At 37.9% G+C, this 144,179-nt stretch overlaps 1 protein-coding gene and 1 long non-coding RNA gene across 2 annotated transcripts; both read right to left on the bottom strand.

The window, feature by feature from the left end:
• Window positions 1-24,795: 24,795 nt before the first annotated feature.
• On the bottom strand, window positions 24,796-28,829 carry LOC136855339 (uncharacterized). The gene is made up of 2 exons (XR_010857983.1): window positions 28,639-28,829; window positions 24,796-25,490 (listed from the first exon to the last, which is right to left on the bottom strand). It is a non-coding gene; the product is annotated as an uncharacterized lncRNA (long non-coding RNA).
• A 195-nt stretch (window positions 28,830-29,024) lies between these two features.
• On the bottom strand, window positions 29,025-110,433 carry LOC136855266 (putative neural-cadherin 2). Its single transcript, XM_067132165.1, has 25 exons — window positions 109,682-110,433; window positions 85,364-85,492; window positions 82,023-82,138; window positions 76,284-76,448; window positions 74,971-75,108; window positions 73,750-74,721; window positions 72,316-73,714; window positions 71,010-71,243; window positions 68,090-68,265; window positions 66,001-66,147; window positions 62,932-63,108; window positions 54,054-54,456; window positions 50,338-50,540; window positions 49,217-49,380; window positions 43,429-43,597; window positions 42,466-42,787; window positions 39,932-40,185; window positions 38,952-39,109; window positions 37,370-37,727; window positions 36,286-36,531; window positions 35,442-35,789; window positions 34,839-35,172; window positions 33,637-33,826; window positions 32,608-32,840; window positions 29,025-29,539 (listed from the first exon to the last, which is right to left on the bottom strand). Exons 1-25 carry the CDS (start codon window positions 109,848-109,850, stop codon window positions 29,157-29,159), a joined length of 7,587 nt encoding a protein of 2,528 aa, XP_066988266.1. The 5' UTR covers window positions 109,851-110,433; the 3' UTR covers window positions 29,025-29,156.
• Between the last annotated feature and the right edge of the window lie 33,746 nt (window positions 110,434-144,179).

The raw sequence follows: 144,179 nt of genomic DNA, 5'->3' as shown, positions 1-144,179 counted from the left end.
GTAAGATTGTACTTCTATGGTGTACATTTTGGAAAACAATGAACGTCTGATTGTGAAGGAATGCAGTAAACCAGCTTCTTTGTGACGAATTGAATTTCATAAAGGGAAAAATAGAAAGTTTAAACTTCAACATCATCATTATTATTCAGATGAACCACATTCATATGGAACAAGCGCACAGGGGCCATTGACCTGATTCTAGCTTCCAAAGAATATGAAGCTGATTAGAAAGAAATAAGAGGAGGTGAAAAGAAAAAATAAATTAACAAATTAAGAAACAGATAAAAATGTAAGTTATTAAAATGCAAGGGGGAACTGTATTAGGGTGGTAATGCATTGCATCTTCGCTTGAACTTCTGAAGTTCCCATTGCACGACTTCCTCTGGGAGACTGTTCCACAGTCCAACGGTGTGAGGAATGAAGGACCTCTGGATAAAAAAAAGTGTACCTTAGTTTTACCAGACCACTGAGCTGATTAACAGCTCTCCTGAATCTGGTTGCTCTCGGCAGGAAAAGGGGATCAGGGATCAAATGCGAATGTTACAGAACTCTGTTAAAATACAACTTATAAAAAAATTGACAAACACAAGACCTTCCGTCGATGGTCCAAGTCGTTACTGCTGGTGTTAGGAAACAGAAACCTCCCACCACGAACCACTCTAACACAAACATAGCTTGCTTTAATACACTGGGCAATGTTGCATAAGTTCATTTGGAGATATGCAAGTAAGAAAAATATTGCAAGTTGGAGATATGCAAGTAAGAAAAATATTGCAAGTTTTACGAGAATAGCCCCGACGGTCGTAACTGTAACTCAAAGGCCTTTCAGTCTTTCATTATTTGATACTATGTTTATCATGAAATGACGTAAAATACTGAAATAATTATGAATGCATAATGCTGCCCAAAACTGCAGCCACTGGAATCGTTACACTCCGGCGAAATGGAGAGCATCACCGTCCACCACAAAGGAATCTTAATAACTAAGCAGAAATCCGGTACATTCGCTCATGTCTACAGAAAGGCTTAGCAACTCCATTCAGTGGGTGATGTGAAGAGACGCTTCTGATCAAAGGAGATGACATGTGGGTGGATATTGCTGGCCACAGAAGGAGGCGGGGAGAATGAATCACCTCTCTCTCTCTCTCTCTCTCTCTCTCTCTCTCTCTCTCTCTCTCTCTCTCTCTCTCTCAGTCTCTATCTCACACCCTGTTTAAAAGGAAGAAGAACTATTCTCTCTCTCTCTCTCTCTCTCTCTCTCTCTGGTTATAAGGAAGAACTATTCTCTCTCTCTCTCTCTCGTTCTGGTTTATTATAAGGAAGAACTATTCTCTCTCTCTCTCTCTCTCTCTCTCTCTCTCTCTCTCTCTCTCTCTCTCTCTGGTTATAAGGAAGAACCGTTCTCTCTCTCTCTCTCTCTCTCTCTCTCTCTCTCTCTCTCTCTCTCTCTCTCTCTCTCTCTCTCTCTTTGGTTAGAAAGAAGAATTTCCCATGAAAATTATTGGAAAAAATAAGAAAGAATGATTGATAAAATAAATGTTGTCTTAAAATATTACACAATATGTTTTTATTATACAGGTATTATAAGAATAACCAAAATATATAAATGATGAATATAAACCAGAGAAGCTAATTTGGTGAAGAATAACAGTTATAGGAAAAAATGAATGGTAATACAATGAGCTAAGTCAGCATCACCAACGTGACCTAACGTAGATATAACGATATAAGCAAGAATCTTAAAGCCAGCAGTCAGTGAGATTTCGGCTCCACTGGAAACACTCTCGCCTCAATATTAAACCAGAAAGATTTATCACTGAGCCGCAAAGTTTATTTTATCTCTTTCAACATAAGGAATTTCAAAATTCAATTCAACTGTGAGAATCTTTACTCAATGCTGTTCTCGGAAATGACACTTCTATGGATTTTTCTCCTACTGGTGTTGCAGATCTTCAAAGGTTCAAGCAATGGAACGTGTTCCTTGTCTAATGTATATCCCCTGTTGAGGTCAAAGCCTTTTTGTAATAGACAGATCATCGTTTATCGAAATAACTTTCGAATAGAACTGAAACTTTGAAGCTGGATATTGTTGCGAAAGTGAAACGAAAGTTAAATTTGAAACTACTGATTGCAAGGTTACAGAGATTCTCATCATTTTGTTTGTGGGTCATGACGGAACATAAGAAAGCATTCGCAACCAAATCAAATGTATTAACATCCAATAATCTTACGCGTTACGTCTCATAATTACGATCTGCGCATCAGTCGTCCTTGGCACTCACTTAACCGGATAACTTCATTGCATTTTGTTTGTCATTGAATTTCAATGAATTTTGTTACAGTTCCCCTCCATTGTAATTCTTCCAAATTCTCATAAGAAGTCTTTCCTAATTTTCGAATTACTTCCATTTCTCACCTTTCTTCAGAAATTCTGTGCCTGTGAATCTGTCCAGTCATGAGAGACCTTGAATTCAGACCACAACACTGAGATTTCCGGGCGAAAAGAACCGAACTGTAAATGATTGTATTGTATTTTATTGATCAATTCATATGACTGCATCACTCCACGATAAAAACCGTATACTCATTTGCAAAGTGTGGTTAAGTATTTTGGTCGAAATTAACCCCACCATATCTAACTGTGAGCGAAACACCTGTTGTAACTGCTTAGGAAGTTAAACGTGAAGTAAAGTTAGTTCTAAAGATTGTCATTTGGTTCATGAATCGACTTTTTATTTCCTCCCCACGATAATTACCTAGATGTCTTTTTAAATTTCCCTCCCTCAAGAAGGACTTAAAGACAGCAATTAACCCGCTTGGAAATAACATGAAGAGTTTTCATTCAACATATTTATTTCTATAAAAATTAATTGCATATTCTCTTCTGAAAGGCAGTAATAACTGCGGAATTACGTTACTCGTAAATGAGTTCCTTTTAATTAACAGAGAATTTTAACCCTGATAAGCTAACCAAAAAGCGACGTTTTCTATAAGAAAATTTTCATAAAGCAAAATACACAATTGTGTTCACTCCTTCCTGCAATATTGGAACACGGAAAAACGACCAGAGCTGCCTTCAAACATCACAAAAGAGCAAAGAAAAACTAATGGCATTTTTAGGAGCCATGATCATTTTCATTTGCAAACGTCAGTGAAATGAGGAAACTTCGAATAAATAGACACTTATTTGAAAAACAGAAATAAAGAGAGACCTAACCCTCGGTAATTCAACATTGGAAGCTGCAGAAAAATGAACTGAGAAACCTTTTAGAATTGAGAATTAAAAGAACCTTTATTGGAATTCCAAGAGATCCCAAGAGTGACCTCTCCAGGGGAACCTGATTTGCTACAATGGCAGACTCCCGATGAATAGATGGAGTGAGTTGATTCATTATGTCATTGATTGATCCATAACATACAATAGCACCGCCTGCTAGTGATCTCTTAAAAGATACATATAAGGAAGATTTGTGATTCTGCAACATAACTTACAACGGGAGCCGCTAATATCAAAGAAATTGAACATGACACAATAAGGAGCAGTTGTTTAGACACACATACATACCGAATTATAATACCAAAGGGAAATTACAGTTGATAAATGGTTCGTTACCTGGTGGACTCTGTCCACCGAACAGTCAATTTATACCTCTGTTGACAGTCACTGAAGCCATTGCTTCTCGCTGTTCATATATATATATATATATATATATATATATATATATATATATATATATATATATATATATATATATATATATATATATATATATATATAATAATCAACAGTATATATATATATATATATATATATATATATAGTCACGAAATAATGTCCGTGTGGAACAGAAATAAACTTCTGGCTCACATCAGGATCGAACCCAGGTCTTTCAAGTGAAAGGCAAGGGGCGCTGCCCACCAGTTAGCTTGCCCACGTAATTCCTTGGGTGCAGTTGCTCCTCAGGTTCCAACTTCTTTTAGACTTGTATGGCCTAGTGGGCAGCGCCCTTGCCTTTCAATTGAAAGACCTGTTCGATCCTGATGTGAGTCAGAAATATATATATATATATATATATATATATATATATATATATATATATATATATATATATATATATATATATATTGATACGATCATTCACTGATTTTGAACGCATGTACAAACTCTATGATATAAAATAAAGTAAAATATCGTTCTTAATGTCCCTCCATTATATACTTCCTTGTGTCCAACTTAGTGCTGTCGTAGATTTCCATTTTCCCGCCACACCTGCGACCTGGACATCAACGGACGCTGGCGAAGCCACCAAAATCTAACAGGAATCGCACAGGTTGACCCGACGAGTGAGACTGGGAAAAGGCGGGAGATTGGCAGCACATAAGGACAGAGGTCAAGGGTCACGAGGCAGTTCGTAGTAAGCCAGCAGCCATGGCAGATTTCTTGATGGTTTGAATATCTTCTTCCCCATTTATTTTTATCCGCTATGTCTCTTTGATTTTTGTTGATTTTTCTGAATTTTGATTTTACCATGTTTGATTATTGTGTTTTTTTGGGGTTTGGGAACTTGGGAGATATTCCACATTTATTTTTCTCTGTGACGTTGATAGCACTATCTCGTTTGGTTATTTTGGGTTGTCAATTCTGGGATGCAGGTATTCCCATTTCATTCCTATTTTGATTCCAAGATACTTGACATGTTAGAGTGCTGAATAAATTATATTTTTGTAGACATGTTTTTGCTGTTCTTCCTTAGTTCAGTTAGTGACCTGGATAGCGAGAGAGAGAGAGAGAGAGAGAGAGAGAGAGAGAGAGAGAGAAAAAATGCATTTAGCCCGGTGTCCAGGCCAGCCAACGCTACCGTGATTTCTTTGGAGATATAAGTTAATTCCATCATTGACCTTATAGCAGAGGTGGGAGGAGGTTATGACCTTATCTGACCTTGTATAAACTATATATATATATATATATATATATATATATATATATATATATATATATATATATATATATATATATACATATAAGTTTACGCTACCCAACAGTGAGCTCTGAGTAGAAGTTTTATCCAATTGCAACAGACAGTTAAATCTCAATTTCTTTATTAGCTGAAAAATTTAGGTACGAATCAGGAAGCTCCAAAGCCTTCAGCTTAAACCTTGAAATCTTTATGCATAACAAACTATATCCAGAATGCAAAATTTCCCTCTAAAAACAAAACATTATAAATGATTCTGTAAATTAACAAAATTCGTTCAAAACTTACTCCAATTTTGTCTTGTTGATCATTTTTTTACTTTTAAAAGGCGAATATTGCCTTGCGGTTTCTTACTCCAACATCTTCTAAAAGCATAACAGACACCTCACATGTCTCGAACTGTCGACCTAACCGCTCAACTCCCCTCGCTGCTGGGAGAAAGGGAGCTGGCGATTTGGTACGATACATGTACATGCGCTACCGGGGTCTAAGCGATGTCAGGCAGGGCAGCCGATCGAGACTACGGTCTACCCCAAAAGCCAAATCAAAGTCCTTCAAAAGAAGGCATCGTGCTTACCCCATGCAAAAAATGGGAAAAAGCACGTTTAAAAGAAGAAGAAGAAGATTGCTTGGAGATTTCTTGTTCATGCCAGTCATTCAGGCAAAATGAATTGAAACGAATATACTGTATAGGTTATCGTCTCGGAGATGGATGAGTTTCCTGCACCCCTGAGAGTAATACAATAGCAGGCTGCTTCGGCTGCAGAGAGAGAGGGAATTGCAATTCTCAGTCTTTGATTGGCAATCTCACCGTTAGAGAACCTGGGTTTCAACAGAACGCGTTCACTCATTTACACTGTCGTTTGAATCTATATACAATTTCGTATGTCTTTTTCACATGAAGTTTAAAAACCTTCAGCATTTTTTAAAATTAAAATATCAGTTTTAAGGATAAGTTAAGTCTGAGAATTGAAATGGGAAAAAACAAAGCTATATACTGTTGTTAAATGTGCCCGGATTAGGGAGCTGTGCCGTATGTGTGTATGAGCTGAAATCATTTCTGTGTGTAACGGTGACCTCACTCTTACTAGTTAAGGTACGTGGGGTTCGAATCCCGTCGTGGAAAATGTGTTGTCCTCTTGTTTGATCTAATATTGTTACAATTTTTAAAGAGTAATAAATTGAGAATGAGCCTGTTTAATGCTTAGTGTTAACAAAAAACTACATCATTTCTTTTGGGAATAAAAGAAAGAAAAATATTTGCTTTTAGTTTTCTGTAAAAGAAAACTATTGAGATGGCTATCTGTCTGTCAGTCCGCACTTTTCCTGTCCGCCCTCAGATCTTAAAAACTACTGGGGCTAGAGGGCTGCAAATTTGCATGTTGATCACCCACCCTCCAATCATCAAACATACCAAATTGCAGCCCTGTAGCCTCAGTATTTTTTATTTTATTTAAGGTTAAAGTTAGCCATAATCGTGATTCTGGCACCGCTATAGGCGCCAACAACACAGTCCATGACCTGGTCGTGGATGAAAGTTTCGTGAACCGCGGATGAAGTTTCATGGGCCGTGGATCAGAGTTTCGTACAGCATTATATACACTGCGCCGAAGAAACTTCGACCCATTTTTACTTGTTTACTCTTTTGATCAATTTTGCATTTGATTTGCAAAGTTGATATCTCAACTAAAATCGCATGAAGAGGGTCTTGCGTTCGCATTTTGACGAGAGTTCGTGTATATTTGTAATTGTTCGAACAACCTCCTCATTACTCGATTTCGTCACACGTTCTGAGGGCGCTTGTCACTGCAAAGCCCGAGTGAAGAATACCCGCCTCCTGTCGTAGAATCCCAACTCGCACACGTTATGTCAAAGCGAGGTTACTCTTAACCACTCGACCACGAAGAGCGATATATTTATCTTTTACATCCTCTCTCTCTCTCTCTCTCTCTCTCTCTCTCTCTCTCTCTCTCTCTCTCTCTCTCTCTCTCTCCAGTTACAACTCACGACTCTCCCTTGACAGATAATGTCTCCCGACCGATGATTTTTGCCATCCTACCTTGTTGCAGCGTCGTTGAAAAAAGAAGCAGTGAGTTGCATCGTAGCCCCAAGCCGTCTGTGAACTGAACGAAATTCCAAAACTCTGAAGAAGGACATGGAACATTACATAAAGACTTTCCTTCCTCAGAGTCTCGGAGGACCTGCCTGGATTGTATCCAGCTAACTAGAATTTTTCCCAAACTGAAAAAAAGAAATTGTAACTGGCTGCAATGGATGGCTTGTGGTTTTAGAAACACGGTGGCTTATTACTGAGTGCTTTACAGAAATCTTTAGTTCTTAATCATACAAAATATTCACACTTTATCTGTAAAGAGGGCGTTACTGCTATAGCATTATGATAGAATTTTTTTACAATTTTAGTTTACATTGAAAGCCAGTGGCTGATTTTAACTTGAACGTGGACAGTTAAAATGCTAAATGGAACGATGGACAGTTGAAATAATAAATGGTTAATTGAAGTGCTGTTAAACAGCACGCTAACGGTGATTAGCATTAACATGAGTATTAATAGTAAATTTTGCCACTGTTACTCTGACTAATGGAAAAATTTGACACTCCTTTTTTCGGCAATTACAGGAAAGACGAAGTTGAGAATTGTCAACTTTTGATATGACTTGCATCTGAGATTAAGCCTCAGGCGCGGAGTACTTACAGTCTGTGCAGCGTACTCTGTCCAAAAAGGTCGGTAGCTACTTTCCTCATTATTCGTGTGATTCTTTAAAAGATAACTTTATTTACAGAAACTTATCGGATTATAATTCACGGCAATATTGCAATGAACTGTTGATAAAGACAGCATATGAAAATACGAATTAAGACGATGGAACGACATCTTTAATCAAGTGGTGCCCTATCTGAATTTGTCCTCAGAGGATGGTCAGGAGACAACGATTACAGTTTTGGGTCAGTAGCTCTCTCTCTCTGGGTCAGTTCTTTTCATTGTAGGACCTCCTGGCAATACGTAAAAGATAAGAAAAGGCAAAACAACAAACTGTCTAAATTTTCACAAGAATACCTGCAAGCCTTACAATGAATGAAAGTTATGTAAACAGTGAAAAAACTACACAATTAATTTCCACGACTTATTATTTTCATTCTTTGAGAGAGAGAGAGAGAGAGAGAGAGAGAGAGAGAGAGAGAGAGAGAGAGAGAGAGAGAGATTCATCTCCATGAAGATGCGAATAGTTCTTCGTTTCCAGTTCAACGAAGATAATTAATGAAGAGTTATGACTCGAGGTTTGCCTGGGGGATTCTCTCAGTTCAATCCTAGTGGCTTTCGTTTAGAGACGAGAATTATGATGAGATATTTGTTAAGCCTTTTGCAATTGTGAGACAACCTTTCGTCATCAGGTGTCCTGTCAGTTAGTTACTATTTAAGTCTGATTTCATTTTTACGCACATGTCCATCATGTGTGACTAAAGCTTATCGTTTCCAATTTAAGTCTGATTTGTTTTTTTTTTAAGTCTGATTTCATTTTTACTCACATGTCCATCATGTGTGACAAAAGCTTATCTGCTTCCAAAAGAAGCGTCGTCTCTGAATTCTGCTGTTTGTAAGAAAAGGAAAATCGGGAAACACCACAGCGGATTATAGCGGGTCAAGGTCGAAGGCAGGAAACGGTATCGGCAATCCGCGAGTCACCTTCCAGAAACGGAAGCGTGTCAACAGTGTGAGGGGGCTGGGAGCCCCCCCCCTCTCTGACCGACCTCGGTGGATCACCTACGACTTGTACAGATAAATTGGTTTCCTATTTGAAGGACCAGGTTCGGTCCCGATATGAGTCAGAACTTCATTTCTGTGAAACACGTGTTCATGTTATTTCTATCACACACACACACACACACACACACACACACACACACACACAACGGATACAAGATGTAATAAGAAGGACAACTGAACAATTTTACAACGGTGGAGCCAGAACAACAGTTGCCAGTTTAATCAGTATAGTGATAACGCCCAAAGCCCCTTTCGGAAGGGTTCAAGTTTCACGTCTATTGAAAGCCTAATTCGACTGCTTCCCTCGTAATGAGCATTTGTAAATGCTATCGTCGTTCTTCAGAGCTATCAGTTTTAGTGGAGCATATGGAAGAACCCTCCTGTCCAGTAAGTTTCCCGTGATTTGTGGCTTTAGTGGTTTATAGTTTATTGTCATGCTTTCAGACATTGTGTGGTCCTTATTTGGGTTCTTATAATTTACGTGTCTTTTTTTATTTATTCACTTTTTTGCCATTCATTAAAACATCAGAGAAAGTGAGGAACTTGGCTATACCCGGAAAACATTGCTTAATATTTTAAAGCCTTTGATCATGGTGTTTAGGAGTCTATGGTTAATTTTATTTGGCTTTTGGTCATTAAGATTTTTCTCATTGTATTCAAGACTTTGGTTAATTTTCTAAAGCTTCTGGTCACTGTGGCGAAAGTCTTGGTCGAATCTATCCTCCGGTGACAGAGCCGAATTGCTCTGCGTTTTATTAATCACAATGACAGAGGTGAGTGAAGTTTATTGACCAGAGGTTGTCTGTTAAATAAATACAAATTTGCAGGCATGTTGGCTTTAAATAGGTCTTTTCACAATCCTTTTAATTCTTTTACTTATTTCCATGGTTTTATTATTTACTAACTTATATTTCCAGAGGGCCATTTAATTCTATAGGTTTTCATCAGTTTATATTTTGTTCTAGTTTCATAGCGAATGTTTCAGTTGAATCCATAGATGTGTAAATTCAGTCAGTTCAAAACGAATATTTCAGTTGAATCCATAGACATAAATGCGGTTTATTTCCACTTGTGCAAAATTCTCGATGTATTTTTCAACTATAGTTTTCCTGGGTGATGTGCTAATGGAATTTCCCCATTTTCGAAGTTAGATCAGAAATATCTCCTGTTTCACTCAGTTAGGAGGAAGGGTCCTAGTCATTTCGGCCGTAAGTCATTTAGGCCGTGACATCCAAACTGGCAAACGGCCGAAATGTGCCTATATAACATTTTGATCCCCGAGGGATTAGTACTAAACACGGCGTCCCAAGAAGCTTCCGCCATGTCTTACGGCCTAAACTTCATGTGGCCTGAAGTTGTAACGGCCTAACAGGTTCGTCCACGGCCGAAAATAATGGACGCTCACTAGCTGTGGAGTTCTTGGCGAACTTCGCCATGAGTGACCCTCTCAGGTATGGCTGGGATTCCTAGAGAGTTTTCGTGCAGGAATTTAGGGAGTGTGTTTATCAATTCACTCCCTCTCCTCCTGATTTTTCCTTCCCTTGCCAATAATTAATATTTGTTCAGTTTAAAGTATTACTGACTGAAGTTTATTTCCAATTATTTTTACTGATATGAATTATTTCATGAACAGTAATCTGCTTGAGTAGAAACATTTTTATTTATTTGCATAGAAAATGTCAATAACTTTACAGTCTCTTTTGGGCTAATATATATAATTATTGTTAAGGTTTTGGATATATGTTATTTGTATGCCCGCATGATAAAAACCTGTATTTCGGAAAAATCATTGTAAAATTATTGTCTGTGAATTTCCATAACCGGCCTAATACTGGTGCAAGAATGATTTTCAGTTAGCATAACCATATTGAGCTGGAAAGACTGATAAATTGGTATCCTTCAACAAATACTCCTCTTTTTCTGGCTATCTGTGCCCACGGGGAATAGTGCTGTCAGTGCACCTCATGCGATGCACAGTAGGCATTACTTAAGGTTCTTTGCAGCTTCCCTTCGACCCCTAGCTGCAACCCTTTTCATTCCTTTTACTGTACCTCCGTTCATATTCTCTTTCTTCCATCTTACTTTCCACCCTCTCCAAACAATTGTTTCAACATTATCGTCAGCCCTGAATGACCTTATAGGTCCCGGCGCTTGGCCGTTGCCCTAAACTTATATTCCAATTCCTTAGGAGACGTTGGTTTAGGATATGCTGCTAATTCTGCCCTGTAAAGTAATTCCACTCTTGCTAAACTATGGATTTGCATAGGTGCAAATTATAAGATACTTAGCCCTTCGTTGGCTGAGTCGGTTGAGCTTCAGACTGTCACTCGATGGGCCGGAGTTCAATTCCCCCGACCGGCTGATGAAGAGTTAGAGGAATTTATTTCTGGTGATAGAAATTCATTTCTCGCTATAATGTGGTTCGGATTCCACAATAAGCTGTAGGTCCCGTTGCTAAGTAACCAATTGGTTCTTAGCCACGTAAAATAAGTCTAATCCTTCGGGCCAGCCCTAGGAGAGCTGTTAATCAGCTCAGTGGTCTGGTAAAACTAAGGTATATTTTTTTTTTTCACTGAACTTGTCAGAATATCAGTCTTCATAAGATGATGGACAAGTAACTCAACCAAGTATCTATGATCTTGAGTCGAAGAAAGCCGGGTTTTTCTAATTGCTTTCAAACACACATCTAGCATGGTTTGTGCACAAGGACAAAGAGCTTGTTGCCACAAGTGAAGTGGAGAAAGTCCCCAGCGTGCCAGTACCTCCAGACCTGGCTTCAGTTGTTCCATGTACTTACGAGGAAGCCTAGAGCCACACGTTAGGTAATACCTGGCTGGGAGGCAGGTTTGTTCATACTAACATGATTCATATCATTAATTCTTTTATATACGCCTGACTGGGGAACAGATGTGGATTTCTTCATGGCATTTTTCTTGGTAAACGTTCTGTAATTAATTCCTTTACTTGAACCTAAAATCCCGTAAGGTTAAAAATAAAAGCAATGATTCACCAAAAAAGAACAGTGCAGTAAAAATGAAAAATAAAATAATGCTTTCAATGGTCATAAACAAAACACTTGTTCCTCTTTTGTAATTTTAAAGGCTAATACTATACCACATATTTACGATTAGAAAATATAAACAAATTCAATAAACTATTTAAATTAGAAAAAAAAACTATGAACATTGAAATTAGGGATCTTTTTATATTAATCATTAAATCATGCACTGATTTATTCGCCTTTATATAGTTGTCTGTAAAAAACTGAGTAAGAAAAATTAAGAAATAAAAGTACGATCCGTTCTTCTTTTTGGTGTGGAAGTTGGCATTGAGGTTCTGGGTTCATGGCATTGAGGTTCTGGGTTCATTCCCAGCTTCGAGTTCCCAGCACTTTGATCTCAAACACCGAAACCAAACATGTTTTGGACTTGTTGAGCATCATACGAGAATGAACCAGTTTCGGAGTTGACTTTGAAATGAAGGGAAAAAAGGGATTGTTTGATGTATTGTAATCAGAATCATAAGCGCAAGAGATTGATATAAGCAGATTTTCTTCTTGACATTAAAATCTCCTTTCTCTCTCTCTCTCTCTCTCTCTCTCTCTCTCTCTCTCTCTCTCTCTCTCTCTCTCTCTCTTTGACAAAAGCATCTAATCCCCTTAATCAAAATCTTATCAAATAAAACACGAATGCATATAGTTTTGCAAAGACATCTTACAAAGAAGATTGACCGCAAAGCATTTTCCGCACAAGATCCTTTCCCCTTAACAGGAGGGATTAGTTTACTCTTGTTTGTTGTTTGTTCACTATCCCAGCTCAGTTAGGCTTCGTGCCCTGGGAAGGTGGTCTCCGAAAGAATATCTATGCGCAGTTTTATCCTCGAGAATTCTATTCTGGTACTACTGCGCCCACGCTGGTTTTTACAAATATGATAATCCTTTCTCCATACATATATATATATATCATGTATATATATATATATATATATATATATATATATATATATATTTATATATATGACTGATTTATCATCAGTTTTGATTCATATACAATCAGAAAGCTGGAAACGTCCTTTAATATCCAATTCACTCTATTGGAAATAATATATTTTCAATATGTTACATGAAGGGAATTTTTTAGTTGATAATAAGTCCACCGTCCCTGGGGTCGAACCAGCGACGGACGAGGAATCAGGACTACAGTGACACACTAACGCAGATATTATTTCCGAGGTAGAGTGAATTGATATTAAAGGACGTTTGTAGCTTTCTGATTGTATATGAATCAAGGTGATGTGATAAATAGTCATATATATATATATATATATATATATATATATATATATATATATATATATATATATATATACATATATGAGCTTCTATAGCACAAGGATAATAGCAGGTAAAATTTTGCTTGAAATGCGACAAGGGTCAAATATTTACAGAAATAGAGTGCACTTAACAAAAAATAAACAAATAAACATGTTCATCCAAAATGAGCAGTTAGCATAGTTGTAAAACGTTGACAGTCGTTAATACCATGAATAAGAGGGCAAGGGAAACCAGACAACACCTAAAATACCTGTTAAATCTGAAGTGAATTTAAATAGTATGATGCTATTCAGTGAACAAAAGTTATATACCTTAGTTTGGCCAGACCACTGAGCTGATTAACAGCTCTCCTAGGGCTGGCCTGAAGGATTAGACTTATTTTATGTGGCTAAGAACCAATTGGTTACTTAGCAGTATGTTACCATCAAGTTCTGGTTTCATTCTCCTAATACAAAGAGATTCTTTCATGAGAGGGTCCAGTTTGCCCGTTGCTTTATACAAGATCTTGAAGCCTTGGTGAGTGAAACTATTCTTTTTCTGGTGAGAGTGCTCTCTAATAGCTAAGTGAGATGGTTTTGTTAGTGGAAACCCGTTATGATTCTCCTCTCAAGTGCTCAGAAATTCTGCGTTGCAGCCAGCGGTTGCAACTATCAATATACCTGGTATTACAGCCAGGACAAGTAAACTAATAAACAACACATAAGATAAGCCAACAGGCACTGGTTCCTTCTTGCTTGGGTAAGAGCAAATTTTAAATTTATTAGTAAAAGCAAACCTAAACTGTATCTGTGGTCAGGCATTTCTTAATACATTGGGAAGGTTCTTTCGTATTTCAAAGCTAAGGTTTCCCAAGTATGCAAATTTCATATATCTAATTTCAATAGCGGATGCAGGGGGTGGGCCTCCTGGGCACGTGCCCCCCCCTATGAAAAGTAATGACAAAATAATAAATTTGAAGAATTATATAATAATAACATAAATTAGAAATATAAAAATGGGATAAAAATTAAAAATTCATTATAGAAATAATAATAAAATTGAGAGAGACAGAGAGAGAGAGTATATATATGTATATATATATACATGTGTGTGTGTGCATAATATGAAAATTGGTGGCCCCCCCCCCACCGAAATTATTCTGGATCCGTTAGAGTCCAATGTCCTTAGGTACACTAAAATTTGGGACTCTAATGGATGAACTTATTTTATTGGATGAACTTATTGAAAAAGGATCTAAGAACTTTCTGAAGCAAAGTGATTGAAACGAATTAGAACACAAGTAGTTTTGCAAGTTCTGAATCTCTGATCAAAGCTGATGAAACTATAACTGATATTTTTCGCTCGACTGACAAGGGTCTTCATGCTATTCATTTTGTGAAGAAGTGGTGAAAAGCTCAAGAAATTGAGACCTAGTCCAGTATGTGTGGATTTTCTGTAAACTGAAGTAGAAAATATGTTAACTTTAGTAATGGTGGTGGCAAGTTATTCTCAATTTGTCATTGGAGAAACTCTTTGTAATAAAGTGAATGAAAACAGAACTTAATAATAATAAAATGCTGCCTATTTAGCTGTTCATTAAATAGCATCGTACCTACTCCAAATTTAACAGGTATTTTAGGTGATATTTAGTTTCCATTTTTCTTCATAGTATTAACGACCGTCAATCTGTTACAGCTATGCTAACTTCTCGTTTTGGATGAATATCTTTATTTGCTTTTTGTTAAGTGCACTCTATTTCTGTAAATATTTGAGCCTTGTCACATTTCAAGCCTCTTACGTGCTGTTATCCTTGTATATTTAATTATGGGTTCAAAAGTGAGAAATCTAGAGAAAAGATTTTACTTATTTTTGTATTTCGTTCCTGCATGTCCCTGAAGTTTTTTCAGCTATATATGTATATGTATATGTAAATTTATATGTATATGTATATGTATATATATTTATGAAATATACTATATATATATATGTATATATACACCTGTATATATATATATATATATGTATATATACACCTGTATATATATATATATATATATATATATATATATATATATATATATATAGAGAGAGAGAGAGAGAGAGAGAGAGAGAGAGAGAGAGAGATGTAAACATCTGATGTTCATTTTAAATTAAGCAGAAGTTATATGTTTCTCTTTCCTTAATGCAATAAATGTACGCAAAAGAGTCTGTACTTAACGTGTAAACAAACGTTCCACAGGAACCTGTCAATATCTCTTAAAAATTACCTCTTTATTTTTCTCTCGATTTGCCGTATTTATAAGAGTTTTCCAATCTGTCTTGGACAATTATGTTGGCTCAAGATCTTTCCTAAATAACTGCATTTGCGTCTGATATTTTTATGCCAACGCGTTCCCTTATTTATTCATTTATTTACTTATTTAGTTATTTATTTATCTATTTATCTATTACTTAATCATTTAATTTATTTACTGACAACAAGCTTTAATTTATCATCTTGTCACTTCGCTCAGCTCTTTTGGAGTCGTAACTGTTTCGCTTTCCAATTGTGTCCCTGACATTCTTTGATGAAAACTGATTTTAACAGTCGCGGTAAATTATTTAAATGTCTTTATCTTTCATTCCTTGTTTTTTGTCAGTATTCGGTAAAACGATGACCGAAGCCTTTAATATACCACAAGTCCGCTTTTTGAGCCGTTTGTCTGCAAAATAATAATTAGGAAAGGAGCCTGCATAGACTACAAGCCTAACATGAATGGCTCTTCTTACAATTTCTTTAAACGTTTATATATACTCTATCAAGATTTTTTTCACGTAAGACCCTAAAATCCAGAACTCACCATCTTTTAAAAGTATTCAGTGCACAAGATTTGAGGACGACGCTTTCCACGGAGAGCAAAATTTTCACCAAAGCACACTTCAGACTCACGATGTTCTTTCCAAGATTCTAATATCCTTAAGAGGTTCTTCAGACTCAAGCTATTGTTTGCTGAGGTTCTCTTCAGATAGGAATAGAATGTTTTGTGCGCTTCCTGGAAGTAACTGTTTTGTCAGTGTTACGGCTTCTATTATATTGAATTTTATTGATGTTATTTTCTTGATGCTTTTCAGAATTCTAGTTTTTAATATGCTGTAGTATGCTGCTTCTAGAAGCATATTAGTTCGTTCTCTCATACAGTACAGAACATACTGGAAATTTTAATTTTGCTTTTAATAAACTTTTTCACTTTTTAAAATAATGTTCCGTATGCCGCGCACTAGGCGTTTTCATTTCGTTACAAACTCTTCCGCATCAGTAGGAATCTAATATATTATATGTATGTATATATATATATATATATATATATATATATATATATATATATATATATATATATATATATATATATATATATATACAGTATATATATGTATGGATATATATATATATATATATATATATATATATATATATATATATATATATATATATATATATACAGTATATATATGTATGGGTCAAATATATATATATATATATATATATATATATATATATATATATATATATATATACAGTATATATATATATATATATATATATATATATATACAGTATATATATATATATATATATATATATATATATATATATATATATATATATTATACATATATACATATAATTACAACTCAGTGGCTATTCCTTACTTCCCTAAAAAACACTGGGGAGAATAAAGGCATTTTTCCCACCTTAGGGGCCGACATAATTTATTCCCCTTGAAAGACTGTGGTGGTGTGTATAAGGCTCCATTCATATTGGAAAACGATAGAGTGAGAAGCAGACGTGAGCATAAGCTGAGTTTTATGGCAGAGAAATCAGAAGAGTAAGAAACGAAAGTCTATTTGTGTTAGAGTGAATGACTTCCCTTTCCTATATTTTCGTATACATAGATTAGATGCATAGAGACTTCTTTTTTCTGTAAAGAATAAGAATAACTCTCAGTGAATCGTACTAGCGAGAGGTTCCTTTACTCTGCTGGTGGTAGAAAATTACATTCCTAAAAGGTTGTGCATTTAATTTTTCTACATTGCTCTAAATATTTTCGACTCAAACTTATCAGTCAAATAAATGAGCCGACGGATGGTATGCTGATGAACATTGAAAAATATCTGTCCAAAAATCAGCTTCAGAATGTACAGAGAAATTACATATTCAGCTGGTATTCATGGTATCAATGGAAGCCTTCTAGTAACAGCTCACAATAGAAAACTCTTTATCATGAATTTCTACCGGCTACCAGTCACTTATCTACCTCTTAATGCATTTCTCTCTCTCTCTCTCTCTCTCTCTCTCTCTCTCTCTCTCTCTCTCTCTCTCTCTCTCTCTCTCTCTCAAATTCCAACACCAGTGTCTTTCCTGTTCTTTCGATTCCGTAAATTTCAGTCCATCTCATTCCTGCCGCATCGTAGTTTTTGTCCAAAGTATTCTTGGTTTTTCACCTCATTTAGTGCTCACAGGACACACACTCCCCCACCCCCACCCAACCCTCCACCTGACACACGTACCATTCTCCCACAGGCTTTATGAGGAACATGTCCAAGCCATCTCCACATCACCTTCATCATGATCTCACCTATTCTTGATTATGGAAGTACCTTCATTTCCCCATTGTGTTATCTTTGTTGTTGTTTTTGATTAAGCTGGCCTTATGCCAGCACGGGCTCTTGCTCATAGAGCAGCCCGTAAGTCATTTTTTGATGTGCAGGTGAAATTTGGGATATGAAGGTGATTACTTTATTTATGGTTGATGGGCGCGCCAGTGAAATGTTGTGAAATGAAAGATTAACAGGCGAGGTTGCAAAGCTCTTTGAGCCCTAAGGCAGCCGTCAGTTGGAGAGAGGTTGTAAACCTTTTGAGCCCTAAGGCAGCCGTCAGTTGGAGAGAGAGGTTGCTTAAACCTCTTGGAGCCCTAAGGCAGCCGTCAGTTGGAGAGAGGTTGCAAACCTCTTTGAGCCCTAAGGCAGCCGTCAGTTGGAGAGAGGTTGCAAACCTCTTTGAGCCCTAAGGCAGCCGTCAGTTGGAGAGAGGTTGCAAACCTCTTTGAGCCCTAAGGCAGTCGTCAGTTGGAGAGGTTGCAAACCTCTCTGAGCCCTGATAAAGCCGTCAGTTGGAGAGAGGTTGCAAACCTCTTTGAGCCCTAAGGCAGCCGTCAGTTGGAGAGAGGTTGCAAACCTCTTTAAGCCCTGAGGCAGCCGTCAGTTGGAGAGAGGTTGCAAACCTTTTAAGCCCTGAGGCAGCCGTCAGTTGGAGAGAGGTTGCAAACCTCTTTAAGCCCTGAGGCAGCCGTCAGTTGGAGAGAGGTTGCAAACCTCTTTAAGCCCTGAGGCAGCCGTCAGTTGGAGAGAGGTTGCAAACCTCTTTAAGCCCTGAGGCAGCCGTCAGTTGGAGAGAAAGAGCGATAGTAGCGAGTCCTAGCAAGTGGTCGATAGCAAGTAAGGAAATGAAATATTTATCGTCGGAGAAAAGTGGAAATAAAAGAAAATCTATTGAGATTTAATACCATATTTAACTTTCTTTGAAAGACAGAAAGGAGCATTGATCTTTTAGTGGTAGGGATCGATGGAGGAAAATGAAGAATTATAAGTTTTAGAGAAAGCAACACAAATAGAGGTAATGGCTTAAGTGACAATTAGAGCGATAGTTGAAAATTTTCGGTCGTTAGGGGAAAGGAAGGCTTTAAGTGGCATAAACAGGATAGTTGCTAATCAAACGATTAACGACTATCACAGCACTTGTCTCGGAGCTGTTGTTTGAGCTCATCCCCGGCGGGAGAAATGCAATGATGGTAGCAGATTTCCCCGAACAGGTGTGTACCAATGAGAAAATCCTTTTTCTCTCTATTTCAGGGTCTTTTTCCCAGTGTTTGAGGGTCTATTCGGGTTTTTACACCCTATCTTAACGGCTTTGGTTAGAGCACCAAGGAGTTCTCATTGGACAGGTCGATATCGCACTCGGCTAGCACTCTGCTAGGCCCGCGTTCGATTCTCCGGCCAGCCAAAGAAGAATTAGAGGAATTTATTTCTGGTGATAGAAATTCATTTCTCGGTATAATGTTGTTCGGATTCCACAATAAGCTGTAGGTTCTGTTGCTATGTAACCAATTGGTTCATAGCCACGTAGAATAAGTCTAATCCTTCGGGTCAGCCCTAGGAGAGCTGTTAATCAGCTCAGAGGTCTGGTTAAACTAAGGTATACTTAACTTTGTTAGGGCACCAAGGAGGTCTAAAGTTGAGAAAAGCACCTGTGGCTGTTGTATTTCCAGGCTTGAGGTTCCATGACGGGTTTTGGAGTAGGTTAAGGAGGAAGGGAAGAGGCTTGAAGTTCTGGTTTAGGAGTAGATTTGAGGGGTTGGGGGTGTTGGCTGCTCAGTTTGAGTCCCTGAATCGTGACACAAAACAGGCGCTGCTTCAACCACTTGTTTGGTCGTTTCTACCCGTGGCTCTGGTGGTGTCGTTGGTCTGGGTGCAGCAGGTGTTGCTGTAGGAGGTAGTTTTAAAAGGTTGGCTCTTGCTTTCAACTGTGCAATGTGGGACAATAGAGCACTGCGCCGTTTGAACCACGCATAATGACGTTCGGGCACTTGGGTGTTGTACGTTCCCCTTTTTTCAGTTTTATCGAAACAATTTCGTTTCGTACTTCTTGCTACAGGTGGCGCAGATTGCAGGGCCTCTGCAACGTTCTTGGTGGTGACCGAAACGCTGACATCTGTAGCACCTGAGAGGCCCTAGCGTGTATCCCTCTGTGGGGCAGCATCCCCACGTCCTAAGCCATACTTGGCTCAGGATTAGTCCTCTGAAAGTGATAAGGACTTTCCATGAAGGGGTTTTATGTGGTAGTTAATGATGATGGCTTTGATATTTGTATCTTATTAATTCACAATTCATACGATATTTCCACTTACTGACTGAAGCGCTAAATCATTTGAACGAATCTCATTTTTACGCAGATAGATATGACTGTTCTCAAAGGAAAAGTACTTCTCGCCTTTTTTTTATTAGTTAACGGGGGAGGAGTATGCATAATAATTCATTTTTCGAAGATGACACGCAACATTAGTTTAGCCTCGTTTGTTTTATATTGACTTATTCTTCGTTTTATCATATTAACCAAAAGACAAAAATGAGTAGAACGAAGGAACGAAGGGTGAGCAAAAACTTTAAGAGGTGAAATTAATGTAATGAAAGACGCAGACGATTTAAGTCATTATGTTCTGATAGGGCAACAAATGACATTCATTTACCAATGCCTCAAAATAAAAGTAAGGTTCTGTAAAAGAACCTTTTTAGGGTTTAGCCTCTGTCGTAATGGGGCTTTACCTCCGTGAAGACCTGGGTACAACTAAAAACCCTTTGGCATAGATTCACAGTAATAGCTGTTGGACATTAACTCGTTTAACTGTTAAACTTTTATCTATTTATGTTACCCGTTTTGGAACAGTAGGCTATTCAGATCTTCAGGGAGATGAATAAATCTCATCTCTCTCTCTCTATCTCTATCTCTCTCTCTCTCTCTCTCTCTCTCTCTCTCTCTCTCTCTCTCTCTCATATACGGAGTATTGATTTACGTTCTTGCCTCCTGTATGTTAAACGGTGAATATTTCATAAGTATATTTTCTGCCAATCTGCTCTCCTCAGAATTTCATCACATCGGTAGTTCCATGCCTCCTTATGTGTAGAAAATGTTATGTTTATCATTAAATAAATGACATAAACTCAGTTCTAACAACTGAATAATGAAGCTGCAGTGAATGTGTCTGATTAATCTTCAGCGATAAGTCAAGGTATAAAGTGGAGGTTTTGTGACCTCCTAATTGACTTTGATAAGGTATAGTGTTTTAATTATGCAGTGATAGAAGTGGAAAGAAATGTGGTTAATAACCTGCTAAAGTTATTCCCATAAAATAACGGAATTCTTTATTCTTTCATAGCTTCATACTTCAGTTTTCCTTTGTATAACCAAGAAGTTTTAGTCGTTTGAAAAACGGGTATGAACATTCGAATACCCATTCCCTGACAGCTTGTTTATTTTGTCTGTTTACGTTTCTCGTGTATAATGTTTATTCCCATTTCTTTATGTTTACTTTGTAGACAGTTTATTTTGTCATGTTCAGTTCAGTTTTTGGCTCCACCTTTCATGTCCATGTTGAATCCCCCTTATTCTCATTTGCTTTTCGTTAGCCTCGAATGCCGACGCATTCTGGTGAGTCACAGACATTTTATGTTCCTTTTCTTATTTAGCGTGAGTGGTCATGGCTCCTTTTAGAACCCACTTTTAGCCTTTCACTTTGCTTTCATTCCTGATTGCTTCCTCCGATGGTGCTCTGACCCTTAATTCTTAGTGCAACTCGGCTTTGGTTCTAGTTCCATCTTAAGGTCCTTGCACTTCGTCTCAGTTATTTTCTGAATCTCTTTATCTTGAAGTCAAATCACTCCAGCTTCTTGATTTCACTATCTTGGACCCTGAATGCCCGGAAGTACCCGGGTGCTTGGCTTGACAGTCTCACCTTCATCAAATCAGACAAATCAAATAAATTTTCGTTATACATACATACACACACAGGCATATATTTATATATATATTCTTCAGAAGCATTTACAGTCTGTGCTTTGAGAGATTAGGTCACTTAATGCATCTGCAATTATTATTTCCACGAAATTTACTGTGGTTCAACATCTGCAATAAATAGGACGATTTATCTAAAATTTTTCAACAAAATATTTTAACACATCATTGTTTGGTGTTATTGTTATTTTGGTGAACATTTGAACTTGTGTATTTGCAGAGTACTGAGGAGCTAATTCTCAGCCAATTTATGTTTTTTCTTGGTCAAAATGAAAATTCAATATATTTTTCATTATTTCAGTTCTTTTGTATAATACCCATGGCTAATTCTTGCCATTGGAAATTTGGATATTTCCTAGATAGTGACCCCCAAGAGTTTTAACCCTGTATGTATCCACCTTTGCGGCGTGTTTAGTACCAGCCCGTTGGGGATGACCGTAAACACATAAACAAAAGACTATAAATATCATATAGATAATGACCCCCAAGAAATATGAGTTCTAGATAACGACGACCGAACCCCCTTGGGGGTCACTATCTGAGAAAGGTCCCAAAATTCATTGTGACCTAAAATGTGGTGATTTATAAATATCCTTTTTGTTCTCGTTAATGATTTTATAAATAAAATATATTCATGGTTTTGTTGGAATTTAAAGTAAGTTTTAGGATGTTTCGGCGCACCATTCTATAATGCTATTTCAGGCTCCAACATATCTGGATTCGGAGAAACAAATCCGCAGTTATGAATGGGTCCATATTTCTAAAAAATAAATCTGTACAGAGAGCTTTCGGAAATCTGCTCGATTGAAAAGGGGAATCGAGCAGATTCCCGGAAGCTCTCTGTAGAGATTTATTTTTAAATATATGGACCCATACATAACTGTGGATTTGTGTCCCCATTTCAAGACTCATGTTACTACGGGAATTTTTAATATTTGAGTTCACTGTCATTTTAAAACTGAAGCAACGCATTTACTTGTATCCTTCATCAGTGAAACGGTCATCTATGGAAAACTGCCTTTATAATAATAATAATAATAATAATAATAATAAAAGAAATCACTGTTCTATTGAGTTAACAAGTAATTTACCAATACTAGAGTGATGATCGTATATTATTATACTAAAATAAACGAGAGAGAGACCTTACCTTACCTTACAGACCTTACACTTCGTTCGGGTTGCCCCAGGTCCCTCAGTGTGAGGGAGAGAGAGAGAGAGAGAGAGAGAGAGAGAGAGAGAGAGAGAGAGAAAAGAGAGTTGACTCATCAGAACCACTATCAAAATGCTTCTGGAGTTGTCTACTAGTAATATATCATGTCAGCAAAGGAAGTGAAAGTATCATCCATCTCATGTTAATTTAACTTTCTGATTTCCTTAGCAAAAAGGCTCACAATATTTTTGTTTCCTGTTTATTATTATATGTGGGTATATTATATATATATATATTATATATATATATATATATATATATATATATATATATATATATATATATATATATATATATATATATATATATATATATATATATATATATATATATATATATATATATATATATATATATATATAGCTTTAAATGAAACCAACTTTTAAAATGAAACCAAACACTATATTGTTATTTATATCAAAGTTTTTTTTTCCCAAACTGGCGTAAAAGTAAAATGACATCTTGATTTTTACTTTTTTTTTCATTCACTCTCTGATTTACTCAATTTATCTTTTATTTATACATATTTCTTATATTTTTTTTATTTTTAGTTAGTTTTTACTCACTGAAATTTTTATTGCTATCTATTTTTTTCAGTTTTATATCTTTTTGTTTTTTTTTTTCAAACTGGTACATATATATTTCGGTTATTTTATGTAACTTTACATCATAATAATGATTTTTTTAATCTGAATTTATATTTACCAATTTTTTTAGCATTTATATTCATATGCCTTTCACCTTGTATTTTTTATTTACAAGTTTTTAGTTTTCTGTAAAAAAAAATGTTCTGCCGCTTTTGTCTGTCCGTCCGCACTTGATTCTGACGGCACTTTTTTCTGTCCGCCCTCAGATCTTAAAAACTACTGAGACTAGAGGGCTGCAAATTGGCATGTTCATCATCCACCCTCCAATCATCAAACATACCAAATTGCAGCCCTGTAGCCTAAGCAGTTTTTATTTCATTTAAGGTTGAAGTTAGCCTTTTATTCGTGGTATCGTCGTCTGATGCTCTCGGCCTCGAAAGCTTCTCTTTCGCCAAAGAACACGAAGCAGCAAATACGACCAGGCAGGTGCCCGAGGACAACTTGGCATCTGTTTCAGACAGTATTATTTTCAGACCGCGGTATATCGAAGTCCATAACTTTATCATTGAATTAACGGATGTGCAAAATTCTGAATTCATAAAATCAGCTGGTGTTCTTTCTTATTTGTAGTTCCAGAATAATTCAATGGTAAAGTTGCTTTAACTCAAAAGTTTTGAAATGGAATCCTAACTCAATCATTGAGTCAATTTCACGACAGGCCTTGAATATATAAAAAAAAGGGACGGGTTTGCCAGTCGCTATCCTCTTTCAAAATATTCTGTGACGCATTCGTTTAATATTATTCGGTCCTTTTAAAGAATATCCGTAGTATCCGACATTGGGTTTCAGTCAGATTCATTGATATGTACTGAGTTCCAGGCACGAAATCAGTTTATAATTAATACAGTTTTTATTTCCGATATTAGATTAAAAAAAGAAATTTGGTATGCTAAACAGGCCACTCGCTTTTTGGAAGATAGATTCGCTTTCAGTGAGTTGAAAGTCGTCAGTTTAGAATAAAAAAGAAATTTGGTATGCTAAACAGGCCACTCGCTTTTTGGAAGATAGATTCGCTTTCAGTGAGTTGAAAGTCGTCAGTTTAGAATAAAAAAGAAATTTGGTATGCTAAACAGGCCACTCGCTTTTTGGAAGATAGATTCGCTTTCAGTGAGTTGAAAGTCGTCAGTTTAGAATAAAAAAGAAATTTGGTATGCTAAACAGGCCACTCGCTTTTTGGAAGATAGATTCGCTTTCAGTGAGTTGAAAGTCGTCAGTTTAGAATAAAGGTTTTCTTCTGGAGGGTAATGAAACCAAATTCTATTTAAACATCTATATTACAGTTGTTATATAAATGTATAAAACACCTAAATGTTATTCATTTTTGTGAAAAAAAATCTATTCCTCAGATGATAATTATAGGCTGATTAAAATATTTTAATCCACATATTTTTGGTGCAAAACTGGTTATTTGTACAAGATTTTTACTGAATGTAAAAAAACTGATTAAAACTAACATCTCCAGTTCTTTGTGAAATTTCAGCATGTACCAGTCACCTCACAGTCAACGGCTCATGCTTGGAAACAAAGAAAATTAACGATGTTGTCGTCAGCAGGCGGTAGTGAGTTTGTCTTGACTACAAACCAACTGGGAACCTTTGGAGGCAGAAGGCATCTCGATGTCCCTGACCTCCTTTGGAGGACGAGGTAAAGACCCAGAAGAGGCGGTTGGAGGCGAGGAAGAATGTTTACAGTATTCTGTACTCTGCTCTGTACTCTGCTCTGTACTCTGCTCTGTACTCCCGCCCTCTCTCCTCCTTAATGACCCCAGTGACACCGTGGATACGACTTCCGGGTCTCTAACCTCCTTCGCTAATGTTCGTTTTTCTCTGAGTCTCGCAAGAAGGATGGAGGATTTAGGAGCCTCAGGAAGGTTCTTCAAGAGGTCCATTACTTCAACAAATTCAGCAGCTATGACTCTGCCATGTTCCTCGCATTCCAATTCTGCTCTTAAACCTGGAAAAAGTGGATAAAGACAATTTAACTGAGGCCAGCAATGTTGAGAGCTCCTGACACAAAACTATATCAAGTAATTGCAGTAGCATGTTTACAAAAGCGTTTGTAGAGAAAGGATGAAAACATAAAGCATTTTATGATTGCTCTCTGAGTACTTTCAAGAAAAGCATAGTTTTAGCAGCTGACAATCTAATTAAAATTGATTTATAAATAGCTTCTATGTTAAGTAGTGATGAATACTATGTGCAAAAGTTAATGGAATTAAACTTATTCAGAGTTTGGTATAATTATATTGTACAAACTTCACTGAGACGCTAATTTAGTGGTATGTGTGAATGGGGCGTATATCTTTAAATCTGATTAAAATCAGAGTAAAAGTTTGATTGAGTAGCAATTCAAATCATTTTTATTTTCTGTTGGTACACAAAACATAGCCTTTTATGCATGAGTACTCCTTGGATAGTTATGATAAATTAGTTATTATTTTATTGCTAAAAATGCAAACTATCACCTCTTATGTAACATTTAAATTCCTTAGGTGGGACCCTGTCTGAACTACCTGGCAAGCTGAATCAGAATGCTGCTAAATTTGGTCAAAATGGTTGAGGAGTTCACATAACTCCACTGCCGCTGCTCAACCACTTTTCTTTACTCAATAGCAGAAGCTTACAAGACTAGGTGTTCGATTATGTATCCTCCCTGCGACTGTGCTCAATACTACATGTATTCAGCATGAGTTGCTGCCCTTCAGAAGGAGGAAGAAGGAAAGACAGCCAATCTACTAATCACACCAATCTTATCCAGGAGAAATCATTTTTCTTTTTCTAAAAGGAGCTTGGGAGACTATGCAACCTATTAAGCAACAACCCATAGGTTCCCAGGGGGAAGTGTTCAGGGATTTGTGGGCAACATCCCTCAGGTAGGACTAGGTAAAGGTTGCCCAATATTTCCAGACATCTGCCTTCATTACTTACCAAATGTTTCTCCGAAATGCTAAGCAATCTCTCAAGCTCTTGAACTTATGAACTCTCACTCACCTGAACTGTACAACTATCAACGTAACTATAGAATTTATAAGGTCACTTGATTGCTTCAGAAAGCCAGAAAGAAAGGGCAACTATGTATTTACCTGTGCGTGTGGTGTTAACAAAAAAATGCTGAGACATTGGCCTGTGACTCTGGGTATTTCTTAGATAGTACTTTTTAGCTCGGACCAGGCATAACAATATCTCATCTGTGTCATCACCAGCTAAGCCCCAGAGGCAGAGAACAGAGAAACTCACTTGCCGAAAAATGATAGGTTCTGAAACTTTATTGCTGCAACAAACTCAGAAACAAACAAGAACAAGAAAGATTCAACCCTCTGAATGCCAGACTGGACAATGCAAGGATTGTAACTCACCAATATACTTCAACAAGGCATGACTAGCAAAAGATCCTGGTCTACAGCTTCCACCTGAAGGCTAATCAACCAACCCCCGCCCCTTCCCAGTAAGCCAAAGATCCTGAGAGGGAAAGACTGCTCAAAGCTCTTCATAAACATGACAATGATTGTTAGGGCAGAGCAAACCATGCCTTCTGACCTGGCTTAAAGATAAGAAATAGTATTTTGTCACAGAGACTACTTGGAGCTTGTCTAGAGGAAAAGAGACGGGAAGTTTGCAATCTGCTGAATAGAGGCTTAGACCAGAGGAAGATCACTTCTGTGACACCTATAACTAAATATAACCCAATGAAAAATAGCAGAGAACTGTCAGAGGTATTTAGTTGTTGAAATCTTGTGAGAAAAGCCTCTTCCTTAATAGATAAACTCAAAATGTGTAGCTGGAGGAATTGTACTGCCTGGTGATATCTCTGTATTTGTGGCTGATGAAGGAAAGTGGGCCATAAGAAAATCACTCTAGATGCCCCACCAAGAGACTCAGATGATCAAGAAACTAATCGTAGTAGGAGCCTCAGTGTGATCAGTATTCAACTGATCACATAGTGAATCAAACAGAAAGGAGCAGGGGTGTAAACGTCCAGATTGTCCTAGGGGCATTGGCATGCTTCTTCCAGCTCTGCCCAGGAATTTGGCATGGGAAATGCAAACACAAAGAGGTTCCTTTATAGCTGCGTGGTGAAGTTCAACCAGCCTCTCCTTCACTTAAGTGTGCAGAGACCACACTGACTGGCCCTGTTGGCTATACATGTCTTGCTAGGAATGTACCTGGCTGGCAGCTCAAGAGCATGGTAAACTGCCCACTTCTGTGCTGCCTTGCCAACAAAGAGAAGTGAAGGGATATCAGCAACCATATCCCCACCAGTCTGTTGACATATGGCATTTAGCTGTGCTTTTGCTCATAATGAGCAACACTACAAGTGCAGCAACACAATTGTAGTGGTGTTCGCCAAGATGTGGGGTGGGGATTAGGGGGTATTCTTTCATTTCTTCCAGTTGGCAAGGGAGATGCAAGAGTGGGCAGTTTGCCATGCCACTGAGCTGTTAGCCAGGCATATTATGAGCAGGAAGACTGTAGTGGAAGATCAGCTCAGCTAACGTTGCCAGGTTGTAGGGACAGAGTAGTCTATACATATGAGTGACAGAAAAGCTGTTTGAGCTTTAGGGGACAATGATGATTAAAATTTTTTACTACATACTGTAGTGAGACGGGAAACTACAAAATTCTCGGTCTCCCATGCCAGACCCCTGGGCTGTTATGTAAGATGCCTCCCAACACTGTTTGGATCATCTGGACATTTATATTTTTTCTTGTTTCAGTCTAATCCATCAAGTATTGGCGACACTGGGGTTCAAAATGACCCCTGGTGTTTCTTCATTGGCCCTTTGCTGAGTGGTTTCCTGATCTGCTGCCTCTCTTGGTTGAAGCATTGAGAGAGATTCCCCTGAGGCCAACTCTCCTTTGTCAGCCATATGTACAGTGGTATCATCAGGTGGTACAATCCCTCCTGCTACATTCTTGGAGATTATCCAGTAGCCCCTGTGAAGGAAAGGTGTAAAATATTTGTGGCAAAACAAAATATGCCAAACAACTTCTAGAGCAACTGTATGTGTGTCTGCTTTGCATGTGTGCATGCATTTTTATGTGTATATGCATGTATATTTTCATGTACCAGTGTCATAATGACAAGTTAATTTCATCATTACCAGAAATAGTAGACGTAAGAGATCCCGAAGACGACCCATCACCCTCGTATGCATAATTTCTTAGGTCTTCTCCTGGTAAGTGGTGATGCTGATGCCCAGCGGGCATCACCAGTGCAATGTCTTTGTTGCAGCTGACTCCGGCAGAAGTGATGACAGCAGCACTGACTCCACTGCTGAGCAAGCATTGCCTCCTTTCAAAAGAAAGTAAAAACAAAATTTAGATTATATTTTTGTCATAGTCAAATAAACCTGAATTATCCAGAGACCAGTATAAATTGAAAAATGGATCTATCGCATATGAAGCTTCAGATATCAGCATTCAACAACAATCTGCTCACAGTATTCTATCAATAGGAAATGTTTTCATCTGTAACTCCCCAGCTGTGTACCACGTAGTGTCTTTCCTTTTATTCTGTTACATAATATCAAACACCGACTTTTTCTATTTATGTAGCCTGAGTTTAACAAGAACACTCCCACCCCCCTCAGAAAATCACATTAGAAAAAAAAACAGATATTCATTCATTCATGAAAACCATGGAGTAGGAGAAGAAAAAAAGAATGAAGGGGATTTCAAATAGTGACTGACCTCTGGTCTCCTTGGCAGGTTTGGCCCGAGAGAGTTTGAGCAGCTCGAGGAAGGTGGTGTGGGACTCGTCCCCGGGTCCTTTTCTCTTTGCGATCGCTGCTTTGGTTCTTCCCCCCGCCTCCTCCCACCCGCTCCTCAGCCCGAGGAGGGTTTCCTTCTTCTCTGGGTCGAGAGTCATCACCGATCCTTTGCATCCTACTCTGACGGCTATGATGGAGTCCTTGTCCCCGCTCTCTTGCGCCTCCTGGCGACCCAAAGCCCTGGCTGCTCGTAGCCGGTGGTGTCGTATGGAGACACACACTCCGATGAGGACTAGAAGACGAGAGGGGAAACATGCCACGTGGCTATTCAAGGCGTCATATGAAACAGCAAAAGCTGGTCTTGTTTGTTTCCTGTATCAAAGTACCACGATGTTCTTGAAAGAGGCGTGTGTGTGTGTGTGTGTGTGTGTGTGTGTGTGTTTATAGAGGTGTGACGTGTGTGTGTGTGTGATGAGAGAGAGAGAGAGAGAGAGAGAGAGAGAGAGCATCTATATTCAAATTCTCTTTCTAGCACTTGTCGATTCTTGGGATAAGATTCGCAAAGGCTCATAGGGGATTCTCGAACTATTTACATTGATGTAACAACATGGGGCCTATACCACACTCAGAGCACCAAAGGGTGAAAAATATCTCGTTTTTCTTTCCTGAGTCAAGATGAATGTTCCTCCTTATTTGCATTGTTATGCAGCTACCCCTAGCGTCATATGCAAATGTAATAATGTCCTCTCTCTCTCTCTCTCTCTCTCTCTCTCTCTCTCTCTCTCTCTCTCTCTCTCTCTCTCTCTCTCTCTCTCTCTCACTTTATGGTTGTATAAAGGAAGGTATTCATTACATCACAACAAACTTTGTTCAGTTAAAATACTGCATTTGTAAATGAAAAAAAGTTAAGTATACCTTAGTTTAACCAGACCACTGAGCTGATTAACAGCTCCCCTAGAGAGGTTTGGCCCGAAGGATTAGATTTATTGTACGTGGCTAAGAACCAATTGGTTACCCAGCAACGGGACCTACAGCTTATTGTGGAATCCGAACCACATTATACCGAGAAATTAATTTCTATCACCAGAAATAAATTCCTCCAGTTCTTCATTAGGCGGCCGGAGACTCGAACTCTGGTCTAGCGAGTGCTAGCCGACAACTCTACCGACTCGCCCAACGAGGAACTAATTGCAAATGAAACATTATACACACACTTATTCGAGATTATACTGGCATAGTGCATATGGTGGGGGAGTAATATTTGTACCTGACCAGAGAGGGAGTATGGTGGGTGGGTGGGTAACATTTGTACCTGACCAGAGAGGGAGTATGGTGGGTGGGTGGGTAACATTTGTACCTGACCAGAGAGGGAGTATGGTGGGTGGGTGGGTGGGTAACATTTGTACCTGACCAGAGAGGGAGTATGGTGGGTGGGGTGGGTGGGTAACATTTGTACCTGACCAGAGAGGGAGTATGGTGGTGGGTGGGTGGGTGGGTAACATTTGTACCTGACCAGAGAGGGAGTATGGTGGGTGGGTGGGTGGGGGTAACATTTGTACCTGACCAGAGAGGGAGTATGGTGGGTGGGTGGGTAACATTTGTACCTGACCAGAGAGGGAGTATGGTGGGTGGGTGGGTAACATTTGTACCTGACCAGAGGGAGTATGGTGGGTGGGTGGGTGGGTAACATTTGTACCTGACCAGAGAGGGAGTATGGTGGGTGGGTGGGTGGTAACATTTGTACCTGACCAGAGAGGGAGTATGGTGGGTGGGTGGGTAACATTTGTACCTGACCAGAGGGAGTATGGTGGGTGGGTGGGCTAACATTTGTACCTGACCAGAGAGGGAGTATGGTGGGTGGGTGGGTAACATTTGTACCTGACCAGAGAGGGAGTATGGTGGGTGGGTGGGTAACATTTGTACCTGACCAGAGAGGGAGTATGGTGGGTGGGTGGGTGGGTAACATTTGTACCTGACCAGAGAGGGAGTATGGTGGGTGGGTGGGTGGGTAACATTTGTACCTGACCAGAGAGGGAGTACCATTTGTACCTGACCAGAGAGGAGTATGGTGGGTGGGTGGGTAACATTTGTACCTGACCAGAGAGGGAGTATGGTGGGTGGGTGGGTGGGTAACATTTGTACCTGACCAGAGGGAGTATGGTGGGTGGGTGGGTAACATTTGTACCTGACCAGAGAGGGAGTATGGTGGGTGGGTGGGTAACATTTGTACCTGACCAGAGAGGGAGTATGGTGGGTGGGTGGGTGGGTAACATTTGTACCTGACCAGAGAGGAGTATGGTGGGTGGGTGGGTAACATTTGTACCTGACCAGAGAGGGAGTATGGTGGGTGGGTGGGTAACATTTGTACCTGACCAGAGAGGGAGTATGGTGGGTGGGTGGGCTAACATTTGTACCTGACCAGAGAGGGAGTATGGTGGGTGGGTGGGGTGACCAGAGAGGGGAGTATGGTGGGTGGGTGGGTAACATTTGTACCTGACCAGAGAGGGAGTATGGTGGGTGGGTGGGTGGGTAACATTTGTACCTGACCAGAGAGGGAGTATGGTGGGTGGGTGGGTGGGTAACATTTGTACCTGACCAGAGAGGGAGTATGGTGGGTGGGTGGGTAACATTTGTACCTGACCAGAGAGGGAGTATGGTGGGTGGGTGGGTAACATTTGTACCTGACCAGAGAGGGAGTATGGTGGGTGGGTGGGTGGGTAACATTTGTACCTGACCAGAGAGGGAGTATGGTGGGTGGGTGGGTAACATTTGTACCTGACCAGAGAGGGAGTCGCGATGCCGAGAAATTTCCAAAAGAACGACGAAAAGGGGAGAAGAAAATCTGTATCTCCTCCGAGAGAAAGTCACGTTCCCCTCCCCACTCAAACCACAACAATAGCTCCTGTTACCAGGCAATGATTGGGATCACTTCTGGAGACGAGTTTCACACAAATTTCCAAAATAAAAAAAAAAGCCAAGAACAAAGCCTGCGAGAAAAGGGGGCGAACATAAATAACCCCCAAATGAGCCCAAGATCTGACTTCAAAACACTTGATATCCCGGCCAGAGAAACAGCGAACGAGGGTAGACGTCAGTCCGAAAGAAAAAACGGTTCCCTGATGTGATCGTTGGCGAATTTTGGGAAAGGGGGGGAGGGATGAGAATGGGAAAAAAGATAAATAACTAAGAAAAGAAACGGCCGTGAGGCAGAATTGAAGCGACAGTTATTTCCTAACGGTTGTTGGGGTCTCTCCGTAACAGCGCTCGGGGGAATCATCGATAGGATGTTAAGGACGGGGTTGGGGGCGGACGGGAGGGGAGGTTGAAAGGGGGAGGGAAGTAACGGTCGAAATAACTCACCTAAAAGAAGGAGCGACAGCGTTACAGCCGCTATGGCTGCCGGCGCGGTTAGCGGGTGGCCTGTGCTAGAGGTCTTGATCCACTCGCAGTTGCTGCCGATGTGGGTGGGCTTGCAAAGGCATAGGTAGTCCGGTTTGAGGTCATGGCAGGTTCCTCCGTGCAGGCACGGCTCCAGCAGACACTCGTTGATGTCTTCGCACGTAGATCCCACCAGATGCCGCCCGGAACCGCAGCTGGAAGTAATGGGGAAAATATTTGGATGTGAGAGCAGACGCGGCTGTTTTCGATCCATGGGTGTCCATTTTGGATTTCCCGTTCCGACGACGTTTTGTTTATTGTTCGAGAACTTTTTGTGTTTAAATTTGAGGGAAGATGATCATTGAAAGATCATTTAACTGAAGGTTTTTCGTTTAGTTTACCTGTTTCATAAAAGGCGTTGACCACACGTCTTAATTTTGTACACATTTCATGTGACAAATTGTATATCTTATCTATCTGCCTATCTGTATCTACATATATAAAGTGTATATATCTATTTATATATTTCTATCTAACTATGTATAACTTTCTTCATTTCTATCTATCACACAAACACACACACACATATAAATAAATATATATATATATATATATATATATATATATATATATATATATATATACATACATATATATATGTGTATATATATATATATATATATGTATGTATATATATATATATATATATATATATATATATATATATATATATATATATATATATATATATATATATATATATATATATATATGACGTAATATGGCTTTCCCTAACACGAATGGCTTCAAAAAAAAAGACCTAACTGATCACCTGCCATTTACACTATCACTACCCATATACTGAAGGCTCTTCAGCATCTCGACGAACCCACTGACACACACTGCACCATACAAAGCAATCTAAACTGACAGGGGGACGAGGCTAGTGTTCTCCAGACCTTGCCCTAAACTATGTCAATCTCTCACAGGATGCGAGGACCACGCACTAACCTGCAAGAAGGCTGCGTCCAGGAGGCGTGGCAGGACAGCGGGGGATCACAGGTCGTGTTCAGACAAGAGGCGGGAGGGCTGCAGCCTTTGATAAACCCATTCAATGTGGTCACTTGGGCCCAGGTGCTGCCGTTGACTGCGGGAGGAAGCGGCAGTTGGCGATCTGACACTCTCAGGTCGTCTATGCATGCTGGGGTGGGACAACGTCATATATATATATATATATATATATATATATATATATATATATATATATATATATATATATATATATATATATATATATATATATATATATATTACTAACAGGACCTCATTCAAACTGGATGGTATCCAATGGAGTACTTATTCAGAAAAATTACAAGCTTTCTTGGACAAGTATCCGCACATAATGAGGACTGTTTGTCCAAGAGAGCTTGTAACTTTTTCTGAATAAATACTCCATTAGATACTATTCAGTTTGATTGAGGTCCTGTTAGTAATTCTACTAATGCACAGAACAAACAATTATATATATATGATAATATATTATATATATATATATATATATATATATATATATATATATATATATATATATATATATATATATATATATTTGCATTTTGCAATAATGTACATAAAGGAAAGAACAAATTTGGAAAAATACGACTATATGAAATCAAGAAGATGCATTCAAAATGCCGATTTTAAAGATATGTATGCTTAAATGAATCCAATGACTTTGATAAATCAGGTAAAACAAATTGAAAAATGCAAGGATAGTCAATAAGGAAAATAGATACCTGGGCATAGGCATAAAAGTTATAATGTATTAATCGGTTTACTTTTGTTAAAAACTGTGATATCAGACTAGAAGGCAAGTTTTGTGAATTTATATTCATGTAAATGTATTTATGCACGTATGTATGCGCTTAAATTTTGGAATTGTGCTTAATTTTTCACTGGCACTTTACTACGAAATTAGAGGGGCAATGAACCAGCTTCTTTGTCAGAAACATTAAACTCTAAGTGATTACGAATTACAGAAAATACAAAATAAGATGAAGTAAAGTACGAAATGAAAAGCTGGAACAAAAAAATTCCAGTTTTTTAGTTCTCTGGCGTGTAACTGCCAAATGACTTAAAAAATAAAACCGCCACTGAGTAAGACTCTATAAAAATCCCAAGTCGTCTTCAACCCGAAAGTTTCATCTACTCACCGTCCTGCAGGTCATCCCCAACAGTCACGAGTTTGACGCCCAGGAACTCCGGAATTCCACCGACGGTCACGCCGTCATGCTTGTCGATCTCCGAAGGCATCGGCGGTCCCGCGATATCCTCCTGCAGACTGGATTTCCCGGGCAGTAAGGAAGGAATCGATCTGTTCACCCGCCATTCGTCTCCGCCGTCGACGCTGATGAGGAGATTATGGCCGTGTCTCTCTGCTCTGATGGTATGCCAGTGACCATCCCCTACAGGTCTACCCTCGACGCAGGCAGCCCTGGCTGCCCACCCTGCCCCGGACACCGACGCGCAGGCCACTCCAGCTCGGAGCTAAGCATGGAATGACAGGGATAAGAGGATTCATAAGGGCATCGAGCTTTACAAATTCACCAGGCATTATATTGACAACGGGGAAGACACGGATGAGGGTGCATTATGAAACGATAACAAAAATGCCATTTTCATGGCTTTTGTGATCTTATACTATACTAGAGATGTCGCTCGCATGGCTGAATGAATTTTTGAGAGCTAGCTTTTGCTTGGATTTTATATTCCTTTCTTCGCTACAGATAACAAAGACCTGGCCGATCTGAACATACCTGAACAGTAAAAGAATGGTGCGTGTGCTGGGCAGCAAGACGAACGAGCATCCCCGTCGGCTCTCCAAGTGCCCTGACCCTCAATTGGACGCTCACGACCCTCGGCGAAGGGGTGAAGGACAACGCCAGTTTCATGTACGACCTCGAACGCAAAGTGGCCGGGATTGTCGGGGTGTCACAGCTGGCCCCTGTCCACCCAGGGTCACAGTGGCACTCAGGGTGATTCAGTCCCCCTGAACAGGCGCCTCTGATGCCACACGATCCTGGGTCCCCAAGGCATGCTGTTTCTTGCGGTTGACAGCCAGTCGTGCTGTCTTTGCTGAATGCTGGCTCGCCCAAGTCCATGAACTGTAATAAAGCTGCAAGACTGTCATTTCACTTTCATCACTACTGGTGCATGTTACTGTAGCTATGTACCGGTCACTACATCTGTATCTAATCTACATCTACATATAGCTCTATATATCTTTGTCTAGATGAAAACCCTTATCGCAGCACATCGCTTGGCACACATGCATGTGCATAAGTCAGCGCACGTGCACGCATGCAGTATTTTCTTATATGTTAATTTCTTTTCAGATTTTAGCGAAAAACAGTAATAACTGTTTTCACTCATAAATTTCTCAGTTCCATTAACGGTGTTAACAGTATCAATGAAGTTAATAGGCTGGGCTTACCTTTTGTTTATAATTTTACAAAAAAAAAGGTGAAATCAATGTCTTTTATCGCCTCTTTGCACGACCGAAATGACTAACTTACACCAAAGTCCCACCACAATGGCATTTGGGATACTTTTATTTGTACTCTGTAATATCATTCTGGATACTGACTTCAGTGACCTCACCTGATCATTTACACTGAGACTGGAAAGACACCCATTGAGCGAATAAGGCGTAGGAGCTTGGCTCCATCCATAATCCTTTGGCAGTTGTGGTCCTTGAGCTAGACCCCCTACTTGCAGAGGACCCATCACCTCCCACGTTTTCAGACCTTCTGGGAGGCCCCAAGACTTCCTAGCAACGCAATGAGAGTCGTCGCTGGTCTCCTCGTCCCATCCCAGGCCACAGAAGTCCACCATTAAAACCACTCCCTGGAAACAAGGAATTGCCGAAATATTCTTAACTGGAAGGTAACCACACCTCCGTTAACGTGGCTGTATCTAATGCATTTTGGGACTGTTTTTAAGTAAGCTTATCCTCTCAAAAAGTGGAATAAAGCTCAGAATGACTTCATATTGTAAGTTTCATTCCCTTTTTTATTGCAACTGCAGAGTCATGTGGAGTCCCACAACGATTAAAAGCCACAAAATTCAGGAAAGTATTATTATTAGAGTCAAGCATATGAATTACTTTTATGAAAATATCTCGTTCACAGTACGTTTCCTTTTATAAACACCCTGAAGAATGCTAATGCTGCTTTTTTGCCGAGTGCTCAGTGGCCACACAAATTTGCAATAATACCCGTTTTCAATTTTCGTTACCAAAAGAAAAACTGTAGACATGGATATTTTATTCTCCCAGTGAAATACGCAGCACTCACATCTAGTTCCCCCCCTCTCTCTCTCTCTCTCTCTCTCTCTCTCTCTCTCTCTCTCTCTCTCTCTCTCTCTCTCTCTCTACCAGCCTAGCTACGACCCACAATATTTTTCTAACAATTAGACATGTATTTCCCTGCTGAGATTAACAATATCAGAATATAAAATATATGAATATTTTAAGATTAAAACTAAATTGATTTCTATAGAAGTTTTAGCTAAAGCATACCATTAACGTCCACCCATTAGTTTTCAGCGAGAGTACCTCGTCCTGAACGAGGAAGGAAGAAGTGTTCACTTAGGTATTTGTTCCCAGACGCTCATAAGGCAACTGTCGTTTAAGTCTTATACGCTGACAAAGACGCTCGCTCCAAGCGACACATTTCCAACTGACCTGCGAATGCAAGTGGAGGTGGATGGCGTGCCACTCGCCGTCGGTGACAGACGCATTGACCGTGAGGACGAAAGAACTGCCGATCCCTTCAACGATGAGCTGAGGTTTTCTCTCGACCACTTGCAGAGCCAACATGGGCGAGGGAGGGCTCCAGCGAGAGGACCCAAAAGGCTCCGCGTTTGGGTCAAGGGGACCAGAATACAGAAGCAATCCGTGAGGTCTGCGCGTCAGGACTCGAAGGGACAACGTTGTGGGCAGACAGGAAGGGAGGGGCTTCAGCCACACCCAGCCAGATCCGCGGAAGGTCCTGGAAAGGATCTTGCACTGGGGGCCCCAGGAACCTCCTGGACACACGCACCTGCCACAAGTTCAAGGAGAAAGGAAGATGAAACATTGTTTTTCGGTATCACGGTAAATATCTAAATACGATTTGATGTGTGTACAGATATAATTGACTGCATAATCCTTGCTTAACCCAATGGCTTGGGGATAAAATACCACAAAAGTCATTTATAATTTTTTTCTCAATGATTACTAAACCTCCTCAAGGAGAAAGGAAGATGAAACACATTGTTTTTCGTTATCACTCTAGGTATCTAAATATGATTTGATGAGTGTGCAGATATAATTGACTGCGTAATCCTTGCTTAACCCAATGGCTTGGGGATAAAATACCACAAAAGTCATTTATAATTTTTTTCTCAATAATTACTAAATCGCCTCGACGCTAGGCAACTAAAATAATGAATGTGTGGAACGTAGCTCATAAGCGTATGACCACCCATTTATTGCAACTCAATCGTCATCAAATTAAAGAAAATATGATCTGTTTCCTCTGAAATACCCGAAATACGCGAGAACTTGTTTACGAAGTTCATTGACATTAATTCCAAATTTCGTTCTCTTGCATTTCAGCTCTCCATATGATTTCCGTCCAACCAAATATTTTTATCATTTCGCTCATATTGTAAATTCGCTTTCTCAATTTACTACCCGTTCCTGAAGACGGTTAGCGATTGCGTAGACATGCAACACTGCTGCTGATCACTGTCTTATCAAAAGCTTTCGCAACCAATGTCACGTATTTTTATACCCTCAACGTGTCTTTTATATACAGGTTTATGTATTTGTCAAAGTACTTTCATTACAAGGCCCTGTGATTTGCAATGGCTTCATCTTCTAACGTGAAATGGCCTTCCTTTGGGCAGCAGTTGCACTAATGATCACACTTAGGGTGCTCACACTAAGGGGGAATTTTGTACCTTTTTTCTAATGAAAATCTGTGCCAAGGTGTACAATGTGCTATTTACTATTCTTATTATACATTTAAGGATTATGAAGTAAAAAAAAGGGGGTATACTAAATAGTGAACATTAATATAATACATATAGAAAGAACTGCCTGTTCATTGTCCATTTATAATGATAAACGATGATCCATTGGGTTATATAGCACATCAACCGAATAAACACATACACATGCTCTCTCTCTCTCTCTCTCTCTCTCTCTCTCTCTCTCTCTCTCTCTCTCTCTCTCTCCTGGTGCAACGTAAAGTTTTAAAAGTTAACCAGGAGCTACTCACCTGCTTCCCGAAGGGAATCTGATGCACCTGCCTCCGTTGAGGCAGCTGGAAGGGGCGCAGGTGTCAGAGTCTTGGCCCCGCGAGCTCTCCCGGGACCTACATTCGCGGGTTCGAATGAGGAGAGGCGTCACTAACGAGGTCTTGTTCGTGTCGACAACCTAGAGAGAAAGAGGCTTCTTCAGGGACACCCTCGACGCTTTGAAAACACCACGCGTGTGTAGAACACTTGACAAAATAGAATGTCTAAAAAAAAATCTTGATTTTACACTCTATAGATGAACTTCCAGTTTATACGTATTGTCTTAAAAGAGATATCTTTGTAAGAGATGTCTCAGAAATATAAAATCAACTTTCATGTATATGTTTTTTTTTTTTTTTTTTTTGCAGTTCTATAGTCCTTTTACTAAGGGCATATATCCAGTTATTTTAGTTGTAAATCATTTCGTTAAAAATTCAACTTTGAAATATAAAAAAAATTCTTTTGCTTTTATTACACTCCAAACGCAGTTCTTTAGTGTTTTGCACCACACCTTTCGTATTGTATTTCTGATAATCTCATTTCTTCGTGAAATATTTGAACAAATACATTTGACTTTTTTTTTTTTTATCTTTTTTTCCAGACCTCAGTTAACTTGTAATAAATTATTTTAAGACCATAATTTTTTTTCCATTAAGAGGTCATCTGTAACCACCTTAAAGTTATCAAGAATCTTGGCTTTTTATCCTCAAACAACAAGACTATGAAAATTAGGAAAGTTCTTTCAGGACAAATTCAACACTCAGGAGTCATAGACGTCTCCAACACACGTTCAGATACAAATGCTATCAAGTTAACCTTGAGAAGAGGACAAACGAACATACTCGAGTGAAAGGAAAATAAAAGAATAAGGGAGACCAATTTGATCTACATTTAATTCTCGCCCAAATTAAAACGAAAAGCCAGAACAACTTGTTAAATCCACAAAGAAAAGCAAAACTACCTGAAGGGGAAGAGCTGTCGAAGCCGAGGAAGTGACGGAGGCAGCGTCTTCGTAGGACGACTTGAGAGTGGAAAGAGAAGAGTCCTCCGGTCCTTCGACGTGTGGGGGGTATCCCCCACTCAGCGCGTCCTTCTTGGGGACCTGCTGGACCGAGGGTCCTTTCCTATCGAAGACAGGCGGTGGATGCTTCAGGGAGACCGAGAGGCCCGTGACTTTCTCCAGCTTTCGTCGGAAACAGAAAGTCACGTAAGCTTCTTATAGTGAATTGTACCTATTCCTTTTATTTAACCACAGAGCAGCATTTTGCTATCATGTAAATCATTAGTTTCAAACAGTTATGCTTCAGATATTGAGTTATTTGTTACAAAAACAAAGTCACTTCTTCATTAATAAATAATCCCCTACCCAAATGAACTAGCAAATGACATTAATAAAAGTTTTTTTTTTTTTGCGTATGATGCACAGGGTAAACGCATTTATTCATGCGTTCAGGTATATATTGTCAAATTATCGTTATCGTCCCCATTTCTGCAGTCAAAAATAACTACTTCATGTCAGCTGCCTGGTATTTTGACTAAGGTACGGTCAACGAATTTGTTAAAAGCTGAAATTAAAAAGCAATAAAAACAAGTCACACTTGAAAGTGATTCAGAAGATCTCTTCAGAAAAGATCAGTTTTAGCAGCGTTTCTGCTTGAGATGAAATCCTTGGAATCTTAGTGAGAGAGAGGGCCATAGTCCGTGTTATAGAGGTTACTCTCGAGTTAGGGCGTCTTATTTCGAACGTCGTGGGATAAAACCTACGTAGTTCATAAACGAATAATCCCATTTAGGCGAATCGAGAGCGAGCTTGTTTTTGGGTATGTGTGTAACGGCAAGCATGCTCATACCTGCTTTCATGTCTGTGATGCCCAATATTTTATCGAGATTCTCTCTCTCTCTCTCTCTCTCTCTCTCTGCAAAAGTCTATGAGCCAGACAGCTCTCTCTCTCAAGAAAACTCTCTCTTCTACCTTCAGTCATCATACTATATATATATATATATATATATATATATATATATATATATATAGCGAGACAGCTCTTTATTTGACTTTGTATATAAATCTAAAAAAATCAAAATAAAAAAAAAACATGGTTTTGATCAAGAAAACTATTTGAATTTGCAAGCTAACTGCTTGCATACCAGCAGTTTTTTCGAATGAAATGTTGTCTATTGGGTCATTGCTGAGTATAAACCAGTCATCAGTTAGCTTATAATTCCTGGGGGTGCATCTCAGGTTCCAACTTCTTTTAGATATATGGATAACGCCCTTGCTTTCCATGAGAGACCTGGGTTCGATATAGTCAGAAATTTATTTCTGTTATGATTGTGTGTTGATGATATCTATTATTCACTCAGAAGGGATAATCGAATGAAATGTTGTCTATTGGGTCATTGCTGAGTAAGTTGGGGAAAACTCGCTGGTATGCAAGCAGTTAGCTTGCCCAGGTAATTCCTTGGGTGCATAGGTTCCAACTTCTTTTAGATATATCCACCTATAACTCAGACGTGAGTTTTATTTGATCTTCTTTACTATATATATATATATATATATATATATATATATATATATATATATATATATATATATATATATATATATATATATATGTTATCACATTTCTATTCACATTTATTGCTGCAACAGTCTACGGAAACGAACACCATGTTTCGTTATCAGTGTTGGGAAAGGATGGTGCTGAGTAACATAATATACTTGGTATATTAAGAATCCGATTTAATTCGGGAATAATAAGAAATGAGTGGCCATCTTTGACGGACAACGTACAGTAGTAGTTTATAATGCTGTATGCAAATATGTAACCTATAAAAAACTGATTTATCAATTTTTGTAATATGGATTACATAACTCTAATGTGCCAGTGCATGTTTTGTCGATTCAAGTTTGATTTGGTTCACTGAATGCAAAAAATCGGAATTAATTCCATGGTATTATTCTGAATACTAAATGCGGCTCTAGAAGACTGTCCTGAATATTTACCGATTAAAGGGAATTTATGACAGCGACAAAAAAAAATTAGCAACTGCATTTATTATACACTTTCAAAACAAGTCAAAATAACAAATTACGATAAGAAGATTGATATTTCGGCCATTTCCCAATATCCTCTGTTTTCCCTCAGATGTAACTGCACTTGATGAAGGAACTGGATGCCTGCCTCGTCCGTTTGAAAATTCACAAGACAATATATTTAATTTTTGGTGATGTGGTTTGTCGTGGAAACGGCCACGAAAAGTTTATTTATTTATTTATTTTTTTTTTTTTTTTTGAGGGGAGTGATTTTGCATTATAATAGCCTACGTGACGAGATAAAACTAAGAGGTTCTGTTTACAGACACTCGATGTCAGTTACCATAGAATGCAGTGTAATTATTATTATTTTTTTTTTTTTGTGGGTGTGAGCGAGGAGGGACCTATTAATCAAACATTATGCTAAACTGCCCCAACCTCTTGAAGCATTCAGAATCAACTTGCCTTGTCCTTGTAGAGGGACAACAATCCCTGAAGCCTGACAGGATCTACGAAAGCATCCTCATCATCCTTCACGCTCACCCAGACGCAGGTGGTTGGCGCTGGAGGCTCACTGGATGATTTAGCACCGCCTGGATGTTCCTCTTCTTGTGGATGACTGGACGAGGATTCTGTTCTTGGAGAACTGAAGGAGACGGTCGAAGCGGTCCCAGGAGGCGCGTTCTTCCCGTAGACGCTGACGACTTCTACTTTGTAGGGAAGACCTCCTGAAATTATGTCGTGGACTGCCTCTAGGAGTTTTCCAAGGCCGCCGCCTCCATTCTTGCGTGGGATAAAAAAAGAAATAAAAATAATAATGATCATCATCAGTATGATATGAGGCAGAAGAAGGAAAATGTAATGACAAAGTGATATTCACAGAATCAAATCCAATTGGTGTGATGACTCAATTTTTTTTTTTTTTTTTTTTGTAAATTCCTGTTAAAAGGTTAGTATACAAATAAACTAACCCTAAACATAACCCAAATTCATATTTGACCTTTGACCTCTAGGCTTATTACGTTGACCGTATTTAATTTCAATCTGTGTCACGGCAAATATATTGTATCTACCTCGTACGGTTTAAACGTAATGGACAATATGTGTACTCCTCTGACATTTGACTTTCATGAAAAGGTATGAAAATTCCAAAAGTTAGATATTTTTATATATATAAATTCACACATACGCATAAAACGATATCTATTCCATGCACCCTTCTTGGAAGCTGTGATTAAGATTAGGTTAAAACACTGCCTCTTGCTTAGTAAAATGAATCTTGGATGTTTTCCAACTAAGTAGATGTTCGATGACGGTCGTTCTGTCAACAACTCGTCAGTTTTCGGACGAAAACAATAGAGTTAAGAAGCGCGAAAACGGATTCGTCAGTAACCTAGAACTAAAGGCTCTCCAGCAATACTTACGGTGGGCGCCCAACCCCTGGTCAAGTCGGCTGGAGTAATGGGAGTCAGGATGACTGGTACAGCGTGGGTCAGGGCGTCATGGGTCAAGGTTCTGACCACCACAGTCACGTTGGCAGCAACATTCACTTGATTCCACACTTGGTCACTCACTGCAAAGTGCAGCTGGTACCTGTTCCACAAGACAGAAGCAAGGATTATTCCTAATTACTGCTATGGCATCGTTCACGAGTAATATTATGTCAACCACTCCAAAATCCAACTGTTTCTTCTTAACTGATTCAGGTCGAAGAAGATGTTGTATTGCATAAAGAAACCCACTCTACATAAATCTTCTATTTTGTTTATTTCACGCCAAAAATACACTCTCACGTTAATGTGAAGGGTGAATCTAGAAAGTGGCTGCTCAAACGAAGGGAACGGCGTATTTACTGACAGAGGAAAATGTTGTCCTGTAAATCAAAATATTGAAATATTTATCCAAGACTTTGTATGAGGTCGCAGTGAATGTCAGTGGATTAAACCCTGACGAAAAGTAAACTTTACAAATTGAGCCTTCAGCCTAGCCACGTGATCAGGTAGCTTTAGAGCATTGCGTTTTGCGGTGCTTTACCCAAGACGTGAAAGTAACTGGAGTTAAGGCACTGTAAAATCCCTATGTTGCCAATCCTCACTGGTGATATGCTATAAATGAACGTAGAGCAGGCAGCTTTTGAACCTTGGCATCGCGTAGCTTCATTGGTAGTTTCGCCCAAGCATAAACAAGCGTACGGTGAGATCGCTTCTCAACCGAGCTTATATTTGCTGGTTTCATTAAAAAGTCGACTTGTAAACCGTAACATCTCCTATCCTTATTGGTGGTTCACTAAAGCATTAATGCCAGTAAGATCAGACTCCTTTTAACTGAACCGTGAAGTAGTGGATTCAAGTACAACCCGGCTGTAATGAAATAATCAGTACCACAACTTGTTTAACTTCGAATGATTTGCATAGGTTAGGAAATTTCACGTTGAACTGGTCACAGGAAAGTTGTTTAAAGGAGACTGAAAAATAGCCACAAACATGTCTCAGTAAAAAAATAAATAAATTCTTACTGTTTTGAGTTCATTTCCCCTTAGAAACAATTCCTATCGTTTAATGGCTGTAACTTCATTTGGTTAGCTTACCGCGTGAAAACCAAGGTATTTTCTCTCGACATGACCGTCAATTTCTCTAACTTCCTTTCACTGGATAGGGCAAACATCGCCCTATCGTTCTCTTTCTTCGCTTTTCGTAACACGAGGAAAGTGACTTCGCATACACACAATAGCACATTTATTTCATGTGCTAACATCATGTACAAAGCTTAGTGATTCTCAGGATTTGCAATGATTGTCGGCGTTCTGTTCCATTGCAAAATTTCAATACCGTACCACATAGTATATTAATTATGTTAACCCCCTTGAGACAATCTATTCTCTGCAGAAAAAAGTTAAGTATACCTTAATTTAACCAGACCACTGAGCTGATTAACAGCCCGAAGGATTAGATTCATTTTACGTGGCTAAGAACCAATTGGTTACCTAGCAACGGGACCTACAGCTTATTGTGGAATCCGAACCACATTATAGCGAGAAATGAGTTTCTATCGCCAGAAATAAATTCCTCTTATAAGAATCTTCATTGGCCGGTCGGAGATTCGATCTCGCGGCCAGCAGAGTGCTAGCTGAGAACGGAAACCACTCTGCCAACGAGGAACATTATTATTCTTTCAGTGTGGGAATTTTAGTCTCCTCTCCGGAGACATCAATAGCATCTACTGTAGGTCTCGTGGGTTTCTGATCTACTCATCTACAAGAAACTGAGTTCCTCTTTGGACTGGTCGGTACCGTTCTCGGCTAGCACTCTGCTGGGCCCGCGTTCGAATCTCCGGCCGGCCAATGAAGAATTAGAGGAATTTATTTCTGGTGATAGAAATTCATTTCTCGGTATAATGTGGTTCGTATTCCACAATAAGCTGTAGGCCCCGTTGCTAGGTAACCAACTGGTTCTTAGCCACGTAAAATAAGTCTTAATCCTTCGGTCCAGGCCTCTCTAGGAGAGCTGTTAATCAGCTCAGTGGTCTGATTAAACTAAGATATACTTAACTGTCCGCTCTCACACCTTAAAAACTACTGAGGCTAGAGGGCTGCAAATTGGTATGTTGATCATCCACCCTCCAGTCATCAAACATACCAAATTGCAGCCAACTAGCCTCAGTGGTTTTAATTTTATTTAAGGTTAAAGTTAGCCATAATCGTGTGTTTGGCAACGATATAGGTTAGGCCAACCACAGCGCCGTGGTTAGTTTCATGGGCCGCGGCTCATACAGCATTATAACGAAACCACCGGAAGATAGATCTATTTTCGGTGGCCTTGATTATACGATGTACGGAAAACTCGATTGCGCCGAAGAAACTTAGGCGCATTTTTTACTGGTTTCATATTGAGACGAATCTCTGCACTTCATGGAAAACAGCAATAATAATAATAATAATAATAATAATAATGATAATAATAATAATAATAATAATTTTGCTCCTTCACTAAACTCAGCATGATAAACGTCAAATACAACAAATGTCTGCTTCCTGAATTTACGTCAAAATTTCTGTCAACTGCAACAGAAGCTGTTTTCCGTCAAAACCCACAAATTGTCGAGGATTAGAATTACATCACCAACTGGACCCCGGTCCGTTTTTGGTTGACATTCGAGCAACATGTTCAGTTTTCTAATATTTGATGCAGCTCGACCAGATATCTGTACTGATACGTATAACAGGGATTTTAAAGAAAACGAAATTATGCCCAGTAATTTCCGCAGGATAAAAATAGGCCGTCTTTCATCAAAATCAGAAACATTACCAAAATTTTTTCCCACCTGTTTCATAGGGTTGATACCTGCTTTGACCTCACATCTATTTGAGTTCCTCTAATGTTTGAATGCTCTTCTAAATACGAAATAAAAAAAATGAAAAGAAAGAGTCCTCGAAAATGTGAGTACTTGTTTATCCGTTTTATTGATACTGCATGTGCTCCACATATATATATATATATATATATATATATATATATATATATATATATATATATATATATATATATATATATCATGCAGCCAAAAAAAGGCCTTCTTTCGCTATTCCACTCACTCACAAATTAACTAAATGTGTCAAGAGCCGGAACTGCAATAATCGTCAAGAAACTTTTGGCGCGATATTTCAAAATTCCTTTGTCTAAACATAATAATGTGATTGTCAGTTATATATATATACACACACATTATCTATTTGTCTATCGCTGGACAGATAGATGGGTAGATAAATAGATGTGACATCGCAAAATGGCAAGGTTTCAAGAAGAATGAGTCAAACCCCAACGGCGTTGTTCAGATGACTTCAATTTCTTTAAGAGTGACGTCGTGAGAGACCCCGTTGCTCTGTACAGAGCATATCCTTAATAACTGAACGCAGGTGGAAACTTCACTCTCTGTCTTGATAACAAAAATACTTTGGAATTCAAAGCGATGCCCCTGGAATTTGATAAAACACCCTTGATCTCGGGGACTGGCGTGGGATTAATTCTACAATGATTTAGCACCGCGGGCATTCAGGGAATTTTGACGTTGGTGACCTTTCACTAAACTAAGTATTGTTTTTATATAATTTTCCCATGCATCTGCTAAGCTGTATACTGGGAAAATATTAAATGTTAATTTCTAGTTAAATGTAGTTAATGAAAGTACTAAAAATGCCATGTTTATGTGTGAGGTAAAACATGATTTTTGAGCAACAAACATATCCTCATCATTTACGTATATACATGTGCACAAACATGTATGCATGCATATATACATACAGGTGATGGCTGCAGGCAGATCGTCATTAGTGGAGAGAAACTCCAAACATAATAATGAAATAGTTTGAAAGAGTTTTTTTTTCTGGGAGAGATTTGTGAATTAATGTGACCATTACAATGTTATGGATGGTGGAAGAACTGAAGTGTTCATTTCTTATATGCATTTTGGGAGGTAGATATGATTGCTAAAGGTAGAATGACAATAATGTTGAAGAGCAGATTAAGGCAGTGAAAAGGGAAGCAGGGTGAGTTCAAAGGATAGGGCATAGAGTGGGAGTGTCTACTGAAGCCTAATAAGAATGGATAAAATGATTACTAAACCCACTCTCCTTTATGGGAGTGAAGTGTGGATGTTCAATGCGAATGGCAGAGAAAGTTGGAAACTGTTCAGATGAATCTTTTGTGTAGAAAATTTGGTATAGGAGAAATGTGGTGATACATAGAAGTGATTAAAAGGTTAGTTAAGGTGAAAAGATGAATCAGCGTTTTGAGATTTCTACCATCGTGCAAGGAGTGAACACTGCTGTTTTTATGCAGGGTCCCACGCACTACTGGTGAGCATTCCCTGTAGTTATATGAAGTGGCTAATGTCGAGGAACTTTATTGCACAGCGAGTTTGTTCACCGAAGTGGCTGTTTTCTTGTGTACCACCTTAGACCTAATTCTTCACCTAGGGAAACGGCTTACATATAGTACGTTTATGTATGTATGTATGTATGTTTATGTATGTATGTATGTATGTATGTATGTATGTACTACATACAAAACATCTATACATAAGCCCAATTATGATATTATTTTTCTGAGTCACGTTCCACGGTCCATCGAGAGTCTTTTTTTAAAGAGAAGGGGACACTGGGCTGTTTCACTGCGGTCAAGAAACCTAAATGAACCTTTGAGGTTACTAAGTAGGCTTATTTCCTTCGTGAAGCAACTTTCCCTTATCTTACGAACGAGAGATTAATGGTTAATATGTTATACTGGACTTCCAGTTGTATCTTTGTGATATTTATTTATCTTTGTTACAATCCCATCCTTTTTTGTGAGGGGGAGGCTTACCTTTCTATAAGGAAAAAGGTACATTTTTCTCTATCATAGCTCATGACAAAGTACCTGATCATTATTATGCAGATTACAGCTAATGAGACTACTGTCGAGCATTTGATCTTAAAACAACCTAAAATGCACATTCTAATAGTTTTCATTTTTTTTCAGGTACAATGATTATGCCCACATGATGTCTCTGTAATGAGGGTATTGTAATATTGTGCCCCTGTCATGAAACAATATAATGCTGTGATTGTTTCAACGGTGCAGAAAACTTTATTCGACTTTCTGCTAAATGGCATTTTAAAAAGTTGTCATAGGAATACAAACTTTATTAAGTTAAAAAAAATATTTTTAAGGTAATGTAAAAGAGGAGAATGCTGAATACTGATTTATCAAGACACGTTATTGCTGCATTACGGTCTAACCATGCAGTATAAAAAAAAAGACTCCATAAATGAATCAAATAAAACAAATAACGCGAAAATATTCTCATAAACGACCTGGAAAAACGGGCGAATGCCATTGCCTCAAAGCGTAAATGAAAATGCAAAACGAGATCGTTCTTATGGCAATAATGAAAAAAGGACCTTTGGGGAACGCAAAATAACATGATTGTGTGACAGAGTGAGATACTGCACACCCAGTAGTTCAATAGGGCTAGATGCCGTGTCTGTTCACAGTTCGGGGCATTCATTACAAACGCCAATCCCTTCTGAAGTATAGATGGCAACTGCTTATTCTATGACGGAAGGGACTCTAAACGCAGACTGACTTAACCCTTTTTTGCCCGAGCGTTTGGACTGGCTGAGCCTATCTGACTGTCAAATCCACTCAGTCCTCTCCATCTGGGTATATTTTCACTTACCTTCCTTCTCGCACAAGGCTGGAAGCGAAAATGGAGCCGTCATCGGCATTCAGCGTAAACAGCGGATGAGGCTTCCCGGCCCACCGGAACGTCTTGTCGGCTACGTCCCAGTCGTCCGGGTCGTCTACGTACACGCGGCCTAAGGGCGCGTCTGATCCGCTGCCCTGCGGGGGAAAGAGCAATTGCTCGGTGGGGTCCTAGATGATTGTTGCAAATTGCCTACGGTTTACAAAATGTATTCGAAAATATTATGCAGGGAAGGAACCGTTTCTCTCTCTCTCTCTCTCTCTCTCTCTCGCCATGACCTAAGTAACTGTGACACCACGTAATCTAATACTGATAATCTATCTCTCTATCGTCATGTCATGACCTTAGTAGTTGTGACACCAGGTAATTTGATATTAGTAATATCTCTCTCTCTCTCTCTCTCTCTCTCTCTCTCTCTCTCTCTCTCTCTCTCTCTCTCTCTGTCATGACCTAATTAACTGTGACACCACGTAATTTAATACTGATAATATGTCTCTTTATCGTCATGTCATGACCTTAGTAGTTGTGACACCAGACAGTTTGATATTAATAATATATCTCTCTCTCTCTCTCTCTCTCTCTCTCTCTCTCTCTCTCTCTCTCTCTCTCTCGTCATGACCTAAGTAATTGTGACACCACCTAATTTAATATTGATAATCTGTCACTTTATCGCCATGTCATGACCTTAGTAGTTGTGACACCAGGTAATTTGATATTAATAAGCTCTCTCTCTCTCTCTCTCTCTCTCTCTCTCTCTCTCTCTCTCTCTCTCTCTCTCTCTCTCTGTCACTAAGTAGGACACACGTAATTTAATACTGACAATATGTCTCCCTATTGTCATGTCATGACCTTAGTAGTTGTGACACCAGGTAATTTGATATTAGTAATATCTCTCTCTCTCTCTCTCTCTCTCTCTCTCTCTCTCTCTCTCTCTCTCTCGTCATGACCTAAGTAATTGTGACACCACCTAATTTAATATTGATAATCTGTCTCTTTATCGTCATGTCATGACCTTAGTAGTTGTGACACCAGGCAATTTGATATTAATAATATCTCTCTCTCTCTCTCTCTCTCTCTCTCTCTCTCTCTCTCACCTGGGTCTTCCACAGGTAGACCGTCTTGGCACCAGGCTTCATGGGATTGTCGTTCAGATCATCGACAACAACCGTGACGATCTGCGTCCTGCTGAGGCCTCCGGCGTCGCCAATCACGACCTCCACAGGGAGCGTCCGATGGGTCTCGCGATCCAGAGAGCCTCGGGTCCATAACTCGGCTCCTCCTCGACCGCTGTCGACGTCTGGTGGCGCAAAGGACAAATAAACAAAAAAACAAACACGTCACATCATTATGATATAGAAAATGTGGCTATCAAGACAAGCTCTGGGGTGCTTTCAGCCACTCAGGGGCAGAGGGAGTGAACTGAGGGAGTTGGGGTGCTTGGAAGAAAGATATTAGGAACGGAGGTATTGTAAATGACCAGAGCACGGGCGCGGCTGAGGGTCGGCGGGATGCTGCTAATAACCTTGAGTAATGCCTACAGTGCACCACGTGAGGTGCAACGTACAGGATTTTTTTTTTTTATTTTACCAGAGTTAGCCCATTCCGTTTAATACATTATATCATGAGCCTGTCTGATCATTTGGTGACTTTCAAAGCATGCAGAGTGTCAATTGACTTTGCACTCATTACAACTTTCGCTGAAGGTGCTTCAGATATCTTGGTGGCACCTCCTATAACTACTAGGCCAACTGCCAAAGACTGAATGATGTTAATGATGCGATAATGAGCTCATCACAGTTATGGCCTTATGAAACAACCACTAAATTTGATTACGATAGGTTTGGTTTTTCTTTATAAATGGAAGGAAATGTGGAAAAGTGTTTTCAGTGTATATATAGCATCTGATAGTTGTGTAATCTTATACAAATTTATTCATGAGGTGTTAGCCACTTATGACAGACTAGCTATTGTAAAAAATAGTTGCATGTAAGAAATGTCTGAATTGTGGAGAGAGAGACAGTAATCTTCATTTAGTTTTTTTTGTCTACTTTGTAAAAAGACTGGTCAGCTGGTTCAAAAGTCTGATTGAAAGAATATGTAAAATTAAGTAAGAAAGTTTTATGGAAATTTTGTACTTGCATTTTCAGCCACACTCAAATAAAGAATAGTAGTACATTAGCAATATTGGCTGTTGATTTCATGACTGGCATCTGGTATGGCCACAAGACGAGCATTTTAACAGATGATTATCGTTTAATCTCCTCAATACAGAGTTGCATGTCAAAAAATATATATATGTAATTTTCAGATTGATGAAAATCAAAATAACCAAATACATTACCAATGAATATGCAATTATGATTATTTGATTTCCTTTTAGAAATTTATGATGTATTACGTGAACTTTAATCTTTGTAAAATAACAATAAACATGGTGTACCGATAAAATGAAAAAGAAAAATGAAAGCTAACGACGAGAACAGAGTTAAAAAGAAAGCTGAATGAATGCAACAACACATCACGACGAGACGAGTTGTGCTGATTATACAATTCACAGAATCGGCAGTTAGTTATAAATAACCTTCGTATTGTAATAATAATTGTCATAACAGCATCTAAACTTCCGTTTCCTAGGATGTTTTGCAAAGCTTTCCATCGAGATCATTAATATAAAAATATGGGAATACGATCAATCCATCGGATTTAGAATATCTAAATTTACGAGATCAGTGAATATCCCATGATGCTGTATTGTTGAAGTATTGCAAGGTTCTTTATTCTTGCAGCCCAGCCTCTTTAACTATTAACTCTTAGTGCAACTGTAGGGGTTTTCTCCTAGTTCCAATCTTAGACCAATATACTTCATCTCCTTTTATTATTATTATTATTATTATTATTATTATTATTATTATTATTATTATTATTATTATTATTATTATTATTATTATTATTATTATTATTATTTGTTGATTTTTTTCCTCTAGATCGAGAATGGATATCTGTATATAAGGTCCACAATAATATTCAGTGGTATATTTTTTGATTTATAAAAAAAAACTGACTAAAAATTGAGAGCCCTGTCCTGGGTTCATCTTCAGTCTAAGATGAATAATAAGATAATATTATTATTATTAATTATTATTTTGTATTATTTTTTATAAAGTCATTCAGAAGAACACATTCATTGACAATTATTGACCCATTGACCTGATATAGCTCCCAAAGAATGTGTTTTTTTATAAATAATAATATTGATATTATTGTGGAATATATATAATAATAATAATAATAATAATAATAATAATATTATTATTATTATTATTATTATTATTATTATTATTATTATTATTATTATTATTATTATTATTATTATTATTCAGATGAACCCCATTCATATGGATCAAGCCCACTAGGACCCATTGACTTGGGTTTCCAGCTCCCAAAGAATGTGGTGTTCAGTAGAAAGAGATAAGAGGAGTGTAAAGGGAAATACAGAAAGAAGAGATATCACTTATTAAAAGAGAAAAATTAACAAATCAATAAATAGATAAAAATGTAATTAACTTATTAAAATTCAAGAAGAATTGTATTAGGGTAGTAATGCATCGCATCTTCGCTTGAACTTCTGAAGTTCCAATTTCACGACATCCTCGGGGAGACTGTTCCACAGTCCAAGGGTGTGAGGAATAAAGGACCTCTGGAACTGAGAAATTTGACAGCGAGGCCCATTTACTACATATTGGTGCTGCTGTTCAGCAAATCTGGTTTCTCTCGGCAGGAAAATGGGATCAGTGATCAGTTGTGAAGGTGAAAGATCTCTGTTCAAATACATGAAAAATTGACAAACCAGAGACCATCCGTCGATGGTCCAAGTCATAACTGCTAATATTAGGAAACAGAAACCTATCAGCACCAACCACTCTGTCTAAAAGAGATAAATCTCTAGCAGAAGCAGACCTAACCTAACCTCTCTCAAAAGTAAGATATGAGTTAGAAGCTACATCAGACTCATTCTGCAGAGTCCCATCCATTTGCAGGGGAGGATGAGGTGGAAAATCTGGACGAGATCTGGTAATCAACAGTCGTTTCGTTTTACTGGAGTTCAGCCGCATACCCCACTAACTGCACCATTTACTGCCCCGTTCCACGACCCGACTGAGATTAAGGGTAGCTTCATTTCTCATAAGTGGAGACACTACTACGTCCACTTACTGAACAATCTTGTTTTCCAGGCCAACAACCACATCACTTCTATACACTAAAAATAACAGTGGACCACGAACACTACCCTGTGGAACTCCAGACCCCATCAACGGCAACTCGCAAAATAACAGTGGCCCAAGAACACTACCCTGTGGAACTCCAGACCCCATCTAAGTCAACTCGCTGCTTCGTACCTTTTAAGGAAATCTTGAAGTAATCCTAAAACATTTCCACCCACTCCAAGATTCTGAAGTTTGTAAATAAGTGCCTAGTGATTTACTAAATCGAAAGCAGCACTAAAATCTATTTGAACTACTCTACACTCAAAACCTTATCAAGGTTCTCTTACAGATGGCACGTCAAGTCTAAAAGAGCACGGCTTCCTATTTGCATGTTGACCGCGTCGACCTAAAACTCTATAGAATCTGCTAATCTTGGGGGACAACACATTAGAAACATGGGGATCTGGGAATCTCTATCTTGCTGTCCAACCACTCCAACTCCCTCTCTTTGCCGTCTCAAACTCTGAACGACTGAAAGAGCCTGAGTGCCAGGCTTGACAGCCTGAATCTCATCAACAGCAACCAAACAACACCGTCATACTCACGTTGATAGAACTTCAGGCTGACCAAATCCAAGACATAAGAAGGATTCGACGGCGAGAGCGACATGCTGAAGGGAGGCCCATGCCCAAGGGCCCATACATCATCGTCGGTAGCCGTCAGGACGCCGAGCAGGACGGGAGGAGCGCCCTCCGTCACGTGAAGGACGTCCTGAGGAGGAAGCAGGCGAGGCGCGCAGTCGTTGACGTCCGTGACGGTGACCGTCAAAGTTGCGGTGGCGGTCAGAGGCGGCTCTCCCCTGTCTGTGCCCAGGATTTGGGCGATGCCCAAGGCGCCCTCTTCAGCCTCGCGATCCAAACGGCGGGACAGCGTCACGCCTCCGCTCTCGTCCACATGGAGCGAGTCCCAGCCACCTACCACCGAGTAGTCCACTTGGCCTCCACCTCCCTGGGGAAATGGAATGAAAGGGGAACATGTCGATATATAAAGTCTGATGAAATGAGAGAGAGAGAGAGAGAGAGAGAGAGAGAGAGAGAGAGAGAGAAGAAGAAGAAGAGAAAGGCCACTCAGCAATTATTATAGTAAAATAAATAGCAACCACAAGAATGTATACATTCATACATACATATATACGTGTTTATATAATTTTCTATTTTTTTTTCCATCTAAGACTTGTAAACATCTAACGAATAACTCCAGTTAGGTAGTAATGCATTTGCATATAATTTAGATTTCTTATTCAATCAGGAATAGAGAGATATACTATACTATAGAAGCTTTGTAAGAATGGAAATCACTTAACTGATTTTTTTATTTATTGCTACCTATTTGGCGTCACACCGTTATCATAGGAAGTTTATGCTGCAGGAACTATTAGCAAACTAACAACCAAGTTTTTCTGACAAGTTTTTCCTACAACTTTTTTTGAAGACTCGAATCCAATTGGCAAAAAGAATTCAACCAGAAAATCGATAAACTAAAATCTAAAAGCTTAAAAAAAAAAAAAAGGGAATATAAAAAGAGACAAATGAAGGAAATTGGAAACTGCTGAGATGCAGAAACCCCTAACAGAAACCTTTAAAAGAAATGTCAAAAGTCCGACAAGAAATAGGAAACTCTCCCTCGCAACCGATATTCATCTTTGTCATAAAAGAAATTGACGAATTGCAGAGGCCTCAGTTCCAGAACTGTAGCAGCGAAGGAAAAAATTCTACTGAAGACTCAGCTTCCTACAAACATCCGCACTGAGATTTTAAGACAGCGAGTGGCCCGGGGTGGGGGCGGGGGTGCAATAGTATATTCATCGTTTTTGTACACTAGGTTTTAAAAAATGGTTGAAACTGCATGGGAAAAAGAATTTTGGAAGTGAGCTATGAAAAAGTATATGAATTTGATATTCAGGAGGTATAAATACTTTTGATTTAATCTAGTATTAATCTACTTCACTGAAACTCTCTCTCTCTCTCTCTCTCTCTCTCTCTCTCTCTCTCTCTCTCTCACAAACTGTTATTGGTATAATTCTAGCCCCAAAATAAGATTAAAAGAAAAACTGTATATATATATATATATATATATATATATATATATATATATATATATATATATATATATATATATATATGTATATATATGTGTGTATATATATAATTGCATATGTATGTATGTATGTATGTATGTATGCATGTATGTATATTAATTCAGCAGTTACGTGTGTTCGCAAAAGATCGATGAAGAAAGTAGACATTGCTTAATGATTCGGTGGTCATGGATCGAAATAATTGATCAAAAACACACAGTCTTCCCAATGGATTACTAAGAAACATTTAAATTAACATTATTTTCCAACTAAAAACAAGTCTTGCATATGTTTATTTTTCATTAGTGTGATGATGCTCGAATTGCAAGAAATTTATGAACATTTGCACGGAATATAAGCCACCAGTTTAAACCAAAATCCTTGGCTTTATATTACAGTTATATGAATAGAAATCAGATGTACACTCAAGTTATACATGAGTTGGAACTAGGACATCAGAACAAGAGTATACGTAAGTATCACCTTCGTCTATATCGATGTCACTTGGAGCTGAATTTCGAGGAATTATCGGTTTTTTCTTTTTTTTTTTTTTTACAGTTTTGGACTGGTGTATGTCTAAATAAACATGTTCTGAAATATTACTGCTAATAAAAAAATTTTTAAGTGGGTTTTTGTACATTTTTGTACACCGCATTTACTGGCATTTGAGTGGCATTGAGTGAATAATTTGTCGCAAAATTTCTGTATGACTTTTTAGGAGGAAGTGAGAAATATACTTTACTTTCCTACTAAAATACATAATTATCTACGAGAAAAACTGGCTCTCTCTCTCTCAAAAAATGCAATATCAGAGTAAATATGTATCTATGTATCTCGATATCGCCCAGTGAGCGACATTGAGCCACAAATTGTCGTACAATGTCTGTATGACTTGCCAATTCTAGAAAGTAGAAAGTGAGAAATTTACTTCAGTATCCTACTAAAACCACCCATTTTCTACGACAAGAGCTTGTTCGTTCTCTAAAAAAAATATCAAACGAAATATCAAAAAAGTAAATATATATCTATGTATCTCAATATCTTTAACTCGTTATCACAGATGTACGATGCTAACTAGTATAGATATGATATTTCGTGCGTCTTTACATGTTTTTACTGCGTATTTTCGGAAATATGAAATTATATAAGTAGGTAACAGTTCCAAACAGAGCGTAGGGTTTTATGATGTCCTAGTGCTTTGTGACGCATTTCCTTTTCGGATTTTCTTACCGTGTAGTGCATTCACGCAGTTTCATTGCCATGAGCGAGAGAAGTACCGCCCCTTATGAGGGAGAATACTGAACAATTGCGTCTCGTAAGTTTGTTACAAGAGATGGACGAAGCGAACGGGAATTGTCTCGCCTGGGATAGCAGCAACAACAGAACGCCCATCTAAGTAAGTGATTTAATTCCTGTTTTAGTGATATTCAAATTAGCGGTGTTCTAATTAGTGATATCTATTTTTCATAATATTATAAATATTTATATAGGTAATTCTTTACAAAAGGTCCGCATCAATATTTGGTGTTTGACCTAACTAAAATAATACAAAACCCCTTAATATGTACAGTAACTTAACACAACCACCTAACCTAACCTAGGGCGCCGTGCCCCTACCTAGGCGTAGCTGGGGGGGCGAAGACCCCCCCTTAAGGGCACAACCCAACACATCCAACAAACACCAAATATTGATGCGGACCTTTTGTAAAGAATTACGTTTATTTGACTCTCCAGTTTCTGAACGGAAAACATGTACAGTGGCAGAGTGTACAGGTTATGTAGAAAATTTATAGTGATAGCATATATTTTTATAGGTTATGAGGGAAACTTAAGGGTGAGTGTAAAACGATGAGGAAAAACCGTTCCTAGAATACCATGCCCTGGCCTAACCTAATTAGGGCATTTATTTTTATAATAATTTATTACGAGAAAAAAATTTCGCACTGATAGCATATAGCCTACTATTTTTTTATAGGTAGCATATGCTATTTTCTATAGGTTATGGAGGGAACATTATATTGATAGCATATATTAAAGAATTTTTTTTTGTTATGATTAAAAAACTTATATATATGATTATATATATATATATATGTGTGTGTTTTTTTTATTATAATGCATATATAAAACACTATTTATAACATTGCAACCAAATATATATAAATTTTTTTTTCGAGCACTTTCTTCTGAGAACTTCCTTCTGCCCCTGTTCACTAGTAAAATATGGGGAGATGATGTGTTACAATGTATATATATAATGCCACACCTACTTAATGCTCTTGTAACACATCATGTGTCCATATTTTACCAGTGAATATGGACACAGAAGGAAGTGCTCAAAATATATGGTTGCAACGTCCAAATAGTTTTTTATGGGTTTTTATCTTCATATATATATATATATATATATATATATATATATATATATATATATATATATGTATATGTATATATATATAATTTATATATATAATATATATATTATATATATATATATTTATATATACAATGATATTTTATATATGTATATATATATAATTATATACATATATATGCATATATATATGCTACATATATATATATATAATTATATAGATATTATAGATATAGATATATATAAATATATATAAATATAAATATAAACATATATATATATATATATATATATATATATATATATATATATGTATACTTTATACCTTATATATATATATATATATATAAATATATATATATATATATATAAATATATATATATACATATATATATACATAGGTATATATATATATATATATACTATATATATATGTATATATATAAATGTAGTATATATATATATATAAATATATATATATATATATTATATATATATATAGGTAATATATATATATATATATGTATATATATATATATATGTAGTATATATAATATAATATATATATATATATATATATATATTATATATATATAAAATATGTATATATACATATATATATATATGTTTATGTAATATATGTAATAATTATATATATAAATATGTTATAAATATGTATGTATGTATTTATATATATATATATATATATACAAATATATATACATATATATATATATATATATATATATATGCAAAATTTTAGGTAACATATAAATCAAGAGAGAGCACTTTTCTGCTCATTTGATTATATCGAAAATTCAAGGCATATTTCTTATATATGATAAAATAGTTTTTGTGCAAAAATGAGCCTTCTAACTGTCATAGTTTCATAGTTATCACAAAATAACCATAATGTTTGTCTTCTGCCATTTTCCCAAAACTTCGTTTTTTTTTTTTTTTTCAAAAATAAAAGCTCATAACTCCAAGATGACTGAACCGAATTCGATGAAACTTTTACAGCGTGTAGTACAACTATACATCTTGATTTCGTGCATGGGAAATTCATTTCTGATTGAAACTATTTTTTTTTTGGCAAATTACTTTTAAAAAGTTTTAAAATCTTTTCATCAAATGGAAAAACAAATTAACTTAGAAGTCGAATTTCTAAATTTCCCCCAATGAAGATTTTCATTATTAGTGAGAGGCCATATCGAACAACAGTTCATTAGAGTCAGAAGTCTCAACTGGGAAGTATCCCGTAAGGGGTTAGCGCCGTCAGTGCGCCTCGTGTGGTACGCTGTAGGCATTACTAGCTGCAACCCGTTTCGTTCCTTTTACTGTACCTCCTTTCATATTTTCTTTCTTCTATCTCATAGTGCAACTGCTTTGAGGTTTTCCACCTGTTACACCTTTCAAACCCTTTACTGTCAATTTCTGTTTCAGCGCTGAATGACCTCATAGGCCCAAGTACTTGGCTTTTGGCCTAAATTCTATATTCAGTTCAGTTCAACTGGGAAGTCTGCAAGTCGGGGAAGAACTAGCAGCCGGTTAAGGGGATTGAGGCAAAGGGGGAATTCTGGGGTAGCAAATTACAGGGGTCGTGTCCCCAAAAAAATATATTACAACTGTTTCCCATTTCCAGGAAAATTTATATATTTTCCTCTTAATTTCAGGTGACCCACAGTTTACGAGTGCAATTTCTTTTTTAGCAACGCCAATTGAATTAGGAATTCGTGCAGAAGGGAGTCAAGACTGCCGAAGATTATTTTGAAATCAAAAAGGAGAGAGAGAGAGAGAGAGAGAGAGAGAGAGAGAGAGAGAGAGAGAAGGCGATTCAAGACGTGATAATCGAAGCACTGAAAGCATAAATCTGAATATATTGTAGTATTTTTGTAGTTGTTGTTGTTGATAGCAGTCATGATGATTTATGTATTTATGTGTGTGTTGGTGACTGTTAGTTTCCAAACCCATCTTAGTAAGATCTTTTATGATTTATTACGTTCCTTTAAGTTTACCGTTCGGTCTTGCCGACTCGGTCTCCTTCGTGAGATTTGCCGGAGGTTCTAACGTTAAGACCTAAACCGTGGGCATGCAAAACACCAAACTGTTCATTTCCCAGCTAACTCTTATTCTAAATCGTGAAAATCTGCTTTGATCTGTGGTTTACATGTTACAAGTTTCTTCTTGATAGCTTGCAACGTCGCTATCTTCACTTTTCCTTGTATTTTCCTGATTCTTCTATTTTATTTGGGACTCGCTGCCACATATTCATTTACTTCTCTGTCACTAACACCTCAAGAACTTTTAATGTCTCTTTACTGGGTGTTACGATAAGATCTAGAAGAAATATGTTTTCGCTTAGACCAACAAAAATGACGCGCCATAATAAATAAAGATATTCCTTTGTCATTCATCTTACCGTCCAGATATATCATATGATCCTTATACTTGCGCCTTGTCAGTCTTAATGTGTTTCTGTTCCACTTATTTTGGTACAATCCAAATTCGTTCATTAACCCTACCTCTTAAGTTGCATCCATTGTGTTGCAGCCCCGCCGCGTCCCATTGTAAATTTCATTCGGTGCGGGATTTAAATCGCGAAACAAAATTTGAAGTGCAAGTACGCTCTCAAAGGACTTTCTACGAAACCGAAAATCCTGCTCACAATCCTGCCCACTTGATTTAGAACTAAGACACCAATAGTGTACAGTAATAAATCAACCCACAGCTAACATAAAAAAAGGATAAATCTTTAGACGCAAACACTGAGATTAAATCATAAATACTTATAACGCAAAACAAAAATTCTGACTTCAGCGCAAGCGAACCTTATGTAACGTTCGACCATCCCAACTCGGAATGAACCTTTTTTTGCATTCCCAAGGGGATATTTTTTCAACCTGTCCATTTCTGTCCTTCGTTGAATAACTATACGCGAGAATACTAATCAATAAACCACTTCATGCTTCCTAACGGAAGCGTTGTAGCTTTCAGTCGTTCGATTCCTTGGCAAACAAGTGAAGTTCAAAGGATTCTGAGTTACAGTGGATGGGATCACTGCTTAGCAAGGGTCTTTGAACGAGGCTTTTGTTCTTCAGATATAAGCTAAAGTTGACGCCACCGCTCTAGCATTCTGAAGTATCGTTGTAAATATGGTTTCACTTGTCTATACTGAAACCTTTGGTATCTATAAACATCATTTTACTTTTACTGCTCGAAAACATACGTGGGCAAACGAAGTCACAATTTTGTAGTTAAATATACCAGGAAGGCATGAATCTAAATAAAATATGAAGCCCTTCCTCAAGAGCATTTTATTCCAAAGAACTGGATACCCCCCTGAAAATAGGTCAAGACTCGCTTACAACAAATGAATTTCCAGAGGTGAGATTTATCCCTTCAAGTGAAAGTTGAATTTTAGGGACCTCATTGAACCTTTGTGAAAATAATTCGGCAATGCTCATCCGTCTCTGTGAAAATATGAGGTTTCATGGATACCTTCCGTAATTTCAGTAAATAAATAACACCATGTCCGTGTAATACTATATCGAGGTATTTAATAACGTGGATCATAAAAGTATTATCCATCTGTTTATGCAGGTAGTTCTTCGTTGGACTGGTTGGTACCGTTCTCGGCTAGCACATTGCAGGGCCCGAGTTCGAATCTCCGGCAGGCCAATGAAGAATTAGAGGAATATATTTCTGGTGATAGAAATTCATTTCTCGCAATAATGTGGGTCGGATTCCACAATAAGCTGTAGGTCCCGTTGCTAGGTAACCAGTTGGTTCTTAGCCACGTAAAATAAGTCTAATCCTTCAGGCCAGCCCTCTCTAGGAGAACTGTTAATCAGCTCAGTGGTCTGGTTAAACTAAGGTATACTTTTTTTTTTTTTAGAAGACCTGTATTTCACTATCGGCAAAGTTCTGAAATGATGACTCGTTGTTAAACAATGAGTGAACAAGCCCGAAAAATGAAAGCTGTTCTTTCAATGATGACATTGTCAGCAATCTGAAAGAATGGACATCATTTCTTGCTGGAATAGCTTAAAATTTTCCGGGCACAGGAAAAGGAATGACATTATGCAAGTAAAATTCTGTCAATTCTTCTTCTTCTGGTTAATTCGCATTTCATTTCAAGTTCTAAGTCTCACTGTATTGTTTCATAGCTGAAGAGGCGTTTCGCCATCGTCTTCGGACAAAAAAATGAAAAAAGCAGTTTGGTGAAATCTACAGTAATCTCGGTGTTTTATTGTTCAGGTTTATCTTTGTCATCAGCAAAGTAGATCGGATCTTTCCTAGACAGTGACCCCAAAGGGTTTTGACCCGGCATGTATCCACCTTTGCGGCGTGTTTAGTACAAGGCCGTTGGGGATTACCGTAAAAACATAAAGCAAGGACTGTGAATACCATAAAGATAATGACCCCCAAGAAATATGAGTCCTAGATAACGACCCCCGAAAACCCTTGGGGGTCACTATATAGGAAAGATTCAGTAGTTCTAAGCAGACAGATATTCTTGTCATGTAATCGAAACAGGACTAGTAAGAATGAAATTTTAGCATAAATAGCTTGTAAATTGATTGACCATGTGATGCAAATTAAAAAAAAAATAAAAGCTCACACTTTTACCTCATGTTGGGTACCAATTACAAAGTCGAAACACGCGTCCATCACTAAGTTGTGAATATAACATTTGCGCTCAATGAAATCAGCGTCTCCAAGTCAAAACACAAATCGCTCCATCATTACAAGACTGTCGTAACTCAAAAATTTGAAGTTTTGAGTTACATAGCTCATAAGATTGCCCATTTAATTCTGCGTCTTTTGGTCATAAAGTCGTAAGTCTAAGTGCATTTTTGGCCGAGAGATGGCGCTGGGAAGATTTTAAGTCTAAATGAAAATCTCGGTGCAGTTATAGGACTTCGAAACTTTAAAACGCTTCTCCTGAAAAAACAAAACGATTATACTTACGACGTCTGGATCGTGGGCGGACACAGTAGTCAGCAAAGTGCCCAGAGGGGCGTCCTCGCTTATCGTGACGTGGGCGTGGGGACGGACGAACTGAGGCGGATTGTCGTTGAGATCTCGGAGCCTCACGCCCACCCAGGCTGTGTCCTGGTGCCTGGGGTCGACCCATCCGCCCTCCCCCTGAAGCGACGATGAACAGAAGATGATTCCAAAGGCGTCGTTTGAATAAATTCCGTGAAATGGAGAACTGAATATAGTGAGAACAATCTGGACAAGACGTCTGCAACTCCTTTGATGCTGTGAGAAAAAGGTGACCAGATTTAAGCCTGAAACTTAAATACAAAACGGTAATGCAGGTAACGCGATGGAGAATTCCCTCGAATAAAACAATGATCATTGTTTTCAACTCGCGACGCAAGGAATATGTAACAAGAAGCACATAAAACAATGATCATTGTTTTAAACCTACGACGCATGGAATATGTAACAAGAAATATATTATAACGAACGTTATACAACCTAACGTAAATAATTAAGAATAATACAATGAATATAAGAGAAGTACCAATGGCCATTCTATATGCAATATTACTAAATATATAAGTCATCACTTATATCTATTTTTTGTAGCATATAGGTAATTATTCTTGGTCCAAACTGCCGTGAACGACAATCGGAAAAGACAATTGCTTTAACTGTTAAAAATGCTAAACAATGACATACCTAGCATTAAGCTAAAGAGGAGAAAATAGTTCATACATAATAACAAATTGTACACTGTTCTTGAAATTTAGTTTAGGGGTATTCGGCTTAAAAAAAAATGCACTGGAGAAGTCAATAAACAGATTGTGTGTATGCCGGTAAGATTCCTCTTGTTTAAAAAAAAAAAAAATTAGTAAAAAAATAAGTCCCTTAACTGTTTGGTTGCGGTTGAGAATCTAAGAACACATTTTTATGGAAATGATAGTTTGATACGTTTCTGTAAAGTTCCTAATTATAGTTCTTGACATTATTCATATAAAAAATGAGGCCTAAAATTATTAAATGTGATTTTTCGTCTTCTTGAAGTAAACAGGGCAACGATTTAACACAGAAAATGGAGAAATAAAGGCAAAACGACACATATGCGCAAAATTTCAAGAATATATTTAAAAACGCTGAGAGAGGAATGATAATGCAGAGTATATGAAATAAAATAATGACAACGAACGCTTCTTTACAACCTAAAAAACTTAAAGTAACTCATAAAAGGAGGAGAGAGCGAAAAACAATGAATAAAAGCAAATTAACAACATACGTAAACACTAGAAAACAGTTACTTGCAGATCAATGGGGCGGGACGGTGGTTTTAACTTAAATCACCTTCTAAAACAGTGATTCTTAAACTGGGGGGGCGCCAGAAGCTTCCAAGGGGGGACGCAAGCAGAGTTGCCAGATGGTGCCTGTTATTTTTTTTAATTTATAATGTTAATTACAAAATTGTCAAAAACGTTATCGCTGCTTCCATATATTTTCTAATTATCTCAAAACATGCCAAAAATTCAAAATAGAAGTCAATTTTAATTTCAAATCTTGTTTATGAATTGCCTTTTATTGTTATGATAAGTATAATAGCATGCAAATAGACAACGTATTGTTTATAGATTATAGTTGGCAAAAATTTCAGGGCAGGGGGCGTGGGATCTATACATAATGCAGAGGGGGGCAAAGCAAAAAAGTTTAAGAACCACTGTCCTGAAAGGAGCAACTCTTACGTACGTGCATGTATGTATATGCATACGCATTATATACATTATATATATATATATATATATATATATATATATATATATATATATATATATATATATATATATATATATATATATCACTGAGGTATTTTATAAACTCAAACATTAACCTACAAACGTCGTTTAATATCCAGTTCATTATACCTCGGAAATAGTACCGAAGGGGAATTGTAACTGATAAACGTTTCGTCACCTGGCATTATCGAACTACCGAACAGAGAGTCCCAACGACGTTCAGTGGAGGTTCTAGACCACTGAACTGTCAAGGGAGGTATGAGGTGACACCGACTCTATTACACAAATCTCAATAGAACGCGGAGATTTTTACCTAGAGCGATATTATATATATATACATACATATATATATTTCCTTGTTGAAATATAGATGGTCGTTATGGTCAAGAAATGTATCGACAGACAACAGAAAATTACAGATCAAAGAAATGTCATGCCTAAATCCCGCAGTTATTCCGTCTCAGGACACAAAAGTAATACAAAGCATTAGGTTAAAATGATGATAATCATTACTCCTGTTCAAGACCTTTCCTCTCAAATTATTACTAATATGCAAAATATCACACAATCTAAATATTACACTGAAATCCCACACACTCAAACATACACTGAGAAAGATACACGCACATACACACAAACCTACACACGACACAAACGAAAGCACTCCCACAATTCATGATTGCAAAATCGTGTCTGGTCCGTATCTCTTGCACCCTATCCAGTCAACAACTTCTTGGTCTTCCTATTCCCATTCTTCCCAAAATTTCGAAGCGATACACAATTTGCCAGCCAACTGTTATGCAGTTTTTCATCTTGACCAAATTCTGATAAAACACAGACGTAAAGCATTCCATTTTGGCTTCTTTTTTACCATATTCTCTATTTTTTTCATTCTTGAGACATTCCATTCTTCAGAAGTACTTCGAAATTTTCTAAGCAGTTTCTTTCATTGTTCTCTCATTCTCATTCGACGTATATTCCATTTTTTTTATATCAGTTCTTTTGCTTCCAAATCACTTGAACATTCCTTGCTCACCTTTTCTTTAATGCATCTCTCGCCTTACCCTCCAAGTTCTGTCACATTTACTCCATGACAGGTAAATGAATCGACCACTTACCTTTGCTATAATATGGCGAGAGGCTTCAAAGAAAACAGGGGTCAGGAAAGACAGGTGTTAAGTTTTCGTGCTCCAAAACCAGTTCCACAACAAAGGCTAAACCTGGCTATACTTGCAATAGAGGGAGAAAGTTGTGATGATTCACTTACTCGATCAGTGACTTGTACCATGAATTTGAATCCCTGGCGATGGGTATCGTCCTCATAGTCCAGTGCCCTCAGGGCATAGAGCTGACCGGATGCCCCAGTCGACCGGATGCCAAAATGGTCCCAGCCCCAGCCGCTTTCCTCAACGATCTGTAAATTAAACGAAAAAGGCTCACCAGCGCCATAGAATTCTAAATGGAAGCATCCAAACCCGTGAGACTATCAGTGTATATTTTCTGACACTCCTGGATATTCTAAGGTGAAAAGTTGCAAATAAGATGCAATTGTGAGTCAACATTTGCTGCCTGAAAGGAAAGAGATATTATGTCTAAAAATTTAGTGGGAGAAGTCTGATGAAAATTAAATCCACAAGAAGGTTCTATACTTTTGAAAGTAACTGTGTCATTCACTAAAGCCTCAACGCCTCACAACGCAAAGAGCCTCTGTGAAATTGTGCCACTCACATCTTTATTTTCCTAAATCTCCTTTCATCTCCAGTGTTCGTGTCCTGGGTCTCATGCAAGTGCATAAACTACACAGTACCTTTCGGTCTTGTATTGAGAAAAGACCATGGTAGTCAGTCATATACAAATGATTCAAGTTTTCACAGTCTCTCGCTGCCCGCCATAGTTAGTGGAGACTCGTGTAATTACCACAAAAGCTACGATAACGTTGCGATTTCTCAATGAAAACTGTTAAAAGATATATACATAAACCACGCTTGCATATCCTTCAGTTAATCGATTTGCTAACTACCCCGTCAGTATTGTTACAATCACACGAAAGAATGAAAGATAAAGCTGACAAAATCACAACTAACCGAAAGGCGAGAGAATGGAGATTTCGCAGAGGTGTGTCTGTCCGTGAGAAAATTCCAAAAACATTTTGTAAAGAAGCGGCAATTGCCGCATTATGTGGGTCACCTTACAGAAAGAATTCATTGATGTTTTTCCCCCCTTTAACAGCCTAAACGAATCTTAACAATCGAGTAAGATTTCACAAAGAAAGGAAATTAACCAGTTCCTTTGTGAAGGGAATATTCCGCTTTTTATGTAAATAACTTTCGTAAATAGAAGGTGGGATTTGGGCAGGGGAGAGGGAGATAGTGACCTCTTTTGTTGAGAATTGCAATAGTATTTGCTTATTTGCCTGAGTCTCTGGGCTCTCTCCTACACTCTGATACAGGCTTCTATCCAAATATTGTAGTTACATCATAAAAAAAAAAGTATACCTTAGTTTTACCAGACCACTGAGCTGATTAACTGCTCTCCTAGGGCTGGCCAGAAGGATTGGACAACCGATTACCCACTTGGCTACGATGGCGAGGTTAGGTCTAACAAATATATCTCAATTAAACAGGTATGCATGAACGACAATAGACGTTTATCCTCCTCATGGTCAGATTGGCAACGAGGCCTGGTTCTGATAATCTGGATGCGGGTTCGAATCCTGCTATTAGGCATCAGAATTACTTCATGTTTTTGCATTTGGATCTAAGGACTTGTGGTGAAAAGCGTATCCAAAAAATGTGAAGAATTCGAAAAATTAAGAAGATATTTCGGTTGTAGCAATTTCATATGTATCTGGTAAAAAGGGGCTTGATAATCTCTTTCTCTCTCTCTCTCTCTCTCTCTATCTCTATATATATATATATATATATATATATATATATATATATATATATATATATATATATATATATAGAGAGAGAGAGAGAGAGAGAGAGAGAGAGAGAGAGACAGATTCAATCTTCACACATTTTGAATACCCTTACCACTACAAGGCCTTAGATCCAAATGTAAAAATAGGAAGTAATTCTGATGTCCAGTAGCAGGATTCGAACCTGCATCCGGATTGCCAGAACGAGACCGCGTTGTTAATATATATATATATATATATATATATATATATATATATATATATATATATATATATATATATATATATATATATATATAGAGAATATATATATATAGATATTTATATAGATAGATAGATAGATAGATAGATAGATAGCTGTCATAGATAGAGAAACCGTCGCGCAATGAGTCCACATCGAACTCCTCAGCAACTGAGACCAGTGCGCCAATACCTTGTAGGAGAAATGATTCTTGGTGTCAGGATCCGCAGCTGTCATCTCGAGGAGGGTCCTGTTACTGGGGGGACCGTCGCCCCACGTCTCGTCCACTTCCAGTTCCCAGAACTGCCGGGCAAGACGCGGGGAATTGTCATTTTCGTCCGTCAGGCGAACGACCACCGTGCCCGTACCTGGAAATATAAGGCGGGGTATGCTTGTTGATCCATGCTTGTGTAATGCCCTTTTCTGATTGTTGATTCATTCTTGCGTAGTACCCTCTCCTGCTTAATGATCTGGTCCTGTGCAGATTCCTTTTTTTCTGCTTGTTTAGTCTAGTTTTGTGTCATACCCTCTTCTGCTTAATAATTAGTCTCGTGTTATTCCCTCTTCTGCTTAATAATTAGTCTTGTGTTGTTCCCTTTTCTGCTTAATAATTAGTCTCGTGTTATTTCCTCTTCTGCTTAATAATTAGTCTTGTGTTATTCCCTTTTCTGCTTAATAATTAGTCTTGTGTTATTCCCTCTTCTGCTTAATAATTAGTCTTGTGTTATTCCCTTTTCTGCTTAATAATTAGTCTTGTGTTATTCCCTCTTCTGCTTAATAATTAGTCTTGTGTTATTCCCTTTTCTGCTTAATAATTAGTCTTGTGTTATTCCCTCTTCTGCTTAATAATTAGTCTTGTGTTATTTCCTCTTCTGCTTAATAATTAGTCTTGTGTTATTCCCTCTTCTGCTTAATAATTAGTCTTGTGTTAGTCCCTCTTCTGCTTAATAATTAGTCTTGTGTTAGTCCCTCTTCTGATTATTTATCTATTTTAGTGTAATTCCATTAATGGCTTATTTATCTAGTCTTGTGTAATTCTCTTGTCTGCAGAAACTTTATTCTTACATAATTGCTTATACTTATTATTATATTCTTATGTAATTTCAGGTTTTACTTATTTATCTTCTCTTTTGTGAGTAAGTATTTAGGGAATATCTATTTTTTCTTCTAGTTACTCAATTCTGGTCTTATTAAGTAGTTTAAAAGGTTCAAGCAATTTTTATACCGGGAATATTCTGCAGCTAAATGAAGAGTATAAAATTTTAGTTATTTCTTAATAATTAGTCTTGTGTTATTCCCTCTTCCGCTTAATAAATTTGTCAATATTCTTGTTGAATAAAGTCAATTACACTGTGCTTGTTTGTGTAACTCATTATTGTAAGAATTCAGTCTTGTGTGAATAAACAGTAAATTATATATTTTCATAATATAAAGGACATCATATTATTTCTGCCTATAAGACAAAACTTGATGTTTCGACAATACTCTCCTCATAACACTTCATTACTGGCTAATCTTTGCGATCTTACGTGACGCTGAAGGAGACAATATTTTTCCTTTTACTGCTAATTGAATTACCAAGTGTTCAACAATGGCGTCAACATAGCGGTAATAGGGAAATATGGAATGCATTACCTGTGGCCTGTCGCGTGACGTACAGGGAAAATCAATGAATCTGCTGGGGTTATTGTGTTATCTTAAGGGAGTGGAGTCTTTCACAGGTAACACTTCCAGGACTAATTTTAGATTTCCGTCAGTGATAGGAATCATTTTTGTTTACCGCACATTGAATTAGGACTTCAACAATGGCGGCTCTTACGATTTCCAAAGAGCGCAAGTACGGTCGGAAATGAGTCGAATAGTCTAACGTCACCTTGCAACCAACTTCAGAGGGATGATCCATAGACGGTAATGCCTAGCGACCCACTGGCCACTTGTCATAGGCTTTGGGACCTGTCCCCAACTGGCTGTCGGCCTAGGAAACAGGAGAGCAGCGCCTGCCCTATGAGCCAACAGAGGGCCAGGAGGACTTTAATTAATGCTCTTTTAAAATAGTGAATGTGACCACCTGGAGGTCGCAAAAAGATGAAGGTGAACTCATCGTCAAAGTCCCTTCTAGAGTTTGGAATTTGTGCGTGGGAATTACAGTGCTGCACTATATACCCAATTGCATGAAAGCAAGAAAATGGCCCTTATTGGCAAGGGAATTGCTTTCAGAATGATCCGTTTCGAATCGAACAGTGGACGCGTCAGTCCGAAATTAAACAGCTGATCACTTGATCACTTGACTGGAAGACGTTAGGTACGGTGGACCTACATTCAAAGAAATACAAAACCGTTTATGTTTATATATATATATATATATATATATATATATATATGTGTGTGTGTGTGTGTGTGTGTGTGTGTGTGTGTGTATACATACACATGCATATGTTGGAGGACACAGAAATAAACAGAATATGCATAACAGACGAAGATCATTAAGCATTTGGTCTTTATTTGTGTGTAAAATATATATATATATATATATATATATATATATATATATATATATAGAGAGAGAGAGAGAGAGAGAGAGAGAGAGAGAGAGAGAGAGAGAGAGAGAGAGAGAGAGAGAGAGAAAGAGCGTGTGTGTTTTACATTTCAGATCTAAAGCATACAGAAGTACATAGGACCAGGGAAAAAAAATTAGAAATGACAGAAAGTGCAAAACTGCTCAAAATATGTCAAACACTTATGGCCTTATAACTTCCCAGTTTCCACGAGTGATACTCCAATCCGCAGCAACGAAAGGATTAGAATCCATCATGTTCAACTACTGATCTGTGAAGTTTATTGCATTACCCGTGTCGGCGCAATCCTTTTTCTTACGCCATCATAAATCTCTCGGCACTACTTGCCGTATATTGATACGGGGGCGGGGGCGCAAGGATTAAAGCTACTATACGGGGCTGGCTCTGAATTTCCCTTGAAGTGAATTTCGAAAGGGAGGTAGGATATATATATATATATATATATATATATATATATATATATATATATATATATATATATATATATAAACATAATGATCCCTAACCACAACCATGCACAGCTCTACCAAACCAACCTTTAAGTCCCCCTCCGTCGGACGCCACCACCTGAATCTGGTACTCCGGCGTGGTCTCCCTGTCCAGGCAGCAGAGGGCGGTCGTCACCAGCCCCGAGTGAGGATGCACCCTGAAGATGGCCTCTCCGGACTTGTCGTGAATGACGTTCTTCTCGATGGAGTAGGTGATGCGAGCGTTGGTGCCTTCGGTGCCGTCGTCAGCGTCCCAGGCGGACACTTCCGCCACCCGCAGGTCTGCGGAGAGTTCGGTCGTGGAAGAAAGAAAGATGCGTTGGGGTGAAATGGGGTGAAATCCACTTCCGCCACCCGCAGGTCTGCGGAGAGTTCGGTCGTGGAAGAAAGAAAGGTGTGTCGTGGAAGAAAGAAAGGTGTGTTGGGGTGAAATGGGTTAGAAATCCACTTCCGCCACCCGCAGGTCTGCGGAGAGTTCGGTCGTGGAAGAAAGAAAGGTGTGTTGGGGTGAAATGGGTTAGAAATCCACTTCCGCCACCCGCAGGTCTGCGGAGAGTTCGGTCATGGAAGAAAGAAAGGTGTGTTGGGGTGAAATGGGTTAGAAATCCACTTCCGCCACCCGCAGGTCTGCGGAGAGTTAGGTCGTGGAAGAAATAAAGATGCGTTGGGGTGAAATGGGGTGAAATCCACTTCCGCCACCCGCAGGTCTGCGGAGAGTTCGGTCGTGGAAGAAAGAAAGATGTGTTGGGGTGAAATGGGGTGAAATCCACTTCCGCCACCCGCAGGTCTGCGGAGAGTTCGGTCGTGGAAGAAAGAAAGATGCGTTGGGGTGAAATGGGGTGAAATCCACTTCCGCCACCCGCAGGTCTGCGGAGAGTTCGGTCGTGGAAGAAAGAAAGATGTGTTGGGGTGAAATGGGGTGGAATCCACTTCCGCCACCCGCAGGTCTGCGGAGAGTTCGGTCGCGGAAGAAAGAAAGATGTGTTGGGGTGAAATGGGGTGAAATCCACTTTGCTGGAGATGAAAGCATTCACGAAGATTATGTGCAGTCACAGACACAAATCATTCCTCTTTATAAAATGCAATTCTTTGATAAGGTCGTTTTCCATCATGTGAACTGAGAGGTGCACATATCTGACAATAGTCCTGAGAACGAGCCACTCAATATTCTCGTTGTCTGTCAGTTTTTTGTCATCTGACGATACATAAAAATTGTGCTCTCTAATCTGATACAAAAAAATAAAACTGTGAAAATACACCTTTTCTTGAATCTAATGACTGAAACGAATTATCTGCAAAACTAAGAGACATATATGTAAAAATGACAACTTTCGAGATACTTCGTTCAACTCACCTACTGGCCCATTTTCTTGCACTTCTCCAAACATCGTGACGTTGGGGAAAATAGGCGCGTTGTCATTGATGTCCTTGACAATGACCGTCACAAGTATCTCCACCTCATGTGCCGGATATTCCTTCTGGTTCCCGGCCCCATCGGTCACCGATCCACCGACCGGGGAAGCCTCGTCGCATTGTTCCTCATTTAAGTCAAACATATCGAAAGGAGATTCCATCACGATGTCTCTGGCCCTTCTCGAGAGCCAGCCTTTGCCTCTTGGTTTCTTGAGAACCCATTTGCTCCCTCGCTTTCTGACACTTGACTTACTACTCTGAGTGCCTGATCTGTTCTGTCGATTTCTGGCGACTGAGTCAGGGAGAAGGTTTTTAGTCTCAGATAAAGAAATGTTTCTTTTGACACTCGACGTTGGCAAGAGTTTCTCGTTGAGGGTCTGTCGTCCTTCAGGAGAACTTGGGTATTTATTGTTTGGGTATTTTAGAGTTGCTGTCGTTTTTGGCGATGGTGTGTCGCTTGAATTTCTGGGAGTAAAACCTTCCATTTGCTGATCAAGTGACTCTGGTGAAGCTGTGGGTTCTGAAGAGTCAGACTTGAGATTATGAAAGCGTTCATTTAATTTAGTCGAATTTGCTTTGACGTCTGTGGGATATAGGCCACTATCAGCAATGACTCCTTTTCTCACAGAATCAATTTTACTCTGAGGAAATACATTTGTAGAGGGTTTTTCGGTGTCATTACTGAATAACACTAACACCGAAGGACTAGATTCTACAGCTTTTGTAAAGTGGGCGGGGACACTTTCAATTTTCTTTTCCTTGATGTCATTTGAATGATCAAATCTGAGTTGTTCTCCAGATTTTTGTATACCTTCCAAATTATGCACTGTACTCGAAGATGAAGTTTTAGATTTTATGGACCCTTGAAGGACGGAGGGTCTTTCATATATGATGCTATTGCTTTGGCGTTTTGTTTCAAATACCCTCCCAGGAGATCTCTTTGCCTTTCTGACAAAACGGGACTCCTGCCTCGACTGTCCATTGTCATAACTTTCGATTTTTTCCCAGTCTGAGGTCGAAGATTTAAAATCAGCATTTCTGGAAATATGGGGATGTTTTGATTTGTCAGGAGAGATGAGGGAGTCAAGTGAATCGTCGGCAGGGCCTTCAGTTTTACGAAGCTTTGTTTCGTCACTGAATTTAATTCTTGTCTTAAGACTGCTGCTCCAGGAGGACTGGCTGTTCTTTCTGATGTGTTTCACACCTTTCACTTCAGGAATCAGGTCACATGTGGATATCTGACCTTTGCAGGCACTGTCACCTTTTTGGAAAAATCTGTTAGGTTTAGAATTTTTATGCTGATCTTCGCCATCAATTGCCCAAATCTTTTTCGAACTTCCCTTGTTACTCGTTATTTCTGTGTTCTGTTTTTGACAGCTGCAAAAGAGCTCAGTCCTGATCTCGACAACTCACTGCTCTGTTCTTTACCGCTCGCACTTAAAGTGTCTTGAGACGAAACCAAGAACTCTCCAGACTTTGATTTACTGAGTGAAATTCTGTCCTTCATTCCTTGTTCTTCTAAACCTCTTCCTTGGTTAGCATTTTCAAATTTCGCTCTGTGTCCATCTGCTATTCTTCTGTTGGTTGAGTCGCTAAGGCTCTCTCTTAACCGATTAACATGCCAGATATGATCACCAATATTGGCCCTCCTGCTAATGAAACTCAGTTCGGTTGCTTCATCACGTTCTTCCCTCTGCCTTACTTTGGATCCAGGACTACTGACCCATTTACCTTTTCTTTTCTCGTCTCTTATTCTCTTAGAGAGTTCCCAGCTATTTCTATTTGAGTTTTCCTCAGTCTTGTAATTGTACACAGACTTGGGAATACCAAACCTAGCTTGGTCATTCCAGGAGAGCTGTTTGGCATCTTTATGGCCTATTTCCTTGAACTTCCAAGAATGCTGTGAATACGGGTGTTGTCTGTCATTCGAATTTGTCCAAAAGAAGGGCTTTGCTTTATATTTTTGGTTTAGTTCTCGCGTCCACGCGTGTTTTCTTACACTTGACCCACCATTTTGAAGCGATGCAAGCATGTCATACCCATTGTCATTTACCTCCCACAGTTTAGTCTTGATTTCATCTTCTTGAACTCTGGACCTTTCCCATTTCAAGCCACTGTTTTTGTTCGGTCTAGTTACCTTATCATTTCTTCCAACAGCATTTTCAATGGGTTGGTCACTTTGAAACCCATTTCCATAGTCCCACGAGGGCGAGTGATCGCTGGAGGTTAGTGATGTGTTTTTCGTTCCTGTGAGTCGTTTTGCAGCTTTCCATGGTCCCTGGCCATCTTGGACTCTGACTCTCAACTTCCATATTCTTTTCCCATTTGGCGGATCGCGGTCGAGAGCCTATTGATCAAGAGTAATACTTTATAAAAAATAAAATATGCAAACATTCTTTTGAAAAAAATCGCATTTTATACGGTCCAGGGCCCATTGAATCAAGCGTAACGTCTTACAAAATGAGATACTTAAAATACCCCTTAGGAAATAAGCATTTTAATTTTCACATGAGCATATTAGAGCAAGAGGGGAGAAGGGAATATAAAAGGGAATAAGGTAAAGAGATAAGAATGCTAAAATCTTCGTTTTCCTTACTCTCAACTGCATGAGGTCCCCCGTACGTGGGTTGATCTTGAAGAAGGCGTCGTCTGGAGAATGGCCATCAACCCCGTCTCCTCGCAAAGTGTACAAAAGCCCAGATTCGTCCGACTGGTCTGGGTCCTTGGCCTCAACCTACAATGGAAGGAAAATCGAATACTGATCCCAGTGATTCAGGTTACCGCATTTACAGATATTTTTGATGCAAATGAAAAAGCATTTTAAAGATGATCAAAATAACTGAACATGAATTTTTTCCCCAATCAGTGATGAGTCACTTTCTCCAATATTCATATTAGAATTTTATTCCTGAATATCGGAGCATTCCTTCTCTTAATTGCTTCCTTGCACAGTCGTAATGATAATCATTCTTCCAATTTAATTCTCTGAGCTTCTAAAAAACTTCCTATTAACGTTATAAGCAATCGAAGAAGATGCAGGTATTTAATATAGAGATAAATAGGATATCTACTCGAGAAATGTTCGCAAAACTAAACCTTTCTCGTGCCGCTGTCTAAAACATATTCGGGGCTTACAAAGGTTCAAGTGTGCTTCATTTATGAAGGGAGAAAAGTCTACAAAAAGTTGAAGGCACATCAGTCAATTAATTCAGTTTGGAGCTGTTTCAGTCTTTAAATACACACACACACATACATATATATGTACAGTATATGTATATATATATATATATATATATATATATATATATATATATATATATATATATATATATATATATATATATACTGTATATATATACAGTACAAAAGATTAAAACAGCTCCGAAATGAATGAAAAATCTGGTCCATTTTCAACTTTCAATATATATATATATATATATATATATATATATATATATATATATATATATATATATATATATATATATATATATATATATATATATATATATATATATATATATATATATATATATATATATGTATGTATATATATATAATATATGTGTGTGTGTGTGTGTTTGTGTGTGTGTGTGTGTTTGATATCCGAATTTTTCTCTCCCTTCCAGTCCAGACTATCCGAAATTCCGAGGTCACGCTTGCGCGTTTATTCACTTCTAAACCCTTGAAAGTTTCACAAGTACAAAATAATAATTATATCTTTTTCACAATAATGAACATCTATATGCACTCCAATGGTTATCATTATAACATACAGTTCATTCTACACCAAATTTACGATTGAAAAAAAATCAATTAAATAAAAAATATTATCGACAAATTCATCAAAATTGTTAGAAAAAACGACTTCTAGGAAATATTAAAGTTTTAATATATAATAACACTTACCTTTATCAGAGTAGTTGGTAGGTGTCTGTCATCCTCCTCGATGACGGTGACACGTGGATCTGGATCAGTGAAGACAGGTGGATTGTCATTCACGTCTGCCACAGCCACCTGAACAATCGTGTGGACCACCTGGCCTCCGCCCTCGCCCGAAACCACGAGCTCGTGCTGAATGGAGTTTGATATTTGAGATATATATATATATATATATATATATATATATATATATATATATATATATATATATATATATATATATATATATAAACTGATGTATGTGTGTGTGTATGTGCCAGCATAACTCTGAAACACATTGGTCAATTTCAACCAAACTTGGTATACATATGACATACTATCTAGAAATCAGCTTTGTGGGGGTAAGACATCACTTGCACCAAAGGGGGTTGGGATGGGAAGGCTTTCCCTGGAAAAGGGCTGGTTCTGCCCGTGAAACGAGGCTGTGTATGCCCGTAGACTTACTAACTTTACGAATTTATCATACCTACTGTTTTCAGGAAGTTTGAGTCATCGTTTTTGCCAATATCTTTCAAACTAATCGATTAATTGGTGTGGTACTTTGAAACAGAGTTTCTCACACCCTCCCCTAATTTTTGATAAAAATTCCATGTCCAAACGCAGATTTTAAAGGCACTTTACTCTTGGATTTTAGGACATAGCCAAACGTAGCCAATCAAGATTTGCGAATTCATTTGGATAAGCACTCTTGGGGTACTTGTCCCTCCCAACACCGACCCTTCCGCCTGTCTTTTCATTCATCCCTGTCTCTCTCTCTCTCTCTCTCTCTCTCTCTCTCTCTCTCTCTCTCTCTCTCTCTCTCTCTCTCTCTCTCTTCTCAATATTTGTTATATAATGGAATGTTTTCAGGCACATATTAGCATTGCAATTTTTCAACTGAGCAATGTAGGATGAAATGAACTAACGACCTACATGGATATACAGAATTTATGGGTTTCCGAAATCTTTGCAGTTGACGAATGAAATGTCGGGTTAAACGACGGGTTTTTCACTTGTGTATCCAGTAACTACAGAGAAGGTTATCTCGTCGCTGTTCAGAGTTATGGCTTACTTATTGAAATGTCCCCGTGGGTGCAGAAATGCATTTGCTATACGTCTTCTTGAAGTTTACAGCCGGGAGAAAGCTGCCCAAAAATTAAGAATAAATCTGAATAGGTAAGATATTGCTTATGGTTCTATTTCACAGTCATATATATAAGGGAATAATGGAAAGATAAAACTGATTTATTGACATACATTTATGATGTCCTGTGCATTGTCTCAAATGGTTATAAACTGTTCCTTGATTTTAACCCATTATTTTTTATTATATATGTACAGTAGAACAGTGAATGTAGAATAAACATGAAATAACTTTTCATCACAAAATTACGCCAATAAGATAAAAACAATCACATTCATGAAGGAAGGTAACATACGCTACGGGGGTTTAGTAACGTCAAGGAAGAGTAGGGAGACGAATGGTGGATCGAAGAGGAAAGTTGAGGGTAGTGAGGAATTTACTATAAGTAGATACTTGGGACAAGTTCAGTAGTACCCAGGCTCGTCTATCCGAAAGCGTTAATCAGTTTCCGGCTACCCCGTCAAATTCAAGAGTCAAGTTCCTGAAAAAACTGAATTTGGAAATTGAATTTATTGCCAAAAAATTAGGAGAGGTTTGAAACGAGCTGTTGCGGAGTAACACGCCGATCCATCGATTAATTTGGAAGATATGGGCAAAAAACGATGACTCAGACTTCCTGAAATATATAGTAATTTCGGTGTACATATGACTTACTATCTGGAAAAGAATACTGTGTGAGTAAAACATCAGTGGCACCAATGGGGTTAGGGACTGGGAAGGGGTGAGAGAGAGAGAGAGTGAGAGGGAGAGGAAGTGAGAGAGAGTAGAGGGGGTGGTAGGGAGAAGAAAGAGAGAGAGAGAGAGAGAGAGAGAGAGAGAGAGAGGGTGGGGGAAGTGAGAGAGAGAAAGAGTAGAGCAGGTGTTAGGAAGGAGAAAGAGGGAAAAAGTGATGAAGAGAGAGAGAGTTTACTGGTTGTCATTCAGAGTTATCCCAGGCAGTGCTAGGTTGGTCAGCTAATATATATATATATATATATATATATATATATATATATATATATATATATATATATATATATATATATATATATATATATATATACGTTAAAATATATATATATAATCAACACACAGTCACGTGTGGAACAGAAATAAATTTCTGACTCACATCAGGATTAATTGCAAGACTTGGGTTCGATCCTGATGTGAGTCAGAAATTTATATATTATATATGTGTGTGTGTGTGTATAATAGTGGCTTAAAAATTGAGTTTTTCTGAAACTTTGGAGAGCACAGGGAGAATAGAAAATGGCCTTTAGTTACTGCAGTCTGCAGATATGCCATTTTTTGAAACAGGCACTGTATTGCTAAGCTTGTGATCATTATCTACACTGCTTGGTAACCAGCGTCATCAAAGCGAAGAATGGTTAAACATCGAATTCTTCTTCTTCTTCTTCTTTTAACGTGCTTTTATTCCCATTTTTGTATGGGGAAGAATGGTTAGGACTTTTTGATTTGGCATAGACCTGTGGTCTCGATCGGCTATGCCTGAATACTTAATGTATGTTTAATAAGACGCCCTTTCTTCCCAGCAGCGAGAAGTTATTCGGGTATGGCGAGATGAAGGTTATGTTTTTATGGCTTTGCCAAATTAGTCTGTAACATCCATTTGCTTTTTAAGCAAACAAATCCGTTGATTACATATATGGATGTCTACACTAGCAAAGTGTCTGCCTGATCAGTCGGCTGCGGGTTTGAACGGAAATGCCTCATGATCCATTTTATATTACTTATCTTCATCTCTGATATTTATAATTAATGTGAATAAGATTCCGTCGTGGAGATTTATAATTTAGGCACTTGGTAATTGATTGAAGTGTTGATCCATTTTATATTACTTATCTTATTATTTTATTATATTAATTAATTTATAATTTACACTTGGTATTGATTGGGTTTCATATTATTATTATTATTATTATTATTATTATTATTATTATTATTATTAAGACCACAAAGCCGTTTTCAAACTCTTGCGATTAAGCGTGAATTTTTTGTTATGTCAGCATGTTTAAATGTCTGTTGTCAACAGACTCACAAATATTTTCATCTTAATGATCTCAAGTGATTCCATGTAACCAATCTAAAGTTCATACGAGAAAATAACATTCTCTCTCTCTCTCTCTCTCTCTCTCTCTCTCTCTCTCTCTCTCTCTAGAAACCAGCACTCAAAGACCGAGGTCAATGCTTATTCTTTTTTTGTCTAAACTAGTCCTCGTTGCGTTAAGCAGCGCCGGCGTGAAAATATTCCTTCTCGAGACTGAGCGCGTCCTCGCCTGAAACGAAAGGAGACTGGAAACGCTGCGTTGGATATTTGTAAATGAAGTAACCGCAGTGCACAAGAGAAAGATTTCCTCCGTTCATGCTTAAGAGGAGAGACCAGGTTCTTATCTCCGCTATTTTCTGTTTGCCGATATATGTTGAGTGTGCTGACAAAGGTTGAATGGGTCTGTTATGCTACAGAATGTTTTGCCTTCTTTTTTTTTTTTTTTTTAGGATGTTTTTCGCCGTCCTCCTGCCAGCTGAAGGGATGCACGGAAAGAATGCATTGAGTAGTGGTCCCTTAATAACAAAACCCTGTCCACACTAGCGGGCACTGCCCGACGGGCAAACACTGTTCCCATAACCCGTTCCACTACATTGACAGACCGAGTGTGGGGCCAGAATGATGAGATTGTGTGGTAACACTGCTCCCGTTGCTAAGTAACCACGTAAAATAAGTCTAATCCTTCGGGCCAGCCCCAGGAGAGCTGTTAATCAGCTCAGTGGTCTGGTAAAACTAAACTATACTTAACTTATTTAACTTTTCAGAAGCGAGAGAAAATATAAACAGCTGGAAGTGCCCGACGGGCATGCCCGCTAGTGTGGACAGGCCATTAGGTAGAACAGAAAGTAGAAAATATGCTGGAAGTGCCCGACGGGCATGCCCACTAGTGTGGACAGGCCATTAGGTAGAACAGAAAGTAGAAAATATTTATGGGAAACTGGACACAATATTTGTTACAGTAGGTTCCTGTGTAGTAAATTGGGATAGTGGCATTATTGTGGAGGATACACAAAATCGCTCACATGATTCTTTAGCGAGAAATCTAAAGGTGGAAAGTGGAAAATAGTACTGTCAGGAAAATGACTGAGTGAAAAATAACCTAACAATATAAGATTTTTATTGCAACAGTAAAGTTGAACGGAATTTGTGAAGAACTGGAAAGCAAGTGTTTTCCAGATAATTCGGTGTTGAAGTCTAACCAGGGCAAGAATGGCACTTGATGTGATCACCTTTTGGTGAGGTGACCCCTTGCAAATGGTATTTGATGACATTGTGTTTCATGACATTGACACTTACTTAATGAATCACCTAAAGCGTATAAAATCGAATGACGTTGTCAACTCTCTCTGGACGTGGTAAGCCTTGTCCACACCAGCGGGCACTGCCCAACGGGCAAACACTGTTCCCATAACCCGTTCCACTATATTGACAGACCCAGCATGGAGCCAGAATGATGCGATTGTCTGGTAACACTGCTTCAGAAGCAAAAGAAAATATAAAAAGCTGGAAATGCCCGACGGGCATGCCCGCTAGTCTGGACAGGTCATTACATCGCCCACCTTATATCTTCAGAAAAAAAAAACTAGAATTAACCGTTGTTCTACCTTCGTGATGCCAATAAGGTGTTGCCACTTAAAAGTTTATTTATAATTAATCTTATAAAGAGATAGCCATTCCCAATTTCTTTTCAGTCATGTTCAAGTGACTTCTGCACCGTGTTTTGTGACAGTTGTGAAAAACCAGTAACTCGTAACAGGGTTGGAGTATTTGCAATTGTAATTGAAATATAATTAATTATAGAATTTTGTGTAATTGTAATTGTAAATGAAAATGAAATTATAGTAAGTAATTGCAATTTAATTAATTACAGGATGATGTAATTTGTAATTTAATGATAAAATTGAAGTGGTAGAGGTCGGTCTCCGTTAGGATTGATAGGGTGCTTTCAATTTGCTTATAATAAGATTTAAATTTGCTGGAGCTCCGCCACTAATGCTAATAAATACTGCTTTAATAATATGACCTCTGTTCTTCTATCACTTACACTTCTGGAAACAAATTATGAAACCCTATTAGCTCGATTTGCTCGCCTCAATGCACCGTTTCCTGTGCCAAAGATTAGCGTTTACTCTTGCACCCAAACCCCTTGTAATTGTAACCGTAATTGTAATTGAATTTCTTGTTAAGTAATTTTAATTATAATGTAATTGCTATTTCCAAATGTAATTCTAATTGTCATTTACATTTTTTGAAAGCAACTGTAATCTTTCTATGGTTTCTATACCGTAAACGTTCCATTTTGTTCCCCACGTTCCATTTTGTTCCCCACGGGGAAATAGGTTATCACATTCCTATATGTGTACAGTTAGATATTTAGAAAAATTCATTCCGTAACCTCCATACGGCAGTTGGCGGTACTCCTTTCCCAAAATTCCCAAAGTTAAGTATACCTTAGTTTTACCAGACCACTGAGCTGATTAACAGCTCTCCTAGGGTGACATATTCGAAGAATAGAGGAAAAACATTCCCTATTTACCTTGTCGTAGAGCTCGTAGTCCAGTGCAGCTGCCAGTGTGATTAGCCCAGTCTTCTGGTCGATAGTAAACAGGCCATCTCGATTCCCACCACTGATGCTGTATCTGATGGAGGCGCCTGAGAGATATAAACAACAAAGTCTGCATTATCCAGCTGGTTGATAAATTACATTCATTTCTACTTCAAATGTTCATTTCTCACAATATACGAAAACCAATCACAACCTGTCCAGTGGGAAATATAATTTTTGTATGCATTTGTCAACGAAAGGCTCTTTTTACCACTATGCATATTCATCTTTTAGAATAGGGTTTCAAATGGAACTTAATGACTGAAAGCTTACTGCACATGAAAGAATAATGTACAAAGGTAAATAGCTTCGCCTCACTGAAACAAATGACAACTAGAACGGTAGCTTTTGAAGACTTGGGATCTACGGACAAAAAGAATCGGGCTCAGCATTTTCTCAGTAAACAAAAGATACCACAGGTCGTCTGACGAGACCTTGACGGAACTCCCTTAATCTGCGCTGTTTTCCTTCTTGCCAACTCTTCATTTCCATTGTAATGAGGCCGTTGTTTCTCTTGTAACGTCACTTACATCTTCATAAAACCTATAGTAGCCAGATATCACAAGTAATGGCATTATATCTGCCCACATCGGATGATCATGATGCAACTTCCTTTGTGTACTGCTGAAAAGTCTTGCGAGGAATTCCAAGAGTTTTACCGTCTTGAAAGCAACAAGAGACCCTCTTTTGAGGCCAAGTGGGCCGGGGAAAATTTAAATTCCTGCTTCACCTTCCGCTTTTGACTTTTAACTGAGGCGAGGTATATAAAGTCTTTTATCTGTAGACGTCATGAATGGAACAGGAAGTTATATTTGACATCGCAGTTGGAAGTAAAACATAATAATACAAATTAAGTCATTCATTGCTTCTAAGTGTGGAGTCAAGAAAGTGCTTTTGTTGAATCAAAATTGTTTCCAAATTATTCTTAACCTTATCTGATATTATGCCTACATTATGTCAGAATGAGATTCAGTGTTGAAATTTCATTTATTTTTTCGATGGAAAGTTCGTAAGACTACACATTTTATGCATATGTATAATTTATATAGGCTGTCTACTTATTAATTCATCCTTCGAGTTTTTTTTTATATAAATCATAAAAATCATGGTTACTGAAATCAAATTCCGAATACCGGATTACGTTATAGAAAAGTTAGCGTAAACTGATCTCAGGACTGTGGCAAAGGATTATAAATAGTTACAGCTTTCATAGATTCTCAGTGTACAATTTGAAACGCAAAATAAGCCTGGTGGGAGCTGTTAGTTCAAGCAAGAGACCTCAGTCACAAGACCTCGCTTTAGAAGCTTTGGAATGCAAACATTCTGGAAAGGACTTTCTCTCTCCATCTCAAATGTCAGTGGGTCAGCCATGTTTTTATCAGCCGTTTTTGTCAACTTAATTCTGTTAGTGTATTCTCTGGTCAGTTGGCGTTATTAATCATTCTTGTTAACCACTTTTGTCGAATCCAAGTAAAAATTCCCAGGTAAAAAAAGTCACGGGAAAAAAAGTCACAGAAAAAAAAAGTCACACCAATGTTTCCTAGCTAGTGGCCCCTAAGGGTTTTAACCCGGTATGTATCCACCTTTGCGGCGTGTTTAGTACCAGCCCGCAGGGGATGACCGTAAAAACATAAACGAAAAACTGTAAATTAATGTGTCGTTTCTTCCTAGCCAAAATTGTGACTTTTTTCTATGGCTTTTTTTTTTTCTTGTGACTTTATCAGCTTGATTCTGCTAACATGCCCTTCGGTCAACTAACCTTTTAAACTAATCTGTCTTTAACCAGATGACAGAGATAGTCGAGAATGTCAATATCATGCTTCTGCATTAATGAAGAATCTTGCAAATCCTTTTCTAAAAATTCATTTTCAAAGTTATAATTACTATACACCTCTACGTGAGCACTTAACCATTATTGCGAGCTCTCACCGTGGCAATTTGTTCAAGGTTTTGTATACAAATTTCAAGAACGAATTGAGGACCTGGTTGATTATTGCTAAAAAAGAAGAAACTAATATTAACAATTACGAATGAGTATAAATCATCTGACTTAAATAAAGTCTGGTATTTTATGCTTACTCTTCATTCCAAAGCTTCTAAGAGCTAGAGCGCTGTAACAGTCAAAATTGTAAATGGAAATTTGTTTATAGATAACTTTAGGTTTGCTTTGGGAATCTTCAGTCTGCTTTTAGCGGATATTGTGACCGACTACTTTTGAAGAAAAAATACTGATGGAAATTTCAAACAAAACGACCCGTAGAATTTCAATAGGGATAAGAAAAAAAGTAATTCTAGTAAAACATTCCTTGTATAATAGCTGATTTATAAGTGGCAAGAAGTAGATTTTAGAAAATGCGTTTCCTTCGATATTCATCTGAATTGTAAAAGAACGCTTGTATTTTACCCAATATTATCAAACGTATCATAAATTCTGCTATGCTAGATTTAAAAATTCTGGCCATTTGTATCACATTTGACAAACCATCCAGAAGCTAAAATTAGGGTCCTTTATAGTTCGTTGTTGCACGCAGAGAAGAGGTGTTATCCATCTAGAGGGTAATAATAGCATCACTGTAATGAATGATTCCTATCATAAGGACAATGGGATTCATTTGAACTTCTTATGCAATAAGGAAGGAAATGACGTACAAACAATTTGAGAGAGAGAGAGAAATATGAATGTTTTCACTCCGGGTAACTGAGAATCATCTTGGCAGAACCCTTTATTTTTTATCGCTGGTGCAATTTACCTTGACCGAATACTGTCTACTAAAGCCTCTCTCTCTCTCTCTCTCTCTCTCTCTCTCTCTCTCTCTCTCTCTCTCTCTCTCTCTCTCTCTCTCTCTCTCTAAGTGACGTACAAACAATTTGAGAGAGAGAGAGAGAGAAATATGTTATGAATGTTTTCACTCCGGGTAACTGGGAATCATCTTGGCTGAACCCTTCATTATTTTTTATCTCTCTCTCTCTCTCTCTCTCTCTCTCTCTCTCTCTCTCTCTCTCTCTCTCTCTCTCTCTCTCTCTCTCGTCACCGGCTACCACACACAGCAATTCAGTGACAATAAGATAGGCACTTCACCGCTCAGATACAGAGGTCCATAGTGGATTTATAAGGCAGAGAGTCGACAGACATTCTTTCCTCACTCGTTTCGGGACAGAACGCTGGTCTAGTCTTTTGTGAGAGGCCCAAACTACCTCCTGCGTTTCTGGGGAAAGAAAGTGAGAGAGAGAGAGAGAGAGAGAGAGAGAGAGAGAGAGAGATAAGAACTTACCTTCTTTATGGAAGGCCACAACCGTAATGACGTCAGAGGAAGTAGGCGCGTCCTCCCTGAGCGTAGCGCAGTAGCGGTGCTGCGTGAATTCAATCAGTGACCTCCCAGCGCCGGACAGAAGTCGCGTTGCTGAAAGTAAGAGCGAAAAGTCCATTGAAATCTCCAAAAGAATATAACGCATTTCATCCTTATTCTTTAAATTTGTCTATGATAACTGGAAGTCAGGGCTGGAAAAGGGTCCGGTCGCATTAAGTGGCCTACTGTCAAAATCCCAGGCACGCCCCAGTACACTACCTTAATTTGAGCTTTAAAGAATTGCATTATTTGCAGTTATCTACCCCGTCTGAATGTGCCAGCCTCTGAAACGTAAGATCTGGTGCACGTATTTAGGATATGCACGTAATTGTAATGACCACAATGCTCGCTTTGCTCCACGATTTCTTCATATGCTTGTCACTGCAAAGCCTAAGATTACCCGGAATATCATTTGGATGTTAGGCTTTGTAGCAGCAGGCATATAAAAATATGGTTATTGCAATTACGTACATATATATATATATATATATATATATATATATATATATATATATATATATATATATATATATATATATGTATGTATGTATATGTATAACTGAATCACGAAAATATGGAACGTATGATGATATATATAACTGAATAAAAATGTGGAAAAATCATATATATAAATAAGGAAAGAGAAACAATGGAATGCAAGGCCTTTCGACTTATAGTCCTTTACTTAGACCATAAGTCGAAAGGCCTTGCAGCACTCATTGCTTCTCTTTCCTCGTGGATTTTGTCTTTTATATATATATATATATATATATATATATATATATATATATATATATATATATATATATATATATATATATATAAGAACATAGGGACATCCTTGTTTATTGAACAGTAATGCTCATTCATATGAACAGCAGAAATAAACGAAACCGTCTCTGATTTCCTACCAAACTGTCACATTAGTTTACTTACACCACCTCCAAGACGGCAATGCCATTTGAGAAAAAATCCCCTTATTAAACGAGGAAAAATTTTTCTTATTTTTTTATTTTTTTTTAACTCTGTACAAACTTCATTGTTTTGTTGAGGTCCATACAACTATCCGTATTGTCGTTTGGCATGAGAATTTGTTTCGTTTTTTCGTCGTTTATTCCAGTCGTGGAAAATGAGCAGCCTTGTACAGTCGCGAACACGCGTCGTGCCCCGAAATTGCTGGAAATCTTGGATCTTCGGAAGCAGTCGGGTATTCAGACTGCGCCGAGCACTGCTTAAGAAAACAAATAAATGGCTTCAGATTATTGCATCAAAGAAAGAAGATCGCTTTGCATTTGTTTGTCCGCTGATTGCAGGATGACTTGAATTTATATTCCCTCATAAAATTCAGGAGCCTTAGATCTTCTCATCTCGTGAAACGTTACTCTACAGATTACAAAATGGTTTGATTTTAGATCTCTCTGCAGACACTTATCCTTCTACGTTCGATTTTTAGGTGCATGAAAATGAATGATATTAATGACATAGCATATCCCAGGGCTGTCCTAAATTCACGGGAAACAAAAATAAGAGAGAAAGGAAGGTTGCTTCTTTCTGCTCAACACCAACCGTGAAAAATAAGCTGTTTGGAGAGTTGAACAATTCGAGAAAATTTTCATTCGATTATTTTTCACTTCGAAATCTCTTATTAATGTAAATAGAAGTACATTTTTTTTTTTGTTTTTATGCATTGAACAAAATATTTTTACAGAAATGTGAATAGAAGTACAATTTTTTTTGATGCGTTGAACAAAATATATTTACATAAATGTAATTTGTGTCAGAGTTGACGAACGCAATTAGTATGCAGTAGTTTGTTATTTTGAACATATTTCTGTTCATCAGCTAACTGCTAGCCGTTAATTATTAAAACGGTTCTTGCAGAAGATTCTACTGCTGAAAAACTATATAAAAAACAACGCAATTAACATTATACTTGGCATATTAATTCGTGAGATCCAGATCGGTCGCCTGGATCCTCAGGGAATCCTCTGCGTGGACTGACGCCCCAAGCACTCTCAGGAAACCCAGATCCGGAGCTCCTGATTCAAGCACTCTTGCATGCATTTTTCAGAAGCTACTTTACGTCGCTGTTAGAACTGTACTGTAATTACTAACGTATGTCAGGCACTGTAAGCATTCCAACCATATGTATTAGAAATCTCTTCCTAATTTTTATAAGGAGTTGTTAACCATTTTGACTGTTTATAGACATCTCTCTGTTTTCCCCTAATGCCAAATACTATTTTTACGCTCGCAAGAGTTCTTGACCTGTCGGGGACTTTGTGTCGATAAATTAGAATACAGGGTGACTCTGCCTCTTACTCGCTACCTCGTTATAACTTTGAATATCATTCACAGTAAAAAAATAAACATTTAAAACTTTGCTGGTTCTGTCAAAGATAGAATACCAATATTATATTTTGTTATGCGTATAATATAATGTGTTCCTTAAACAGATATAAAAAGAGACTTAATTAAAGAGAACAGTCTGATTTCATGGTGATTCATAGAGAGCTTTTATCCAATCTATTCCTCTGCTATGACAGTCACATTCACAGATTTATATATTCAAAGGCGAATATACAACTGACATCGATCTCGAAACTTTAACTCTCATCCCTAGAAGTGAAACAAGATCATTTATTGTTTCATCTCCTCATAAACAAAAAAAAAAGCAGAGAAGATGGAAAAGGATGTTTGAGATGAAGTATATCGTCTTGATATTGCATGTAGACATTTAATCATAATTTAGGAATCATGCATTTATGGAATACTTGGCTTGGCCGACATAGTGGCAACTTAACACTGACTGTAAATGAAAGACTCTAGGACAGTAGTTTTCAACCTGTGGGCCATGGGCAGTTCTGAGGGGGGGGCCACGCCACGGACATCTTCAAAATGGTATTTAAAAAATGAAAAATCATTTACAGTAATGCAGGCCAGTGTTTTTTTCCATAAATGAAAATGTATAACTAATAAAGTGTTCTGAAAAGTAATTCCATGAATGAAAATGAAAACTAAGAAAGTCTTCTGAAAATGCTTTATAATGATTCGATTATCATCATTACACAATTCTGAAGGGCAGTGGGCCTGAGTATACAGGGAGGCCAAAAATGGGCCATGGGCACAAAAAGGTTGAAAACCACTGCTCTAGGATAACCATCAGATTGTCTAGAAATATCATCTTGGATTATAATCACACGACATCGTTTGTGATCATTTAATCCCAAGAGTCCTCTTTCGCTCTTAATTTGAATCTGATATTCACACTGCATTTTTATGAAGGGAAAATGACAGTAGCCTTCCATTTATGTCAATATTTTTTCTTAGTTTGTCATTTTTCTAACGCGGCATTGTTGTAAAGCTCCTGCTGCCGGAGGTCTGGGCCGATGGGGGCAGGCAACCGAATTCCGCAGATAGTCTACCCCTCGAGATCCTTAAAAGCAAATGATGAAAGGAAAAGCTTTGAGCTTAACCCCGAAAAAGGCACTGGATCCGCGGTAACGAAGGAGACGGGATTCAGAAACGAAAAAAAAGCCTGACGTTGAATGGAAAGAACTTCCCTGTGAAATGCAATCGAATACCTGTAAGTAAAATAGCGAATCGTACAGTAGGGATTACTAACAAGCCCGCTTACAGAACGGAGGATTTTCCTTAAGGACAGTTGCCATTTCAGTGCTGCTGTCGTCTGGGACATTTAGCCTCTCGTCATTACAAAAACAAACATTCCCAGAGCACCACCATTGGCAATCAACAATTGCACAGTGTGTCCACTTGCAAAGCTTGCCCTTACAGTTTCAAGAACAATCTGACAAAGTTCAACTGTTTCATTAATTTCTTTGATCAATGCACAAATGGCAAACTCTCACCTGATAGGTATTTCTAAGTGTTTTTGTCATATTAAAGGAACAGAGAGAGAGAGATAGAGAGAGAGAGAGTTACTAGGCGCTTTACTTACTCGAATCCAATCAAACAGTAGTTCTGAAACACTTGCGTACGCGCCCTGACACCTTTGTTCGTCTAGCCACTCCCGCTGAAAGCGTGAGATACGGTCTTAACAATCGTTAGACCCATAATGGTAGAAACGCTATAAGTTTTGTTAGCCATTCTCTTCAAAGAGTGCATGTTTGTATGGCAGTATGTGTGGATGTTTATGTGGATGTGAATACGCGTCTTTATTTCAGAACATCAAATGTTTATACAGGAAGGATGATGTATTTTCCTCAACTTCGAAAGCAACGAGTTGGAAATAAAGTCAGGAAAACTAGAGACGCAGTGTCATGGTGGTACGTCTTAACTCACATGAAAGTAGTTAGAGAGAGAGAGAGAGAGAGAGAGAGAGAGAGAGAGAGAGAGAGAGAGAGAGAGAGAGAGACCGAAAAGACTTCAAAGGGAACTTCATTCGGAAAGAAATGAGATTCCAGGTAATGACGGAAAGGAGGAATTGAATTAATGCTGTGTACGAGAACGTAAGCATGTTAGATTTTCTCAGTTCGTTTTCCTTTTCGGGGCTCAGAATTTCCTCTGCTTCTATGTCTGAATGATGCATGTCAGTTTAAAAACAATTTCTTTATGACGTTTTTCCTTTTTTGCTTGAATTAAAGAATGATAATTGCATGGCGCACATATTGCGTTATTTAACAAATGACTTCCTCGAAATCATGAATATTTTTGCATCGTATCTGGGAAAATTTAGATTGGACACAAATTGAATTATAGAATATCTTTTACAAAGGCCAACATATGTGTGTGTGTGTGCGTATATGTGTGGGTGCGCGCATGTGTGCTGGCCTTTGTAAAAGATATTCTATAATTCAATTTTTGTTCAATCTAAATTTTCCCAGATATATATATATATATATATATATATATATATATATATATATATATATATATTTCTAAACAAAAATCTAAACTGAACCAGCGTCATGTCCATGTGGAGCTTTCGTGTACGAAACCCAGTGTAAAATCTTCCCATACAATTAACAACAAAAAACCAAGTATATTCATCTGGTTTCCGTTAAGCAGGGAAAGAAAACTCTTCCATTTTCGTTGCCACAGAAAAAAAAAATAATATTTCGGTGAAAACGAGGTTGAAAAGTTTCCTGCAGCATCGAGGTGTTGTGTCCTTACTGGAGTTTAGCAGGTCAGGTCTGAGTTAGTGAACAAAAAAGCGAATATTCTTTTGAAATAAGCGTTAAGGTGTTCATAAGGTTTGTGACGGGGTCAGCATAAATATCGCAAAAGACAAAAAGTATTCTATCAACGAGTAAAATGGTTTTGTAAATGTATAAAAAGCAACTCTCTCAAATCGACAACAGGCCAGGGCTGTCATAAAAATTGTTTAGGAAACCTATGATGAGAGCTATAATGCGTAAGGATGGCTAGAGTTGACAGAGTAGGAATCAATACCAATTTTCTTCAGCATAGCAGAATAATGACGACTGAAGACAGTGCCGTGGATATGGAAAAGAAGATAGTGATATTATAATGGGCGTCTCTTGTTCTAAGATTTTTACAGTTGTTGGTTCCTAATTTCTTCCTCCGAGTTTCGCGCGGTGAATTAAGGTCCGTTCCCTTGAAATTGAATACCTGTTGAGAGTGTTCTCTGAATTAATAAAACGTACAGTGTGTGTAATAAAAATCCACAATTATATAGTAAATATATTACTATGTAAAATAAATAAACAAAGACTTTCGAACACTTGAAAGGTGTTCCTCATCAGTGCTAACGTACATAGTAGTATATATTTTTACTATATAACTGTGGATCTCACCAGCCACTTCATCGTCTAACATCAGTGCTAAATAAACCTGTGTGAACACTGACAGCCAGACTGGAATCGTGTCCCCCAAGTAAATCTGAGAGAGAATCTGTCCTTCGCAAAAGATCTTGTCCCTTCACTATACGACGTGGATGCTGAGCTTGAGTTTACATGATGGGATGTTAACTGGTGACAGTGTCCCAGAAATAGTTTCATATTTTATGTCCTAGAATCTAACACTATCTGGTTATGTTTTTGCTTTGAGTTTATAAACGCATGACTTTATTCACTTTGGTACCCTAACTTCTTCAGAACTTCGGGTCCTATTGTTAACCCTTCATGAGTGAGAGAGAACCCTAACCATTCTTTAATTTAACATGGAAACTAATTCAACACTACCAGCTTCTATAGCATTCTAACATTACGGTCTCTCTTACTATACACCTGGTCAAGACTCTGTTCTGACACCTTTGGCAATTTCCAAGGTCAGAGTGTCTCTTCCAAAAGTTCTGTTCTGACACCTTTGGCAATTTCCAAGGTCAGAGTGTCTCTTCCAAAAGTTCTGTTCTGACACCTTTGGCAATTTCCAAGGTCAGAGTGTCTCTTCCAAAAGTTCTGTTTGACACCTTTGGCAAGGTCAAAGTGTCTCTTCCAAAGTTCTGTTCTGACACCTTTGGCAATTTCCAAGGTCAGAGTGTCTCTTCCAAAAGTTCTGTTCTGACCTTGGAAATTGCCAAAGGTGTCAGAACAGAGTCTGACCAAGTGTATAGTAAGAGAGGCCGTAATGTTAGAATGGTAAGGCAACTGGTGGTGTTGAATTAGTTTCCATGTAAAATTAAAGAATGGTTAGGGTTCTCTCTGACTCATGAAGGGTTAACAATAGGATCTCAAGCTCTGAAGAAGTTAGGGTACCAAAGTGAATAAAGTCATGCTTTTATATCTAATATACCAAGTAAACTCAGAGCAAAAACATAACCAGGTAGTGTTAGATTCTAGGACATAAAATTAACTCGTCCAGCTCCATTTGTTCCCCACCGCCATTTCCATTCGTCACCTGACACTTTCGTAGTACAGGCAGGGAAGGAAAGAGAAGGTCAGTATTTCGGAGGTGGAGTAGGAGGAAGGGAAGAGGAGGAGGAGGTGGAGTAGGAGAAGGAGGAGGAGGAGGAGTTGGAGGAAAGAAAAGAAGAGTAAGATGAGGAATTAACGAGTAATCTCCATAGCTTTGATCCTAAGCCCCTTCAATCAGTCGCTGTCTTAGGTGGCGTTATAGGCTCCTAGCAAGAATGTTCACAAGGATGGGGGCTGCCAATACTTGCTGGAAAGGATGAGCAAGGAGGTAATCTAACCTCCTAGAGGGTGAGCGTACCTCATATATGAGAGCTGTGGGAGACAATGTACAGTGCAAGGAAAATAGGTCTCTGTTTGATCTTTAGCCTCTATGATGATGCTACATCAAGATATCAGCAATTTTTTTATTAACAGTTTTTTTTTTTCATTATAGTAAAAATATGCTCTAACAACTCTTAATTTTACTTCAAGATGTGTTTCTTCATAAGATAAAGAGCTTTACACATTATATTTAACGAGAGGATGCAAATAGCAGAACCAGAATAACTAGAGTGAAACATAAATGAGACCTGTCAAGACGTCAACAGATCTGTAACCAGAATAACTAGAGTGAAACATAAATGAGACCTGTCAAGACGTCAACAGATCTGTAACCAGAATAACTAGAGTGAAACATAAATGAGACCTGTCAAGACGTCAACAGATCTGTAACCAGAATAACTAGAGTGAAACATAAATGAGACCTGTCAAGACGTCAACAGATCTGTAACCAGAATAACTAGAGTGAAACATAAATGAGACCTGTCAAGACGTCAACAGATCTGTAACCAGAATAACTAGAGTGAAACATAAATGAGACCTGTCAAGACGTCAACAGATCTGTAACCAGAATAAAGTGAAACACAAATGAGACCTGTCAAGACGTCAACAGATCTGTTACCAGAATAACTAGAGTGAAACATAAATGAGACCTGTCAAGACGTCAACAGATCTGTAACCAGAATAACTAGAGTGAAACACAAATGAGACCTGTCAAGACGTCAACAGATCTGTAAAGGTATTTGGAGAGAAACAAGTACAAGGAAACTGGAGGAGGAAATTTAGGAATAAGTTGTTGAGCCAACTCCCCTTTATGGAAAAGAAGTGTAAATGAAAGAAGATAAACGGTATGCACTGTATACGTCTTGTAAGAATGGTTATAAGGTGAGATGCACAAAAATTAACTAAATTTTTGTGCATAGTGTGTATAAATTCGCATTTATTAAAAACCTTTCTTTTTAAATCTTAGTAAATTACACAGTATAAAATCATTATAAACTAGATATCTAATTGTTTATTTTTATGGCTAAATAAAAACTGAGATTGCTCCATTTTGAAAGTGTTGTTGAGCCTCTAAATAAAAAGTACAATCAAAAATTGCTTTAAGAAGACTTTTATTTGTCTTACTTGGAGGAAAGAACAAACTAAGTGTAATTTTCCTTAAAAGTTCTTGAAATGTAGGCATACCCAGCCGAACAAAATGTCCAGAAATACCACAGAACCTGTCAATACTCATAAAACGTATCGCTGAATTATTCTAACAGATACTAGGTTTGTTCAGAGTACCCTTTCTACTCTCCATAGAGCGAGGTGCATGATGATTTAACAGGTGTACTTGAGCATTATTGTCACACATAAAAACTCCGGAACATCAGATTGCCTCTAATACACTGACCGCAGTGTGATGATGTGATACGCTCATCGTCCTTAAGCTCACAGTTGATATGCATACCCAAGTATTTGAAAGATTGGACAACTTCCAACTCCGGATCTCCATAGTTAATGAAACTTTTCGGTTTAGCTGTCAATACTTTGGTCTTTTCAGCATTAACCATTAGGTCGTGTTCTTCAAAGCACAGCATGCGCGCGTCGATCTATTTTTGAAGGGCTTCTGCTGAAGGACTAAGTAGTATTAAGTCATCGGAATATAAAATGTGATTGATTCTGTTCTCGCCTGTAGTGCGTCCTCACTCATTTCTCAAATTAATTCTGCTGAAATCGCCCGTATAAAATGCATATAATAAAACACACATAAAGCTACCTAATATATACCACATTTTGTTTGAAATGGTGAGGAAAGGGAGTATGTATGTATGTATGTATGTATATATATATATATATATATATATATATATATATATATATATATATATATATATATATATATATATTATATATATCTTTATAACGTGCTTTTTTATTTATATATATATATATATATATATACTTATGATTTGGCTTTGGGGTATATATATGGTATATATATATATATTATATATATATATATATATATATATATATATATATTTATTTATTTATTTTTATATTTATTTATTTACATGGGAGGCTAAAAATTTGCCTAGATTTCTATAATTTAGGCAAAATCCATTAAAACCACAAATATTATATATATATATATATATATATATATATATATATATATATATATATATATATATATATATATACATACATAGTTAGTTTTTTTCAATTGACTATGCCCAAACTAAAGAATTTTAGGCAAATGCTTTCTCTTCCATTACTCTACATTATCTCAATTTATTCATACGGCGGTCATTACTTGATCCATTGTTTTCCTAAAATAAAAAACTAGACGCTGAAAACGCTATTAGGGTAAAATTTACAGACACACACATAATAGATTGTACAAGCAACGCTGTAAATTGTTTTGATTTACCCGTCCCAACCCCTTGCAAAAAAAGTTCATCCACTTTGCACCAAGAGCAACCAATGAAGAGAAATCCCATCTTCATCCCCGCTGTCGATTCGTTCCTTCGTAGCTCCTGTCACTCAAAGAGGTTTCGCGTGTATGCCGGAAGGGGAGGCATTAACTAAAGGGGCTGAAATTGACTTGGAAGGGAGGTAGGTCTTCCAGAGAAGTCACGGAGGTCCCGCCAGAGCCTATCGCCAGCCATCCAGAAAGACGCAATCATTGAAGGGGAAAATGAATGTTCTGGCCACAGACCAGCAGCTGAGCCTTTGAAGTCCTACTCGAGGAGATGAGGAGAGTAGCCCTGATGTTATTACTGCTTGTGAGAATGATTCTCCAAGAGAGAGAGAGAGAGAGAGAGAGAGCTGCTCATTGCCTTAAAGACCTAGATTAATGGAGATCCCATGGCGGAATTTGAGCATGGTAATTAGTACCTTCCTCTCTCACTCTCACTCTCTCTCTCTCTCTCTCTCTCTCTCTCTCTCTCTCTCTCGTTATGTCGGAAAGATTCCCTAGGAAAGAGTCTTACGAGCGCCATCTTTCCCTACTTCGGAGTGCCCACGTAGCCGGTCATGGCTCGTAACGTCATTCCTTCCTTCGTTATTGCCTAACCGTACATTATTAGTTCCAGGAGGTTCACGAAACGATTCCTAAAGCAGCAATAACGATAGGAGGAGGACGTGAGTCGCTCTCTACCGTGTGGTTTCCAGCTCTCGAGATCGTAACTGAGGGGCTGCAGTTCTCGAAAGAGACGCAATAACACTTCCAGTTCGCGTCCAGTAGCCTTTAGATCTTGTCATAACTTAGAAAATGGCCTGAACTGCATGCAATGAAAAATACAGCACGTTTAAGTTTTCCGAAAGGGTGTGATTCAGATACAAACAATATAATCTCAATGTTAGTGACAATAAAATAAATTATTAATAATTAAAAATGACACGAACTGATTCAATAGGGAAGCCATGGAAAATACACATAACAGGAGTTGTTGGTTGAGAAATTTTTTTCAGTCACAAATATCTTAATACTAATAATTAGTAAAAAACATTGCTAAGACATAATTGTTAACTGCACAGACTATTAAGTTCATAAAAATCCTGATCATATCATTTAATGGTAACAAATTTACAAATTTACATTGGAATGGAAGCGATCAGTTTTGTTAAGCTAATTTTAACAATTACTTCAGTGGTTTGAAATAAAAATTGATTAATATCAAGGGTCAGTTTTGTTAAGGTCATTTTAACAATTACATCAGTGGTTTGAAATAAAAATTGATTAATATCAAGGGGCCAGTTTTGTTAAGTGGTTTGTAATTTTAACAATTACATCAGTGGTTTGAAATAAAAATTGATTAATATCAAGGGTCAGTTTTGTTAAGGTCATTTTAACAATTACATCAGTGGTTTGAAATAAAAATTGATTAATATCAAGGGTCAGTTTTGTTAAGGTAATTTTAACAATTACATCAGTGGTTTGAAATAAAATTTGATTAATATCAAGGGTCAGTTTTGTTAGGTAATGTTAACAATTACATTAGTGTTTTGAAATAAAAATTTATTAATATCAAGGGTCAACATACGGAATAGTTACAATACAATCTTGGCAATTACAACGGCAGTGAGAAACAGATCTATTAATATCTGAAGCAAAAAATAGGCAATTACTTTAGTTGACCTATATGAATTTTTAAAAAATCACAAGAGCAACAAAAGTTTAATACAAATATTGATATCTCTTTTAACATCTTTAATGAAAACGAAATAGTTCACTAATGTTCGTGGCTATCCCACAATTAGATTTTTCTGCACTATTCATCTTTTGCATTCCCACCCTTGCAAATGAAAAGAAAAGAAAATCAGGATTTTTTATTCTCAGGGTTCTGTTCTGAGAGGAAATATGAATGAGAAGGCAAATTTAATATTGTTTGCGAAATTTCCATTTTTTTTTTTTTTTTTTTAGTCTTCTTTTTTACGAAGCTGATGCATAAAATCTTTTAGAAGTGGACCAGTAAGCAGTAAATAATATAGATCAGAATCTAAGGATTTAGGATGAGGATTTTTCTCTATAAAGGGTCTTTCTCCTTTTGCTTTTAAACGTTTAAAACGTTTGCATAAAATCTAGAATGTAAAAAGACCCTTTTACAAAATGGAAAAGATTCTGTGAAAATTATGAACGAAACACGCATTTGATAAACGCCCATAAATGAATATACTGCATACATATATATATACTGTATATATATCACACATTACCACAGGTGAAAAATAAGAAACGGGGTGTAGGACCTTATTTTTCACCTGTGGTAATGTGTGATAAATGAATCGCATACAAAAGTGATAATCATCATATATATATATATATATATATATATATATATATATATATATATATATATATATATATATATATATATATATATATATATATATATATATATATATATATATATATATATAGAATAAATGAAAAATTTTAGTTACAGGTTCCAGATATTGATGGTTTTGCATAGGACGGTTTAACTGAGATACTCTCTTCATGGGTGGTGGGTTGAACTCTCTGCCTATTTTCAACTAATACTACTTTCTCCTACGCTTGCCTATTTATTTCGTGGTGGTATCCTTAAAAGTAACATGTATTTCCTATCTGCCCATTTTTATACGCCATTACTTTTCCTTCGTACATTTTCTCTCCGTTAGGGATCGGTTTCTTTTCTGTTAACTATGTTAACTATGTTAACTATGTTAACTATGTTAACTATGGGACCCGCTGCCCACTATGTCACCTAACCGCCTGGCTGTCGTTTCTCGCTCCTATTTCTTAACTCCTCTGCAGTTGCATTACGACCATTCATAATTTATTCCCTCCTCTCTCTCAAATCCCTCCAAAATCTCCGTAGCATCTTATCCCTCACTATCCTTATATATTTTCATTCCCAACGCGCATCCAAAAGTTTTGGAAACAGCAATAGTATTAGGCTTATCTTGTAGAACGAGGGTCTTCCTCGGGGAGGCTTTAATAAAGTTTATGATAGGTTCGATTGGGGGTTTCGTATACGCAACTCTTTGGATGGAGATGGAATACTTATGTGGAAACTTTCTATGGACAAAGAGTTTACCTAAGCACATTCATACAGTATTTATCTGAGCTGCTTGAAACATCTCGTGCATTGCTCATCATCAGCAGGATATTCAAGTTCTGAATCAGCCACTTAATCTCCACTTGTATTTGGGTCTGTTAAAATTTAATCACGATTTATGCTTTTAATATGAATTCTAATGAATCCAAATTACTCGTCGTCTCAGTATGATTAAAACGAGAATTCTAAAATGTTAATGTCCCTCTATCCTCAACTTCTGGATCGTGCAACCTTTGACCAGCCCTGTGAGAGTTGAACAAGCAAGGTCCGTTGTCTGGTTCAAGTACTTGATAATGATAACAGATATCCTTACCTAACCAGTTACCCAGGAAAGTAAGGAGAGGAAGATCATAAAGGAAGCTGCGGATCCTCCTCCTCTTTAAGGAAGAAAGGCTACGAGTTGGGAGAACCAGCCAGGAAGAGAATGAATGAGTTTGGTTGTCAAGGGAAAGGAACGGCCTCTGAGGAGTTCGGTCCGAGGGCTCCTGATCTTCAGAGGGTAAAATGTCTGCAAGAGGTTGGCCTCCTGGGAACGGTGATCGAAAAATGCCCACAGAAATGGAGGGAGGAATCAAAAGAAGCGGTCACTCTGGATTTGTTGATTGATCCTATTGAAAAAGGGGACTACGGATGAACCACTCCAAATCTAGCAGCAATAATGCATCCAGAGACGAATAAATCCAACATAAAGCTTAGATACTCGAGACGACGAAAAAAGCCTCTAAATTTATGCCACTCACTTAATGCTCTGTACGTACGATTAGAAATCTGAACTAAGTCAGAAACAGTTTGAAATGAACCAAATGGGAAAATGTTGATATAATTAAACAGGCAGGGGTAGCCAGTGAGATAACCTCACTACATCAGATTTAACGAAAAAATATAATGAACAATTCTAAAATTGGTGGAGAAAAAGCTATGGACGATTCAATTACCGGGAAAAAATAGATAGAGATAGAGAAAGACCCTACAGATAGGAGATGATACAATTTCTTTGACAAGAAGTTCCTATTGTTGAGAGAAAAAGTTTGTTTTCCTGGTAATTTCACAAATGACTGTCAATTCTTGATTTTCGTATAGGTTTTAAATTTCCCATATGGTTCACACAATGGCTTAGTATTATATAAACGGCAAAACATATTTTGGTTGAGGTATGAAAGCTACTACGTTTAAAATTTTAGGCATAGCCACAAATTCCACAAGTAGTAATAAATACCTTGTATGTCAGTTTGTAATTTCTCTCATCAACTGCATGGAGAAAGTAGCCAAAAGAATGATCCTAAACAGGCTCGTATGGAAGGCAGGTCCCTTACACCCTAGGCTGTGCGCCTACAGTATAAGGAAGGGGTTGGCACCTATGAGTGACTCACGGATGTTTTACGTGCCGCAAATAGCAGGAGCTCCATAGTACTCTTTCTAGACCTTGAAAGTCATGAGTTGGCAAATTCTGCATCCATCCTCTCCTCCCTAGTCCAAATTGGGATCAAAGGTTATCTATTTGCATGAACAAAAAGCTATATGCAATGTAGAAAAGCCATGGTAGTGTTCCAAGGCAAAACTTTGGAATACTACCCTCTCAAAAACGGCACTCCCTAGGGAGGTATTCTAAGCCCCTTCCTCTTCAATGTCCTGATGGAAAACTATCCTGCCTAGATCTACTGCATTGTCAGCACAACCCCTCAAAGACCACTCCACAAAATGCCAGGAGCCTTACAGCGAATAGCAGAAAAATGCACAGAACTGGGACTTAAAATCAGTACCAACAATACAAAAGCCATGGTCACAATCAACCCAGTCCTCTGCTGAAAGGAAACACCATAGAATGGGTGGACAGCTAAAAATACATGGGAGTCTGCATTCCACATACACTATCTTCCAAGAAAGAGATGCAGCTCCTCAAGGTCAAAACAAGAATGGGATGCAATGCTTTAAAGAGGATCATTACTTTGCAAGAAGGAGCCACATATCATCTCATCATCTGCTCACAAGTAGAATCTGCAGCACCAGTCTTGACAAGTCTCAGGAAGGATCAGCAGCAGTGGGTAGAGGTCATCCAGAACAACACCATGAGACTAATGCTGGACGACTCAATGTGGATGAGAATATGTCTCCTGAGAGTGGAGACAGCTACAATCTCTCACCCGCAGGTATGCCAAAAAAATGCTGCTATACTGTACAAAACCATCAAAGTGACAGGGATGGACCAGTAAAGAACAAAATACAAGCATGCATAAGCCTGCAGGAGGAACTAAACCCTCCTAAAATGCAAACTAGCAGTATACTCAAGACCAAAAGCATGACAAAGAACATCCCACCCGAGGGTTACCGAGAACCAGCATCCTGGGTCGCAGACCCTGTCCAGTATAACTTTACATTGCAACCTGCAAACAAGGCACTACGAACAGCACCACAAATGAGGACTGCAGCAGAAGAAGCAATCAGGAGCACAGCAGCTGAAAACACAGGTACACTGAGGGATCAGTTTACCCACGAACACCAGTAACGGCAGCAACAGTGGTCACACAAAACTTCAAAGGAAGCAGGGGGCTGTCCAACAGTGCTTCCATCCAACGGCTTAAGCTAATGGCAATCTTCAAAGCCTTGGCAGACTCTACCCGAAAAGAAGGGCACACGACAGTACACATCAACTCCAAAGTGGCAATCCTCGCACTTAAAGAGACCAAACCCAAAGAAAATGTGGCACTGATACCAGCAATTAAATCAGCAGCCAAATCACACCAAGCTGCTGGTAGGAAGGTTGTCCTTAACTGTCACAGATCACTATATACATCTTGGAAAATATAGGGACACATAGGATCTTCCTGATGTCCCACCCAACTCCCAGGTAAAGATCTTGAAGAGCTGCCCATGGGGGAGATACATGAACACAACAACAACAGACACCCTCACGCTCAACTTTATAATCTCCCTTTCAGGGGCAGACATTAGCCATAGAGCCAACCAAACACCATCACCATCCACTGCTCTCTGAGAAGGACAAACGTGAAGCACGCCACCCTCAGGGAAGATGGTAAGTGGTACACCAAAGACGCCTCATTTTTACAGATGAGAGGTTTTTTTTTAGTGTGTGTGTGTGTGTGTGTGTGTGTGTGTGTGTGTTCTGATCAACACAGTCCAACTTTCCCTCAGACCCAGACTCACTAAGTTTCCCTCTCAGACCTCTCCCACCATGCTGGGACTCACTACTATCAATCTTTCTCTCCCAGTGATGGGTACCATAAGGTTCAAAGAGGTTGAAACCCTGCCGGTCTCCTTTTATCTTCATTAATTAACCACCAGAAAAGCACATTTCTTTTCTTTTCACAGATGAGCTGCTCTAGGAGAAAGAGCCTGTGCCAGCACAAGGTTGGCTTAATCTCAGAAAACAAAAAACAATTTAGTCCTGAAGACGTCACTGATGAGCAATGAAACAGTTAGTTGACTAGAATAAGTAATTGGAAAGAAACGTGAGTAATTTTTCCATTTTACTGAAGCATAGACTGGTTCAAAGACTTCAGGAAAAGATAGTATCTGTGAACATTGCCAATGACTTTAGTAGAAACTAAGTTACATATGTGGATGCTTGTATGTTTATTTGTATGTTTGTGCTCTGTAGAAATCCGAACTGCTTGACTGATCTAGACGAAATTTGGCACGTGGCCATCTTTTGACCCAACTTAGATAATAGAGTAGATTTCAAACCCATACCCCTTTTCCCTTCCCCTTCCTCCATCCCCCTCCCCCTTCCTCCTTCCCCTTCCCGTTGTAACTTAAGTGGTAAATAAACTCTATGGGTTTATCATACCTCCTTTCATGTACTCGAGGCCAGTCAAGACAGCAATACCTGGATAAAAAGGATGGATACCACAGTAATACCTGGAGAAAAGGGACAGCCATCACCGTAATACCTGGATAAAGGGACAGTCACCACAGTGATACCCGTCAGTTCACCCACGACTGTTCTAAGGGTAAATGTTCGAATGAAAAAGTAGAACTACACGTCGGACCGTCAACACAAACTCCTCCCCTTTTCTCTTCCTGTCCCTTCATATATATATATATATATATATATATATATATATATATATATATATATATATATATATATATATATATATATATATATATATATATATATATATATATATATATATATATATATATATTTATATATATATATATATTTATATATATATATATATATATATACATGTGTGTGTGTTTATATGTATATATGTATGTGTGTATGTTCAGGGAGTAAGCGGATTGACTTAATTTTCGTTACAAGTGCAGAATCTGAATTCAACAAGACTACTCCTCTTGATACTCATGTGGATAAAGTCACTTAATTCACTTTCATGCCTACATAACCCAATATGCATAAGGTAGACAAACTTATGATATAACATTAATTCTCCTGGAGGGCAATTTTTTCCTAAGATGAAGTGTATTAGAGTCCACGAGATGATTAAAGAATAATATATGGAAGTATTAAAATCGGATGGATAAAATGAGTACTGAAGCACGAAGTCGTTTGATCAGCTTAGTTAAGCAATGTTGGCTCTTGTTATTTAACAGACGCAGAGGCTACCCAAAGATCCACGCGGCCGGGGATGGGTCAAGCAACCTCATCCTATGAATTTTTCTCTTAGCACAAAAATAAAAATTGCTTTCAGCGTTACCTGCTTTCAAGGGGAAAAGACATTTAGTGAGAAAAAACCCTCTTTTAAACTTTCTTGTAGTTATAGCACACAGAAGTTCAATTTAGGAAGATGGATTTAGGAAAGATTTTGAAGATGTTAAAATAACTTTTTTTCTGCACAGGATAGACAATGTATAGCCACAAAAAAGTAGGTTGTAAATTTAGGGGAATTCCCCTCAACTTATGTCCCATTTTATGGATTCAAGACATTGAATACGTTTTTGCAATGTTCCCCCACAATAATGGATGTTTTCATTCGTTCTTCGCAACACTCAATAACCTTTCCCCGTGTACTGAATTTGGTGCTGAACTGGAAAATAATGGCGTTTTATCGTTTCTTGATGTCGAAATACACCGACCAGCTAATCAATACACACTGAATGTAAATAGGAAACCCACTCCCTCAGAGAGTTACAAACATCACTTTTCTAATCACTCGACCTTTGCTAAGAAAAGTGTAATTTCATGATTGTTCCTTCGGGCTCATAGAATTAGTGACCCCCAGTTTTTAGAGAGAGACTAATCACATATATCATACATTTAGCCAGTGAGGATATCCAAAACATTACATTTCCTTAGCCTTGTCTATCGCTAAAAGGTCATTCTACAACAATAGTAACAAAAACAAAGGGAACTTCAAAATTTTTTAAAAATTGCCCTACTCCAAAGAAGTAGTACTGTTAAAAGCACGATTTTTGATCAACAGAAAATTAATTTAATTTTCACCTATAACAACTCATTAAAACAGAATCTCTGCAAAAGTTCGGTCAAGAATTCTCTATGAAATTCAGGTGTCTACAAAATCCCCCGTGAAGATTGTGCCCAAGTTGGAAGAGTGGAAGACACTGATCAGTCAGATTAGCCGAGCATAAAAATGCACGCAGGACCGGTGCCAGTAACAGCGCCGTCGCCAACTACTCTCTTGATTCGGATCATCAAATTTCTTTTGACAAGGCGAGACGCTTATTACCGATCAAAGGAGAATAGTGGAGGGGGCACTCATCTCAGAGTTGGATGCTTTCCAAGGAAACAAGGCCTTCGGCTCCGAAGACATTTTCACAGACCGGTTAGGATGCCTGATAGCCAATCTACAATTAGATGTTCTGGAGAAAATTGTTCCTTCGGCCAGCTAACGACTCAGTTGCTTATGCAACAACAAGAAGATGGCTTCGAGAAAAGATTTTACTAAAAGAAGTCTCCCAGAATCATAGTTTCCATTTCAGTTGTTCTTTTAAAAAACTTTGTATTTTTGCTTTTTATTTCTTTGTTAACTTTGTCATTTTTTTGTTTAGTACAGCTGAAGAGGACCTTAGTGAAGGTCGAAAGCTCTCGTGTTATATTTATTCACTTAAACTTGGTTTTGTAATAATGATAATAATAATAATATCTTTTATTTCAGCTCAGGGTCATATACATGGAGTATGCAAAGTGGAGGCAATACAATACAAACAATCTAATTTAGATACACGAGATAGCATGATAAAAATGTTAACCATCAATAACAACACAACTGCTGAAGAATTAGAAAAAACAGTATTCATATTAATAGTAATGACAGTAATAATTTTGAGAATAATAGTAGAAAATATCAAAAAAGACCTTCCTCTTCTTTTTCCGACCTCACTAGTCCCACTGTATAGCAGGGTCGGCCGCTTGATTCAACTTTCTCTCTCTATTTCTATTCCTTGGCATCCCCTCCTCCCCCCAAGTCCCACCTCACCCATATCCCTCCTCACCTCAACCACCCGTCTGATCCGCTGACTCCCCTCTCTCCTCCTCCTCCACCTCCTCCTCCCCATCACTGGCATGTTCTTGGCTCTCTTGAATGGTTCCACCCCCTCTCATCTTGTTAAATGCACTTTATTACTGGAGAAAGCTCAGTATATATAAATATATATATATATATATATATATATATATATATATATATATATATATATATATATATATATATATTATATATATATATGTATATATATATTGTTCAGAAGATGAAACCTATTCGTATGGAACAAGCCCACCAAAGGGTCCATTGACTTGAAATTCAAGCTCCCAAAGAATATGGTGTTCATCAGGAAGAAGTAAGAGGATTGAACTACATAAGGAAGAGATCCCACTTATTTATAAAAGAAAAAATAATAAATTAATAAGTAAATAAAAGTGTATTAAAATGCAAGAAGAATAATATTAGGGTAGTAATGCATTGCATCTTCGGCTGAACTGCTAAAGCTCCCATTACACAACATCCTCTGAGAGGCTGTTCCACAGTCCAGTGATGTGAGATTAAAGGGCCTCTGGTACTGAGAAGTTCAACAGCAAGGAGCATTTACTACATATTGGTGCTGCTGTTCAGCGAACCTCGTTGCTTTCGACAGGTAAACGGGATCAGGGATGAATTGTGAATGTGAAAGATCTCTGTTGAAATACAACTTTTGAAAAAGCGACAGACAAGAGACCATCCGTCGATGGTCCAAACAGAAACCTACCACCACGAACCACTCTATCTGAAAGAGACAAATCTCTGGCAGAGGCAGACATCCACAGCAGAGAACAGTATGCTAGTAATGGAAGCACAAATTACCTAAAACAGGTTTGATTTTATCACTGTTGTGAATATATGAGTCCTCACGAACAATTCCTAACTTTCTTGCAACATTTACTGAGACGTTCATTAGATGCGTCTCAGTAAATGCTGCAAGAAAGTTAGGAATTGTTCATGAGGACTCATATATTTACAACAGTGATAAAATCAGCGCAACCTGTTTTAGGTAATTTGTGCTTCCATCACTAGCATTCTGTTCTCTGCTGTGGATGTCATTAGATGTTTCTCAAAAGTTAGATGTGAGTCTAAAAGTTACACCTATAATAGTTAAAGCTTCAGACTCAATCAGCAAAGTTTCCCTAAGGAAAGTATGGGGTGGGAAACCTGTACGAGATCTGCTAACCATTAGTGTTTTTGTTTTACTGAAGCTCATCCACATACCCCACCGACTACACCACTCACTGATCCGGTCCGTGCCCCAACTGAGGCTTAGGGCAGCTTCATTTCTCATAAGTGGAGACTTTGTTACGCCAACAAGTATTGTATCATTGTCATACTGAACAATCTTGTTTCCCAGGCTAACAGCCATATCACTTGTATGCACTAAAAACAACAGTGGACCATAAATACTACCCTGTGGAACTCCAGACAAAATAGGTCTTGGTTCACTAAAGATCCCAGCCACAGCAACTCACTGCTGCCTACCTGTAAGGAAATTTTGAAGTAATCCTAAAAGATATCCACCCATTCCAAGATTCTGAAGTTTATAAATAAGTGTCTTGTGATTTACTAAATCGAAAGCAGCACTAAAATCTATTTGAATTACTTTGCACTCAAAACCCTTATCAAGGTTCACTTGCAAATGGTAAGTCAAGTCGAAAGGAGCACCACAGGTACCTAAATGCTTCCTATGTGCATATGTACTATCAGCTAACAATCCTTTAGAGTCTACATACTTATACGCTGGCTAAAAAATAAGTTTTTCAGTAACTTTTGAGAGCAAAGGGAGAATAGAAATTGGCCAGTTACTGCAGTCTGTAGATATGACGCTCTTTGGAACAGGCACTGTATTGCTAAGCTTGCGCTCATTTACAAAGATACTATGTCGACATAAAAATCTATAGAATCTGCTTATCTTGGGAGACAATACTATTATCCAGAATTTTCTTACCATCCCTGGAGCAAAATGCAAATTTTGTAAGAATAGGTTCAGTATGACAAGTATCAGGGAGAGGGACATCCTCAGCAGATTGTTTAGCCTCAAAAGCTCGATGAAGCAGTTCAGCCTTTTCCCTAGGGCCAGTGGCAAATTTACCATCATCTGTTAGAATTGGTGGAATGTAAGACGAGCCTGACCCGAAGATAGATGATGCCAGTTTAGTCCAAAACAGATGAGGCTGAGTAATTCATTCAAGTTTCTTCTTCAAGGAATTATTGTGACTTTTCCTGGCTGTATTGTAAGTTCTATTCACAGGAACGTTGAGACTCAGCAAAAACTGTGTAAGTTTCATTTGATTGATTTCATCTCCATGCAGTGAATTTGGTCTGTTTTTTGTCATGTATCAACAAACCGTGGCTGGTCATTTGTCCTGAATTTGATGAGCTTTCTTGGGTCATATCTTATTAAAATAGCCATCAGCATTTCATTTAACTTCATATATAATATATATATATATATACTGTATATATATATATATATATATATATATATATATATACTGTATATATATATATATATATATATATATATATATATATATATATATATATATATATATATATATATATATATATATAATTGTAATAGACACAATACTCTCTTAACCTCTCGAATTCTTGCACTTTTTTGGATACGCTTGTCACTACAAAGCCTTGAGATCCAATGAAAGAAATATGAAGAAATTATGATGTCCAGTACCTGAGTTCCTTAATTACAACTAGGCCACGTTGCCTTTGAGTAAATTTTGCAAGAAGACATGATTTTATATTTGAGATGTATTAGATGAGAGGGAGTCATGTCTATCAATCCGAAAAAAGCCTCTAAACGTTCACGCCCAAAAGGGGTGTGTAACGTCTTCCTTTATTGGGGAGGTGTTACAAATGTACTTTTGACTCTTTGCATATTTCAATATAACACGATGTAAAGTAAAAGAAGTACTAGATGTTTTAGTGAAGTTCATTTAACGTTTTTCCCATGCCTTGCCCTTTCCAATAATGACAACCCAGGTGTCAAATGAGGAGGTAAATTCATGACCGTACCCAAAGTAATTAACACCTGGCCCAACCTAATAATCCTCGCTCAAGGGGAAAGTTAGTGGCCTTTTGCACATTAAAGAGAACCCTTTGAGATTTCACACCGTTCCAATATTATTAAACAGTCCCCAGCCAATTTGCCACGAGAGCCATCTGAGGAAATTCCCCCTCTGATCAGTTACCTGCCATGCCATTGCGGGTCGCCTCCTTGACCTGGCCCACACTTGCATCTCCTCCAACTTAGCCTCGCCTCTCAAATCTAATTATCTCATTATTGTCCCCCACTTTCCCTCGAACCTTTCATTGGCCAGCTCTCAATGACCTTTCCAGATACCTGCTGGGATTATCAGCGTGCCCTGAGAAGAGGACAATAGATGACACCATTAAGAAGGAACTGTCAAAACACGACCACCGTCAGCGCCATTTGCAGTATAACTACGAGTTCCAATGGGACATCCTTTACTAGTGTATCTTACGACACAAGATGCCTGTTTGGATAGAGATTCCAATTGAGTACCCACTAGATGTCTCTCTGATGCTGTCACTCTGAAGGTGGTCCTAACTAACCACTTTGCCCTTTGAGTGCTGATGACTCTGTAGTCCAGCAGCACCCTTCCACTTCAACCAATTCCTCTTTGAAGGGGGACTTTACTCAAAGCAGCTTCCATTGATGCTCTTGCTATGGGAAACTGGCTCTGATCTCCTCAAGTCTTGTCCACGGAATAAGGTAATGTGATTGGAAGATGTTTGTCAGACCTCACCATTTTACCCTTTACCTGAATTTTCCACCTGTTCTCCTGTTCTCATATCCATGTCCCTTCGAATTCTCCCTCAAAAATTTTGTGATTTTGACTGTGGTATTTGATTTATCAGTGTTGGAATACCAGTGTTAGTCTTACGTTTGCCGTGATTATAAGTGTTAACATGCCGTGAGTTATTATTACCAGTGCCAAAGATCAGTGTTTGTTATTTGCTGACTTACCCCAAGTTAATTGTCACTCAAAATTCCTTTGTACATTACAACATCCCCTGCTTTGCGGATCCATGTTGTGAGTACCTGTTGTGTGAAATTACCTGTAGGTCAGCGGTGCCCTCTTCCTGCAAACTGTAGGTGCCATATCTGGTCAAGATACCGGATCCCTAGTGTGAACCTTGTCTTCCTTGCTGTACCACATCTTGTACTATCTTAGGATTCCTCCCATATTTGTGAAGTGTGTTAGCCTAAGAAGGCTTAATTATAGCGCTTGCAATTGTGTGGTACTCTTCCTTATCGATTGTGATTTTAGTACAGTAATTTTGGATAGTGCTGTGGAGCTCTATTGATAGCTCCTGTGAATATTTCCTCTCCTGATACTTTAGTGATTTATATGTTTTAAATGGACAATCTAAGTTTACCTTAAAACCTTACTTTGATGATATTTTGAGCATATTCACCAACCAAAACCTTTTCTGATCACTGAAGCGTAACCCCCCTTGGTCAGTTGTCGTTACCTAAGGCATAATTAGAGCCATCTCTCATACCCCACGGCCGCACGAACATGACTTAATTGTGATTACGCGACCCGGGTTCGTTTCCCACTACCGGACATCATAATTTCTTCATATTTCTTGCACTCGGATCTTAAGGCTTTGCAGTGATAAGTGTATCCAAAAAAGCGCGAAGAATTCGAGAAGTTAAGAGGGCATTTTGGCTATTAAAAGTACATATGTATCTGGTAAAAAGTGACCAGTAGATTCTAACACACACACACACACACACACATATATATATATATATATATATATATATATATATATATATATATATATATATATATATATATATATATATATATATATATCATACTGCATCTGCCTGAAGGAACAACCGCAGAAACTTCTGGTCAGTTGTGTTACATCACAAAGAAGATCGTCGTTCAATTCTTTACTGAACAAAAAATGATCAACTATATCAAACAACTAGATATATAAAAAGTTGAATGGGTCTCCAGTAGAACTTACCGAGCAAGGTGCTGTTCGTGATGATCTGAAAGATTTTCCCTGGATCCATCCTGACGGCAAATATATGCAATGTAAAGCCGAGTTTCTTGACAACACGTTTCTTTATTTCTTGTACACACGTGATAACCCACCACGCCAGCATTAACGCCGCTCTCACTGTGCTGCTCATTTGGTCCCTGGCAATTTTTGCCTCATTTTTTTTTTTTTTTTACATATTTCCTTTGTAACTTTTCCTCGGCTGACACTAACTCTTACGCACCACCTAACTTGACAGAGTGTCCTCCCAGCGTGAAAAGCTTCGCAATGCTACGTCTTATTTTTCCATGCGAGCAAACGTCGTACTGAAGACAAACTTTTCTAAAGAAGAAAGTTTATGGTGAACACATGTAGGGTGGGAAACTTTTAGCTGACAACTCACTTCCGTTTGGTTAGCAATTATTCGTTAATTCCCTTCACTTGTTGTTACTATTGTTTTGCAGCCACTTGCTTCGTAGAGTTTATGTGGGGGTTCAGACTCTCAGTTTCGGCTGGTTTTTTTTTTACGTAAAAATTGTTTAAGAAGTGCTTCCTTTCGTAAGTCTTTGTGTAAATATTTTCATATCAGTCGCAAAATTCAAAGAAACTGCAGGGGGAACGGAGTCGTGCTCTACGCAAAAACGCCTTAACAACGATGACACAGTTAATAACAAAGTAACTGCCATTAATAATAATAATAATAATAATAATAATAATAATAATAATAATAATAATAATGATAATGATAATAATAATAAATGCACTCAGGCACAAAATATTGGCCCTCACAAGTCAGTGGTTCAAATTCCAAAGACGAGAAGGTTTTTTTTTTTTAATAATAATAATAATAATAATAATGATAATAATAATAATATAATAATAATAATAATGTGAAATACACTGGGTATGTCGTTAGAAATGCATTGTAACATTCATATTGGAACGCATATACATAAAAACCAATCAAAAATAAACATGTATAAACCACTGAGGCAAACTGAAGTCAAATCAATGTACTTTTTTCCAAACTGGAAATGGATAAAGCTAACGTCCTAATGCATGGGCCCAAATTTTATCATGTGACAGAGAAACAAGAATCTATATTTTTTTAAGAATTAATGTTCACTGATGTTTAGATATCCTACAACTTTCGCATTATCTGTCCAGACACTAATGCCCAGCATCTCTGGTTCACAAAAAGCTCTTGAAATTCAATGCACTCAGGTAGTTCTATGATTATAATGAATAAAATACCTGTATATTCCAGAGTTATTATACTGACTTATAGCCGTGTAAAGCAGGAACGTGTTCGGAAAAAAAAAAAAGAATAAAGGACTGCGACAATTCTCGGGTCATGATAAGATTTCAGAAGGAATAGATAGTTCACAGCTTGAGACTCTGAGTGCCTCCACACTACAGTAAAACATGTCACAAACGCGTCAGCAGCTTATTGCATATATGTCACACACAGGTAGGAAACTTGAACCTGTGGCAAATGCTGGAGAATCACATGAAGCTCTGGTTACAACTACCAATATGTCGATGACTTGTATTCAACCTATTTATATGTATGCGAGAAGTTTGCAGTTGGGTGCTTAAGGTATATTTTTCTGTGGTGTGGCACACCCACTAAAGTTAAGATTTGTTGTTCATAAAAAAGTAAATATATACTGAATACGAAAACACTTGTCAACAGCGTACGTCTTTTATTCCTTTTTCGTTCCAAACCTTTAGCTGTTAGCAAGTACTCAATCATAATTAAATGTGGCAGTTAATATTAAACGGCTGTTAACTGTATGAAAAAATGACACAACAGATTTAAATCAGAAGTGGAATTCTGACGACGAAAGCCAAATAATATTCAATGTACTAGAAATTCCACAAATATTTAAATTATAAATTCTCTAATTCCCTGCGCAAGTATTCCAAGCTAGAGAACTTAAATAATAAAGGCGTACTATCAATAAGAAATAATATTCAGTGTACTAGAAATTCCACAAATATTTCAGTCAATACAGATTTTCTAATTCCCTGATCAAGTACTTCATGCCCGAGGTCTTTTAAATAATAAAGGCGTACCATCAATAAGAACTTCATTCATCTTGGAATGTAGAACTGAGAAGTTCTTTTTCCATTAGTTTGATGATTCATGCTACGGAATCATTCAACGCCACAAAAGTAGGTAATATGAGAGAGAATTGAGAAGGAAAGTTTCGACAATTGGGATGTTAAAAACTGCCCCGTAGTTTGGGCTAAAAACCAGAAATGGTCTTAACGGGAGCGCGAGGGCAGAGAGGATGCCCAAGACTGGGCTAAGACCATTCTAAACGACAATTGTATCATCTTCACAATACTGTAGTTAGATAAACATAAATAGCTTTGGGCTTAGATCAGATGATACAAAAAAGCTCATTGCAAATGAAAGAAAAATAATTGAAGCTGTGGAGAAAAATTACTAGGCAGAGATTTTACAGAGTAGGAACTGCAAGATTGAAAAATCAGGGGATAGACCAGAGAGCTTCGAGATGCCTCAGTCTTGTAGGAAGAGTGAAAGTGGACAGTCTGGCGGAAAGAGTGTAGTATTCAGAACTACTTCGGGGAACAGGAGACGGTGTGAAAGATGCGTTGGAAAGAAAGGCTCTCAACATTCATGAAGCGAAATCATATATATAAATACTTATATATATATATGTATATATATATATATATATATATATATATATATATATATATATATATATTATTTAATGACAAATATCAAATTTTTTTAAACTTCACAGCCCCAGTCTCCATCAAGCTTCTCTGTAATACGAAAACTAGCTCACAAACCATCGGAAGGAGAAAATTTTCCTAATATTTTGGGGCACGTAGTATACATTGCACGTAGTATACATATAATGTCGACGATTCATCAAATACAAAGGGACAAAAACAATAGGAGCTAGGTTTTTTTTTTTTTTTTTGGGGCGTTCTCTCAGTTAATGCGTTTACAATGGGTTCCTTGTGACGCCTTTCGAGTAGAGTTACATTCAGATATATATATCAGGGGTTGCTGAAAGTCTCTGGTTATTTTTCTAATCACTTCACAAAATGCAATTTAACTGACTCTAGTTTTGGATAACCACTGCGGACACGCACTATATAGACACGGATATATATATATATATATATATATATATATATATATATATATATATATATATATATATATATATATATATATATATACATATATATATATATATATATATATATATTTATATATAATTCCTATAATTTCTTTTCTTTTCGCGGAATGAATATCTTCAGTAGCGGAGTTTCGTGACGATTCGGGTATTCGTGAAATGTACTTTCGCATGACGTAAAGGTTTGCATCAAGAACAAATAATCTCCGTAACGAATACGCGACGAAAAAATAAACACCAGTGAAACGACTGATTTTCAGTGAGAGAACTCAAATCCAGACCTTGATATCACTTCTCCAACTTGGGTCAAAATATTTGGACTGTCAAAATCTTCAAGACGTTAATCAGTCATTGTCTTTCCGTAAGTTTACTTTATAACAATATGAATGAATTAATGTTAGCCCCCATTCAAAACTCACAGAGACGAGCTGTTCAACGAAAGGAATCGATTTCGCAAAAGGCTTCGGTCAAGTATTTGCGAATCAACAAAAAACTCACGAAGTACTATTTCCCGGACCTTCTCAAAAGAAACTATCGTAACGCTAATGTCATTTACGAAGTAGAACTAGTATATTCATAAGTTTTGGAATTAAAAGAGTAGCCTCTGTTCATGGAAATATTATTTTTGATCTGCAAAAATAAGCGGGTAGAATCAACCAATTAACGTTTCAAGATGAATGTTTTAGTCAGATTTCCTTTGGTAACTTTCCCATCCCCTTCCACACTTTTTTTCCTCGTGCAGAGAGGATTGCAAGTACCAAATCCATTTCTCAATAAAAAGTTTTCCTTCCTCCGTATCCTGTTAAAAGTTGCACCAAGTGGTCCATAATCTTCATTTCCGCTCGGAAAGTGCGGCGAGTATTGTGAATTTTCGACGAGATAAAAATAAAAACACACACAATGAAAGTTGTCAATCGAAGAGTAAAACTTCTTCCACGTTCCCAGGACGAGAATCAAAGTGCGTCCACTTCTCTCAGTGGCTGACGCCGCTCTGGGAAGGATTGTGGTTTGCCGCCCTGCTCAGATCGGTCCTGTCTCTCTCTCTCTCTCTCTCTCTCTCTCTCTCTCTCTCTCTCTCTCTCTCTCTGGAAGGGAGAAGGAGGACACCCTCTACGTGTTTAAAGCTACCCTTTATGTTAAGTACATAAGACTTTAACTGACAATCAAAGGCTTTTGCGGATACTGATGGTAACGCTTTCCTGTGGGTTTACTCACAAGAGCAGTATAAAAGGTTTTTCAGAGTCTATATTCAAACCTTTATATAAATAAGTCTTACAAACATGACCTATAATAAATACCACCTTTAAACTGTATTGAAATATATACTATCTTCATATTAGTATACAGTATATATATATATATATATATATATATATATATATATATATATATATATATATATATATATATATATATATATATATATATATATATATTAGGGATCTGATATTAAGTGGAAAGAATTCTCAATACATACATACACACACACCTATATATATGTATATTTATATATAATATATATATAATATAATTATTAATGCACTACTAAGTGCTCCGAATGTTTGGGAAGTCATTTACCAAAAATGGCATCATCAGGATAAATATTTTCGTGCAACCGAAGAGCCGTTTTTAATTGTGGCATTCGAATCTCACAAAATCATTGCATGGCATGAAACACAGACTGCTCGGTGCTCCAGAGTTACGTGAAACTATCTCATTTTACCTAGCATCAAGAGATCGCTTTCTTCCAAAAGATAACAACAAAATTTAGCTTTGATCTTCTTCTCCTGCAGAACCAATCGGTGGACGATCACACGATAGCGGCGTTTCAAAGAACGCAATGCTATATTAGTCTACATTATGGAGACTTGCAAGCGACATCTATGACGCCCACGATTCGATGGGAAACTTCTGTTACCCCTGCGATAACTTCCACGGATTCCCCATCGAATGGAAAGAGTTAAATGCCCCCGCCCCCAGTCAGTCGTGTTTCAGAATAATGTAAGGAGCGGATTTAAAATGTCTTTTTATATAATCTGAGACAACATTTCTCTCTCTCTCTCTCTCTCTCTCTCTCTCTCTCTGTTCTTATAGCGCAAGGTAAGGGGCCAAGACTCACAGCCTAGTGGGCTCGTGTTAAAGGCAGCCACTAACGTTCAGTTATGCCTGCACGGTTGGCCTGTGCAGGCAAAACTGAACGTTAATGTGAACAACCTACACAGTTTTTCTCGCCTGCGCAGGCGGCCTGAGCAAATATCAACCGATAAGCCTCCGGCCAAACTGCCTGCGCATGCGCCCTTCAACGTTAATGTTGGGAGGCTCAGGCAAGCTTTTTGGCTCAAGTTCGCGACCCGTCCGCAGACAGACAATATGAACCTGTCAGGAACAGAGTTTTGAGTTTTATTCAGTTTTAAAGTGTTCATATCTTAATTAATGATATATTGGATTTAATTATGTTTAGTAACTGATATGGATGTCAGGTTAATATATATTTATAATTGTTCAATTTTTTCCGCAGCGAATAAATTGTGTACAATTATGGCTGAGAGTGGTACCATCATCCGAGAGTGTACTGAAGAATTCATTGACATCTACGAGAATGAACCTCGTTTTTGGCAAATCAAATGCAAAGACCACCATAACAGATTAAAAAGAAAAAAAAAAGAAACTGCATATTTTAAACTGGCAGAAAAATTAAAGGAGACTTGATTCTGATGCTGAAAAAGATTGATAGGAGAAGCAGTCGCAGAAAGGAGTTAAAAAAGGTGAACTCGTCCTCTAAATCTGGGACGGGAATTGAAGAGACTTATATAAGCCTAAACTTTGGTGCTATAATCTCCTGAGGTTTCTGAATGGCCAGGAAATGCCCAGGCTTTCTAGATCCGCGATCGAGGATAATTCTCAGGTGTGGTAAAACATGATAGTAAGCCCATGTATGTTTATTCACGGTTATAAACCATCCATGCAGGTCAGTTTTTAAATGAGAATAAATATTCATACTGTACAAGAATAGGCCTATGTGCGTCTATTCATGATTATGCATCATATATGTAATTCATTTTTAAAATGAGAACAAAATAATATTCTACTTAATTACCACAATTGTCTTGCCATGGAACTACTCCTTCATCCATAAAATATTCAGTGAACATTATGGAACTCCTTGGGGGCAAATTTAAACTCTTAACAAATTTGCATGGGAGTATTGAATTAGTTCTTTCAGCCACCCTTTCAATGGATGTCTTACTTGTTTATGAATTGTTTTATGCTATCAGCGAGCCAGTGTCAGCCAGATCATATACAGTCTGTTAACGCCATGGCTGCTCCTGAGGACTGACGAAGACTTGCCTGCACAGGCCGACTGTGCAAGCATAACTGAACGTTAGTGGCGGCCGTAGCTTCCTGTATGAGGTACGTACGATATGGCCACGTCTTCAAGGTCTGCAATGTCACGGTTGATCTAAGCAAAGCCGTGTATAATGTCTTTGGTTGTAGGTCCACTGTCGTGCGCCACAATTTAAGAGAGAGAGGACTGTAGTCTGTTAAAATGTTACCATCAGATTGTACTTGAAAGTACAAAGCGGCGCAACGAGGGTGAAACTATACCTATCAGTTTTATAACGCGCATCTGATGATGTACTTCTAACTGCTAATATGTAACTTTGTTTGACGTCTTTGGGCGTAATAAATTTATTAAATAATAATCTCTCTCTCTCTCTCTCTCTCTCTCTCTCTCTCTCTCTCACACACACACACACACACACACACACACACACACACACACACACACACACATCTCCAATATGAAAGTTCTAAACAGTTTGGAATAGTTGTTCTGTGAGACCGGAAATGCGTGTTTCCGAGTAAGGTTCTCTTTTCCCTTCATTAACTCTGGATTGCCTGTTTATTTTAAGGCTTCTTTGGTCCATGAAAGCTTTACCGCTTTTCACATCGCCTTCTCCTTTGAAGTCTAACAGCTTTTTTTAAGAGGACCGGGTTTTTATCGATTCCCTACATTGACCGAACTTTTATTCTTGCGTTACTTTTTACGTATGGGATAAGTAAGAGGCAGCGTCTCGGTACTTACTAATTAATTTTCACCAATTTCTGACGAGACATAAACTTTCACGAGCAAGAAAGACATAAATTCCCAGTCGGGTGAGTTTTCTCACACTTGGAAAACAGTTGATCATTCTTTGAACAAAATGAGGAAAGTTCTCCATTACAGATGGTTCGATAGCTTGGAGAATTTTACATTTGGCTGAGTCGGTCGAGCTTCGGACTATCACTCGATGGGCCGGAGTTCAATTCCCCCGGGCGGCTGACGAAGAGTTAGAGGAATTTATTTCTGGTGATAGAAATTCATTTCTCGCTATAATGTGGTTCGGATTCCACAATAAGCTGCAGGTCCCGTTGCTAAGTAACCAACTGGTTCTTAGCCACGTAAAATAAGTCTAATCCTTCGGGCCAGCCCTCTCTAGGAGAGCTGTTAATCAGCTCAGTGGTCTGGTAAACTAAGGTATACTTAACTTTACAAAAGAAATCAAATGCACCTTTAAAGTGAGGACTTTGATCTTTGGCTAATAAGCAAAATGAGCAAATTTATCAACAGGAAAAGAAATTCAGGGAAAATGTTAATCATGTACTTGTGAGAAGATGATGCGACTCATTTAATCCGAGTAGATATAATTGTTATGTTATATTACAAAGTTTTTTGTAACGCCATGGGTTTAATTATTGTAACGGAGAACGGGCGTCATTCACGACATCAGAATAGCATCACTTGCGTTCCCAAACATATTGCAGTTACTTAGAGGATTCATGAAAGTTAATCTTTATGAACGGATGTGATAAAAGGTGACGCACTTAATGACCAAAGATATACACACCTAAATCATTTAGACACACCTACATTATTTAGACCGCTCATGATGGCCAAGGCCACCAGCCCACCAATATTCTGCTCTTTGTGGTAACATCTGTCACGCCTCATTTTCCTTCTGTCATCATGTTTACTGGATGACAAATTTATAGAAACTTTTCTCAACATCTACAAAATAAGTTTGGGGCATTAAGGTCCATCTAATTCCCATTAATCCACTTACTGTAGGGTCATTATTTAATGACAAAGAACGTCTAGTGTACAGGTGCACTTGTCCGAGATGTTATTTAGGACAAGGGTACTGGATCCACCAAGGGGCTTCTGAAGGTACTCCTCAGATTGTCAGCGTGTCAGTAAAATCTCAGACCCAGAGTTTTCTAACATTTGGCATCATTTAAAATGTGTAGGACCACTAATGAAAATGAAGGTTTTCCAGTTTAAAGGCGAGCTTCCAGCAACCACAAACCGGCAATTCTGGAATCAGTGATAATTAAAGGAATGGTCCCCTCGTGAAAAATTCAACCCTTTGACCTGGCAACCACACCTCTCCTGGTCTGCATTGCGTTTTCTCTCTCTCTCTCTCTCTCTCTCTCTCTCTCTCTCTCTCTCTCTCTCTCTCTCTCTCTCTCTCTGTATGTCATATTACTTGCAATCCATTTATTTTGAACTTCATATCCACTCCCCTCAATTTTACCAAAATCTCTCTCTCTCTCTCTCTCTCTCTCTCTCTCTCTCTCTCTCTCTCTCTCTCTCTCTCTCTCTCTCTCTGCTCTGCATGTTATATTACGTTCATTTCATTTATTTAAACTTCATATCCAGTCTCCTCAATTTTATCAAAATTCTCTCTCTCTCTCTCTCTCTCTCTCTCTCTCTCTCTCTCTCTCTCTCTCTCTCTCTCTCTCTCTCTCTCTCTCTGTTAGTCCTTGCGCTTCCATTGGAAAGTTTGGCTCAGTTTTTGCTTAACTTTTGAGTTTTCTTTTTTTTATTTCAAAGATACTTTTAGGAATTTCATTATTTTCCTATTTTGTTTTTAAGTGAAATTGTCTTTTTAGTGCTTTAAATTTGCATCGTGTAAATTATTTTTTCTTTAGCGAATGGAAATTTAATAACTGGCTGTTTTGTCATGTATTGAGCCCTCCAACTCCTCAGTGATTTATTATATATATATATATATATATATATATATATATATATATATATATATATATATATATATATATATATATATATATATATAACGACAATATTATTTATTTTATTCAAGAATGTTGAAATTGTTTATATTCCGCTCTAATATACTTTAGAAGATTTAGCTATTTGTTTGTCCTCATGTTCGAGATTGAAGATGTGTTTGTACGTAAGTGTGTTTCACATCGGGTGGGGGAGAGGGGGTTGATCCTGATTTGATCACTTGCTTTTTCTCATTCAAGGCGAGACTGATGTTTCTGAAATTACAAATTTACAGGATTAGATACATGTATATATATATATATATATATATATATATATATATATATATATATATATATTAGATACATGTATATATATATATACATATATATATATATATATATATATATATATATATATATATATATATATATATATATATATATATACATATATATAAATATATATATATATATATATATATATATATATATATATAATCTAACCTGTAAATGTTATCTCCCGGAACCTGCAATAAAACCACCAATATCCTAAAACCTGAAAAATAAAACAACCAATATCCCTAAAATCCATTATATCAAGAAAATGAAAGTTCATTATCAATTTCTTTCTCCAAAGTGAATCTAATATTTGGGTGTAGTTCGTTGGCAAACTGCAAAAACGATTAGTCGTTGTGTTCACGTCGGAATAAAACGAAAGTATCGTCTACGCGTCTACGATACAACAAATGTAAAAACCTCAGGGGACGATTCTCCATGAGGCTACGTGAAGAATTGGTAAACGTGGGACCCAGTGGGTTACCCATGACCATCCCCTTCACCTGTTTATACGCAAGACCATCGGAAATGAGTTCGGGACGATTAGGCCGTATTATTTTCGGCCTTGAAATTGTTATGCCGTCACAACTTTAGGCCATATGAAGTTTAGGCCGTAAGACACGGCGTAAGCTCCTCGGGACGCCGTGTTTAGTACTAGCCCCGATCTGGGATCAAAGTATTATATAAGTGCTAAGGCTTCTAGCCTAGACTTGTCATTCCATCCTAATCCTTCGGGCCAGCCCTATGAGAGCTGATGGTCAGCTCAGTGGTCTGGTTAAACTATTTTAATAATAATAATAATATATTTCGGCCGTTTGCCAGTTTGGATGTTACGGCCTAATTGGCTCACGGCCTAAGCGACCAGAACCGTTGGAAATGAAGGCCCGTGTCTTACACGGACAGTTCTAAGAGTTGTATAAAATGACTGCAGCTGCCTTAAAGCATGGAACCTGATGTCATTATCAATCAAAACCTTTTCTAAAATAATCTCTTCTGTCACTCCAGCATGGACGCTACTGATAACGTATGGTTTTAAATCACAGTCGTCCAAAACTTAAGTGTGCAGTTTATGCTGAAGCCATTAACAAGAAAATCATTTTGAAAGTATCACAACTCGGCGACGAAAATTAAAAATATTAGTGACAGCATTACGAACTGTAATAGCACTAGCGAATGATATATGATCTCATTGTTATGATTTTCATAAAAACAATTGTTATCGCATAAAAAAGACATGATTTACTCTGATTTGAAGCTCGATGTGTTCAAGTTTGATTTCTCGAACTCGCTCTGCCTCTCCAGAATTATTTTCTAAGAGGTAAGCATTTTGCAAAGATATCTGCTTTCAAGAGCGATATAATCATCACAGTTTTTCACCGTTTTATGGCGGTTTTCTAACTATCACAACAGCCAACCGCTTTGAAGAAAAATTTACCTATAATGGCTGACGAAAATGAACCCCGCCATTAGGCGTTGTCACTTTAACTTTTCCCGTTACGTTCAGTTTGACAGGAGAACTTTTACTTTTTACTTTCATTAGTTTCAATGTCTAAGAGATTCGTCTTTTAACCTTCGCCAAGTGCGGACGAGTTTTTGGTCGCTACTGTGCTGTACAGAGCGTACAACCAAGGCTTATAGTTCTACTAACCCACAGTTGGCAGTGGAAATGGCGATGTGATCATGCGAGTGTAGATTACCACAGTGTGATTTGAGGACACCTGAGGATGGCTGATTCCATTGGCCTACAATTTTCTGTTCCCCCAAGTGACGAGATGGCGTGCTTTGTCATTTTTGACAAATTAGGCTCGAAGGAGATCGACATTAGGGATTCCAGCAAGTGGCCAACAGCAACAGGGTTGCAGTGAAATTTCAAGATCGCCGACATTTTGAAGAATTCGTTGCGGTAAGAGTCGTAAACTTAAGCAGTGCCTGCACGTTTCCATTCGTTATACTCCATTTGGTATGAAAGTTGAGCTCATATTTGGGGTTTTGAGCCAGTTAAGGAAGTTTTTTTTTATTAGACAAAACGGGTTTTTTTTTTTTTGTATGGGAAAGCTAAAGGTTTGTTGAATGGTATCCGTACAGTTAAGATGGTCGTGAAAAGTCTCATTCAATATTCAGTGACTATTTGTGGACTTAAGATGGCCTTTCCGTATCAGGGCCAAGAGCCGACATGCTGTAAATGTGGAATAGTTGGTCATATGGCTGTGAACTGCGAATTGCGTGACGGACAGGAGGACAGACAATACTTTTTCGATGCTGTTGTCGAAGATGTGGCATTTGGCGCATACTGTTCCATCTATAAAGAATTATGTTTCTCAGATAAATTCATGTATATTTAACTATCTTTGGAAAGGTATGTATCTCTCAATTCGAAGTGAGACATTTAAGCAAATGTGAAGGTGGTCCAGGAATTACTGATGCTTACTCTAAAGCTCTGTTGATTTTTAGCTGTGCGGCATCACGAGCGGTTAAATATGATATCGGACTGAGTGTATATTATTGCAAAATGAGGATGACTCTATTTGAGACTCCTTTTATACGAGAATGCGCGTACTGTTCTCCGAGGTTTTATCCGATTGCCTTTTCGGTGGTTCGGACAGTACGTAGCGCAAGAGCTTTCTTGTACTGACCTCATAATTAAACCTTGGTGCAGCACCGAAGATTGTAGAGTAGTGTCCCCTCTATAACTGAAAAGTGATTACGGAGGAGAGTGAACAGTGCATTCATTTGAAATGTTGGACGAGAACTTCTTTAAATATGTACATGGTGTAATTACCGCTAACCATCGACTAAGCATTTTAAATCCCAAGGATCGTGACTGGTGTGATAAGTGTGGAGAGACGGAATATGTCTTACGCGTTTTATTTTTGTGTTCATTGACACCTGTTTCTTGGTATTTTCAAAAAGTGTTGCATGACGCTTGTACCACAGCGCAAGGTTGCTTTATAAAATGTCTTAATGCTGAATTTTCCGAGTAGACCAAGGAAGGTGACTAACAGTATGTTAGTGTTGGCTATGAGTTATCTTTATGCATTTTGGGTCAGTTGAGCAAGAAACTGGAATCGGAGAGAATTGTTGTTATTCGTGAAAAGTAAATTCGGTCATTTTTCGGAAGACTCCAGCCAGCCATTTCGGAAGGTTCCGGCTAGCCATTTTTGCATGAAAAACCATTTTGGGTTTTTCATACAAAAATAGCTAGAAATGATAGGGCACTAAAAGAACCTAAAAATACCAACCTGACGTAACCTAGGGGTGTTTACTGGTTACAATTTTGCCGTATTAGCTATGGAGGGGGTGGGGGCCGGTATTGTCTTACCTTATAAGTCGTAATTTGATTAATTATTTTTCTCTGTTGTTAAGCATTTGCGAAGGTCATGTATTGAGATGAAATTTTTTGTTTTGATGTGTTTTACCCAAGAAAAATATTAATAATATAGGAGGTGGCTGGAGTCTTCCGAAAAATAACCGTAAATTCTGCTTTGGCCGTTGGCTGTGAAAAACTGTATACCAAGCGAGTTGGTCAAAAATGTTCACGGGCCTGTACTATGTTGTAAATTGTAATTTCCTTTCAGTCACTTTTTTGTTGAGTTTTTGTACTGTGAACTAGTTTTCTTGCTGATTTTAAATTTACATACATTGACTTTGTTCTCACGAAATTATTTACAATGACATTGTCTAAGAATTGGTAACATCCTCTCCTAATGTATCTTGGTAACATATTTGTTCCTGTGAAATTTCGTTCTATTCAGTTATTTGCAGATTATTTATAACTACTACAATATGTAAACACAGCGGAATGCCTTTTTGCTGAAAATTTATAACAACTTTGCTTGATGTCAATACCAGTTATTTTGCTCATTTTATGATAGAGCAAAAATAAGAGGGGTCTGGAATATAAAACTTTCTCTTTAAAGGAAAAAAGGCCATTTCTAATCACCAGTTCCAGCATACGATGCATTTGGTTGGGGGAGGTATAAGTACTCTTCAAAATGCATTTTAGGAAGTATGTACAACTTAAGCTTTGTATTCAAAGCCAGATTTATAGTCTGAATTTCAGGAATTAAAAAAAAATCTTTTAATGACAATGAAAACGTAGAGAGAGAGAGAGAGAGAGAGAGAGAGAGAGAGAGAGAGAGAGAGAGAGAGAGAGAGAGAAACTATCATTTCTAATAACCCATTACCTGAATAGGTAGATGTTTCTGCCGTCTTAAAGAAACCTACTCATACATAAATGAAATCCAATAATGTGCTTAGCTATCAGCGTTACATGTTTCCCACAATGAAGAAAAACCCCATCTTGCAGAGGACATTTTAATTGCGACAATCATTTCCACGCCGCGTCCATTACTCATTATTCATAAACTGATTGATATTAGCTGTCATATTATCGGGTGAACTAATGAATATCTTCACGACGACTGATCCCCACGACGACTGATCCCCTTTGAATGAATAAATATTGATCTGGAGCTATTATAATGTCTTCATGATGTCGTTAAGGGCAAAGATAATTCCCTGTTAAAGGATAATTGATTTTGAATAAATATTATATTTCATCTATATATTCAAGCCCATAAAACACTATTTAAATTGAAACCTTAACTTGTTTCTTCACTGGTGATAGCAGGTGGAAAGTTACAAAAATACAAAAACAAAGTGTGGCCTTGGGCCTCCGATGCAAAGATGGCGTTTCAATTAAAGTGGAGAAGCGATGGATCTGGCGGTCGCGTTTCTGGGTCATCTTCTTCAAAAGGGGTCCGAGGATTAATTTGCAAGAAACGCGACCGCCAGATCCTTTGCTTCATGTTTTTATATCTATCTATCTATCTATCTATCTATCTATCTATCTATCTATTTTCTATTACACTGTAGTATTGAAAAGACATTCATATATATATATATATATATATATATATATATATATATATATATATATATATATATTATATTATATTATATATGTATATATATAATATATATATATATATATATATATATATGTATATGTACATATATATACACAAGATGATATGTATATAGATATATATAATGCAAATAAATATATATACATAATCTCTTTTAGTATATGCATATATGTATTCTACATTGTATATGTATTATGTATATGTATATATACTGTGTATATGTATATACAAGTGAATTAAGTCACAACAAAAGTTACTTTGGATACTGCCAGCCATATGTGTTGTATAAATATGTATTTGCAGTTTTATGGAGCAAAGGACTATACCTCCGTCGAGGGATACTTCTGTGGGCGGCAGCAGATGCAATTCTAAGATCGTCTATTAGCATCTGACTCAATATTAGGTAGACAAACAAAAGAAAACCTTGGCTTAGCTTCATGTGAGGGGGGACATAAACTCAAGGGTTCTCTTAATTAATTATATTTTCTACTCTTAAGGGCCTAGATGGCGATGATGTCTTCACGGGGGTTCTGCCCACATGGAAGTGATTTGCCTATCTGCAGGCAGCGGTTTCTGCAATGATAAGATCAAGATGAGGATTGCTGCCAAAATAACTCAGTTCACACATGCTCAGTTCATGCCCACAAATTACTGAAGGTGATCCAGTGAAAAATAAATGAAAAATCCAGAGAAATCAGGAATCGTGACTGACGATTAGCTCTCAAGATCGGGTCTCATTCGATGGGGCACTGGCGATGGAGGGAATTAAAGGAAATGCCACTGAATTTCGAACAGTCGAACACGTGGAATTCGAAGTCAAAGAGGACATCTGTCTGGCTGGTGTTTGGAGCGCTCCTCTCTCGATTTCCGTTGCATCGTCTATAAAAGGCAGTGGTCAATCTTGGAGGTTTTTTAGATGGCATCAGTTAACCCTCGTGGAGGGTTTTTGCCAACTTTCTCTTTTGGCTCCACCCTTGCCTTGCTTGACGCCAAGAAGGAATGATGACTTACTGGAAAACAATTGAATTAATTGGACAGAGAGATGGATTAGTCTTAACTATTTTGAATTTGATTCATTGCATGGAGCCCACAGTTCTAGTAATTAAAACAAATGAAATGAATTTTATTTCTTTTCTGCTATGTTACAGATTAAGAATATAGGGGGCTTGGACAGAGGTTCCATCCATTACAATATATATATATATATATATATATATATATATATATATATATATATATATATATATATATATATATGTATTTATACATACATATATATATATATATATATACTTAAAAAAATAAATAGTATTCATATACATATATATCCATATATATACATATACTGTATATGTATACATATATATACATATACTAATCATTTTAAAGCTGGACTCTTGCTAGAGTAATGAAGTATACTAGAATGATATGCAATCTATAATTACCCCAAAAATCTGGACTCTGGCCTTGGGGACAGCTAAAATAAACAACAAAATACAGCTAGGCCTACTTAGTGATTAGATAAACTCTGGGGTTTAATAATTAATTATATTTACAAAAGAAACACATCAGAAGAATCAAATGACTGGGGACTTGCAGGAGGAAGCATAAGGGTTGCCCACTTTAAATGGCATTGAAAGCGAGGTAGTGGTGGCCACCACGCACACAAGATGATATGCAGATCCACAGCAAATAACTCCTAATCTCTTTTAGTAGCCCAAGTTCTCTTCTTATGAGGGCCAGTGAGATGAGGGGCAAGTGAATTGAGTCACAACAAAAGTTACTTTGGATACTGCCAGCCACGTGTTGAAAATAGGCAGTTTTATGGAGCAAAGGACTGACCTCCGTCCTCTGTGGCCGTAGATGCAATTCTAAGATCGAGCGTCTCTCTCCAAGGTCCTTCATAGCTTCGGGGACTACGTTTTCTCTCTTCCTAGATGGCTTTGTGATCACTCTGCCCACATGGAAATGCAAGCAGCTTTGCTGCAATTTATGGCTGAACACACACGTTCATACCATACGATTAGCTCTGATTGGGTACCTATGGAACAGAAAGAGAGTAAGGTGGTTCCCTTACCCCCACCCCCAAAGGCAGTGGTGAGAGAGGTTTTAGAGGCAATTTGCCTAAAACTAAATACATGAATTAATTGCTTAGTCCTTATTTGATTTGATCTATTGCATGAGATGTTGGTTCGTTATATATATATATATAAATCACAATTGCTAAAATAAAGAATATCTATAACAAGAGATGAACAAACCAAGAGAATGAACAAACCAGCATCTTCCATCTTTCCTTTCCCCATTCCTCTGACCAAATTAGTCAGTACTATTTTTGTCTTCCTCGTCTTCATGGCAGGAACTTTTCCCAAGCTCGTTTCCTCAGTTATTCTACTTCCTTCTGATCCTTCCCGCATTCTTTGTACTTTTTCTGGAAACGGTTAATTAGGGGAAGGGTTATATTCTCACGTATAGCTCTGCAATCACACTGATTAAAGGGAGTGGACCACTGTTAAATTTAAAATTAATCCCTTCCATAATGGGGATGTTAATATGAATTACAGCAGATTTTTATTATTAGTGATGGCGCCAATATCCAATAATCGAAGGCAAACGATGACATTATTACTTAGTAATGAATAATAATTGGTAAGAACAGTAGGGAAACACTATGTGACGTCGATTGTGTCACAAATGCGGATTTGTCAAAAGCTATTTTTTCGAAAACTTCACTGTCTTGTACGGACATGATTGTACTCAAGTCTTGAAATAAAACGGACTGTGTATAGATTGAAAGGTAAAAGAAAGTTTATTCTCTCTCTCTCTCTCTCTCTCTCTCTCTCTCTCTCTCTCTCTCTCTCTCTCTCTCTCTCCAAACCGAATCGTTTGCCTTCTTACAATATTTACTCCTTAGCCCCTTCCACACATTATTTGTTATGACAGTATCCAAACTTGCCGGCTAAGGTAAAATAAAAAAAAAGTCAGTTTTGCTCGTAATGCATGTGAAAAGTAATGGGCCCTAAAACAAGTTTCATGATTGTATATTGCAAATAAAGGAATGGACCTGAAATCTGAGGAAGATGGAAGATCAGAAAAAATATTGCATGGTAACTCATGTCTCCTTTAACAAAGTATGTTTGTTTCAATATTTCCTTTATTTTAAATTATTCTCGTTCTGGCATTTCTGCTTTTACCAGGTATGAATTGATGCTTATTATGAATATAATTGTGTGTGAGATATAAATAACGATTTTTTTAGTGAGATTCAACAGTATTTAACTTGATCATGTGATGAAGAGTGTTGAGACTTCATCTGATTGAACTCTTCTTGTGCACGCCAGGACATGGTGTCGGTCCTAAACATTTAAGAAGTTAGGGTCACTGATATTTCTCCTTTAACCTTTGACCATCGGTACTGACTTTGAGCCTCAACTCACTTTGTACATCTAGCATCCTTATATTATGCAACATAAGTATAAAGTTTACCATTGAATAGTTATGGCAGAAGCAACATTCCTGTTGTGTCTTGTGACCTTCAAGTGTAAGCTATGAGGTATAAAAAGTGAGAACTCAAATAAGGGACTGCATTATATCAATGGGTGTTCTATTCTCAACAGAGTGAAGGGATCTCTTGTTTAAAGAACAGAGACGAACCCACGAACCTGCGGGATATGTAGTTGCTACTGGGACGTGGAATATCATCTCGTTTTGTTGACATCAATTGTGCTCCTCGCTAAATGCTGATAGCTGTGCAAGCACTTCGTCTTCCTATGAAGACTCCAATGTTTTATAAAGCACATGCCAATTTATTAACATGATATCAGTGATGCTGATAAGAAAATCACTTATATTATCTAAAACAAGCCCTTAGATGAAAATAAGGCTCACGATCCAGTATTTTGGCAAGATGTATCTTACCAGGTGCAGATAACAGCCCTCTGAGAAAATCGATAAATGGATGACACGTACAAGTACACATATATATCCACAAATATAACCGCTGCATGTAATGTACACTCGGAAACCACAATCTCCGACCCCACCTATCGTGCTCCGCCAACTGTCACGGATTGAAACACTCGTGGACCTTTTGAACTCTTCCGGATTTCGCTGTGGGCGTTTTTTTTTTTTTATGATTTTGCTGCATATAACGCAAAGCAGTCATGGTATGATTATATAGACAACACTTGTGTTGAATTCTACAACCTGTATAATATCGAAACGAAGAAAAAATGCCGAGACTGCCGGGTTGCAGTTAGGAATTGGGGGAGGGGGGAGGAAAGGGTAGAATCTGTCCAGAAAGGCCCGGCTCATAAACTCGAAGCACGACCCAGGTGGGTCGGAGATTGTGGTTTCCGAGTGTACCTGGGTTTAATTACAGAGATCCTTACAAGGTGCTATTAAGAAGCTGAGGGAACTTGGCTTCACTTAATGATTGCTCATTCCTTCTCCTCACCTTCCCTGTTGTAGAAAGTCCAAACAACGACCCGGGCAGTTTTTCCAATATAACTCGAATTCTTGGGAGATCTCAAGCGTGTGATAGTTTGAGGTCGCCTGGTGATTCTGCTCGAATGTCGTCACCCAAAAGTTGGGAGAATTTCGCTAAAACAAAAACCACTTTCTGTAACTCCACGTTTCGCGAGCAGTAGCCCCATTTCTTTTCCAAGATTCCATGCATTGCTGAAGTCCAGATCTGCGACAGCTGTGGGTTTTTAACCATAGGAAAATGACACGCTACTAGCCGAGTTAGATAATACGATGAGGAAAAAGTTGGCAGGAGACGATGTCGGCAAAATAAGACGATAAAGATTGTCAGTAGAGCACAAAGGTCATACTGAAAATTTGACATCTTGGCCGGCAGTTCCTGTGTTCCGAAAACACGATATTCATTTTCCAACCGCCCCGACCCCCTTCCAAGAAAATTTATGGCTCGCGTCCTGACTTTTGACTTGTCTAAAGATAACACTGGAGTGTTTTCATGTCTCTAAGACATGGACTAATGAACAAATCACTAAGGACGCAGCTTGCTTGACGAAATAGCTGCAAGGGGAAAGTAAAAACTGGGGGTTAAGGTATTTTGTAATATGGTCAAAACCTTTGAGCTTTGGAATAAGAAGGGGACAAACTTATTACGTTTATGACACTGCACAATGCTTTCTACATCCAGTTAGATGATCTCTGTCTGTGTGAAATATAATAAACAACGCGCTGTTAACAGTCACTGCTATTTCCTCTGTTGAGAAAACTGTTCTTTAAGCACCAAAAACCTTAATAATGAGAATTATCAGAAAGGGACTCGATGTACCCCTGGTCAATTTAACAATGTTCACTCAGAAAGAAAAGAAAATAAAATGAAATAATTTTAGGTGAAAGCTCGAATTCTCATGAAATACCAGAGCGTTGTGCTTGGACACTGGGGCTCTAGGATAGATCCAGAAAAAAATTTCCCGTGACAGAAATCAAGAAGTAGATGGAAAAAATATATTGGATGTAGGAGAAGTCCCTTCCCCATAATACTCTGCAGAGACTTGTCGAGAACATATTTCTATTTCTCTTTTTTTTCTGAGCTTCAAGTATTATAAAAACGTTTTCGTGCAATTTTCTTTGGGCATAAAAAATATTTCATACAAAGTGCACATATTCATAAAAACTTCGTTGCAATAATGCAAGAGGCATGCACGTTGCTTTCGCCATAGGCAAGAAGTCGTCTTCTTTTCCAAGGGCAGAACTCGGAGAGGCAATTGTTTGAGAGAGGACCAACGGACATCGTTCCAATGGCCCTAGTGATGGGCAGAGTACTCTGCCCAGCACTCGGTATATTGGCCGACTTATGACCGACGGTCATTTTATGTCCATGGAGGTGTGAGGAGGAACAGAATTTAGGTAAATTACATAAGTACACTCTCTCTCTCTCTCTCTCTCTCTCTCTCTCTCTCTTGAGAGAAAAGGGACGTCACAGAGAGGGTGAAGCGTGAAATGCGACAGGGTTTATAGGAATCTTGAAATGGTTATAGAGGTTAAAGCTGGAACGCTGAATCTGCTCCCCACCTAGCAAGTGAATTATGGATATCGAATCAAAATTAAAGAAAGAAGTTGGAGATGTAGAGGTGAATAATTTCGTCATATTTAAGGTATAAGAAGCAATGAACAGGTGAGAAATATAGATGCACAGGGGTGGTAAAAGGTTTCGCGAAGATAGGGGGCTGGATCCGGGAGTTTTCAGTAGTAGTTTGAAGGAAACCGTTGATTGGTGAGGGAATTTTGGGAGAAAGCAGAGGTAGATTTGAAAGTGATAAATGGACAATGTGAAAGAGGTGTTGGAAGGGGGATGGATTGATTGATTTGTGACTTAAAACTGGTGTTACAACATCTAGGTTATTGACGCCGCAATAAAATTAAACAGGAAGTTAAAAAGATAGATAAATACATAAGTTGAAAAGGAGTCTCATGTATGAAGATATATATATATATATATATATATATATATATATATATATATATATATATATATATATATATATATATATATATATATATATATATATATATATATATATATAATATATATATATATATATATATATCATGACAAAATCCACTAAGGAAAGGAAACAATGGAGTACTGCAAGGCCTTTCGACTTCTTGTCCTTTACTTGCTAAGTAAAGGACAAGAAGTCGAAAGGCCTTGCAGTACTCTGTTGTTCCCATTCCTTCGTGGATTTTTCTATTGATTTATATATTCATCACGTTCCATGTTTTTGTGATTCAGTTATATATATATATATATATATATATATATATATATATATATATATATATATATATATATATATATATAATAATAATATATCTAAAACATAATACACATACGTATACATATACTGTATATGATTTAAATTTTGTTATAATATATCTGCTCTAATGCTGCATAGTATATAATAAACAACAAGTATGCTTTCTGGAGGGAGAGGGGAAGGAATGGAAAAAAGAGCAACAGGGCTGCATAGGCTCCATGGTCGGAAACATCCACAGGGTCGTTGACTTTCTAGAGGGAGAGGCGAAGGAAGGGGAAAAAGAGCAACAGGGCGGCATACACCATGATTTAACATCCACAGGGCTTCGTCTTTCTGGAGGAGAGTTGAGGGAAAAAAAGCAACAACAGGGCTGCATAGGCTCCCCAAAAACATCCACAGGGTCGTTGGCTTTCTAATGCTGCATAGTCGCCATAATCAGAAACACCCACAGGGTCGTCACCTTTCTGGAGGGAGAGGGGAAGGAAGGGGAAAGAGCAACAGGACTGCATAGGCGCCATGGTTAGAAACATCCACAGAGTCGTCGGCTTTCTGGAGGGAGAGGGGAAGGAAGTTGAACAGCAACAGGGCTGCATAGACGCCATGGTTAGAAACATCCACAGAGTCGTCGGCTTTCTGGAGGGAGAGGGGAAGGAAGTTAAACAGCAACAGGGCTGCTTAGGCGACATGGTCGGAAACATCCAGAGTTTCGTCAGCTTTCTGGAGGGAGAAGGGAAGGTAATGAAATAGAGCAACAGAGCTGCATAGGCACCACGGTCGGAGAAATCCATAGGGTCGTTGGCTTTCTGGTGGGAGAGGGGAGGGAATGGGAAACAGAACAAAAAGCTGCCTAGCAATGGTCAGAAACATCCACAGGGCGTTGGCTTCCTGGAGGAGAGGGGGTCGGAGAAATCCAGAAACATCCACAGGATCACTGGCTTTCTGGAGGGATGGGGCTGCATAGGCGCCAGAGGGTCGGGCTTTCTGGAGGGAGAGGGGAAGGAAGGGGAAACAGAACAAAAGGGCTGCCTAGGCGCAATGGTCAGAAACATCCACAGGGTCGTTGGCTTCCTGGAAGGAGAGGGGAAGTAAGGGTAAACTGCAACATGGCTGCTTAGGCGCCATGTTCAGAAACATCCACAGGGTCGTTGGCTTTCTGGAGGGATAGGAGAAGGAAGGTAAACATAGCAACAGGGCTGCATAGGCGCCATTGTCGGAAACATCTACAGGGTCGTTGGCTTTCTGGAGGGATTAAACATGGAGGGCTGAGGCGCCATTGTCGGAAACATCTACAGGGTCGTTGGCTTTCTGGAGGGAGAGGGGAACGAAGGGGAAACAGAGCAACAGGGTTGCATAGGCACCATGATTAGAAACATCAAGAGGTTTGTCAGCTTTCTAGATGGAGGCGGGAAGGTACTGAAACATATCAACATGGCTGCATGGGCACCATGGTGGGAAACATCCGGAGTCGTCGGCTTTCTGAAGGGAGAGGGGAAGGAAGGGGAAACAGCAACAGCGCTGCATAGGCGCCATGGTCAGAAACATCTACAGGGTCATTGGTTTTCTATAGGGAGAGCAAATGGAAAAAGAAACAAACAGGGCTCCAAAGGGATGAAACATCCACAGGGTGTCGGCTCTCTGGAGGAAGGGGAAGCAAAGCAACTGAGCTGCATAGGCGCCATGGTCAATAACATCCTCAGGGACCTTTTCTTTCTGGAAGGAGAGGAGAAGGAATGTTAAACATCAACAGAGGCTGCATGGTGGGCCCATGGTCTCCAGCTTTCTAGAGGGAGAGGGGAAACATCATGGTCAGAAACCCACACAGGGTGGTCAGCTTTCTGGAGGAGAGGGAAGTAAGAACAGAAGGGCTGAAATGGTCAGAAACATCCACAGCGACGTTGTCTTTCGTGAAGGAGAGGAGAAGGACGGGTAAGCAGAGCAACAGGGCTGCATAATCACGATGGTCTGGAAACAACAACGTCTGTGGAAGGAAAGTAGTTTAGACCAACATGCATAGGCACCATGTTTTCCACAGTCGTTTTCTTGAGGGGAAGGAAAGGGAATCAAAGGCAGGCGCCATGGCAGAAATTCCTCATGGTCGATGTCTTTGAGGGGCAGTGGAAACACAGCAAATAAATAGTAAGGAACAATCAGCTTTCTGGAAGGAGATGACGGAAGAGAAAAAGAACAACAGGGCTGCATAGGCGCCATGGTCGGAGACATCCAGTAGTTTATTGAAGCGTTTGTCTTTTCTTGTTCAAGGCAGAGTTACCTTTGAGCATGCACTAATAAATAACAGGAAAATCATATGAAAGTCACTTGACATTCTAAGTTAAATTTTGCACATTTGTGAATAAAAAGCATAATTCTACTTAATATATATATATATATATATATATATATATATAAATATTATATATATGTATGTGTGTGTGTCGTATGACATCAAGGATGTCAGTAAGATTCCTTAAAGAGAAACGCGACTGAAGATGAGAGGCCCCGGGAGGTAGGAAGCTGTTCTTTATTAGATGGGAAAAGGTACACAAGAGAAACGAGGAAACACAATTGCATTAAATTAAAGACAAAGGGGGCGAGAAAAGAGTAAGAAGAAGTCCAGTATCAAAGGATATATAAATAAGCAATAAGAGATTGAAAGTTAAGGATGACACAGAGAATAAGTAGAAGGGCGATAATCCTTAGGGTAAAACAAGGACCGAATAATTAGCTAATTACTTTATAGACATGTTCCCATCATATTATAACAGTCCTGACTTGCATGGATGTGTTTAATCAACCAGACATTAAGGAAGACTATGATCCTTTTGTCCAGTTAAGAAGTTATTTTCTCTGTTCTAAAAATGATTTTAGGCGCAAAATCTCTCATGAATGTGCCAAATTGCAGTACCATCATTCTTTTATTAAGAATAGATTGTCCGTTTGGATATTATATTCCAGCTAAAACTAAATTCTTGAATGATCTTTCTACAGAAGTTCAAATGCGATGTGAGTTTCACTTCATCTTTTGTTAGTTATTTTATCAATTTTACTTTGTTATTTCATTTGATTTTTTTTCATGTTTCTTCTATATACTTTGTTCTCTAGCTTATAATTTCTTCTGACGTACTTGGAGTCATAACATTCTGCTAAATGTGTTGCAGCTTGGTATATAATAATAGGCATCACATATCAAAACTGTTATCATGACTACAACAGAAAACATAAGATAGTTCTATTCTGTAAATGTGTTCAAACTGTATACGAATAATCTTATTGTCAGAATAATTTAGATTACAACTGAAAGAAAAAACTTTGATGTTCTATTACTTTTCGAAGTCAAAAGGCTTGACGTGGCATTTAAAAGAAGAGTCTATTAAGGCATTAAGTCCATTTCTCACTTCCTTCTGCATCATAGTAGTCGCCAATTCCCGTGACCTCTGTCAAACCCTGGAACCTTTTCTTATATCTCATATTGGAATGACTTCATTTCGAACCTTAAAGAAAAGATATAAAATAAAAAATAAAAAGAATCTGGTATAAAGAACTGCATCTTAACCTTCCGAGTCACTAATTGGGCAATTAAGATTCAATCTCTTGTTTGGCGTCTTTCTTATTCTCTTCTGGGGTTGCTTCCACATTTTGTTACTCTGAATCCTGCATGTCCCTGAAGCAGGCCTCTCAATCTTTCTGTCTCCTTAGCCTCATCTGTAAACATATATATCCTTCCTTTTTGCGGACAAGTCAACTCCTTGGCGGGGACACAAAACAGCCGTCAGTCCCTGTGGAGCAAAAGCATTAAATAAGCTTTGTAAGAAGCGTTAAGGGCACCAAGCCAGTGACAAAGTTTGTCCATTAATCTTATCTTCCCTAAGCAGAGCGTTTTCAGAGTAAGGGCGGCCTCCGAATAGTCAGTAGCTCCAGCTGGTTGATACTATCACAGATGGCTACTCAAGTGTTTCAGCAATCCACTGCTGTTATTTTCTCCCCATTCTGAGTTCCTTGAATTAGCTGCTTCTCGTGGTAGTTTGTTTTTGACAACTTTCACTCGTTTTATGCTGACTTTCTTTTAAGATCCTTTCCTGACTTTGGAAATTACATTTACTAATGGATCGTTTGATGTTCTTCTTATCACATGATTTTCTTGAGTCATAAACAATATATTGCGTCTGCCAGTGTGTGTGTGTGTGTGTGTGTGTGAAATATACATTAAAGTCGAGTTCACTTTATTTCTGGAATAACTTACATCCAAAGGGAATTAAAGGTGATAAATGCAGGATTCGAACTATTGTCTTTTGGTTTTGAGTCAGAGGTGGCTGAGACTGGTCCACCCAGCAAATTAAATTAATCGATTGAATTTCATCAGTTTTGGCTGAATAACAAACAAGAAAAAGGAGAGGTGAGAATGAATCCTTATTTCTCTGTGGACAATGTTATTTTTAAAGAAATTCGCAAACGGTGAGAGAATGGAATAAAACAAGGGGTTAAAATTGAATTCATGTGATGATTAACAGGATTTCAGGTCCTCGCCATAGGTCTGTGACAATTCTGCAAATTTGGCTGCTTTTTATAAGTTTAATTTTAATCGGGAATTCGTCGTAGGTTTATCACATTTGGCAAATTCAGTGCACACGCGCGTATTCTGTACCGGGCATTGTACTGTGACTAAAAGCTTAGGAGCTTCACCTGTCATAGACTGAGAAATTCCAAGAGGAGTGAAGGTCAAGAAAGAGATCCTAACACAACGTCAGTTGATGAGAGAAGAAAGAGAAATATTTGTTTATGCTCCACAAAGTAGGAGAGTTCGATTTCGATGTCTTCATGGCCCAGTCTCATGCCAAGAGAACAATACTCTATTTTTCTCGGCATAAACGTTCATAAAGCTCAATCCTTCCTCTTTAGTCCTCTTCAGAAATTAGTCATTGCGAGATATTCAAGGTAACTTAGGTCTTATTCTGGGATCTTAACAATAAGGCTGACTTTAAATGACCTTCTGAAATGCCTAACAAAGAGTGGTGAAAGTAGTCAAGTAAGAAGTAATAATTTGTCTCCCAGTCCTAGACTTCCCTGCCTTTATGATGACATGAATGGTCTCTCGAAATATGTCTCTGTTTTGACCAAGACTGCTTACGACACCGTAACAGCTTCACTTATTGTCCAATAAACCTAGGTATCCTAAATATAGGTGGTATCGTAAATATGGGTGGTATCATAAATATACTGTAGGTGGTATCGTAAATATGGGTGGTATCGTAAATATAGGTGGTATCGTAAATATGGGTGGTATCGTAAATATAGGTGGTATCGTAAATATGGGTGGTATCGTAAATATGAGTGGTATCGAAAGTATGGGTGGTATTGTAAATATGGGTGGTATCGTAAATATGGGTGGTATCGTAAATATGGGTGGTATCGTAAATATAGGTGGTATCGTAAATATGAGTAGGTGTGGTATCGTAAAATGGGTGGTATCGTAAACATAGGTGGTATCGTAAACAATATAAGTGGTGTCGTAAATAATATAAGTGGTGTCGTAAATATAGATGGTATCGTAATTATGGGTGGTATCGTAAATATAGGTGGTATAAATAAATATGTGTGGTATCGTAAATATAGGTGGTATCATAAATATATGTGGTATAGTAGGTGGTATCTTAAATATGGGTGGTATCGTAAATATAGGTGGTATCGTAAATATGGGTGGTATCGTAAATATGGGTGGTATCGAAAATATGGGTGGTATCGTAAATATGGGTGGTATCGTAAATATAGGTGGTATCATAAATATATGTGGTATCGTAAATATAGGTGGTATCGTAAATATGGGTGGTATCGTAAATATGGGTGGTATCGTAAATATGGGTGGTATCGTATGTGTGGTATCGTAAATATGGGTGGTATCGTAAATATGGGTGGTATCGTAAATGTGGTATCATAAATATGGGCGCATCGTAAATATAGGTTGTAAATATAGGAGGTATAAATATGGGTGGGTAAATAATATAAGTGGTGAAATAAATAATATAAGTGGTGTCGTAAATATAGGTGGTATCGTAAATATGTGTGGTATCGTAAATATAGGTGGTATCGTAAATATAGGTGGTATCGTAAATATGGGTGGTATCGTAAATATATGTGGTATCGTAAATATAGGTGGTATCATAAATAATATAAGTGGTGTCGTAAATAATATAAGTGGTGTCGTAAATATAGGTGGTATCGTAAATATGGGTGGTATCGTAAATATGGGTGGTATATATCGAAAATATGGGTGGTATCGTAAATAGGTGGTATCGTAAATATGGGTGGTATCGTAAATATGGGTGGTATCATAAATATATGTGGTATCGTAAATATAGGTGGTTTTGTGAATATGGGTGGTATCGTAAATATATATGGTATCGTAAATATAGGTGGTTTTGTGAATATGGGTGGTATCGTAAATATGAGTGGTATCGTAAATATGGGTGGTATCGTAAATATATGTGGTATCGTAAATATAGGTGGTATCCGGCCATATTTCACCGTTAAAAATTCCCATTACATCATTCCAATCGTGGAAACATTAGACAATAGATAAATAAAAACCACAACCAAATAAAGTTAATTTCTATTCGCAAGCCTCTTCTCCCCAAAAAAAACAATTAAAGGAAAAATCAAAACTAAAATAAAAAGGAAAATAAAGAAAAGACGCGCCATCAAAGATTTATTGGACGCGTAGCCCCGTCTCGCATCTACGAGAAATTAATGGCGGCGGAAGGTCCAAAATTTCCCAGACCTACAATGGTCTTGTTTATCCCCGTTCCTCTCCCGTGTTTTTGTTTTAGCCGTTCATTTTTGAACTAATGGAGGCTTCACGGACGAGAGACCCGGTAGGGCGCTTTTTGTTGCGTCCTCGAAGCAATCCGTCTTGCTCTTTCCTGCTCGAGAACATTCTCTCTCTCTCTCTCTCTCTCTCTCTCTCTCTCTCTCTCTCTCTCTCTCATTGTAGATGAAGTTATTGTTGTGTTGTTGTGTTGTTGTTTTTTATGTCCTTATAAAGTTATGTAGGGGATTGTCGTCTTGGTGCTGTTTCGCTTTCCCGTGGTGGGGGGCGGGGTAGGGTGGGACAGGTACTGAATTGAAGAATTTTACTTCGTACATGAGCTTTGTTTATTTCTGATGTTTTGTGCCGATTTCATTTCATTCGTACATTAATCGCAAATTAATTCATTCACAAACGCAATAGTAAAACATACACACACACACACACACACACATATATATATATATATATATATATATATATATATATATATATATATATATATATATATATATATATATATATATATATATATATATATATATATATATATACAGCATATAGTATATATATATATATATATAGAGAGAGAGAGAGAGAGAGAGAGAGAGAGAGAGAGAGAGAGAGAGAGAGAGAGAAAAAATTAGACTTGAAATGTTCTAACTCAGAAGAATACGAGAGCGATTAAGTCATAAAAATATATTTATATATATATATATATATATATATATATATATATATATATATATATATATATATATATATATATATATATATATATATAGAGAGAGAGAGAGAGAGAGAGAGAGAGAGAGAGAGAGAGAGAGAGAGAGATAGAGAGAGAGAGAGAAATTAGACTTGATACACGCCGAAGAATATGAGAGATTAAGTCATAAAAAAATATGCAAGTTCAAACTCACATATCAGATGTAAAAACCGCATTTACACCTGAAAATGGGGATTTGGGGACAAACACCGACTTCTCTGTTAAAGTAAAAGTTTTCTTCGAAGATCTCAGAAAAAAGATCTCGAATGACCCGACATATATGGTAGGGGGGACCACAGCGTCATCGCCAAAATGAAGAACACGGACTGAGCAGATTAAAGACCAACAGCTTTTGGAAGGACCTCATTCAACAGAGCAGAAACCAGCTGCCAACGTCACGTCTTGCACTTCTCTCAGCGTTGGAGCACCAGAATGGCCGACACAAAACCCTGAAATACCGGACAAGAGAAAATCCCAAAGAAGAGGCCATATAACTTTTCCACCCTGGCTAAAGGGCGCCCAGATCCGGAATAAGGTCAAAGGGACCTGGGCAATCTACGAGCGCAGAGCAGAAGCAGCGTAGCAGCCATCTCGGGGACAATCGAGGAGCAGAGAGATTCGGAGAGGGGACCCGCGCGTCGTCCATTCCATATTTGAAGGCACCTCGAGTGCTTTGTCCCCTTTATATCCACGTCGTTATCTGAGCAGTGCTGAGGCGTGTCACAATGAGACCGGAGACTTGTGCTTCATCTATGGAGTGGATCCCGAACAATGCTATAATTATCGAGTTCCACCCTTCCTCTCCCCACCCTAAGTGATTTTATGCCTTCAGCGCAGGATAACGATCTGAACGCTTGACATTTCTTTATCTGCCTAAATCACACGAAACCCAGCCAGTTATGGGTATATGCTAATCATTATTCAAGTGTGTATATCCATTTAATCTATCTGTCTACCAAACCAAGGATTCAGCTGACGAATGCTTTACATTACTCTATTTTTCTCATTAATGGCACTCATGTTTTTTCATTGACCTAAACTCTCTGCTACGTATATTTGAAAAGTTTACTTGACAAAGCATTCAACATTCTACGTTAATCGCAGAGTGAAAAAGAAAAGGTTTTAACATTAAATTACTGTTGCTCTTAAACAGAAATTAGTTAAGGAACTTTGAGTAAATTATCGTAAATATTAAAATACTATAATTCATAAGCTACTGTTATCTTAAAACAGGAACTGTTGCGAGTATGAGAAAGGTATCGTAAATATTAAAATACAATAACTAAGTGGTTTCCTTAAGGTAAATCTTGAGATAATCATACACTTAACTTTCTGTAGTAATTATTACAGTCATAGCCATGCGGTTAGTTTGTCTTGATGAGGCATTACACATTTATATGGCTTCTGCTCTTCTGAATGAGACCCTTCCAAGAGCTGTTAGTTTTTAATCTCATCGGACCGTGTTTTTCATTTTGGTGATGAGGCTGTGGTCCTCCCTACCATACATGTCGGGTCATTTGAGATATTTTTTCTTAGCTCTTCGAGATCTATTTTCTTTGCTCTTCGAAGGAAACTATGGATTAGACACTTAACATCTGTAGTTTTTGGTTATTTTTACATGTTATCCCCTTCCCACCCCTTCTCACACCCCCCTTCCTATCAGGGTTGAACTTGGACTGAAAGGGCATCAAGAGTGTCACTATTCATCTCAGCAACCTTGAAAACTGAGGATTAGTTACTAATATCTCTCATTTTTGGTTATTTTTACATGTCACCCATTTCCCTCTCCTTCTCAAACCCCCCTTCCTATCGGGGCTGAACTTGGACTTAAAGGGCATCACAAGTGTCACTATTCATCTTAGCAACCTCAAAACCTATGAATTAGACACTAATATCTGTCATTTTTGGTTATTTTTACATGTCACCCCCTACCCACTCCTTCTCACCCCCTTCCTATCAGGGCTGAACTTAGACTTAACAGGCATCGGTAGTATCACTATTCATCTCAGAGACCTCTAAAACTATGGTTTAGACGCTAAAATCTGTTGTTTTCAGTTATTTTTACATGTCACCCACTTCCCACCCCCACCTCCATTTAGTGCCAGGGATGTCTTACCCCCACAGTATTTTTTCCCAGATAGCAAGTCATATGTATACCAAGTTTGGTTGAAATTGCTCTATGTATTTCAGAGATATATTATGTATATATATATATATATATATATATATATATATATATATATATATATATATATATATATATATATATATATATATATATATATATATATATATATATATATATATATATATATATATATATATATATATATATATATATATATAGATAGATATATCTGAAAACGACAGGTATATGTATGTACGAGAGGTAATAGACTTTTATCCTTCTCATGGTCAGGTCGGCAACGCGACCTCCTTGTGATTATGTGACGCAGGTTCGTTTCCCGTGACCGGCCATCACAGTCTCTTCAATTTCTTGCGTTTGGATCTCACAGCTTCGTAGTTACAAGCATATCCAAAAAAGCGCGAAGAATTCGAGAAGTTAAGAGGGCATTGTGGCTATTAGAATTACATATGTGTCTGGTAAAAGTGACCAGTAGATTGTACATATACATTTCAGCCTAAAAAGCAATAAAAACGATTGCTGATGTCGATGCCCACCGAACTCTAAAACCATGTCAGACACATTGGTTATTTGTGGCCTAGTGCATTAGACGGATTTTAGAACAATGGCCAGCTCTTCTCTTTTATTTTACTGCAGAGGTAAGTGAGAAGAACTCCCCGCAGCCTGAAAGGATACTTGATGCACTAAAATCCAGATATGTCAAGGCAACTCTAGAGTTTTGTGATTATGTCCTTGGAGACTTGACAGGTTTAAATGTTATCTTCCAATCAAATGCCTTTCAGCTTCATCACCTTATTCCAGAGGTTGAGCGTGTTGTAAGGATGCTTTGCCAAAACTTCATGAAGCCAATCAAGAACCTTAGTGACAGCAATATTGTTGATGACTCACAGTGGCTGCCCCTTGACAAAGTATATCCGGGGATAATGGCACAGGAAACTTTGACACTCATGCTCCCACACGAGAGGGAAAGTTTCCAAAGAAGATGAAGAGACTGGTGTAGGGAAGCTGTCGGTCAAATTCTCCAAAGGATTAACCTCAGGAAACCAGCCTTGCATGCACTGAAAGACGCCAATCATGAAAAAATACTGGATGGCAGTGCTGATGTTAGATCAGGGGGGAATTCTTGCTACTGCATTTCCTAGGATCGGCTTATCAAAAGTGCAGGACATTGATCGATGAAACTGTAATATGAAGACTTTACCATTTTCATGCTTCAGATGACCTCTATACCTCAAAGCGCTGCAGAGGTAGAAAGGACTTTTTCCAAACTTAATGCAAACAAAACGAAACTCAGGAATTCTCTTGCAGTACACACCTTAGTGGCAATTATCAGAACCACAGAAGCCTTTCCCTCTCAAGTTGATGTGAAGCCAAGGCTTGGTCACTTGTATACCAATGCAAAAAAAGCTACATGGACAAGTGTGGGCATAAAGGAAATTATCAGATCCTTGATACAGAGGCTGAAGATTTTCTCAGTTAATTATATACATTATAATTGGTAGAATATAAATTACTTACTTTAACTAAGAATTTATCAAAAAAAATCAGGTGTTAAAAAATGACAATTGAAAAGAACACCAAAGATTAATTTTTCCTTTACTTCTTATGCCAAAAGAAAAGATATTTTTTTATTTGCTTATTACACATTTGATTTATTATTTAGAAATACCAAAGAATCGATTAAGTTTTTCGTTTTCTTCTTTTGCAAAAAATTTTCTTTACTTGCCTGTCACATACATTTATTTTCTTGTGGAAAATATATTTCCCTCCACATTATTTTGCTATTGAAAATGAATAAAATTTAAATATATAAAAAGTACTTTTACTCAAATCATCCTTGTTAAAAAGCATTGGGAATTTGGGATAATTGGTGCAATAACTCCAATATTTAGGCTGTATGTGGATATCTTGTTCTGAACTAATGTAAAAGAATAAAAAAAAATATTTTTGAGGTGGGTTGAGCTGGGGAATGGTCGTAGGGGGACGTAGGGAAAAATGAGCATGGGTGGTAGGGGGAAATTAAATTTTAGAGTGGCAACCCTGCTCGGGCAGGTGAGTTAGTCGCCTGTCTTTCTTGGGATGAAATGGACGTGAGTGTTAATGGCTGAAATCCTTCAAGGTTTTCATAAAAAAACCTACCGTATTTGCCAGCGCATTAGACATACTTTTTAAAATTCTTAAATGCATCAAAAAACTGCCTTGCGTCCAATGCGGCCGAATTACGGATGGGACACCGAGCCCCTTTTAAGCTAGTCTATGCATAGTCTACGGCGAGTATATTGAGTAGGCAAAAAATTGTTCCTAATAATAAAACATTGAAAAACAAGCCTAATTATTACAGAATATTGTGTTACCGGAATAAAGTATGAAATTATACGTAAATTACACTCATCTTTAAGGAAACAAAATTAAATTTACCATAAATAAACGTTTACATGTTACAGCACCAGGGCGGCGCTGTGAGTTTTACATCCACTCACTGCAAATAGCTGACTGGCTAACTGCTGATGTACCGTAAGCAATTTTTTGTAAGTTTGTTATTTATAGTAATATACTGAAAACAAGCCGAATTATCAGTCTGTTATCACTAACTTACAAAATATTGCTTACGTTGTTTATTTATGGTAAATTTAATGTCGTTTCCTTTAAAGGTGAGTGTATATTTACATAATTATGATTTCATACTTCATTCCAGTATACTCTCACAATATTGTATTTCATGCACAGATTCTTACATTTTCCACTACATAATCACTCTAAAATATCTTGCAATAAATGTATGATGAAACATACTGATTTTTTTTTTTCATAAAATATCCCTGTTAAATAGGGGTGCCTCTTAATGTACGTGTATACTGTAGATTAAAATCTAGCTAGACCTGGCTTCCTCATGTGAGGCTAATTTAAAGTGTGTACACTACACTACACCATAATTTGCTCTCCTCAGAACTTCAATAGAGTGGTAGTAGATTAAATCTAGCTAGACCTGGCTTCCTCTAGTAAGGCTAACTTAAAATGTGTGTACACTACACCATAATTTGCTCTCCCCAGAACTTCAATAGAGAGGTAGTAGATTAAATCTAGCTAGACCTGGCTTCCTCTAGTGAGGCTGATTTAAAGTGTGTACACTACACTACACCATAATTTGCTCTACGCAGAACTTCAATAGAGTGGTAGTAGATTAAATCTAGCTAGACCTGGCTTCCTCTAGTGAGGCTAACTTAAAATGTGTGTACACTACACCATAATTTGCTCTCCCCAGAACTTCAATAGAGTGGTAGTAGATTAAATCTAGCTAGACCTGGCTTCCTCTAGTGAGGCTAACTTAAAGTGTGTGTACACTACACCATAATTTGCTCTCCCCAGAACTTCAATAGAGTGGTAGTAGATTAAATCTAGCGAGACTGTTCTACCGTTAGTGTACACTGGAGTGTTTTTGTTTGACCAGGAAGTCTCTCTCAGTCAGACTTGAGAGACT

This window comes from Macrobrachium rosenbergii, chromosome 31 (assembly GCF_040412425.1).
Source record: "Macrobrachium rosenbergii isolate ZJJX-2024 chromosome 31, ASM4041242v1, whole genome shotgun sequence".
NCBI lineage: Eukaryota > Metazoa > Arthropoda > Malacostraca > Decapoda > Palaemonidae > Macrobrachium > Macrobrachium rosenbergii.
This window is presented reverse-complemented; position numbering and strand designations above follow the sequence as displayed.

Excerpts from the sequence above, each read along its gene's own strand:
- LOC136855266 (XM_067132165.1), bottom strand. The coding sequence starts at position 109,850 with ATGAGCAGCACAGTGAGAGCGGCGTTAATGCTGGCGTGGTGGGTTATC. Across the intron at positions 82,139-85,363 it reads TGTGGCCTTCCATAAAGAAG|GCGCCTCCATCAGATACAGC; the intron begins GTAAGTTCTTAT and ends TATATCTCTCAG. Across the intron at positions 74,722-74,970 it reads GGGACCTCATGCAGTTGAGA|GCTCTCGACCGCGATCCGCC; the intron begins GTAAGGAAAACG and ends CTTGATCAATAG.